We start from the raw sequence: 144,179 nt of genomic DNA, 5'->3' as shown, positions 1-144,179 counted from the left end.
AACATGCAAACTCCACACAGAAACGCCAACTGAGCTGAGGTTCGAACCAGCGACCCAGTGACCTTCTTGCTGTGCTCCAACAAACATTCGCAAACTGCGTTGCAAACTATAGCCCTCGCAACTACAGCTCTGAAGCTGTAGTTTGAAACATAGTTCTTGGCTGTGTTCTATTCCCAGTTATACCCCCTATGCCCTATTCGTTTAGAACATTCTAACATTCAAAGTTGGAATTATTAAAAGTAAAAAAGCATTAAGGTCATCTCTCTTAGGTGTTATTTGCTTCCAAACTATTTTTACAGTTCAGTTTTAGCGATCTTCATGTTTACAGTTGTGCTCCCTTCGCAAATCACTTTGAAAACATTGATGTCATTTTGAACACAGCCTCATGGCGAAAGCTGAAAGTGACCTGTTATTTAAAAGGGAAATTTATGTTACGTCTCAAAAGCTTGTGAAAACAAAAAGCATACGCTAAGTCTTTTTATTTTTAGTAGGTTATTCATTAAATATCTATACTGTACATGACATGGGCCTGCTAGTTACATTTTTGCAGTGGTTTACATGTCTTACATATAATTGTAAAAGTAGACTAAAAAAACAAAAAATAAACAACATCCTACTTAATAATAATTATTATTATTATCATCATCATTATCATTAATAATTTTAATAATATTATTGAAGTATGATTTTTCATTTCTAATAAATATTACATTTCATTGTATTAGAATACGTGTTAGCTTTTGTAAGTGATTTTATGTTTTAGAATAGAATTTGTTATGTTTAACTTCTCAATAATATTAGTACAGCAAACATAGGCCCAGAGTGCCATTTACATATATTTCAGTTAATATGGAAAGCGAGTGCATGTTTTTTACCAAATCTATTATTCAGGCGATGGATCTGTGACAGAGAAACTACGGGTTTTGGCAAACTCGTCACTACATAGTTCTTTTCCGAAACGATGCATCGTACTATGATAGTTCAGCCGTGAGTTACATCGTTGTTTGGGAAACGCATCCCAGGTTAGGGTAATTAGGCAAGTCATTGTTTAACGATGGTTTGTTTTGTAGACTATCCAAAAAAAAAAATGAGTCTAAATGGGCAAATTATTTTGAAAACTGCTTCTATTCTAGCCGAAATAAAACAAATAAGACTTTCTCCAGAAGAAAAAAATTATATTATAGAAAATACTGTGAAAAAATCCCTGCTCAACATTAGTTGGGAAATATTTGAAAAAGAAAAATAATAATGATTTTGACTTCAGTTCTATGTGTTAATTGTAGGCCTGCCACCATGAAACTGTGACTGAAGTGATGATGAGAAGATTACGTCCTCAAGTAAGCGCTCATTGTAGATTTGACAGCAGTGACACTATCGGAAAGGAACAAAACAACTGAGATGAATGATAAAATTGTTCACAGTTACTGAACAAACTGGATCAACAGTGAAGCAGAAAAACTCCGCTACTCTCTTCAATAGAGTTGCTTTTTGTTAAATTGAGGTATTCCATAATGAATGAGCTTTCACAGCACTTTTACCCCACTGCATGGTACGACATGGCTCAGTTTGCTTTTCTGCTGCAGTTTAAGATCACTTCAGAGTAAGTGAGATTAGAGTCTTTTTTTTTCACTTTACTGCCTTGACATTCTAGACCACCTCATCCAGCTCTAAATGAATCTGCTTTTATGCTATTCATTTATGATGATATTACTTCAAGACTTTAAGTAGTAAGTCATTATTGGGCAGATATGTGCAGTTCAAGTTGTGTTTTAGCATGTGCAATGGGAGAGAGAGAGAGCCACTCTGCCGCTGATCAATCTTGATTGGCATTCATTCATCTTTCTTCAGCTTAGGGCCCTATCATACACCCGGCGCAATGTGGCGCAAGACGCAACGCAATTGCTATTTGCTACTTTCACCTAGGCGCAAGGGTCCTTTTGAGGTGTTGCGCCACACTGTTTAAATAGCAAATGCATTTGCGATCATATGTGCACCCATAGGCATTCTGGTCTAAAAAAGCAGGCGTGTTTTGGCGTGTTGCTATTTTAAGAAACTGTAAATAGTCTGTTCTTTAGACCAGACCAAAGTCGGTCTATTGTTTGGCGCAAAGTGCGCCTGGCTTACACACTACACACAAGATGTAGAACAATACACAAATATCTTTACATATGAAAAAGATATAATATATTAAGGATATATATATATATATATATATATATATATATATATATATATATATATATATATATATATATATATATATATATAATAAGGATATATATATAGGATATAAATATAAATGATTCAAATATTACAAAACATATTAATTTCTAGCCCACATGAATTTAAAAACCACTGCCTTACTTTCTTCATCTCGGGAGGCTTTTTCAGATTATTCAATTTGCTTTTGTATAATGTTATTATTATTAGCAGTATTAATTATTATATTCATATTTATTTATTTATAAGCTAATTGAACGAAAGTGAACTTACTTTGCGTCCTGTAAATAGCAAATGCACTATGACGCGACACAGCTGACTCTTAAAGGGAATGGGAGATGAGACTCTAATTGGTTTATTCTCAAAACACACCTATATCTCATTAAGAAAATAACTAAACCCTTTTAGACCATGCGCCACGTCGCAAAGCGGATTTTCCCGTCCTTAAATTTGCAAATATGGATTCTGACACGCCCTGAAAGCGTTTGCACCCTGCACTTTGCGTTTTGCGCATGGACCGTCAAAATAGAGCCTTTAGTCTCTATTTCAGAGGTCGCCACAGCGGAATGAATTGCCAACTATTCCAGCATATGTTTTTACGCATCGCAGTTTTTTACCAGTATTGGGAAACACCCATACACACTCATTAACACGCACATTCATACATACTTGAATACTTCTGTACATGTGATTTTTCAGGTTTTTTATTTGTAATAAATTTGCAACAATTTGAAAAACTCTTTTTTTTTTTTCATTGATTTTCTTTTCGGCTTATTAATCTGCAGTCGCCACAGTCGTAGGAACTGCCAACTTATTAGCATATGTTTTACGCAGCGGATGCCCTTCCAGCCGCAACCCATCCCATACACTAACATTCACTCACATACACTACAGACAATTTAGCTGACGTAATTCACCTATAGCGCATGTCTTTGGACTTGTGAGGAAAACTGGCACACCCAGAGGAATCACACGCCAACACGGGGAGAACATGCAAACTCCCAACTGACCCAGCCAAGTCTTGAACCAGTGACCTTCTCGCTGTGAGGCGACATCGCTACCCACTGTGCCACCCACCATTAATAATAATAATAAAAATCACTATAATAAATTCATTCATTCATTCATTCATTTTCTTTTCAGCTCAATCCCTTTATTAATCTGCAGTCACCACAGCGGAATGAACCGCCAACTAATCCAGCATATGTCTCCCGCATGTGATTTTTCATGTTTTTTGTTTTTAATAAATTTGCAACAATTTCAAAAACTCTGTTTTCACATTGTCATTATGGGGTAATGTGTGTAGAATGTTAAGGAAATAAATGAATTTAATCCATTTTGAAATAAGGCTGTAACATAAACAAATGTGGAAAAGCGCTATAAATACTTTCCGGGTGCACTGTATGTGAATGCTATCTTTGCTTTTTATAACTTCACAAAATATCCAAACACTTACTAGTCTCCTTCAGGCTGCATATAAGCATGCCTCTGCCCTCTGAGGAGATTTGTATGTATGTGTGTGTGTGTGTATGTCTAACAAAGCCCAACCCACCCCAAGCCTTTCAGCCATGTCAGGCACAGCTCTCTGTCTGCAGGGGAGGGGGTTCGGGGGTGTGTGGGGGTGAAATGTTGGCAGGCGAAATGATGATGATGAAATTAAAATTCTGCAGCCAGCAGAAGGGGCTCGCACGATTTCCACCGCCGGGCTGGGCCACATCGATCCGTTCCAGCATTTGACTTTCAACCATGACAAAACTGTGGGCAAATTAATTGTTCTCCAGGATATTAAGCATCAGAGTCCATTAATCCTCTTTGGAGCTGCACGCCGTTCGAATACTAATCAGCTGCTAACACACATCCATATACTCCTACCTCACTCTATCTCTACCTCGCTAACTTCATAACTCTCCTCTTCCTCTCACTGTCTTCTGTTTCCCATTAGCTTCTTGCTTCTTCAACACAGATACACTAAAATGCATCCAGCTGAAGTTAAAATCATTAGCCCTCCTGTGATTTTTTCAAATATTTCTTAAATGATGTCTAACAGAGCAAGGTATTTTTCACAGCATTACTTACACAATTTTTTCTTCTGGAGAAGGTCTTATTTTTTATTTCAGCTAGAATAAAAGCAGTTTTAAATAGTTTTAAACCATTTTAAGGTCAATACTATTAGCCCCTTTAAGCAATCTTTTTTTCGATTGTCTACAGAACAAACCATTGTTATACAATAACTTGCCTTATTACCCTAACCTGCCTAGTTAACCTAGTTAAGCCTTTAAATTAGAGCTGCATAATTAATCGAAAAAAAGATTGCGATCTCGAATCGACCCCCTAGACCACAGGTGTCAAACTCAATTCCTGGAGGGCCGAAGCCCTGCACAGTTTAGTTCCAACCCTGCTCCAACACTCTTACCTGTAGGTTTCAAACAAGCCTGAAGGACTCAATTAGTTTGATCAGGTGTGTTTAATTAGGGTTGGAACTAAACTGTGCAGAGCTGCGGCCCTTTTGGAACTGAGTTTGACACCTGTGATCTAGACGATCTTAATCCAGCATTTCTACGATTCTGTCAATCATATTTTCAAGCTCAGGAGAGAAGCAAAGGCGGCTGCACGAATCTTTTCATTGTTTCACACACGTTGCTCAGCGACATGGACACCTCCAAATGATGGTAAAAGAGTCACATTCTGTATTTATAAAGTATAATTCACCCAAAAATGTCATTTTTGTCTTCATTTAATGATATATTCGCGGCCGGGAAATCACACGCCTAATTACCCTAACATGACAACATTAACTTAATTCAGCCTTTAAATCTCACTTTAAGCTGAATACTAGCATTTTGAAAAATATCTAGTCAAATATTATGCGCTGTCATCATGGCAAAGATAAAAGAAATCAGTTATTAGAACTAAAATCCAACCACTATGCTTCACTGTAGGGATGAGCGGTGCCTGGTTTTCTCCAAACGTAATGCCTGGGATTCACTCCAATGAGTTAAATTTTAGTCTGACCAGAGAACTTAGTTTTTGATGGAAGCAAAGAGTGGCTTTCATCTGGCCACTCTACCATACAGGCCTGACTGGTGGGCTGCTGCACAGATGGTTGTTCTTCAGTAAGGTTCTCCTCTCTCCACAGAAGAACGCTGGAGCTCAGACAGAGTGACCATCGGCTTATTGATCACCTCCCTGACTAAGGCCCCGTTTACACTAGTGCGTTTTAGTTTGAAAACGCTTAAGTTTTGCTACGGTTACGCGGTCCGTCCACACTACGCCGGAGTTCTCGAGCGCCGAAAACGGAGCTTTTTGAAAACGCTGGAGAGGCCGTTTTCATTCTAAAACGCTGCTGCTCCGTCTCAGTGTGGATGGGGAAAGACGGAGACATCTAAAAACGGAGGCGGGGCTGCAAACGTTCGCCTATCTGATTGGGGCTTTTCCTCAATATTAAGTAGCCAAACACACAGTTCAGTCTCGCATCCTCTTCTTGTAAGTTAAGACTTCGCAAGTTTGATCAAGGCTGCAGTCTCCCCCTTCTCAGTTTGATATGGAAAACATACAGAGGACACGGGTAAATCTTCAAAGGGAACAGTGTACTTTATAACTTCATTCACATCACCCTGGCTACGTTGTTTCACTTTCTCAACAATAAAATGTAAACATGATTTAAGGAACTGCCTATTTTCTTTTTAATATTAGCAACTTAACAGACAGCAGAAATGTTGAGGCGCCGTGCTGCATATATGAGCGTCATCTTCACTGTGTGGATATTTATAACAAAACGGAGCCGATAACAACTGTCTACTTTAAATTTCAGTGAAAATACGAAATGCACCCTCTCTTTTGCTGAATATCAGTTTTAATAATCGATAATTATAAAAGTATAACATACAATAAGTTTATACATCGTAGGAAATAAAGGCAAGCGATCAGTCAATGTACCTGGATTAATCATTAACTTATCTTTGCGCTTAACCAAAACATGTTACCCGTGAACAAGTAACTTAATAGATTCCAATGACCAAAGTCAGGGAATTGGCCTATGTCGTTAGATAAAGACAACAACATGAATGAAATATCACGTTTAGCAAATATAGTGAGATTAGATCCAGCGGGAGATGCGTGATGAGCAGTCCGACAAGCAGAGCTCTCATCTGGGTAGAAATGCTGGAGCACTTGCCCGAGAGTGTGTGTGTGGTCATGTGATGTGCGTTTTTAGCGTTTTGGTGTGGACGGAGAGCTGTTCAGAAACGCTGGGTAAAACGCGAGTGTGGACGCGGATCGTTTTCATTCTACAACGCCGTAAAGAAACTAAAGAAACTACTCAGCTTAGATGGCCGGCCAGCTCTGGGAAGAGTCCTGGTGGTTCCAAACATCTTCCACTTATGGATGATGGAGGCCACTGTGCTCAGTGGAACTTTCAGAGCAGCAGAACTTTAACCTTCCCTAGCCTTGTGGCTTGAGGGCTTGAGATAATCCTGTCTCGGAGACCTACAGACAATTCCTTTGTCTTCATGCTTGGCTTGTGCTTTGACATGCACTGTCAATCCTGGGACCTTTTATAGACAGGTGTATGCCTTTTTAAATCATGTCCAATCAACTGAATTGACTAAAGGTGATCTCCAATTAATCTGCTGAAACATCTCAAGAATAATCAGTAGAAACAGAATGAACCTGAGCTCAATTTAGAGCTTCACGGCAAAGGCATGTGTTTTTACGTTTTTTGTTTTTTTTTAATTATGGGGTATTGTGTGTAGAATTTTGGGGAAATAAATGAATTTAATCCACTTTAGAATAAGGCTGTAAAAAATGAGGAAAAAGGGAAGTGCTATAGTGCTATGAATACTTTCCACATGCACTGCACCACTGCAAAAATATAAACTATTGTTTTAATAAGAACACAAGACTGACCTGAACAATTCAATCAGATCTCAATTCAGAGAGTGCAATTAGTATTGCTCAGTCTCTCACTCTCTCTCTCTCTCTCTCTCTCTCTCTCTCACTCTCTCTCTCTCTCTCCCTCTCCCTCTCAAAAAAGCTCTATTCTGCATAATACAATAAGCTATTATCTTCAGTGAAGGAGCTCAACATTCCCTCATTATTAGTCCCAAAGTGACATTTTAGAATTAATAACAGAGGCTTTTGCTCAGCTTTTAAATTGTCAACTGAAGATTTTAATATCTATCTATCCACTCATCCATCCATCCATCCATCCATCCATCTAAGAGCAAATCTTGCTTTATAATTTAAAAAAGGTTTCAGACACTTGCAACAAAACTGTGGAAAAAGTGTTGATGCTGTATTTCCCTAAACCGATTTGTGTTGGGGAAACATTAAAGGCTGATTGATACTTTGTGTCGAGTGATCGGCGTGACCCATGGCGCATGCCTTGAGAGTAGTCATGCATTTATACTTCTGTGTGCTGTTTCTGTTGCTCTGCAATAACATTCAGAGGCGTTAGTTGGCAGTAGGCTTTGATGTGCGTCTGTGTTGAGTTTCTTCGCGGGTGTTTTGTTTTTTCTGAAAGCTAACGTAATGTACAAGTAGCTAAAACTCGCTAACTCAGAGACAGGAACCAACGGACGTTCAACAACTATAACCATAAGGTAAACACAAAACAAAAGTTTCCAACTGGAGCTCCTTCACGAGACTCAACACTTGTAAACAATCGCTCCATTGGGCTCGCAGCTCTCAGCACCGAATTACTCGTCACCGATACAAAGCCGACCAATCACAGCTTGCACTATACGTTGTGTAGTCACATTTTTAAAGGTGGGCAACGGCGTCAGCCACGACAAGGGCTATGAAACTGTGCGTAGAAGGGTATAAATGGAGGTCGGAGTCAACTCCAAGTGGGTGGGCCTTCGAGCTCCAAGTGGGCTGTACAAACCTGGAGTTTTTATTTATTCAATGTCTTGTACATGACACAAAGTCCAATATGGTGCTCTATTAATGTCTACACCAACCCTAAACCCAACCTCACAGTAACCTGATGTGTTTTATTAACGTCTTCACCTACCCCAACCCTAAACCCAACCTCACAGTATCCTGATGTGTTTTATTAACATCTTCATCTACCCCAACCCTAAACCCAACCTCACAGTATCCTGATGTGTTTTATTAACATCTTCATCTACCCCAACCCTAAACCCAACCTCACAGTATCCTGATGTGTTTTATTAACATCTTCATCTACCCCAACCCTAAACCCAACCTCACAGTATCCTGATGTGTTTTATTAACATCTTCATCTACCCCAACCCTAAACCCAACCTCACAGTATCCTGATGTGTTTTATTAATATCTGCTCCACCTACACCACCTAAACCCAACCTACTTGTCGCTTAAGTCCCTCCTACTTGGAGGTCACCCAACCTACTTGCCATGTAATCCCTCCCACTTGGAGGTCTGCGGGCTGCAGTGATACCTACTTGACTGTGCAAAGGCTGCGCCGGACCATACGTGTGCACTTGATGCAGAAGCATAAATCAGCTTTAACAAGTAATAAAGGTAACTTATTAGTTTTTACAAATGTAAGTGGATTGAACATAAAACAATTACATTGCTAATTTTAAATACGTAGTTTGAACAAACTGCAAACATAATATTTTGAGTGTACAATCTCACTCAGTAAGGAGAAGGACAAGGAGGAAATGTTGTTGTAAATTCTGAAGACTAAAGGCAAGTGCAGACAAGGGTGGAGAGGGGGGGGGGGGGGGGGGGGGGTCATAACTACACAATCACAAAATGTACAGGCAGCTCAGATTTAACTCCATTCCCCAAATTACAAAGTACCATCATGCTTACATTCCATGCCACTGCCAAGAACAACGTGAGCTAGGCTTACTTTGGCCCCAGATTAGAAAAAGGAGACAAGGAAAAAAATAAAGAAGGACGATTGGATGAAATGAAAAAGAGGAAAGAAACCTGCTTCAGTCGCCCAGCGACCAAAAACATTTACACAGCTGGGGTACTGGAACTTGACTTGCAAGCAGTAAAAATAATTGATACTGTTAACTTAATTATCAACTTTTTATGTTTTTTTTTTTTTTGTGTGTGTTTTATTATACACATAAAAATAACACACATACCACATGTAATTTAATGTTTGCTTTGCTATTTATTAATATTTATTTATTGATAAGGTTAATGCTGGTTAATTTCCGGACGTGACAGAGATTGAACTTTCCTGATTTATTGATGTAGTTTTTCCTCCATTGGATGGTATAATCCTGTAAAAAGCAACTGTGAGCAAGACTTTCTCAACACTAAACTAATTTCTTTCAAATCTATTTTAAACTCCTCTGCCTATCCCTATGTCTTGCCCTGTAAAGTAGACTGTAAGAGATAGGGGTGAAATGATCCCTAAAGAAATGAGACATGTAATCATACATCATACAAGCACAAAGTTAGCATGAAAAGCATATAACCATTATTCCTTTACTTTTTGGCCCATTTCCATTGACTGGTACAGTACAGTGCTCGGGTGCAATTCCCACAACCATCGATAGCCAACTAAGGTCGCAAGATTCGTCATTAAAACATAGTTTGTTGATTTACCTTTTCCTAAATCCATCGCTCCAACGAACATTCGCAAACTTGAGCACTCGCAACTACAGCTCTGTAGCTGTAGTTTGAAACATATTTCCTGGCTGTGTTCTATTCCCACTTATCCCCCCTATACCCTATTCGTTTAGAACATTCTAACATTCAAAGTTGGATTTATTAAAAATAAAAAAGCATTAAGGTCATCTCTCTTAGGTGTAATTTGCTTTCAAACTATTTTTACAGTTCAGTTTTAGCGATCTTCATGTTTACAAATGTGCTCCCTTCGCAGTTTACTTTAAAAACATTAATGTCATTTTGAAAACAGCCTCATGGCGAAAGCTGAAAGTGACCTGTTATTTAAAAGGGAAAATTATTTTACGTTTTCAAAACTTGTGAAAACAAAAAGCATACGCTAAGTCTTTTAATTTATAGTAAGTTATTTATTAAGTATCTGTACTGTATATGACATGGGCCTGCTGGTTACGTTCTGCTGTAGTTTACAAGTGTCAAATTGTAAAAGTAGCCTTTTCTAAAAAATGATAATAATAAAAAAATGAAACATTTGATATTTAATAATATTAATCATCATCATCATTAATATTATAACAATTATTATATTATATATTTTTTATTTCTAATACATACTAAATATTAAGTCTCATTTCTTAATAAATAGCCTCATTATTTATTTATATGATTTATATATGATATTAGAATACGTGTTAGCTTTTGTCAGTGATTTTATGTTTTAGAATAGGATATGTCATATTCTTAATAATATTTGTAAAGGAAACACAGGCCCTATATGTGCCATTTACATATAATTTAGTTAATATGGAAAGCGAGTGCATGTTTTTACCAAATCTATTATTGGGTTTTATTTTAAATGTGTGTGCGTGTAAAACAAAATAATTTGCACAAAGAAATTATGGGGTTGTTCTCTAAAGAAGTAGTTACTTAGAATGTTATTATGGCCGTTTTACGTTATAACTAACATGGTTCAAGCGATGGATCTGCAACAGAGAAAATATGCCTTTTAGGAAACACTCCTCACTACGTCGTTCTTTTCCCAAACGATTCATCGTACTATAATAGCTCAGCCGCGAGTTACATTGTTGTCTGGAAAACGCACCCCAGTACTAAGGGTACCCTTTTTTGGGTTCAAAAACAACACTCAACATATAGCCAGAGATGGGAAGTAACAAAGTACAAGTACTTCGATACTGTATTTAAGTAGATTTTTCTGGTATAAGTAGTTTACTTCATTACTTGTTTTTTTTTCGACTACTTTTTACTTTAACTCCTTACATTTTCACACTAATATCTGTACTTTCTACTCCTTACATTTTTAAACCACTGATGTTACTTTCCTTTTCAAGTATTTGGTGGCGCGATCGACATTATTTCTTGTCATTCCACAATTTGACGCAACGCCTTTTTTATGCAGTCGCTGCAATCTATTTTCATCATCACCTGCGTGCTGTCGTGCGCAGCTTTTTCAACTAAGGCTATCACACACCTTATATAGGCTAGTTTATGAAGATTATTATGAGAAAGGCAAGAATGATTACGCAGATGATACAGAGGGAGTCGGCGAATTTAACATGACTGCTGCCCTGTTTACAGGGTAATAAGACACATTTTGCTCGATCAGATCACAGGTTAACAAGACAGACACAATCCAGTTCAAAAGTATGGCTACAAATGATTAAAGTTTCTTTTGATCACTTGCAATCATACCGCACAGGAGTTCTCTGACCTTTCAATCTAATACTGCGAAAAAAAAGTGCTTTTTCGTAAAGATTTGTACATTTTAGTTCTAAAGCAATCAAATACTTTATAAAAAACTTTATGCATTGAGATTTATTTCCTTCATTTCCAATGAGTTTTCCTAATACAGAATTTATGCTATGATTTCACATATAGGCATATTAACCTTTAATCTTCAATTTTAACAAATGTTTTACAGCAGAAAAAAAGGAAAACCTTAACTTTGTGACATTAAAAAAAGTCTATAAACACAGAATCACTGCCCTGGGAGTCTTGAAGAGTTAAACAGTCTCCCCTCCTGTTCACAAACTCTTCCTGGCTCTTCATTTGTATTTTCTGTATTTTGTACTAATTCTGGAACGCCACTGAATACCAAACAACCAAATGTTGTTTTTTATTATTGCTTGTTCCTGAAATATATTCAGAAATTATGTTTGGATACATTTGCACATTCAATAGAGAGAGAAAGAGAGAGAAGAGTGCAAAAGCTGAGATTGTTGTCATCAACAGTTGAAACCAGAAGTTTACATACAATCTAAAAAAAGGAACATAATCATTTTATTTAAATGTCTTTTGGTAAATCAAACTAAACGTTTACCATTTTAGGTCCGTTAGGATTACCTAAATGATTTACATTTGCTAAATGCCAGAATAATGAGAATTTTTTTTTTGTGATAATTGTTTTTTTTTTTATTAATTTCTAGACAGTCAGAAGTTTACATTTCCTTGGTATTTTGTTTAGCTTTGCTTTTAAACTGTATAACTTTGGTCAAATGTTTTGGGTATCCTTCCACAAGCTCACAATAGTTTGAAGGAATTTTGGCCCATTCCAGCTGACAGAATTGGTGCAACTGAGTCAGATTTGTAGGCTGTCTTGCTCGCACAAGCTTTTTCAACTCCGCCTACAAATTTTCTATTGGATTGAGAGCAGGACTTTGTGATGGCCACTCCAAAACATTCAATCTGTTGTCCTTAAAGCACATTTGAACTAATTTGGCAGTATGCTTAGGGTCATGGTTTGTTTGGAAGACCCATTTGTGGCCAAGTTGTAATTTCCTGGCTGATGTCTTGATGTTTCTTCAGTATTTCTACATAAAATTCTTTCTTCATGATGCCATCTATGCTGTAAAGTGGACCAGTCCCTCCTGCAGCACAACAGCCCCACAACATGATGCTGCCGCCCCCATACTTCACAGTTGGTATGGTGTTCCTATAGACTCGTAAGCTTTCCCCTTTGTCCTCCAAATGTAACACTGGTCATTATGGCCAAACTGTTTAATCTTAGTTCAATCAGAGCACAGGACATGTCTCCAAAAATGATTCTTTTTCCCAGTGTAATTTAGCAAATTGTAATCTGGCTTTTCTGTTGATTCTGGCTTTTTGATTTTCCCATGTTGTCACACAAGTAAGCAGTGTGTTTGAGGTTTTCCTTAAATACTATTCAACAGTTGTGCCTCCAATTAACTCAAATGTTGTCAATTAGCCAATCAGAAACTTCCAAAACCTTGACACCCTCATCTGAGCTTTTTCAGAGGCAGAATAATCTTATTGTATGTGAACTTGACTTTCAAGAAAAGTTATAACAATTACTCAAAAAATATCTGTAATAATGTTTACGGCCCTTTGGCCGCCGGGAAGAAGGAGGCGGAGAACCGACGGAGCTTTAAAATATTTATTAATAACAGTGACTGCAGCTCCTCACATAGACTGCCGTAAAACTGAAAGCAAAAGTAAAATATGTCCGGGCCCGGTCCTCTCTCGGCTTCCTCTGCCATCGGTCCTCCTTTTATGGTCGCGGCGACTCCCCCGGGTTCTGTGGGATGGCTCCCTTCAGCACTTTCCCTTCCGGTGGTGAGCCCCGCGTCCCCTGCTCCTCCCCATGCTGGGAAACGGCAGCAGGCAGATCCTTTCCTCGCCAGCCTCAGGCCGCCCCGGCACTCTGGGCAGACGAACGGGTTAGTCCCCCACTCGGGTTAACTCCCGAACACTCGCCCCCTCTCTCAGCGGCGAGGGCATCTGGACAACGCGTCCCTCCTTCTTCCGGGCTTCGGCACCACTGTAATAATGTTTACGGCCCTTTGGCCGCCGGGAAGAAGGAGGCGGAGAACCGACGGAGCTTTAAAATATTTATTAATAACAGTGACGGCAGCTCCTCACAGAACCAAAACAAACTGAAAGCAAAAGTAAAATATGTCTGGGCCCGGTCCTCTCTCGGCTTCCTCTGCCATCGGTCCTCCTTTTATGGTCCAGAGCTCCTTCCGTGGGATCCGAGGCAGATGCCCACCGCAGGTGTATCCACTTACGCGGTGGCCTCACCCCGTTCCCACGGCTCTCGGCCACGCATAACAGCAATATGCGTCTGCATTAAGCATAACAGAAACAAATGTGTTAATACTAACTTATCTAAAAGAGAAAAAGTTTAGTCACATTAACATCTGACTTTTTTATACTAATAATTTTGCCTTTTTATACAGTGTATGTAGACTTCTGGTTTCAACTGTAAAGTCTGTGTGTTACCAGGAAGACATCATTCCCCCCATTCTACCCTTCCTGATGTGACCCTCAAACATGACAATACCACAAGCCATGCTACTCAATCCTTGCCGTCTCTCAATATGCGTTCTTCAGCGGTCTTGCGTCCTCGTATTCTCGTGTAACGTCATCATCAGCTGCCAAAGTTCAGTTCCAATACTCAAGACCGCAAGAACAGAGGATGCGGATGTTCCTGGATGTGATCTTGATATCGAGGACGCACTAATGCAGACTTGAGCACTGAACTCGCTCTGGAAGTCCCAAAAGTCATTGCGACTGGAGGAGGGAAGCGCAGCATTTTATCTAGATTTATTATTAAAGTTCAGAGATTTAACTTATTTACCTCAGGAGTTTCCCTAAATTAAACAGTGAAAGTAAACAAAACCATGAACATCTTAATAAAGGCATAAACACATTAAGGGTGTTTGTTTGCTGAAATTCCTATTAAAATCTGTTTTATTTATATTGTGCAGAGTATATTTATAACGTTTTTATGCAAAGTATATATTTTGAAAAGGGGGGGAAACAATAAATCGTTGTAAACGCGTGAAGGTCATGTGACCATCAGGAAGAACGCAGCATCTCATTGCTCAAAGTACGCGTTCTCTGTTCTCGTGGTTTTCTGAGTTCAATCTTCCTAGGACACCTGGCAAGACCGGTCTCCACAAGAACGCAAGTCCGTTCTCTGAGTTCTTGGAATTGAGAAACAGCCCCTGTCTCTCAATCCCAATGAGCATATCTGAGAGCCGTTAAATTAAATGGTCAAGGCTAAGGGACATCCAAATCCATTTGTGGAAGAATGAGGTTACGTCTAACAACAAGAAATGGCAGATACAGTCTATTAAAAGGCTGATCACCCCACATTCGGACTAGTGATTACAGCATTTACTGACTGATACATGCTTGCAGGGGGAGAAAGAGGGAATGGAGCCATGGATCCAGCAAACAAATAAAGTCAGGGTCTAATATAGGCGCAAACGGTTGGAATTGTTTGTTCTGGCAGCTGGCCCAGATGTTAGTGAAACCCTGTAGCCTTTATGTATGCTGATTTGCTTAATATGCACATGAAACAACTCAGATACAGATAAGTAGCACCAACATCTTTTAATTGCCATGCTGATAGACACATTATTGGAATAAATAAGCAAATATATACAGTTTCCTTTGTGAGAGGTAAATAAAAAAGGTGTGTGTGTGTGCGTGGGTGAAGGTGGAGGGGGGTTTGAAGGGAGGGTGGGCTGTCAAGTTGCGTGAGGGATGCGTTTGAAAGTGTTGCATGTCACAGAGTGTGTGTGTGCGCGCGTGTGTTTGTTTGAGCTCTCTTGCAGAGTGGAGCCTGCCACAGACATCAGCCCCTGTATTTGCATATTCATAGATCAATTTGCACTTGCCTATGCAAATGTATGCAAACATCATTTCAGAACATTTCAAAAATAGAAGCCAGCATGCAAAACAGCACCGGTCTGTTTAGTATTCAGAGCCACTCTAAAATTAATAAATAAATACAGAATGCAAAAAATGAGGAGACAGAAAGCACTAGAGCATCGTGGTGGAGGTTTAGATCATGTGCGTTTAGCTCACACTGATGCAAAATCAAGTTTCTACATGCATTTTTAGGGATAAAAGATAACTTCAGATTACATTTCAACTCATTAGACCATTAAACATATCAAGCCGATTCTGCTCTCAACAAACCCTTTCAGACCCAGTCAGGCGTCAGAAGACCACCAATAATATCATTCATTCATTTTTTTGTCAGCTTAGTCCCTTTATTAACCCTGGGTCACCACAGCGGAATGAACCACCAACTTATCCAGCAAGTTTTTTACGCAGCGGATGCCCTTCCAGCTGCAACCCATCTCTGGGAAACATCCACACACACATTAACTCATACAATTTAGCTTACCCAATTCACCTGTACCACATGTCTTTGGACTGTGGGGGAAACCGGAGCACTCAGAGGAAACCCACGCGAAGGCAGGGAGAACATGCAAACTTCACACAGAAACGCCAACTGAGCCGAGGTTCGAACCAGCGACCCAGTGACCTTATTGCTGTGAGGTGAACGTGCTACCCCCTGCGCCACTGCCTCACCCCTACCAAGAATATTAGGGGTGTCAAAATTAATTGTTTCTCCAGTGCACTGCGATGCACACGCGGACAATTCAGTATCGGTTCAGTAATAAACATAACCGGTTATTGTGTACTGACGTCTTTTATTGGCGAGGGAGGCGAGCGCGAGTATTTACAATGCTCCAACTACTTAAAACTTAGAAACTGTGCACAATTTCACTGCGTGTGTGTTTGCTGGAGAGTTTTTCACCAGCAGAAGCCCCTATTTCACTGTGATTGAGAGGATGAAAGTACTCCATTTCTTTCTCTCTTTCTCTCTCTCTCATTTGACCTGCTGGTGTGACTTTTCCTCTCCTCTCAGCTGTTTTACAGCGATACTTCTGGATACAGACATGAGCGCGTGCCTGCAGAGTTTTCTCCACCGTGTCTATCATGGATCAGCTGTGATCGCCTATGCTGCTTGCCGCTTATCAGTGTCATCATCTGTGAAGAGCGCAGAGCGCAATAGCCAATCACAGCCTTTTTTTGTTGTGGGTGTGACCAATCAAAGGGGTCTAAAAGAACTAGGCAAGGATCAGAAAGCGAGCGGGATATTTATGTTTGTTTATTTTAATTGCTATAAATGCTCGTGTTGTTTAAAGGTACAGTTTATATTTATGATTGTTTGTATTAAATTACAACATTGTATTACAAATAGTATATAAATATATTTATACTTTTATATCAGGGCCGGAGTGGGACTCATTTTCAGCCCTGGAGTATTAAGCCAGACCGGCCACGTCAGTTCATGACTGATTCCAATTCCAATTCAGTTTTTAATGACACTATCGAGTCTTTTTCAAGAAAACAGCTGCTTTAGAAATTCAAATGTTCAACAGCCCTAACAGTATTATATGTCTTAACAATAAAAATGAAAAAAATTATAATTTTTTAGGTGAGATTTAAACACGGGCGAGCGGCGTTGAAACGCAACGTGCTTACCACTAGTCCACATTGGCACTATTATTATTGGAATAAAAAATAAGTATTGACCTGTGACTTGTGTGTGACGGTTTAATCTTTTTCTCCCCTTTTTAGATATCTGATCAAGTTATGTTGGATTTATTGATGGAAAATCATCTGATTTTCATTGAGCAGGTGTATTATTCATTAATATTAATTATTCGAATTCTAATATTCACTAAGGGGCCACTGTTTGGGGTCAAATCATGACAGTTACATCATTATTAACTTTAGTTCCCCTTCGGGGGGAACTTCAGCACTATAAGTGGATTTGATTGTAAAATCCACGCATTGGGAGGTTCGGTTCAGAAGCTACTCGTCTGAAAGAGTATTGAACGGGCCAATTAAGAATGAATTGGCAGCGCAAGCCTGCGCAGGTGAGCGGCATAAGCAATCAACTGAGTATATAAGCTCACCTGGCGCAGCAGACGCTATCCTTTTCGCTTCAGAGACTTTCTGATCGAGTCGATGAGGGTTCCTCCTGCTGTGACCAGCGATTCTGAGCGAACGAGAGCATTCTCCCGGTCCAGAGTGTGTACACGCAGTGGCAGACGGTCGAGCTGGGTTTCTCCCTTGCCTGGCGTTCTTTGGGTCCGGTCCTCCAGAGCGGTGCGTATAAAGTTGCAAACTTCACAGAAAGAGCAACACAGTCGTGCAGCACGTCCTTATCAGGACGGCGCTCCGACTGTGCGTTTCTGGATGCGGTGGTTTCCTGTCCTCGGATGATGGGCGCGGGCACTGTGTTACATGTCTGGGGGTCCAGCATGTTAATGCGCTGCTCGCGGGCAGTTCATGTCGTCATTGCGATGCCATGACTGTTGCGCAAGATCGCGGTTAGCCTTTGCAAAAAGGCGAACCACCCCAGTTGTCCCCTGCTCTGCAGCGGGCACTCGGGCAGATCTGAGGGTTTCAGCGAGAGATAATCCGTCGCCCACGGGCCCGCGGACCTCCCGCTCCTCTAAGCGCTCCATCCAAGCTTCGGGCGGAGGAAGCGATCCGTCTAACAGATGGTAGCCCTTACGCCCGATGACACCGGAGACCAGATGTCCACCGCGGCATCGGAGGGTGGGCTTTCATTGTCCGATGATGATCCAGACCCGCTCGCCCCCTTCGGGCTGGTGAGCGCTGTCACTACGGATCCTGAAACGGACATGTTAGCCGTGCTTTCCCGGGCTGCTTCGGCCGTGGGTTGGAGATGGTTTATCCCCCAGCTCCGCGGCCGGACCGACTAGAGGGGCGTTCCCTTCTTCCCGGAGGTGCACAGTAGGCTCACGCGGTCTTGTAAAGCACTTTTTTCTGCTCGTGCTGCGTGTTCCTCCACCCTAACCACTCTTGACGGTGAAACAGCCAGGGGGTATGTGGCGATTCCTCAGGTTGAGTGCGCGATGGCGGTAAATCCGCGCGGCGCCTCTTCTTGGCGGGGTCCGCCTCGTCTCCCATCCAAAGCCTGTAAGTTATCTACCTCCCTCGGGGCTAGAGCTTACATAGCTGCGGGCCAGGCTGCTTCCGCCTTGCATGCGATAGCCACCTACCAGCGCTACCAAGCGCAGGCGCTGGCCGAGCTGCACGAGGGTGGGTCCAACCCAGGCTTACGAGCTTCGCACCGCCGCCGACTTAGCTCTTCGGACTACTGAGTCCGCTGCGTGTGCGTTGGGGAGGACGATGTCCACATTAGTGGTCCAGGAGCGCCACCCCTGGCTGATATGCGCAAAGTCGACAAAGTCCGCTTTCTTGACTTCCCCATATCCCCAGCCAGGTTCGGCGACACTGTCTGTGAATTCACCCAGGAATTCAAGGCGGTGAGAGAGCAGTTGGTGGGTGATGTCTTATCGGCGGTCCGTAGCCCGCTCCGCCCGCCGTGCCATTCATACCTGCTCCTCGCCGAAGGCGTCCGCCTACGAGAGCTGCTCCGCCCCCGCACACGCCTAAGGCGAAGCGAGCGCGTCGGGCACCTCGGAAGCAGGCAGCCCCCCTGCCCAGAACGCCGCTAAGTCCGGCAACGGACCGCGAAGCGCCCCTGGGACAGGCCATCTGGAGAAGAGGGAACTTGCTCTTTCCCCGCTGGAGGGCGGGGCCCCATTTCCAACGGCACTTTTTACTGCCATGAAAACATTATGAAAGGGCACTTTTCACTTCCCCAGATGTGACAGCCCGAAATCTGCCAGTCTGGGACGCTATGCTTTCTAGCTTGCAGATTCGGTGCGTTTCGCCAGTGGCTCACGAGCGCTGGGAGGACGGTCTCCTTTCTCCCACCCCTCGAGCCTCCCCTCCGGAGCTCGGGTTTGGAGTGAGAGCAAATATCTCACCTCCAGCTTTTCCGTGGGACCCGCGAGCTTCCCGGATCAGCACACCCACTCCGCGCTGCCCCACTGCTGGTACGTCAGCGATTGTAGCGATGAGTCCATTAGCGAGAGCTCTGCCTGCCTGGTTAGCGCGGGCCAGCTCTTCGCGGTGGCTCATACGCACAATCAGACTCGGCTATGCGATTCAGTTCGCGAAACGGCCCCCCAAGTCACGGGTGTGTATTCACCAGGGTCAGCCCCCTGTCCGCCCCTGTCTTGCGAGAGGAGATTGCTGTCCTCCTGGCGAAGGATGCAATCGAGCCGCTCCCTCCAGCCGAGATGGAGAGCGGGTTTTACAGCCCACGCTTCATCGTGCCCAAAAAGAGCGGTGGGTCACGGCCAATCCTAGATCTGCGCGTTTTGAACCGCTGCCTGCACAAGCTGCCGTTCAGAATGCTCACGCAGAAGCGCATCCTCCGGTGCGTTCGTCCTCTGGGTTGGTCTGCAGCATTAGACCTGATGGACGCGTATTTCCATGTCTCCACTCTTCCTCGCCACCGACAGTTTCTGCGGTTTGCGTTTGAAGGTCGAGCTTGGCAATACAAAGCCCTCCCCTTCGGGCTCTCTCTGTCTCCGCGGGTCCTCACCAAGCCCGCGGAGGGTGCCTCAGCGCCCCTTCGGCTCGCGGGCATCTGCATACTCAATTTCTTTACGACTGGTTGAATTGCCCTCTCTTTTGATTATGCACAGAGTTGATTATGCACAGAGACAAAGTGCTCTGGCACTTCCACCTGTGGGGGTTTCAGGTCAACCGAGAAAAGAGCAAACTCGCCCCCGTGCAGAGGATCTCTTCTCTCGGCTGGAGCTGGACTCGGTCACCATGGCAGCGCGCCTCTCCGGAGAGCGCGCTCAGCTGATGCTGTACTGTCTGAGAGAGCTCGACAGTAAAATAGTGGTCCCACTGAAACAATTTCAGAGGCTCCTGGGGCATATGGCATCCGCAGCCGCTTCATGCCGCTCGGATTATTCTATATGAGACCACTTCAGCACTGGCTTCACGATCGAGTCCCCAGACGCGCATGGCACGCGCGCGCACACCGAGTCTCTGTTACTGCGCTGTGTCGCCGCGCCCTCAGCCCTTGGAGCGACCCCTCGTTCCTACAGGCCTGGGTGTCTCTAGAACAGGCGTCCAGTCTTGTTGTCGTTTCAGCAGACGCTTCCAACACGGGCTGGGGGGCTGTGCGTTGCGGGCATGCGGCTGCGGACCTGTGGAAAGGTACCCAGTTGCATTGGCATATCGCCTGGAGCTGTTGGCAGTGTTCCCCGCTCTCCACCGTTTTTTTCCGGTGTTGGAGCGGCAACACGTGCTGGTCAGGACGGACAGTACGGCGGCGGTGGCGTATATCAGCCGTATAGGGGGTATGCGCTCTCGCCGCATGTCTCAGCTCGCCCGCCGTCTGCTCCTCTGGAGTCATCCGCGGCTGAAATCGCTGCACGCCATTCATATTCAGGCAAGCTCAACCGTGCAGCCGATGCGCTCTCACGGCAGCCTTGCGTCCTGGAGCATGGAGACTCCACCCCGAGTCTGTTCAGCTGATATGGGCGCGATTCGGGGAAGCCCAGATCGATCTGTTGCTTCCCCCGAGATCGCTCATTGCCAGTTGTTCTTTCCCTGACCGAGTGCTCTCGGCACGGATGCACTGGCTTACAGCTGGCCTCGGGGCACGCGCAATACGCGTTTCCCCCAGTGAGCCTGCTCGCGCAGTTACTGTGCATGGTCAGGGAGGACGAGGAACAGGTTGCTGGTTGCGCCCCTCTGGCTCAACCGGACCTGGATGTCAGAGCTCTCCCTCGCGATAGCCCTCCCCTGGCAGTCCCTTCGAGAGAGCACCTACTCTCTCAGGGACAGGGCACCACCTGGCACCCTCGCCGATCTTTGAAGAGATTTTAGACGCGAGGAAGACTTAGGTAACCTCCGATTGCGGTGGCTAATACCGTCACTCGGGCTAGAGCCCCCTCCCCGAGCGCGCCTATGCCCTGACGTGAAGTCTATTCACTGAATGGTGTGTCTCTCGCTGAGAAGACCCCCGTAATTTGCCAGATCAGCGTTGTGCTTTCTTTACGCCGAGAGAAGTTGGAGAGCAGGCTGTCGCCCTCCACACTCAAGGTTACGTGGCTGCCATCTCCGCTCTCATAACGCGGTGGCTGGCAGCACCGTGGGAACGCATAACCTCATCATCCGGTTCCTCAGGGGCGTTAAGCGAATTAATCCACCCCGCCCCCTCTCATGCCCTCTTAGGATCTCGCCCTCGCGTCAGATCCCTTCGATCCTCGACTCAGTATATTTCTGTCCCTGAAGACAGCTCTGCTGGTCGCGTTGATATCGATTAGAGGGTCGGGGACCCGGAGGCATTTTTCGGTCAGTGACTCGTGCCTGTAATTGGGCTGGCTTCTCTCACGTATGAGACCCCGCCCGCGATATGTGCCCAAGGTTCCTACCACTCCGTTTTAATACGAGGTAGTGAGCCTGCAAGCGCTGCCCTCGGAGGAGGCAGACCCAGCCCTTATTTATTGTCCAGTTCGCGTTTTGCGTATTATCCGGACCGCACTCAGAGTTTAGATCATCTGAGCAGCTCTTCGTCTGTTATAGCGGTCGGCAGCAGGGAAGTGCCGTACCGAAATAAGTTCCCACTAGATTGTGGATGCCTTTCTTTCACTATCAGAGCCGAGATGAGCCGCGTCCCCCGAGAGCGCGTGCGCACTCCACTCGGAGCTTCGCATCCTCTCGAGCGCGCGCACGCGGCGCCCCTCTAACAGACATCTGTAGAGCTGCGGGCTGGGTGACACCCAACACATTTGCAAGGTTTTACAATCTGCGAGTGGAGCCGGTTTCCTCAAGGGTATTAGGTAACCCTTGGTGATTGAGGAAACAATTCGGTAGGGTGTTGAAACACGCTTGCTGCGCCATTTTCCCTAACACGGAGATACGTGCGCCTTTTTATCTGTCAGTAAAGTTCCCCGTCAGGTGAGCCCTGCAGATTCCTCCGTGGCCCCCAGCACTGACTCAGCGGAGGAGTCACTTGCTGGCCCACTACGTTGTAGGTCTGCCCGCTGGTCAGCCCGCGTTTTGGGTAAAGGTGTCTGCTATGCGTGGTCCCCACTAGGCGATCCCATATGCTTATTCAGCCACGGTTAAGTCCCCCCCCCCCTGGGCGGACCCGTGTCTTCCCTCCCCGCTAACCACTCTTTTGCTATGCGTACTCCCCCTTTTTTAGGGCTAGTCCATATGTAAATTCTGCCATCTATCCCCCCTTGGGTAACGGATGGCCTCCGCAGCGTCCTCCCTATCGGGATTGCACGCTTCCCAACGTACTGTCGTATTTCCTAGAATTATCTAGATGCTCACGACACCCCAAAAAATATATATAAATCCGTAAAACTTCTGTTGAAGTAGGATAAATTAGGGCCAGGGACACGTTGGAGGACCGCGCCCCCCATGATGTGGGTGCGTCACGCTTGCTTGACTATCTCCTCATCGGGGGTGTTGGTAAGGTGCAGTCATTATGGCGCTTTCAATGGGCTCCCAATGCGTGGATTTTACAATCAAATCCACTTATAGTGCTGAAGTTCCCCCCGAAGGGGAACGTTCGAGGTTACTAAAGTAACCCTTCGTTCCCCGAGGAGGGGAACGGAAGCACTATACTCCGTCGCCATAATGACTGTCCCTTAGCTGTTGAAAGTCTCTTCAGCTTAAAAAGGATAGCGTCTGCTGCGCCAGGTGAGCTTATATACTCAGTTGATTGCTTATGCCGCTCACCTGCGCAGGCTTGCGCTGCCAATTCATTCTTAATTGGCCCGTTCAATACTCTTTCAGACGAGTAGCTTCTGAACCGAACCTCCCAATGCGTGGATTTTACAATCAAATCCACTTATAGTGCTTCCGTTCCCCTCCTCGGGGAACGAAGGGTTACTTTAGTAACCTCGAACGTTAACCTGCGGGCTGCATTTTGCTCATGGGGCTGCAAGAAAATAAATAAAAAGAGCAGTGCTGCGGCAAAATAAAGAAATAAAAAGTGTGAAACTATGGTCAAATAAATAAATAGATGAAAAAAGTGTGACTGCTTAGAGTGCAAGCAGCTCGGGACACTGGCCCTCACGGCCAAAAAACAGACCGGCCCACCGGGAATTCTTCCAGTCCTCCCGATTAGCCAATCCGGGCCTGATTTTAAAACAAGAATTGCTGCTGTAAAGAAAATATAAAACTGTATTGAAAGCATCATCAATGCACCGTAATGCATCGGGATATTGAATTGAACCGGATCGATGGCATGATAATCGTAACCGAAGCAAACCGTGAGACCAGTGTAGGTTTACAGCTCTAGGGAATATTGACTACGTTTACATGGACATCAGTAATCAAATTATTTGCCTTAATTTGAATAAGACAATAATATGATTAAGATGTTTACATGAGCTGCTTTTTGATTGTTCTGTTTATGATCCCGATTTACATGTTATAGCACATAATTTGTTTAACTCCATTGCGTCCCCATGATATCATCAGTTCATACTCACATCCAATATCTCGTTTGTCACAAGGCGGCATGCATGAAATGTTCCTAAATGAAAGTGAAAGTGCGGAACCGCAGTTAAAGTTGACAAATTCAAAATGAGACACCTGAAATTTCATGAAACTCCAGAAGAAACTTTGGATAGCATGCTGACGCAATGACGTTAAATCAAATGATGTGCTATAACGTGTAAAACATGATCATGAAAGGAACATTCAAAAAGCAACTCATGTAAACATCTTAATCATACCATTGTCTTATTCAGATTAAGGCAAATCATTCGATTACTAATGTCTATGTAAACGTAGTCACCTTCAGTCCAAATCTGATTCTTAATAATGATATCAGATAATATTGCAGTGGAAACAGGTTAATTTAGCTCAAAAGAAATCGTTTAATAGTCTTTTAGGTAATTTTGATCAATGTTGGAACCAATGTTTCTCAGCTGATCAAATGAGTTTCACAATTATATTAATAGACCATAATCATATATTATGGAATAGATATTAAAATCCAACGTATAGTGAAATCACTATTTAAGTAACAAAAATAAAAGTTAAAAAAGCAGATTTAAGCTCCAACCCCATTTAAACAGACCTAAAGCAGGTAATGAAGGAGTGTTTCTCAATATGCGTTCTGAAGCGACTTTAAATGAATTGAAGTGACTTTGAACTTGGCATGGTTGTTAGTCCCAGATTGGCTGGTTTGAGTATTTCAGAAACTGCTGATCTACTAGGATTTTCACACACAACCATCTCTAGTGTTTATGGTCTGAAAAAGATTAAATATCCAGTGAGTGGAAGTTCTGTGGGCACAAATGCGTTGTTGATGTCAGAGGTCAGAGGAGAATGGCCAGACTGGTTCTAGCTGATAGGAATGCAACAGCAACTCAAATAACCACTTGTAACAACCGAGGTCTGCAGAAGAGCATCTCTAAACACACAACACGTCCAACCTTGAGGCGGATAGGCTACAGCAGCAGAAGACCACATCGGGTGCCACTCCTGTCAGCTTAGAACAGGAAACTGAGGCTACAATTTGCACAGGCTCACCAAAATTGGATAATAGAAGATGGGAAAAACGTTGCCTGCTCTGATGAGTCTCGACTTTTGCTGCGACATTTTATGGTAGGGTCAGAATTAGGCGTCTACAACATGAAAGCATGGATCCATCCGGCCTTTTATAGATGGTTCAGGCTGGTGCTGGTGGTGTAATGGTGTGGGGAACATTTTCTTGGCACACTTTGGGCCCATCAGTAACAATTGAGCAGTGTGGCAACGCCACAGCCTACCTGAGCATTGTTGCTGACCATGTCCATCCCTTTATGACCACAGTGTACCCATCTTCTGATGGCTACTTCCAGCAGGACAACGCGCCATGTCCTAAATTGCAAATAATCTCAGATGGGTTTCTTGAACATGACAAGGAGTTCACTGTACTCAAATGGCCTCCACAGTCACCAGAGCTCAATCCAATAGAGCAGCTTTGGGATGTGGTGGAATGGGAGATTCGCATCATGGATGTGCAGCCGACAAATCTGCAGCAACTGCGTGATGCTATCATGTCAGTATGAACCAAAATCTCTGTGGAATATTTCCAGTACCTTGTTGAATCTATGCCACGAAGGATTAAAGCAGTTCTGAAGGTAAAAGGGTGTCCAATGGTACTAGCAAGGTGTAGCTAATAAAGTAGCTGGTGAGTGTATATATTGTTAAAGAACTAAATTAAATCTGTATTTAAATGTTGTAAACATTTAATTTATTTTCCATTACAACGAAAGAAGGTCTTGTGACCGTCAGACTGAACTCGGCATCTCATTTCTCGTTCTTCGAGATTGTTCTTCTGAGGTAACTTGACAAGACCGCTCTCTGTGTTCTTGGTTTTGAGAAACAGCCAAGGTATTAAATTAACTGGGACTTAGCATTCACTATATCAAGAGCAGAATATTAAATGTAAATGTAAACAAATATAAACATAATGTTAGTCATGTAAGTGAAGATAAAAAATGGAATGTGTATAATAAAACATGACAAATCAACAAGATATGACTAAGATGTTTTTTTTTTTCAATGTTAGCAGTTTAGCACACTGAAATAAGCCAATGTAAATCAGGAGAATGAAAAGTGGTGGGTTTGGTGGAGAGTGCTCATACTCTAATGAAGGTGGCCAAAATAAATTCACAGTGCCTGTGGTTCATCACATGACTTCCACTTTCCCTTCAGCTTGCCTTGATTGAAAATAAAACAGCTGTGATGATTTAATTTACATATTAATAACCGACAGGCCTTCCAATAAATGCCTTTTTATTGCTGCTTACATCCCCTCCCTACACTGGGAGGACTGAACAAGGGGAGTAGAGGTGGAATGAGGAGCTGGTAATTAATTGTTTTAAATGTCTTGCAGCAGACAGAGAAAGGGGAAAAAATTAGGATAAGACTAAGAAGGGGGGAAGTGTTTATCTGAAGACAAAGTATTGCAAACATTTACATACAATATGTAAAATAAGTCTATAATGTCCCCTAAAGTGTGTATGTGACGTTTGAGCTCTAAATACCCCATAAATTATGTTTTATAACTTAACCACTTAAACTCTGCTGCTATTTGGGGATTTCCGCCTGGATTTTGCCTACCCACATTTAAAAGCTTCCCAAATCCACATGCAGAGGTGTAAATGCAAAAGTTTGGTATCAATTTAAAGAAAACCCATTCATAAAACACTATTGAAAGTGTTTAAAATAACTGTATATGTCGTCTGTGTTATAATAAACACCTAAAAAAAGAGGCGCTTTTTGTATTTTTTTTTATAAACTCAAATTTGAAAGTGTACCTTTTAGGTTCTGTGTGGTCTAGCGTGCTGTAATTCATTTTGGTGGTTCATGCACATGTCTGTAATCATAGGAAAAAAGAAAAAGTGTCTCTACCATAATCTATGCAAAAGTTATTGCATTCCAACTGATGAGAGGTGCTGTACAAGCCACAGGGACCGATCATTGTTTTTATATTTCACTATTCTTTTGTTTCAACAAACATAATTCACTGTGTTTGGACCACATCAGACATATAAAAGGATTACTTATGCACATCACCTCAAAAACAGAGGAGAATGGCCCTGAAGGGCACAGCATAAGGTAAGAGATGACAGCTGTCTGTGCTATCTGGGGCTGCTTATTGATCATAAATGTATTGTTTACATTTCTGCACCATGGAAACACCACAATTCATTCAACAACTGTTTGGCATATGAATATAATTCAGTGAAAAGAATGCTAGAACTGTATGAGCACCGGCAAGAGCTTTCATTTGAGCTATAACTTGTACATGTGTCATATGAAAAATATGAAAATGAACCAATGTAAAATACCCAGCTCGGGTATCCAAAATACTGTGTATTTAAGTGTAAATAACTTTTATACAGTAGGATAAATACCAAAGTGATGCATATGGCCATAAAATATAGATTCTACACTTTCAAACGACACCACTTACGGGGGTCTGGTGCAACGCTAGCCCTTTAAATCTGAAAGCGAAAGTCGATGACGTCACGGACCCGGTACCGGGTCCGCAGAGTTTAAGTGCAATAAAACTGCCCATTTTAGCCTCAAATCCTAATTTTGTTGTTTTGGTGACTGTCACTTTAAATTCAATTGAGATTGTGCTACCCATACAAATGCCAATGCATCAGCATAATGGCAGATTATTATTATTTTTTATAACTCTTAGCTTAGCATAGATCATTGATTCACATTAGCCCATTAGCATCTCACTTAAAAAAATGACCATAGACTTATTTCTTTTCTTTTTTTGTAAGTTTGACTCTTCTGTATTTACATTTACACTGTGTACCAAGACCGATGAGGACTGAAAAATTGCTAGTTTCTAGGCTGATCGGTTATGTGAACATTCTCAGTATCCCACCTGATGTTTCCTTGTCTAAAGTCAGAACATTCATAACTGAATGCTCAGATATACCCGTCAGTCACTTACCATGTCATCTCAAAGAAGCAACCTGACCATCATGTGCAGTCAAGCTCAGCTACGGTGCCTTAAGACTTTTCTACAGGGCTCCTGAACTCTTCAGCTGAAGAGATTTTGTACTTGTCAGATGTTGGAATTGCACACTTTTTTTGACTTCTCATATATCTTTTTCCACTAAATAATAACAGCAAATAATAACATGCTTTATTTATGTAGCGAAATTGCCACTGTTTTATTTAAAGAAGTTTGATTTCAATTCATTACCTAACACATTTCAATAAAGTACTAATTTGATGCTTGTTGGATTTAGGGAAGGAGGTTGGGCCAGTCGATTGGTTGGTCTGTCAGTCAGTAGACAGCGGACTCTGGTGGAGTTTGCAAGAAAAGCAGGCGCAAATAGCACTTGCGAGAGAAATTTGAGATCTGAAAAATGTACACAGCGTCCTCTGGTGGATTCGCGAAAACAAAAACCAAAAAAACGTAGCTCCTGGGATGTATTTGGCGCTCTCCAGAAATGTATATAGGGGTACGTTTTCAGAATGAGCCTGTGTTAGTGAAAAGTGTTACCAGATAATTAAAAAAACAACATAATTCACAATTAAAATGGATTTATAAACATCAAATTGTATAAATAAACCTCACAAGAGACGCACTATACTGCATAACAAATATACATTCATAAATATCAAGCATTGTGCCGGGTATATGATAGGGCCCTGGGTGAAGAATGAGGAGTTTGATTGCGGGACTGAAAAGGTGAGAGAGGCCAAATGGAGGAGACAATCTTAAAATTTTACTGTCAAAACACTGATATGTATATATAAATCTCTGGCAAACTCTTGGGAATTGATGGCTTCAAAAAGATAAGGAGCAGTTTTTTCAAAAGTCAAATTTGGCTCTCTCTAAAACATTAATGACTAAATAAGGTATAAGTTATCTCTTTTAAGACCCTTTCATGTATTAGTCATGGCTGTTTTGGTTTTGAAGCCGTTACCTCATGCTTTATTGATGAGGCCTGCTCTGCTCTAATCAATTAGTAATTGGAGTGCCGCTTTTAAATAATGCATTTATTAGCTCCTGTGGTGTGTTTAATGGCTGGCCCCTCACCACTCAAATACATTTAGCAAAACTTAACAAGGCTTTTATGGGTTGTCAAAGCAAACATGGAAACACTTTTAATTCTTGTGTTCCCACAATTGGCCCTTGTTTTCATTTCACAGGCCCGTGCGAAACCAACACCATTTAGGTCTCAACAAATTGTTGTTGTCATTAGCAGATGTTGTGTGTGCTTACATCTCTTATCTGAGGGAGGAGATTTGTTTTAGTGTTGAAAAGACTGACAGTTACTGTGTTAATAATAAGTCAATGATTAAGAGTTCTGAAATGTTTAAAGAGCCCCTGTTAAATCAAGTGAAATATCCAGCTAAGGCTTAAATCTGAAAGTGCACCGTGTTTAAAACTATTGATTCATCTATAAAAGAGTCGACTCATAGTGCTTCAAATGAATCGTCTTGATAACAAGTCTTTAGCCGTTTCGGCATGTTCTCAATTCGAAACTTAAGCCCCGCCCAAATGTTGCGCGCACAAATCCGAGGAAAATTGAAACCTGTGGCCCCGCCCACAAACACAGTAGCAAAGAAAAAGAGGAAGACAAGTCACGAAGATGCTGTGCCCAGCTGAATATTGTTGGAAATGTGAGAGGTAAGTTGAGTGTTATTTTCTTTACCCAAAGAGAAAACTGAAGAGTCAGTGGCTGAGGTTTATTTTTGCAAAAACCTCAGCATTATAGCCCAGCCTTATGCTGTTTGAATGCTTCTGTAAGCTACACGCTTATAACGGGGGATTCATCGGCCGTTTGTTAAAGAAAGGATCAGAAAAGACTATTGATGTGTGGGACTTTGTCAGAGCTCGACAGAAATTTTATCAGTACACAGTTCATGGATCAGTTTCTTCCTCCATTTCACAAGTGTAAGTAGGTGTGATTTAAATGGTTGCCTCTTTGTTTTCTCCAGCTTGCAAATGATGTATTTAATTGTGTTTTGTTACTTGTAACCGCTTGTACTGTATCAGGTTAACTCTTTATATCTCATATCACATCTAAAACCACGTTGAAAATGTGGCGCGTGCTGCTTTGTTTATGGATTTAAATGCATTTGTGAGCTCGCCCTCCACTGCCGATTGTCATTGCTATGGACACCATCAGCTGTTCTTACTAGCCTGATCTCACGAGAAAAGGTAAGTATTTTACGTTTTGGCAGTTTAGTGGCTAATTCGTACGAAGTAGTTGAAAACTACTATTACAGTAGTCTTCAACTCTTTAAAACATCTTCTTATCTGTTTAACAGAATAAAGAAACACAAACAGGTTTAGAGCAAGTGAAGGGTGAGTACATTTTCGCTTTTGGGGGAACAATCCTCTATGCTCAAGGGCACAGCAGTCATGGGTTTTAAGGAGAGAATAGAGAATTGTTCTCCATTGTCAATGTGAACAATTTTTGCTGATTACAAATGACGTGGTAGGTAGCAGAAATTGGAGGCTGATTGCAACCAAGGTTTCTGCTGGTTTCACCAAGTCAAATTTAAGACTTTTCAAGACCTGTTTAAAACTATCCTGAATAAAATTTCACACATATACCATGTGAAATAATTGTATAAATACATGGAGAACTCACAAATGTTATTGTGATGATCCATATTGCTAAATATGTCTTTGGACTGTGGGTGAAACCGGAGCACCCGGAGGAACACACACCAACACAGGGAGAACATGCAAACTCCACACAGAAATGCCAATTGGTCCAACCAGGACTCCAACCAATGACCTTCTTGCACTAGAGTTGTAAATAGAGTTTTGTTAAAAGTTTTATTGAGATGTAATGTTGGTGACTGTGTGCTGTATACAGGTGCTTGGGTAGCTTCATCAGAAAATTAAAGGGTCTCGAAACACCAAAACACATTTTTGAGCTGTTGACAGTCGTATATGTGGTCGTTTTTGCGTTATTTCGATCAAATTCATACTTCGGGTTTGAAACAGACTTTTAAAGCTTCGTCATGGCCATTAGATCTTAGCGTGTGTTCCAGCGTGTAGACTGGACGACTGCACCGGGGTGTACCGTATTACGTCTCAGAGTATGCTGCATTAATGCAGGCTTGGTTCAAAAAAGTAAGGCTTGGTTCAAACCAATCAGAGCGCTCTATTGTGCAACTTCATTAATATTCATTAATGTTACAGTGTATACGGCAGAGAGACGCCACATTGTGTTGGCAAGACAAGCGTGTCTAGGAACATTGTTTACCCGAGAGCTTTTCTCTTTTGCAAATGGATATCCGGATTCGCTTGTAGTCTTCTCTTAATAAAGACGCGGCTCTAGTTGCTGTGGATTGTCCTGTCTCTACAGATTTGGTAAGTGAGTGACCAGTGCTCTTTGTTTGTTGTCTTATCGAACTAACTATTGCACCGAGTGTAAACATGTTAGCCCCATAACCAAACTATTACCGTCGTGGAGGATTTTCACCGCATTTTGTGAACGGAATAACACACGCGGCTTACCTGCCGGGTGCATCTAAGTTACAGAGAAATGCTGATGTTTTTTTTTTCTCTCATTCGCCGTGCGGTATCAAACATTGCATGAAAAATACACGCTTAGAGCAGCTCCACGAATCAAATATCTCGTTTGTCGCGAGGGGCACGAATGAATTCCCTGAATGAAAGAGCCAAACTGCAGTTAAAGTCCAACATTTAACAATTTGTCAAATAATTTCATTACAGATGTCCATGTAAACACAGTCACTTTCTCCCCTGTGTGTGTGTGTTTGTGTGTGTGTGTGTTTGTGTGTGTGTGTGTGTGTGTGTGTGTGTGTGTGTTTTGACTCTGAAACTCGGCGCGTGGTCAAATAGACACTCCCACTCCATCCCTCTTTTGTTCCTCCGACACTCCCCCCTAAACAGAGCTGGACACGCCCACTTTTCGGGCTTTTTCCAAAGTAGAGGTGTGAAAACACCCTGCTGAAACAAGGGGGTTTCGTGGCCCTTTAAGGCCTGTTTAAAATGAGTTAAGACCTACAAGTCACTATTTCAGTGAATTAAGAGACTCTTTAAGGCCTAAAAGGTAGTTTTTGAAATTGAAGATATTTTAAGACACCCTGGCAAACGACGTCACTTGCAGAGAAACTGCATGTGTCAGAGTGCAAGTGCAAGTCTGCAGCCAGATCCTTCTCATTCTTTTGGTTACCAAAAAAGTGCAACCACAGCAGCTTGATGCAGTGACAAAAAAGGTTCACAGATAATTAAATATTGATTTTTGTTTTCTAATCCTATATAAAAATTGTCCAGAGACTCCCAAAGGTACTATTCATCCCAGCTCTCTGAATAGAAGTGGAGATGGCTCAGAGGGAGGGTGGAGTCTGTATTTGTAGTCAATCTTCATTTCAAAAATCCATTTGTGTGTGTTAAAGGAATGGATTTAGGGTGAATGTAGTAATATGTTTCAGGCTCAAGTCCAAACCAGCAGCCATGACAATGATCTCTTCCTGTGGCGCACTTGCTTGCTTTCTTACAGTGTGTCCAGATAAATAAAAGGTCTAATCACCTTCATTTCTTCATGTGTGCAGTGGCGCTTCTAGTTTAAATGGCACCATGGGCGATACCGACTCCTCCAACAAATAAAGACACTAGGTGGTTGACATTATATATATTATAAATATTTAAATATATAATTTAAATATATACGTTTACAATAATTATAATGAATACATTTGAATATATTTATTTATTTTTAATAAATATAAAGGGGGTAAGACGAAAAGAAAATGAATGGATGAATAACAAGTTTATAATCATAATAACAATAATAATTATTATTATTATTATTATTATTATTATTATGATCACACTTTACAATAAGGTTCATTAGTTAATGTTAATTAATGCATTTACTGACATGAACAAACAATGAACAATACATCTACTACTGTATTTATTCATGTAAGTTAACGTTAGTTAATGAAAATACAGTTGTTCATTGTTAGTTCATGTTAACTCATGGTGCATTAACTAATGTTAACAAGTATGGACTTGGATGTTAATAATGCATTAGTAAATGTTCAATTATGATTAATAAATGCTGTACATGTGTTGTTCATGATGAGTTCATGTTAGTAAATGCATTAACTAATGAACCTTATTGTAAAGTGTTACCATTATTATACAATTATTATTCTAAATAAATATCAGATATCAATTCTAAATGTAACTGAAAAACAATGTAAAGGCACAACTGGAGTAATTTTCCAAGTCTTTTGCATGAATAATGATTATGACAGTTCTATAGAATTATCTGTTGTCTTAGACCAGACTCATGGCCCGAATGAATGCGATAAAGTCTTAAGGTACCACCCTGACTCATTATCCCTCTTTTCTGCTTCATTGCCATGCTAATAACATGTTAATATCATTCATTCATTCATTCATTCATTCATTTTCCACTTAGGGTGCTTTCACACCTGTGAATCGATTCAGTTGTTCCGAAACAGAGATTACAAATGTTACATTGTTGCTCTTTGCTCTTGGAGCGGTTCGCTTTCACACTGCACAGTTTCTAATCGGACCAAAATAGCTAAAACAAGTCACGTGCGAGTAAACTCTACTCATTGGTCAGAGTGTCAGGGTTTATTTTGCAGCGTCCCGCTCAACTGTCAGGAGAGGTGGTGGTTTGATAGTGATTGACAGGGTGCGCGCGCGACGTGTCTGAGGAGAGATGCGGTGGGGAGGGGTGAGAAGGGTGCGCGACGATGCCTATTTGAGGACCGGGAGGGAGACGCGAGATTACCGGGAGATTATCACTCATTTGCGGGCATCCGGATACTCACGAAACTTCCCGCCCTACTCATAATTCTCTCTTCATATAGCCGTAAGCCTATTACATATCCATAAAACACTGTGATATAACCGCGCTCGGATCAGATCACTTTCTCACTGTAATCGAACCGCTCCAGGGTTTGTTTCAATCGAGCCGAGACCACCTCATTCAAGCGATTACTTTGGCGCGGAACAGAGCGCGATTACCCTGTTCACATATGCCAAATTAACCGCGCTAACTGGGCAATCGAGACACATTCCGAAACAAAAGTGTAGGTGTGAAAGCACCCTTAGTCCCTTTATTAATACAGGGTCGCCACAGCAGAATGAACCGCCAACTTATCAAGCATGTTTTTATGCAGCGGATGCCCTTCCAGAAGAAACCCAACTCTGGAGAACATATACATACACTCATTCACACTCATGCACTACAGACAATTTAGCTTACTCAATTCACCTGTGCCACATGTCTTTGTAATGTGGGGAAAACCGGAGCACCTGGAGAAACCCACACGAACGCAGAGAGAACATGCAAACTCCACACAGAAACACCAACTGAGCCAGCCGAGGATTGAACCAGCGACCTTCTTGCTGTGAGAAGACAGCACTACCTACTGCGCCACTGCATTGCCTAACATCATCATATTATATAAACTTAAGTTTTGTCTTGCATTTCGATGCATATCGGCGTGCATGTAAATAACTGGTATCAGGAAAGGCACGTGTGAGGTATGCAGAAATGGTTTTCTGCGCACCGGCACATTACAATCATATTTCAGTTACACATTGAAGCATTTGATTTGTAATTTAATGCTAGACATTTCTCAATGTCCACTAATGATTAGTAAAAACTAAAAGAAATGCTGTTTTATTGTAGTTCAAGACCATGATTTAAAACTGTGCAATACTGTCTACTTGCAACCTTGAGCATATGCTCTGACAATATAAAGTGGTTGGTTTGATCTAAAATTAAATACATTAGTTCTGTCAAGTGTTTGCCCTGCTCCCCTTTAACTCGTACCCTCATTCTTCTTGAGCATTATGGTATGTGGCTGGTTTGTGCGCTGCTAGTGAGTGGATGGGTGTGGGGGAAAAACAGCAAAGTATTGATCTGTTTGTCTGTTGTATCAGGAAAGAGGTGGGGGGAAAACTGATGGCACTTTTCCCTCATGACTCTCTCTTGTCGAGTCTTATCAGGGTTGGGTCTCATGCAATTTTACCTTGTCCTTTTTTCACTTCCAACTTTCTTCGTGAATTTCCCTACTATACTTTTTGCTTTTATTTGGTATGTGGGAATCTATCCCAATCAAAATCTTATAAAGGTTTGCAAAAAAGAAAAGAAATTCAAATTAGGGGCATTTCCATTAAGTCATTAGAGCAGCTGACTGTAGTTGCATGGATTTAACTGTTGTGATCGTCTGTGGAGTTTTCTCTGTTGGAGATTGCTTTGGTTTTTCTAAACGAACTACAACTATCAGAACGTTTTTGCACTCATCAATCCCTGCAACAGCTGACAATAATCCATAGATATATACACTAGATGTCGCCTGGCCTATTGTTGTCTATTGGACGGAATGCGTCAATTGCACCGCCATCTTGCTACAGGGTAGCGCTCCTTTGAAATGAATGCGGGACCAAGGTACAGTGGAGGACTGTGGCCATGCAAAGCCAGAGATAAACACATATATCTATGATCGGGAGTTTTCCTGGATGTTAGTATATAATTTTTTTTTTTTTTAATTACGAAAATTATAATTTTACATCACTTTACTACAGTGACCGCACGGGCATTCCTGACAAAAAGCTTGTGTTTGTGTGTACAGAAATGTACTATTCACCCTCCCTGTTAAATTTAATCTAATCCGTGTCCTGAAACACACCTCCTCTCCTGCTTTCACTTCTCATACTGACGGAGGGAGCGATTCGTTTGTGAATGAATCCCCCGAACGACTCTTTCACTAACGTTAGGCGACAATAATACAAGTTTCTGGCAGCGCAGCATCTCGTTGTCATATTTCTTTTGCATTGTTTGCGGATTTTATTCAACAAAACTAGCATAAGCAGAGTGTTTAGTGCGAGTTGGAGCTGCTTTGCCTTATGGTGAATGCAGTAAGTGACTATTATCATCAATAACGTTACCTAATTAGCACTAAAGTTCAGAACATACAAAAACAGAAAAAAACTTAATATTACCTATGAAATGTTCTGCCTTTGTGCTTTGATTTCTTTGTTTGCTCGTTACTACACCCGTAGACAGCGCTAAAGTCCCGCATCTTCACGTAAAAACACTGTCTTGACTAGTGCGGATGAATGACATTTGTCCTGGGAGCACTGTACCAATGTGGCGGCGCTATTGACGCATGCTCAGGGTCCCTATGCGATATCTAGTGTATATATCTATGACAATAATCCAGACATTCATATACAGACACAGCTGCAGCTCGTTTTCCTTGATTACACTATATACACTTCACTTTCACATTCTCATGGCCGAGTCTTGCTTCTCTCATGAACATTACAAAGCGAAGAAGGTCACTGGTTGGAGTGCCAGCTGACATTTCTGTGTGGAGTTCGCATGTTCTCCCCGTGCTGACGTGGGTTTTCTCCAGGTGCTCTGGTTTCCTGCACAGTCCAAAGACATGCACTATAGGTGTATTGAATAAACTTACTTGGCCGAAGTGTATGTGTGTGGATGTGTATGGGTGTTTCCCATGACTGGGTTGCAGCTGCAAGGAACACATGCTGGATAAGTTGCCAGTTCATTGCGCTGTGGCAACCCCTGATGAATAAAAGAACTAAGTCAAAGGAAAATGAATGAATGAATGAATGAATGTTCTATCGATTTAAGGCTAAAAACCTCATAAAAATAATTATTTAAACCGTTTAGAGGTCATAACTGGATATTAATGTTAGAATTTGTGGTATTTTTGAATGAATGTGTGAATGGTGCTTTTGAGTTGGGTTGGGGTTTGGTTTGTTGGTGCTGGTTTGTTGGGTTGGGGTTGGTGGGTTTGGTTGGCTGGCTGATTAAACAAACATAGTTTGACCATTTGTTGCTCTTTTGCTGGAGCTTTGTCACCATCTGTTGGTGTCCGATGCTCGGAAATTGTGCTTTACATAAAACTTTTTAACATATGGCGGCAGCTAGCTCTCTGCAACTCTCACATGGTTGCCAACTGAAGCTAAGCAGGACTTTGCTTGGTCAGTACCTGGATTGAAGACCACTTGGGAAAGCTAGGTTGCTGCCTAAAGGGGGGTTAGGGGGCGCTCAACCTGTGGTCTGTGTGGGTCCTAATGCCCCAGTATATTGATGAGAACTCTATACTTCTCAGTGAGAGACGTCTTGCAGATGAAACGTTAAACCGAGGTCCTGACTTTCTATGGTCGTTAAAAATCCTCTCCTCTCCTCGAATCAGCTACAGTGTGGAGTGCGGTCTGACGCAATATGGCTGCCGTCGCATCATCCAGGTGGATGCTGCATACTGGCGGTGGATGAGGAGATTCCCCAAAACTGTGTAAAGCGCTTTGAGTGTCCAGAAAAGCGCTGTATAAATGTAAAGAATTATATATATATATATATATATATATATATATATATATATATATATATATATATATATATATATATATATATATATATATTATAATAAATATTATATTATATTATATTATATATTATGTAAAAAATATGGAATGTTAAATTCCATGTGAACAGAGCATTTTAAAACTACTGGTTAAACCCTTTCCGAAAATCTGATATGGATATCTAGTGGTATTACTGTGAGAAGGGGACTATTTACTTTGCTTTAACCTAAGTTCCGCAGGCAGTATCATTGGTATTTGTTTCTTTTTAAATGTGTTTACTTTAATTTACCTTCTTATTTAAAGCAGTTTTTTGTTCCATTTACATCATCATATTCGCTTCGTCATGTGCAACAGAATTATTTTTTGGTTCCCAGAATTTCTACAGAAAGTGGCCGTAGGTCCTTTTGGTACAAAGCTCCTTTCGACTGGAACAATCTCCCTTCCTTTTTTAGATCAATTAAATCACTTCGTCTTTTAGGGCTAATTTATTTTCTCTTCTGGAAACAACCTGCGAATGTCATAAGATTTGGCTCCAAATTAAATTAAGTTAAATGTTTATTATTTATTTGCATATCAAATTGTTTGTACTTTTGGTTCTGTGTTGTTGCTTATTTAGGCTTTGGATTATGGGAATTGTTTCAGGTGGAGTGTGCTGCTTGTTTGATTGTTTGCTTGTTTGTCTTGTCAAGTGTATGTACCTTATGATGTGCTGTACTCTGTTTGATTTGTGAACTTTTAGGGACCCCCTCGAAAATGAGATGATTCATCTCAAGGGGCTATCCCATTCGATAAATTCAATTCAATTACTTACCCTTTAGTTGTCACAAACTTGTTTGACTTTCTTTACCCTATTAAATAACCTGTATCTATTGACTTACATAGCATTTGTTTTTCCTACTATGGAAGTCCATAATTATTAGTTTCTTAAATTCTTAAAAACATCAGAAAAAAAGAAACTCACAAAGGTATGGATCTATATAACGATGAGTAAGTAAGTACAGTAAGTAGGTTTACATTTTTGAGTGAACTATTCTTTAACACTTTTTTAAAGCCCAAAAGTGAACACGTTAAAACTTTTTAGCGGATTAAAGGATTTTTGTTCATAATTTGATGTTTCCTTCACTCGTTTCTCATGTGATTCTTCAAAATGTGCATTAACAGTGTGATGGAAGCCCAGCTACAGAGAGACCGCTTTGAAGCTTCTGAGGTAAAGAGAGAGGGCGGCTGAATATTGGTGAGGGCTATAAATAAAGAACAAGGTCAGCAGAGGTCGTTTTTCCAGCAGTCAACAGAATACAGGTTGTGGGGGGGGATGGGTTAGAGATAGCTCTTAAGCTCCCAAGCACCCTGATATCCCAGAATGCCTGCTGCTGATAAGAAAGTGGACCATGTAACCTTTGGTGGGCACGTGACACAAATGCAGATGTGCTGTACGTCTTGATGGGAAAGATGGGATTGCTTCACTTGAAGGATGAAGTGAAAGTCAGAAAGGGAGGGTGGTGGAGAGAATAAGAGAGAGAGGATGGAAGGGAAAGAGATAAGAAAAGGAAGCCGTTAGTCACAAGAGTTGCTAGGGGGTTGAAGGAGATGAGAGCATCTGAAGAAAAAAAAAAAGCTGAAGAATGGAATGGAATAAGAAAGCATTCTGGAAAATTGTGTCTTTTTATTTTACCACGGCAGGATAATAGTTCAGTGCCTCTATTCCCAAAACAAAAGCAAGAGGAAATAGATAAGTATAAAGAAAATTGAATGGCAGCTCCAATAAAAATATGGAATAAAATCTACACTATAGTACAATAATAACTCAAAATATTCTGGAAGATTCATATCCGTTCACTGGACTTTTTTGGTAATACTCAAATGCCATTTGCATTCAATCAAACTTGTTAATACATGCACCCGTTTGTTTTAAATACATCTGGTCTCTTGTCTGGTAATCAGCTACAGCATGCTTTGTATGATACATGTACTGCATGCATGTTGAAATTGAGGGTGCTTTCACAGTAGCACTTATGGTCTGCACCCGGATTCGTTTGACGTAAGACTATGATACGTTTAGAAAGATGTCTTCTGAACTCGCATCTGTGAACTCTTCCTGAGTCCACCTGTCCTGGTCTTCCAGGTTGGGGTTTGAGCATTGAGCGACCCACCTCGTAAAAATTAAATGTTACGAAACACCAACATGGTGCGGCTAAAGATCAACTTCGATATATCGGCCCAGGGAGTAAGTAAGGTATTGGTTTTTGTCTTTACTGAAATATTTTAGTTCAGCTTACTTAATAATTTTAGGGCAATCTGTTGCCTAATATTTCTAAACTCTAAAGGTGGGTCGCACACCAGATGCGCCAATCTGCGATGTGCCATGATTTTAGAATTCTAAGCCCAAAATGATCGTTCAAGTCTGTCCGTGGTGCTCAGCTACGACTCAGGACATTGTTCAAATTTCTGCCCCGCCACAAAGTGGCATCAGAATAGTTCAGGGCTCTAAATTAACTTTTTTACATGGTAGCACCAGTGCTCCCTACTTCAAATATTTAGGAGCACAAGAGACAATTTAGGAGCACCAACCAAAAATAAATGAGCATCATTGGAAATTGTATTTTAAGGGATTTATTGTATTTGAAAACCACAGGACTAACAAAAACCAGAAACAATTATCTAGCTAATGCTGTGATGACTTAATATGTGTGCAATAATTCCAAAATAAATTGTCTGTTATAGTATTTCTCTTATCATCTCTGATTAATGTTTAAATTACTCAAAATGATCGTGTTTATTTGATGAGATGTCCGATTTCTTTCAATAATAAGTATCTCTGGGAAAACAAAAACTGTTCTTTTGCTGGCAATGAAAAAGCCAGCAGACTCTTTATTTCTGTCAGATTGTGGAAAATATGCTTCCCTCCTTCCAGTGGGAGTGAGTCTGGGTCCCAGGACTGGGGCAGAAGGGTCAGTGGTCTTTTCTCTCTCCATGGGTTGCCTGTCTCAGCACCAGTATGAAGCAAAAGTTTGGAGAAAAACACTGTTTTTACTCGCTGATAATATGAGTGTTTGGGTGGTGGTTTGTTTGATTGGTTGGTTAGTTAGTTGGTTTGGTTTAGTTTGGTTCGGGTTGGTTGGTTGGTTTCTTAGTTTGGGTTGGTGGGTGTGTGGTTTGGTAGGTTGATTGGTTGGTTGTTTGGTTGGTTGGTTTGGTTTGGTTGGTAGTTTGGGTGGTTTCTTGGTTTAGGTTGGTGAGTGGGTGGGTCCTTTGGTTGGTTGGTTTGGTTGGTTGGTTGGTTGCCTGGTTTGGTTTGGGTTGGGTGGGTGGTTGGTTTGGTTGGTTGCCTGGTTTGGTTTGGGTTGGTTTGATTTGGTTTGGGGTGGGTTAGGTTGGTTGGCCGGTGGTTGGGTTAATTCTATTGGTTGGTTTGGTTTGGTTTTGTTTGATTTAGGTTAGATTGGTTTGGTTTGGGTTTGTTGACTGGTGGGTGGGTGGATGTGTGGTTTGTTAGGTTGGTTGGTTTGTTCTAGTTTGGTTTGGTTGGCGGTTTGGTTGGCTGGTTGGTTGGTTGGTTGGTTGGTTTGGTTTGGGTTGGCTGATGACTTGGTGGGTGGGTTTGGTCGGGTTGGTTTGGTTTGATTTAGCTGGTTAATTAAACAAACACAATTTGGCCATTCCTTGCTCTTTTGCTGGTGTTTTGTCACTGTGTGTTGGTGTCCCATACTCGGAAATTGTGCTCTACATTTGATCCATCCAAGTTTACGCTCACCGCAGTGAACAAACACACTGTGAACGGATTGAGGGTTCCAGTGCCTTAACAGTGTGAGGGTTCTAGTGCCTTTCTTAAAGGGTCATGGTTGTAGATGTAAAAGGCTGCTGGTTATTCACTACCCCCATCACAATCCCAGCCGGTAAATGGACTACAATCTGTAACCTTAAGATCACAAGTCCAACTATCTAATCATTAGCCAGACCGCCCCAAAAATAAATGACCAACTATGTCTTATGCTAATAAAGCTACAATGGATTCTAAATCTCATTCATTCATTTTCTTGTCGGCTTAGTCCCTTTATTAATCCGGGGTCGCCACAGCGGAATGAACCGCCAACTTATCCAGCACATTTTACGCAGCGGAAGCCCTTCCAGCCGCAACACATCTCTGGTAAAGGATCCTAAATCTGTTGAGTCTATATTACAATTATGGATTCATTTAAAATATTTTGAGATCAATATCATGCATTGAACCAAATTTGTAAACCCCTGCAAAACACCTTCTCTACTTTTATTTTACCTTTGAACCTTTCTTTTTTCATTTCTTGCTGTTTATTACTGTACTTCATCTAATGGCAATTAAAATCTATTTCCCTTTTTTTCCTCATTTACTGCTGAACCACAGGCTTGCAGCTCCATGCTAAATTAAACTATAGATTTCCATTGCAGGCAGGAAAGCAATTGATTTTGGAGCCCTTAATCAATTTAGTTCATTACGTATACAATGATCCCTCTTCCTCTGCCCTTTCCTCTTTTCCCTCTCTCACTCTTTCATTCCCTCCTTCGTGGTGAGGGAATTACCTATCCAAAAATGTGACGTGAATAGTAAATAATTTGAATGATAACTTAATAGCCGTAGCCTGCATAAAGATCATATGTAAATCAACTGCTGAGGTTGGGCAGAAGGGAATTGAAATGACTGGAAGGGTATTGTGTGTCAGGGACTTTTAAAAGGGATGCCTAGAAGGTCACTAAACAGCTTAAATCAATGTTTTATATTTGGCGAGTCTTGTAATGTTCAGGGCTTTGCTGCATTCAGAATGCAGTGCTGCATAGATTCCTTCAGTCCACGTCACTGACAAACATATAAGAAAAAAAAGAGCAGCATCTTAGCACAGATATGAGAAATATACATTGGGGAAAGTAAGTATTAAACGCATCATGATTTTTCCAGGAAATAATATTTCTAAAGGAGCTGTTGACATTGGATTGAACCAGATTTGGGTAAAAACAAACAAAACTAAAAAAAATAATATTAATCTAAAAATGATGGTCTCGTCTATTAAATGTGATCTTTATTTTGTATTGTCTATTGGATTCAGGTCAGGTGATTGGCTGGGCCATTCTACAGATTGTTTTCCATTCTCTGAAAGCATTTGAGAGTTTCCTTGGCTGTGTTTTGGATCATTATCTTGCTGAAATGTCCACCTTGGTTTTATCTTGGTATCCTGGTAGATGTTGGATTGAAGCAGCTGCTGTCTGGGCTTTTCACTCACCTCCCTTTCTTCATGTGTTCAATACTTTTTCCCTGTGTCATTTCTTTTTATAACATATATTTTAGTTTGTAAACTAACTAGATTTGTTTTTGTTTTTTGCATATATAGATTTATTTGGTTGTTACTAACATCCGGTACAAATTTCAAGTCAACAGCACCTTTAGAAATATGTCTTTTGAGAAAATCTATGAAATACTATGCATATTTCCCCCACTGCACCTAATGCTCTGAATCATTTTAAAACAAATGTACACTGAATTTGTCGTCTGTATGAAAAAAGCATGAATCTTTTCCACCCGAATTCATTATCTTTAACGAGTTTCTATCTCTTCCATTAAAGGGCTAATTGGTGGAATCAACCACATGAACAAGTGAAAGTCCACAAACTTGCAAAGAAAGCAATCCCTGACGTTTAATTTTCATAATTTTTGGGAAGAGAATAATTATCAGGAGTTTGCTATAAATGATCTCAGAAAACCAGCGTAAACGGATAGCTTTATTCAGAAGATGTGTAATTGTAAAGTTACTTTAACCCCTTCAGACCCAGCGTCCATTACAATGGACATCACATGACATCCCATTGTTCTGAAATTTGGAACATAATTCAGGTCTGAAGGGGTTAAAGAATGTGTAAAGTTATTTTTTTCTTTACTACAATAGATGAACAAGTCAAAAGTTTGAAAACATTGCCTATGAATTTATGATTTTTAAGGTTTTTGTAAAGAAAACTCTTCTGCTCAGAAAGGCTCAATTTAATAGATAAAACGCAAAGATATTTTGTGAAATATTATTTCATTTTAAAACAATTCTATTCTATGTAAATATTTTTTTTTTATAATTTTTTTCTGTGAACAATTAATTTTCGGCATCATTAATCCAGACTTCGATGTCTTCAGTTAATTCTATTATGTTGATTATTATAAAGAGTGTCGAAAACAGTTGTTCAACTCAATATTTTATGAAAACCAGGATATACACTACCTGACAAAAGCCGCCTATCCAAGTTTTAGGAAAAAACAATATTAAATTGACTTCTAGTTGATCGTTTGATATCAGTGGCTTATATGAAAGACAAAGGCCTCTAGATTACTCGTATTTTACCACAATCAAATATGATCATGTCTTGATTTTTAATTATTTAATTAGGACAGTAAAGTCTGACTTTACTTATACAAAAGTCACTTAACAGAAATAATGTCCAGAATAGAATATAAAGTCATGCTGCAGTGAAAAAAGAATGAATATCATGTATGACTCCCCTGAGCTTGGAGGACTGCATCCATACATCTCTGCAATGACTCAAGTAACTCATTAATAACGTCATCTGGAAGGGCAAAGAAAGCGTTCTTGCAGGACTCCCAGAGTTCATCAAGATTCTTTGGATTCCTCTTCAATGCCTCCTCCTTCATCTTACCCCAGACATGCTCAATAATGTTCATCTCTTGCTTTCAGGAACTTTGATATGGAGGCTGAAGTATGAGAAGAAGCGCTATCCTGCTGAAGAATTTGCCCTCTCCTGTGGTTTGTAATGTAATGGGCAGCATAAATGTCTTGACACCTCAGACAGTTGATGTTGCCATCCAATCTGCAGATCTCTCACACACCCCCAATACAGAATGTAATCCCAAACCATAATGCTTCCTTCACCAAACTTGACTGATTTCTAAGAGAATCTTGGGTCCATGCGGGTTCCAGTAAGTCTTCTGCAGTAATTGTGATGACTGGGATGCAGCTCAACAGATGATTCACAGAAAAACAATCGACCTTCTGCCACTTTTCCAGATGATCAACTAGAATGATCAAGTTATTATTTTTTGCTCTTACAACTGAAGTCGACAACAAGACTTTTGTCAGGTAGTGTAGTCCTACTCCAAAGTAAGATTTTCTTTCTTTTTCTTTTTGTCCTTTTTATAGAGGAGTACGCTGTCACCTCGTCTTAGTCGCCAAACATGTCACCTTGCCTTGCCTTTTAGATAAGTATAGTCAGTGAATTTACATCAAACTGTGATGTCAACAAAGAGTTTAAATATGCAAATTAGGGATGGGAAGATTAATCGATATGTATCGATACGCGGTCATGCGCGTGCACGATGCGAGTGCATCGGTTGAGCAGCAGAGGATGAATGAAATTTTGGAAGCAAATCGAGATGCATCGGTTTTTGCGAGATGCATCGGTTTTTCCAAGATACAGCTTATATTTTTAACATAGATTGTATTTTTTATTTATTAACAAGTGTTGTCAACCTGTTTTTGGTGCATAATTTAATCGACCTACATAAAGTAAGCCTTAGCAACGGATTTGCGGATATGCACACAATACAACTCAGTGTATCAGGTGTGCGGATGAAGCTAGTGGAGCGCCCTCAGAAAGCGCGAGAAGCAAAACAAACATTTTATTCCCCACTGAGTTTTAAATCTAAAGTATGGCAACATTATGGATTTAAGGATGGACGACATGACAGGACAGATGCAATTTGCAAAATGTGCCGCGCATCTGTAAAATACGCAGGCAGTACGACTAATCTGAAATCTCACTTGAAGCGGCGCCATGGTGTTGTTGTGGAAGCATCTTCCAGTGTTCCTGCATCTCCGGCTTTCGCACTGCTTCAACTGTAGCTACCAGCTCCAAAAGTGGTGAGAAAAGCATTGCAAGTTTTTTTTCCATGCGCAACAGTTTTGTGCGTTTTACGCCAATAACGGATGTTATTGCATTGTTCATCTGCAAAGATATTCAGCCTAGTGTCACGGAGAACGAAGGTTTTAAACACCTCCTCCTGTTAATTTTTATTTAATTATAATAATAATAATAATAATATTAATAATAATAATGATAAAAATAATGGGTGTCACGGTGGCACAGTGGGTAGTTTGACCACCTCACAGCAAGAAGATTGCTGGTTTGTTATATTTTTATTAGCCTGTTGTTTACAGTGACAGTGATGTTTCAAAGCAGCATAACACTGCTAGTTCACAATCTTAAGTTTTGAATATTCAGTGGCAAAATATATCTTTGTAAAACTTGTTTTCATAGTTGAAAAGTTAAATCACAATTCTTGTTGTGCAATGCTAAACCTTTATGTTGAAAGAGTGCAAATATATATATTTTAATATATATTGCACTTATACATACTGTTTATCTTGAAAATACTTAAATAATATGTGCTATATGTTCTAAAATGGCCCTCTACTGTAAACTGACACTCTGGCTCTGAGAGAAAAGCCAGTTTGTAAAAAAAGTCTTGGTTTTGCTTGGTTAATAAATAATCAAACTCATTCAATGGCACAGCATCCTTTCTTACATCATCTCATAAACTTGATCTAATAAGTTAGTGCTGAATTATCGCATTGTATCTGGATATGGGTGTGAATCGTATCGTGTTGCATCACAATATGTCACAAATGTATCGCTAATATATCGGATCGTATTCTTTGTATCAAGATGCGTATCGGATCGGCATTATAGCTTAGATGCCCAACCCTAATGCAAATCAAACTGATGTCAAAACCTTAACATCCATTGGACATTGGCTCTGGTTTCCCCCACAGTCCAAAGACATGCGGTATTGGTGAATTGGGTTGGCTAAATTGTCCGTACTGTATGAGTGTGAATGAGTGTGTATGGATGTTTTCCAGAGATGGGTTGCAGCTGGAAGGGCATTCGCTGCGTTAAAAAAAAAAAATCTGGATAAGTTGGCGGTTCATTCCGCGGTGGCAGCCTCAGATTAATAAAGGGACTAGGCCGAAAAGAAAATGAATGAATGAATAATAATAATGTTAAAGTTTCTGTTTCAACTCACTAATGCAAATATAAACCCATGCAAATCAATCCTATGTGTGAAATAACTATGGGACCCATCCAAATCATACCCGAGAGTGAGTGTGAAAAGAACACTGATATACCTAATGTAGTGTGATGTTATGTACTGCGCGTCAGTGTCTTTTGTTTCGGTGAGGTTTTTCCACAGGCTCCTCAGAACACCGACGAGGTGACAGAATTAAATTAAACCCTCATCTCACCGTCTCCTCATCATCCATCCATCTCACTATCCCAGGGCATAATTAATTTTATCATCAGCATCATTATTGTTGTTAAATTGTTTTTTCATATTTTGTGCTCCTTCTCCAGCCCCCCCTCCTACTGTGCCTGTCATGACTATCAAGTATATGCAAATAAGCTGGAGGTGCACATTGTGAGGAGGAGAGCGAAGGAGAGAGAGAGAGAGACTCAAAGGGAAGAGAAAGCTATTTAGAAAAGACTGCATGTGTGTGTGTGTGTGTGTTGGTGGTTGGTGTCTTGCATTATGCATTCAACTGGCATTTTAGTAACCCAATTAATCAAGCAGGAGAGGGATGAAATGCAAAAAGGATGAGATCGCCCTTCACATTGATGAGCCAGGGCCAGGGCCAATAGTTGTACCACCTGAGCTCATGGCGGCCATATTGATGAGTGAGATGGCTATACGCATGTACAGTTGTTCTTTTGTTATGTGGTCTATCTCTGAATCTCTCATGTCATGTGTCTTAAGACATTCACATTTGCTTGAATATTTAATGTAATGTTAGGACATTATGCAATGCCAGTGTCAGTCGGGCAGGTAACTGATGATAGCATTAGATGGTATTATTTTGTTGGCTTGTGTTCAGATGCCCCTTGCCAAATTACAAGCTAACGTCAACCCCATATATTTAGTTACGAGATGGTGTAATATAATACAATGTCTGCTAAATGTCATTGTCAATTTCAAGCAACATCATGTTTTCGAAAAACATCATGCATCTAAAATTTCACTTCATCCAAGAACCTTATACTGACATTAAACACCAACATTTTTGGTTTGGTATTGAACAAAATCCAAAGTGTCTTAAACATCATAACATTAACTTAAAAAAATACAACTGTCTGTGGACTGCAAGACAGTGGCGTAACATGAAGGTGCCTTAGGGCCATAACTTAAAGTACGTTGGAGGTGTAACTTGAAGTTATGGAGCCATGTTAAAACTATGTTGTCGGCTGGATGGTGCTGTACATCAGTTATTAACATCTACACCGTAACTTAATGTTATCGAAACCCCATTGAACCAATAAGATCTTTTGGAAAGATGGCGGAAATGCTTACCAGAGAACATTTTCACCAAGTGTTTTTATGAGATTTCTCCAAATTTATCCTGTGGTTGCAAATAACAGTACAATGACGAGCGTGTCAAGTATGAAAGCCTCCACTACTCGCGGCTGTACATTAATAACTGTGATGGTTGGGTTTAGGTTTAGGGAAGGTGTATACGCTAATAACTGAGGTGGTTGGGTTTAGGTTTAGTGACTGTGTAGACGTTAATAACTGTGATGGTTGGGTTTAGGGAAGGTGTAGACGTTAATAACTGTGATGGTTGGGTTTAGGTTTAGGGAAGGTGTAGACGTAAATAACTGTGGTGGTTGGGTTTAGGGAAGGTGTAGACGTTAATAACAGTGATGGTTGGGTTTAGGTTTAGGGAAGGTGTAGACGTTAATAACTGTGATGGTTGGGTTTAGGTTTAGGGAAGGTGTAGACATTAATAACTTTGATGGTTGGGTTTAGGTTTAGGAAAGGTGTAGACATTAATAACTTTGATGGTTGGGTTTAGGTTTAGGGAAGGTGTAGACGTTAATAACTGTGATGGTTGGGTTTAGGTTTAGGGAAGGTGTAGACATTAATAACTTTGATGGTTGGGTTTAGGTTTAGGGAAGGTGTAGACATTAATAACTTTGATGGTTGGGTTTAGGTTTAGGGAAGGTGTAGACATTAATAACTTTGATGGTTGGGTTTAGGTTTAGGGAAGGTGTAGACATTAATAACTTTGATGGTTGGGTTTAGGTTTAGGGAAGGTGTAGACGTTAATAACTGTGATGTTTGGGTTTAGGGAAGGTGTAGACGTTAATAACTGCTATGTTTGGGTTTAGGTTTGGGGAAGGTGTAGACGTTAATAACTTTGATGGTTGGGTTTAGGTTTAGGGAAGGTGTAGACATTAATAACTTTGATGGTTGGGTTTAGGTTTAGGGAAGGTGTAGACGTTAATAACTGAGGTGGTTGGGTTTAGGTTTAGGAAAGGTGTAGACGTTAATAACTGTGATGTTTGGGTTTAGGGAAGGTGTAGACGTTAATAACTGCTATGTTTGGGTTTAGGTTTGGGGAAGGTGTAGACGTTAATAACTGAGGTGTTTGGGTTTAGGTTTAGGGAAGGTGTAGACGTTAATAACTGTTGGGTTTAGGTTTAGGGAAGGTGTAGACGTTAACGTCTGTGATGGTTGGGTTTAGGTTTAGGTAAGGTGTAGAGGTTAATAACTGTGGTGGTTGGGTTTAGGTTTAGGGAAGGTGTACACGTTAATAGCTGATGTACAGCAACATCCAGCTTGGCATAGTAACCAACAGTAAACAAGGCAAGTTTAAAAGAGAGATCTGATTAGTCATGTGGGTGTAAATCTCGCTACATTTACTTTTTTTGCAATATAGGAGGTTTTTATTTAGAAATTTGGCCTTTTCGTAACTCGTTTCACTTGCAATACATCAAAATGCACATAACCGGGATGATTGAAACCCAGCTGGTGACTGAAGGTGAGGTGTGTGTGCTTGTACAGGGAGTTATTAGGTTTGGTTAATGAGAGTAAGGTACAGGTAATTAATACTCTGGAGACTGATCGTGGAGTGGGCATAACAGTGGAGTGTGGTGTATCCTTGACAGATTAAAGAAGAACCATTCTTTCTGATGTAATACTCTAAAGAAGTCAAAGAAAAAGCTGAGAACCAGTAAAACAATGGAGTTTCATTATTTGAGTGCACTAGAACGTCATTCTAAATATACGTTTTAAAGAAAAAGTTGTTTGGAGATTGTCCGTTCAGTTTTTGGAGGTAATTTGCACAGATATTCACAAAGAGACTGTTATATGTCCAGAGTGTGTGGTAGATTGTGAAGAACACATCAGGCCGAGAGTCTCATACCTCTGCAAACAAGGCAGGCGAAGCTCTCCTTAGTTGTGCTGCCCGCGGTGTTGACTTGGTTTCTTTCCCTTGAGGCCAGTGCAGTTCTCAGAGTCTGACAGCAACATTCTTATTTTCTAGACTTTGAGATGCCTTCAGCACCTCTACACACTTTTCCAAAATGTCTTGCAATCCAGCATTTTATTCTCTGTAAAAAGAGTATGGGGAAATACAACTGTTAAATATTGTTTGTTGATTCATTCATAAATTTTCTTGTCGGCTTAGTCCCTTTATTAATCCAGGGTCGCCACAGCGGAATGAACTGCCAACTTACCCAGCAAGTTTTTACGCAAAGGATGCCTTTCCAGCCGTAACCAATCACTGGGAAACATCCGCACACACTCATACACTACAGACAATTTAGCCTACCCAATTTACTTGTACCGCATGTCTTTGGACTGTGGGGGAAACCGGAGCACCCGAAGGAAACCAACGCGAACGCAGGGAGAACATGCAAACTCCACACAGAAACGCCAACTGAGCCGAGGCTCGAACCAGCGACCTTCTTGCTGTGAGACGAAAGCACTACCTACTGCGCTACTGCTTCGCCCTTAAATATTGTTTGATTGTATTAAATATTGCATACAATTAATTTGTATTTTGCTTGATTAAAGACGAGCACAACCAAAAAATATTCATGTTTAAAGCAACAAAAATACATTTAATAATTAATCAAATGAAGGCAAACCAATAACCAGGACCAGACGGAATCTGCGGACGTTTTTTGCTATTTCTGTGAAGAATTTTGGTAAAAATCTGCGGATTTCTGCGGAATTATTTTGGCAGTATCCAGCGGAGTATCATAACTAAAACCCTAATATATTAAATAAAACGTAATAAATTACGGAATAAAAACTGAATAAATTCAGATTTACACATTTACTCAAGTAAATAAATAGAATTAATAATGGGCTAAAAATCTCCAGAAATCTGCGGAATTCTGCGGAAAATCTGCGGAATTCTGCGCGTGCAGATTCCGTGTGGGCCTACCAATAACTCTAGTGTTGGCGTTTAAGCCAGGCAAAGCTAATAAGCACTCTTTTTTTCTAGAGTGTTGTCTATGTTAGTGTAAATCTTATAAATTGCATACAAATGGTTTAACATCTCTTTTCTTTTAACTTTTTTGCTTAAAGGGAATGGGAGATGAGAATCTGATTAGTTTATGCTCAAAACACACCAAGAACTCGTTAAGAGAATAAGCTCAACCCTGTTAGACCATGTGCTGCCGTGCAGAGCATATTTTTCCGTGGATTCAGACACGACATTAATGCTTTTACGCACTGCACTTCAGACTTTGCGCCTAGATCGTTAAAATTGAACCTTCAGTCTTTAGTCTTTTGATTAAGTTAAGATTAAGTTAAAAATAGTAAAATAACACAAAAGTACGGTGATAACAGTTTATAGCTTAGGAAAAAAAAACACTGATGTTTATGGTAAAGATTAAAATCACTGTCATATGCATTTAAATTGATGCTTAAAAATGAAAGTTGTAGGCAACAATTACATTATTTAACCTATAGACGGTGACAACCAGCCATCAAAAATATGCCATTGAATAATTCTTCAAAAATGATCATCTAGCAATGAAACATGAAATATTATGAGTGAATAACTGAATGATTTATTGAAAATAGGACTAAAAATAAATATGGGTTGTACAAATTACAATGTTAGATTTATACATGTAGTGTTATCAGCAACAGAGGTAGTAACAGTGAACTTTTCACAGTATTAAATATTTTAGTTTATTTTTATTCAGCTGATTATTTCCTCATTTTATTTTTGATTAAATTACAGTTTTAAGTTTTGTTTGTTCAAACCAAATGTTTTTTGCAGCACTGGTTTTGTGATAAAAGGAAAGCAAACTACATGTTTCTCCTCCCCTATTTGGTCGACCCAAAAAATGGTCCAATCAATGACTAAAAAACATAATGTGATCCAAACTGTGAGATTTGTGATTTCGTTTGTGTGAGGAAGTACTTCATTAACAGCTGAGCAAAAGCCTTGATCCATTGCCCACTCAAAAAAAAAATCACATTTGAACTAGTATTTGAATGACTTTATTGCATCACATGGAGTACTGCAATATCATAATTATGACAACACAGAGGATTCTGCCCACATATTAGGATTATTTTTATCAATTCCATTGCCTTCAACTTCAATCTCAGGAGCAAAAATTTTGCTAGGTGGATTTAAGTTTCTCAATACCTCATAAAAGAAAAACATAGTGGTAAAAAAGGTCTGTACCTGGAACTCAATGGGTATTCATGAACCTTCTCATTTTTAGAGAGGGGAAATAACTTAATACTGACAGTGTCGATAGAATAAAATGCATTCCTGGCTGACTGCAGCCCCTTACAGAAAATGAGTGTCATTTTTCTTGCCTGTGCTGGGCTTTCCAGCATCCTCATCCACAAGCTGAGAGAGTGATGACACTCACAGCATTTTCAATAAGGAGGAGGGTGCATCTACTGAGAGATTAACGCTGTTTGCTGTAAAGGTCACCACAGCAAAACAGTTCAAAACCATCAAAGTCTACAAAGAGATTCAAAATCACAAGTGGTCAAAATAGCTAATTTTTTCAACAAAATACATTCTTAACTATTTTAAATATTGGTAACATTATTGTGATGTCTAAAAGTTAAAATGTGCACACCAAAACAAAAAAAGTGTGTCATTTTTTCATTTTCCTTTGGCCTAGTCCCTTATGGTCCGTTTCCACTGAGTGGTACGGTACGATACGCTTTTATGGCCTTTTCCACTGTCAAATGGCCACTCAGTTGTACAGTACGGTACGAGTCGGTACGGGTCACCTTTATCAGGCTTGCACTTCCACTGAGAGGCTCGTTTCGATAGGCTCGTAAAACAACAACAGGCCACAGCAAATTTTGTTCTTCTTGGCTTTGTGGCTGTCCATCAAGACGACGACAAAGTTTGTTTGGGCTTGGGTCGACCATGGCTCGTTATAATATGTATATATTAATAGGGTGTAATCTCTCGGCTGTGTATTTAAAATATGGCGGTTCCTTTGTTTTCATTTTGGCTTGTTGCGCGAGCAGATGACGTATCTTTGTAAAGCAATAGCGCTCAGTGCGCGTCTAGCTCCGCCTTTTAGTACCCTTGGTACCAAGACTTGACAGTAACTTTTTTGATCACTAGCCAGTGTGGCTAGTAGTTTTCCAACATTACTAGCCAATCAACATTTTCACCAGCCACAGATTTGTTGTTGGGAAAACATATTTTATATGCATAAATATGACTTTGACATGCTAAAATTACTTGATTTGGATTTTGTGGAATGTGCACATGCCTCCTCATTCTCTTTACTTTTTGTGTATGAGCTTCCTCAGTGAGTATGAGCAAATGCGTCATGGTTTCATAGTGTTGTATTACAATTAGTTTTTATTTCACGACTTTTCAGAGCTCTACCAAATTTAACCAAATTTATCTCTTTAACCACACTAAAAATAAATAAATAATTATTTCTTGGCCACAACTTTTAAATAATGTTTTAAACAAGCAAAATATAGCTGTATACTATATTTTTTATTTAACAAAGATTTCTTTAAAAAAAAAAACAGTTGACACCAGTTTACTACACATAAATGGAAAGTTAATATCCTATATCCTGTTTGAATAATGGTGTTAAAGGGAAAAAAGAAAAACAAACTCTAGTGTGTTTCAATCAAACTAAATAAGGCAGGTGTGAAAGCACCCTTAAACACTAAATACTGTTTCAATTTACTATGATCTTTTAAGTGAAGCTGCTTTGACACAATCTACATTGTAAAAGTCCAGTACAAATAAAAGTGAATTGAATTGAATTATGGACATGCGCGATTTCAGTACATTTTCAATTAATCGCACAGCCCTACACACAGCCAATGAAAAACACACACACACAAAAAAACCCTGAAACATAAGATCCTGTTCATGTTTGGAGAAAGCAGGCTTCTCTAAAAATAACTGATTCCATGTAGCTAAACTGTTCTTACATTTCAGTGTAAACAACCACACATCCGCGCTAAGTTGTTCTCTCATACCGTTCTCCCAGAGGTAGAGAAACTGCTCTCCCACAGTATCCAGCTCCCGACTTATAATAGAAAACATGTAAATACAAACAAGTAGCGCATGTCATAAACTGCTACCTCCCCGGGGACCAGTAAAATATGTATTCTGCACTATTTGGCTAAATCAAATACTTTAAAAAATATGTTTTCAGCAAAGGACAGAGGGAAAAAAAGACTGCTTTGCACTTCAAACATCAAGCACTTGAGAAAACTGGAGCAGATTTTCTGCGTTATCCTCCTCTTCGTTCCCAAGGGACGACTGCATCTCAGAGTGCTCTCGTCACGTCACCGCAGAGACATTAATAACTGTTGTCAGAGGAGTGATCAGAAGCGCTGGCATTTGATGTGATGCACAAATAGTCCCACCGTGACACTTGTTAAAAGTCCATTGAATTCGAGCACCCTCGCTAACACCGTCAGAGTTATGTGCAAATGTTACTGACAACAAAGGATTTTTTTAATGTTATTCTGTCATGTGGTTGAGAAAAATCACAAACATTTTTAAGGTAAAAAGTTGGTTTGTTGTTGTGGGTGAGCATTTAGGCTTCCATCTAATATAGCTGTGAGAAATGTTATTTTTGGATTTAACCGTTTTCCCACTTGAATGGATCTGGAAATGCTTTTTAACCACTTTTATTTTCCTCCGCCTGCTCAGTTTCATATACTGAAGCAATGGATGCCATTTTCCCCGTATGCGATGACATTTTAAATAAACCTCCCTGGCTTTCTCGTGTCTTTTAAGTTCTTATTGTCCCACTTACAACTGCTAGTCACACATCTTTATACTTGGTTTTTGTGCCAACCCAAAAATCCACATGTGTAAAAGTGGTATATACACTCACTGGCCACTTTATTAGGTACACCTGTTCAACTGCTTGTTAACAGCAATTTCTAATCAGCCAATCACATGGCAGCAACTCGATGCATTTAGGCATGTAGACATGGTCAAGACGAATTGCTGCAGTTCAAACCAAGCATCAGAATAGGGAAGAAAAGGGATTTAAGTGACTTTGAACGTGGCATGGTTATTGGTGCCAGACGGGAGTATTTCAGAAACTGCTGATCTACTGGGTTTTCACGCACAACCACCTCTAAGGTTTACAGATAATGGTCTGACAAAGGGAAAATATTCAGTGAGCGGCAGTTCTGATGGCGCAAATTCCTTGTTGATGCCAAAGATCAGAGGAGAATGGCCAGACTGGTTCCAGCTGGTTCCAGCTATTAGGAAGGTAACAGTAACTCAAACCACCACTCGTCACAACTGAGGTCTGCAGAAGAGCATCTCTGAATGAAGAACACGTCCAACCTTGAGGCGGATGGGCTACAGTAGCAGAAGACCACACCAGGTGCCACTCCTGTCAGCTGAGAACAGGAAACTGAGGCTACAATTCACACAGGCTCAACAAAATTGGACAATAGAAGATTGGAAAAACTTTGCCTGGTCTGATGAGTCTTGATTTCTGCTGCAACATTTAAATGGTAGAGTCAAAATTTGGCGTTTCTTATGGCTACATCCAGCAGGATGACGCACCATGTCAAAAAGCGTGAATCATCCTTGACTGGTTTCTTGAACATGACAATGAGTTCACTGTTCTCAAATGGCCTCCACAGTCACCAGAGCTCAATCCAGTAGAGCACCTCTGGGATGTGGTGGAACAGGAGATTCACATCATGAATGTGCAGCCAACAAATCTACAGCAACCATATCAATATGGACTAAAAGCTTTGAGGAACATTCAAGGTATCTTGTTGAATCAATGCCACGAAGGATTAAAGCAGTTCTGAAGGCAGAAAGGGGTCTAACCCGGCATTGGTAAAGTGTACCTAATAAAGTGGCCGGTGAGTGTAATTGACCGTGAACACTGCTTTGATACTTATTGGCTGCTAATATGATTTTTCTATTACGATTCGCAAGAAACACTGCTCAAATTACATTCAGAAGACAGTCAGAATGTGTGATTATAAAACTAACGTTAACTTTAACTCAGTTGTCAAGCGAATCAGAATGAGCCGTCAGATCAGATGACTTCAACAACTGACAAACACAACTTTCATTTTTACCTCAGAGAAGACAGTGCATGGATTCTTCTGTGCTGTGGCGATTTCACCCTTGAATTTTCGCTGCTGTGTTTCTGTGTGTGTCTTTCAAACGGTGAGTCCGTTTGAATTAACGCTACAGTAAACTGTAAACGCCCGTCATTTAGACCAGACCAACGTGGCCAAAAATAACTCACCAAAAAGACTGTACAAGCACATTGGTCGCATTTTGAAAACTGCGCGCACATGCGCAGATGGCTCTTCCAAATTTTACTTTATTACTACCAAATGTATAACAGACAAATTAAATAAAAATAATAATGTTGCTCGTAATTAAATATATTAAGTGAACAATTTAATTGTCATATTTTCTGTAAGATAAATTTGAATGATTTTTTGATTAAAATAATATTACTTACTGCCCTTGTTGTTGTGAGTTTCCTCTAGGTGCTCCAGTTTCCCTCACAAGTTGAAAGAAATGTGGTATAGGTGAATTGGGTAAGCTAAATTGTCTAGTGTTTGTGTGTAAATGAGTGTGTATAGATGATTCCCAGTGTTGGGTTGCGGCTGGAAAACATACTGTATGCTGGATAAGTTGGCGCTTCATTCCACTGCGGTGACCGCAGTTTAATAAAGGGACAAAGCCGAAAAGAAAATGAATGGATGATATTACTTATTCTATTAATATTGTTAATATTACATAATATTATTACCTACTAAATAAATTTCGGATAATACACACACTGTAATTTTTTCGTGTATTTTATTAAGACGTACATCCTAAAGCTTATATAAATAGTTCTACTTCCACCTGGGGATACTCATCTCGAGGCCCTCAGATTATGCAGCGCCACTGATTCGATCCAAGACCAGCGACGAGATGATCCCAAGGTTTCCATATCCTGGACCAGGCTGTATCCTGAGCAGCTGCTGTGGTGGTCATGTAGGAATGGAGAGCATGAGGCTGATTCCTGTGATGCTCCAGGGACTGACGAGTCTTCGCTGAGGTCCAGCTTCCTGCCTCCTGTGCCTTGTCTACAGCTCTGCACAAGACAAATATACAATAACCGGTGACTTTATTAGGTACACCTTACTAGTACCAGGTTGGACCCTTTTTGCCTTTAGAACTGCCTTAATCATTCATGGCATAGATTCAACAAGGTACTAGAGACTTTGCTCCATATCGACATGATAGCATCACGCGGTTGCTGCAGATTTGTCAGCTGCACTTCCATGATGAGAATCTCACGTCCCACCACATCCCAAACGTGCTCTATTGGATTGAGCTCTGGTGACTGTGGAGGCCATTTAAGTACAGTGAACTCATTGTCATGTTCAAGAAACCAGTTCGAGATGATTTGAGCTTTATGACATGCTGCGTTATCCTGCTGGAAGTAGCCATCAGAAGATGGGTGCACTGTGGTCATAAGGGGATGGACGGTTGGTTTGAAATTTGCGCCAAGCAGTTGGACAGGTGTACCTAATAAAGTGGCCGGTGAGTGTATAACCAACTTTACCTCAATTTAATTTTTTAGATCCTCCACCGTGGAGGTGAAGCATGCTTGCTAAGTTTCTAAAGTCATTTGATGTGACCTATGTGCTGCAGGATCCTTGACGTTGTCTTTAGAGTGAGGGGTTGAAATGGACTCAATTGAGCGCATGGGCAAACCGTGAAATTACCCTGACAACAAAAACCTCCATTCATTCCACTGTTACCGAGACCAGCTTCTTCATCAGAACGCCACATTACAACACTCCTCCTTGGACTACGCCAACCCCGTATCTATTCCCTTCTTGTTGTCTTCACCTTCCCCTTTCCGTTTCAGGTTTTTGTGCACGGAGTGGAAAAGATCATATTTATCAGCTGTCAGACTCTGGCAGTTCTGAGTTACGTGAGGCAGAACAGCATAAAATTATCATACACAGGCATGAAATTACAAAACCGCCCGGGGACACCTAAAAAAAAAATCGTATTTCTTCCCTTCCCACCTACAGCTCCAAAAAGATGGATTGATTATAATAGAGATGCAGAGATGCAGTAGATGCAGAGCTGTAGTGCTTTAGTCTGATTATTAATGTTATTCTCCCATTTTATCAATGCATAGGGCAAAAGACAAGAGCACTTCTGATTTAACACAGGATTTATTTGTGCAAGCATAAGATACAGTTTTGTCTTATTTTGACTTCTTCGTCATCATTTGTTTGACCTTTGCAGGGATGGGTTTTGATGTTGTAACAAACGATTAACTTCTTTCTCGTGATGTTTAATTTCAGAAAGCAGAAAACATCAATAAAAATATATACAAATGGTGGATTGTAAAGATCACCTATTAGGCCCCTATTTACTAGATGTAAAATTAGTCTCTGATGTCCCTAAAGTGTGTGTGTGTGTAGTTTCAGCTCAAAATACCACACCAAAAATGTGTTATAACTCTTTAAAAGTGCACCTTTTAGGATTTGATCCAAATTGTGTAATTTCGGTGACTGTCACTTTAAATTTAAATGAGATTGTGCTCTTTTTAAAAGAGGGCGGAGCTACAAATGGCATTGCATCAGCATACTGGCAGATTTAAAAACAAGATTAGCGTCCTATGCTAATGAGGGAGCGATCGTCGCAGTTGGGTGTATTGTGTTCTACAGTAACGCGTTACTGTATTATAATTAAATTTGAGGAGCGCAGTAATGTAACGAGTTACATTTTAAATTTGTGTAATTTGATTACAGTTACTAAAGTCAGTGTAATTGCGCTACAAATATAGTTTTAAGTACGCTATACGCTACTGTATTTGAATACTGGTCATATGGTGATACTTGGAGGGACAATTTTTTCTGAGGTAGTACTTAATGAAAAAATTTTGAGAACCACTGTTTTAACGTGTTAAAAAAAAGAAACAAGTTTGGAAAAAGTCTTGGGTGAAGTCTTTAAGTCTTTTAAATATGTCAAGCAGCTGTGATCAACCCATTGTAATGTTTTTCAGTGAATATTAAATCACTCTAAGAGCTGCCGTTTATTTATATTTTTATAAGTAAATTTGATGTAAAAAGTAATTTTAAAGTAATTAGTAATCTGATTACTTTTTACATAAAGTAATTCGTAATGTAATCAGATTACAATTTTCCAGTAGTAATCAGTCATTTGTAATCTATTACTTTTTTTTTTAAAGTAATTTACCCAACACTGCTACTGACCGAGAGATCGTTACTTATGGGCAGGGCTTTCCCCCTCTGATGACATGTACAAAGTGAGAATGTCATGTGTGATTATAAAAATACAATTAATATATTTTTTTTACCATAAGAAGCTGGTTATATCCACACAGTTTCCACACAACCCCTTACAAATGTTATTTCTGCATAATTTTGCACAGCTGTTTCATTTTTTTGCTGAACTATCCCTTTAAAGAAAAATCTGCGATCAAATGAAATCTCTGTGTGGTCACAGTTGTTTCTATTAGACAGCAGTAAATGGAGAGCAGATAATTGATTTAGCAAAATCACACAGATGATTTCATGCTTAACTTGTCATTCTTAGCATTAGCATTCAAACCAGTCCAGCTCTGTTTTAGTATTGGTCTCTGTCATACACACTGAGTAAAAATGTAATTAAATTACATAAATACATAATACACAAGTCAGTCTATGCCTTATATACACACTTTCCATTCTCAATCGCCCTCTCTATCTGGCTGTCACTCTCTCTCTTTCTGCCTCTTCCTGGTTTTGCCTTGCTGCTATGTCTCATTTGAATAATTCAGTATAGTACTAGTATTCTCCAGGGTTTCACCCAGTGTGGCAGCCAAGCTAGAGAGAGAGAGAGATGGTGAAAAGGTGCAAAATAGGAATGGCAAATGCCACAGTGAGGCTTCCTTGCCTGTTGTTCTAATGAGCCACAGGAATATATATATATATATAGCCCAATACACACACACGTGCACACACGCACGCACGCACGCACGCACGCACGCACGCACGCACGCACGCACGCACGCACGCACGCACGCACGCACGCACGCACGCACGCACACACACACACACACACACACACACACACACACACACACACACACACACACACACACACACACACACAGAAAGAGATATTTAAATTGTCCTCATTCTATTTGACAACAACTTTAACCTTTAAAAAAGATCACTACACCTTAACCCTGCCTGTTCTCCACTGACTTTCTTTAGAATAAATCAAAAGGTTGCCATTTTTATCTGTTCCGAACTGTTTCTTGAAACTAAATAAAATAGATTAAAAGTTGTAATTAAAATAATTAATCAAATATATCAAAACCAGTCTCTGTGTAAAATTCTACCAAGACAGGGAGGAAAATTCAATGCTCCACTATGGAAGAAAAATTTAAAAAATAATTAAATGTGAAGCAAGGTTGCCAGGTTTTTGCAACAAAACTAGCCCAATGGCCAGTAAAAAAATACATTAAAACTACCCAATGGCCAGTTGAAAATACACCAAAACTACACCAAAACTACCTATTGGCTGGTCAAAAATACACCGAAACTAAAACAATGGCCTGTTGAAAATGCACAAAAAAACAGCCCAAATGGCCAGTAGAAATAACACCAAAACTAGCCCAATGGTCTGTAAAAAAATACACCAAAAATAAAAGTAGCCCAATAGCCAGTCGAATAAATACCAAAACTAAAAGCAGCCCAAAGGCCAGTCAAATATACACCAAAAATAGAACAATGGCCAGTCAAATATACTCCAAAACTAAAAGTTGCCCAATGGCCAGTCGAATATACACTCAGACTAAAAGTAGCCCAATCGCCAGTCGAATATACACTAAACTAGCCCAAAGGCCAGTCGAAAATACACCAAAACTATCCGAATGGCCAGCCGAATATACACCAAAACTAAAAGTAGCCCAATGGTCAGTCGAATATACACTCAGACTAAAAGTAGCCCAATCGCCAGTCGAATATACACTAAACTAGCCCAAAAGCCAGTCAAAAATACACCAAAACTATCCGAATGGCCAGTCGAAAATACACAATAACTAAAAGTAGGTCAATGGCCAGTCAAAAATACACCAAAACTACCTCTCTTACCAGTCAAATATACACCAAAACTAGCCCAATAGCCAGTCAAATATACACCAAAACTAAAAGTAGCCCAATGACCAGTCGAATATACACCAAAACTAGACCAATGGCCAGTCAAATATACACCAAAACTAAAAGTAGCCCAATGACCAGTCGAATATACACCAAAACTAGCCCAATGGCCAGTTAAATATACACCAAAACTAAAAGTAACCCAATGACCAGTCGAATATACACCAAAACTAGACCAATGGCTAGTCGAATATACACCAAACCTAGCCCAATGGCCAGTCAAATATACACCAAAACTAAAAGTAGCCCAATGTCCAGTCGAATATACACCAAAACTAAAAGTAGCCGGCTGCCCAATCAAATATACACCAAACCTAGCCCAATGGCCAGTCGAATATACACTCAAACTAAAAGTAGCCCAATCGCCAGTCGAATATACACTAAACTAGCCCAAAGGCCAGTCGAAAATACACCAAAACTATCCAAATGGCCAGTCGAAAATACACCAAAACTATCCGAATGGCCAGTCGAAAATACACAAAAACTAAAAGTAGGTCAATGGCCAGTCAAAAAATACACCAAAACTACCTCTCTGACCAGTCAAATATACACCAAAACTAGCCCAATGACCAGTTGAAAATACACCAAAATTACAAGTAGCGCAAAGGCTGCTTGAATATACACCTACTAGCCCAATTTTCAGGGAAAATAGGGAAAAATTAGCCCAACAGCCAGTCTAAAGTAAGTGTTTATATGAATACTAATACATACTGTTTCCAAAAATTTGAGAAAACTAAAATATCTGAACAGAATACAGATAATGACAGCAATTGACATTTGAAAATGGCTAAATGTATTGGCGAGATTGTAGAAAGCTTTCATTACTGTTTTCTTGTATCGAAAGGTATGACACCATGGTGTTTGAAGGAGTTTAAAAATCTTGCCACCTTTTTAAAAATTGTACACAAAAAATGTTCACATTATTGAAAAAGGCAATATCAGTTATTTTTATTTGGGAAGCAGATAAGTGCCAACATTCACAATTGTGTTTAAATCCATCAAACATAAGTACTGGAATATTGTCAATAATAGTGATGATACTCAGTGTAAAATAACACATAACATTTGTGGAACTGTACTGAGTGAAAACACTACAAAACTGCTCAAAGATGTATACACAAAAATGTAATAATCTTAGGTCACTGTTTGAGTACCCCTGGATTCTAGCACCTTTTCCAATAAGTCCTGTCAAAATAAAAAAGAAAAAAGAAAACATTTTTACCTACAACATCAATAAACATTCCTTTCAAAGATTTATCAAATACATACAAACACATCTGTTCATTCAAATAAAATGTCAACTTTAGGATGAGTTACCCTGACAGGATCAGAGAAAGGGTCGCTCACAGGTGCCGTTTTCTCTCCTTTCAGATCTCGGTATTGCAGATATTCATTAGCAAAGCAAATGGCCTCATCTTCACTATTTAGAGAGAGCAAAAAGATAGCAAAAAAATAAATAATTCTATTTTTGCTAGAAACAGGAATAAACTTCATGGTGCTGGCACCACAGGCGTACTGCAATGGGGAAAAATTCACACAAACAGCAACAGCGTTGAAGTGTGTGAATGGCATCTGGCACACTCGCTTTTATAAAGTTGTACTGAAGGCTATTTCATTCTCACACAAACACACACACTACAAACAGTAAGAATTGTTATGTTTTTTTTTTTTAAGTCAATTATGTTTACTTTTCATAAACCAGCATTATAGCAGTCTACATTAAGGTCAAAGGTCCGGAACAATTGATATTACATAACTTGTTTTTAATAAAAATCTATAACATGCATCACAAGTCAACACTAGAAATGAGCGATACCACAATTTTTTAATTCGATAAGATACCGATACTTTTTGTTAACATTTTTACAATAACGATATCGATACCACTTTTTTTCTAAATAATGTTAGTAAAAAAAATCATTACATGTAAATATTCATACACGCACACACAACCATATTGCATATACACACTGCATACACATAAATACAGTATATACACACTGCACAGATACACACACACACACTTGTATTTATTCACGTAATGGTAATGAGAAAGAGAGTTGATTTGTTATTCTGATTTATTATTATACTATATATTATAATACTATTATTTGATGCTTACTATATATATATATATATATATATATATATATATATATATATATATATATATATATATGTATGTACGACTTATTGCGATGCAAAAATGTCACAATATGCATTGTGGTGTTATGACGATTTCATTACGATACGACGTCCGTTTTCTCTTATTAGTTGAGCTGTTTGCACTAGAGCTATGTTCCACCTGCTGTCACACGTGAGTTCAGATTGCAGCAGCAGTAATGTAAGCAGACCAAGATGAGTGGAGCTGAAATAGAGGATGGCCCATCCTCTCAAAATCAGATGTCTGGCAACATTTCGGTTGTCCAGTCATTGCTTTAGACTCGTCCGCTTTTTGACACGCATACTGGGTCAAACATAGCCGAAGTTTTAGTCTTCACAGTGATTTATATACTTTGCACAGCGACATGGATACCTCCTAATGTTGTTAAAAGAGTCACATACTGTATTAATAAGGTACAATTCACCCTAAAATATCATTCTGTCTTCATATAATGATGTATTGGCAGCCGCAAAATCACACATGACGTGAGCTGACCGTGAGCTGTTACTACAGAGGGCGTCTGCTTCAGTGAACAGAACCTGCAGGTTGTGACTAACAGGTAAGAAAGTAGTAAACAACATTCAGTTTGTGGAACAGAGTGATCGTTCAGGAGCCGCGTGGGAAGTATGAACAGCAGTGGAAATGAAACCGAAAGCGTGCACATTATTTAAATAATCATATCGCATTTTAGAGTTATGATTACGACGAGCATGAACTCTTTTGAGCACAGAGGTACACAAAAATGCACGTCAACATGATACACTTGATAGCGCCGACATCAGCGACGCCGAAGAAATAGTAAACCTGCCTAAACTGCTGAAAAGAGCCACGACTGTCCAGTGTAATGAAAAGACGGCCACCCTGTCACTCAACATGCCCAACATGAAGACAGCCATCCATAAAAACCTCTCAGACAGATACACATCAGTTCAGGATTATTTTATAGAACTGCTGATTACCTGGAAATGTAGAAATATTTTATTTTTTTTGCACACACAAAAAAAGCAAGTGACCAAGCAAAGCCTTAAGCTCTTACTGTTAAATTCAATTGAATTGAATCATTTCAATAATATTTTATAAGAAGTTTTTTAATTGTTTTATTTTTCAGAGACAGGACTGTTTAATTTATTTTCTTAAAGAAGGTTCAGTTTAACAAGTTGAAACTAAAGAAATACATAAATTGTTTACTTGGTAATTAAAAATTTTTTTAATAAAACTTGCGTTTCAGTTTAATTTTCAATTTTTATTCCAAATATCGTGATGCACATCGAATCGTGAACAGTATATCGTGATACACATTGTACTGTGAGCTGAGTGTATCGTTACACCCCTAATATATAAATATCAGGCCAGTAACAATCCCAAGCATCTCTCAAGCTGACCCCGGGCCATCAGGCAGTCCTTACTGTTGAGCCCTGTATTTATTTTTTGATTACAGAACAAACCATCATTATACAAAGACTTGCCTAATTACTCTAACATGCCTAATTAACCTGGTTAAGCCTTTAAATGTCACTTTAAGCTGAATACTAGTATCTTGAAAAACATCTAGTCAAATATTATGTGCTCTCATCATTGCAAAGATAAAAGGAATCAGTTCTTAAAACTGTTACATTTAGAAATGAGTGCAAAAAAATAGCTTTAATTTTATGTAACACAAATGTTGTTAAATTAAATGTATAAACTGTGTATGCGTTTCAACATTATTTATTAAAAATTAGACGTAGGACCAACTAACCCTTTTTGCTCCACAAGGCAATTCAGCAGCTCCAGCACTGCTTCAGAACGACCCTTCGAGATCAAGTGCCTCTTCAAATAAGTGAAGTGTTTGGTCTTCAGCAATGTCTGGGATTTGCCGTTTTGACAAAGAAATGCAAACACTGTCTCTCTAATCTGCAGATAAAAGAACACATGAAAAAATACATGCATGCATAACATTAGTAGTAGTATGCCATTTTAAATGACTATAGTATAATGTATAGAATAGACTTGTTTTAACAGAATAATAGGGGTAACCTGTGAAGGAATGCCAGCTAACTCTCCGGTAGCCATGCTTTCCTCGGTCTGATCCAGAATAAGAGTAGGATTACAGGACAACAGGAAGCTCTGATTTAGAAAACAAACAAAATATTATTTTAGTATTGTACAAACTGAACAGAAATCTAAAGTATTCAGGTCACAGATAAGTAAAAAGGGAGAATTTAGAGAAAACTGAACAAAAATACAACTAAGCATTACCCTCAAAACAAGATTTAGAATTTTTGGAGAATTAAACTGAATAAATATATATAAACAGGGTTCAGTGTATTTATATGCCATTGCAAGTAAGCTGATATAGCTTCAGTCAGCTTTTTTAGGCTGTAAAGCACCATTTAACATAATGAATATTATGTTATGATTTAATTTACTGCAGAAAAGTAATGTAAGAAGAACAAAGGCAACTTTCAAACAGATAAAAAAAAAAACCTGCCTAAAATGTTTTCTCTACATCTGCCAGCCATAAAGAAAACATTTAATATTCAATCTCTCTTTCCAAAAACCAACTCAAACCTTTTTGAATAACCTAATGAATAACTTAATATAAGCAGAGTGTATAAAATGACTAACAACTATGACTACTTTGTGATTACTAAATAAAAAATATCCAAAAAAAGTACAAATATATTGCAATAATACAACATGAAATGATTCAAATGTAACAGATTGCCAGTAGAAGGCAGCACGTTCCTGTCTTAATGACTTGTTAACTCAGTTGATTCATTCAAAATGGCTGATTCATTTCAAAATAAAGCAAGTGACTGTTTATAAACTGAGTTAAATTATTCATTTAAGTGATCAACTCAGGAATAAATACTGCTGTTTTTTTTACTGTGTTTAGAACTATTTTTGTTGATGAGTTTAAAATATAGCTTACTTAAAGGGGTAGAGCTCCAAAAATTAAAAATTACTTACTATTTAATCTCCCTCAAGTTCTGCCAAACCTTTATGAACTTCTTTCTTCTGTTGCACGCAAAAGAAGATACTTTAAAGAAAGCTTAAAACCTGTAACCATTGACTTCCATACTAGAAAAAACTAATACTATGAATGGAAATGGTTACAGGTTTCCAGCTTTCTTCAAAATATCTTCTTTTGTGTTCAACAGAAGAAAGAAAGGTTAAATAATTGATCATTTTAATTTTTGGGGGGTAAACTATCCCTTTAAAACTAACATCTTGTTTGTTGAACTGTTGTATACGATCCCTGATCTCACAAGAATTGATATGTGATAGACATATATAGTATGAGCAATTCATGATCTTAAGTGAGTCACTGGGGTCATTCTTTAGTGTGATTTGATTTCAAAATACTGTTCAATTAATTAATAGGCAATTAAAAAAAAATTATAATAATTTTTTTGTGGGTCATGTCTGCATATCAATTTTACTTCTCATATTGCTTAGACTGTTGTAAATAAAAGGGCCATGATGTAATGCATGCTGTAGTTTGAGAAGACTGCTTGAATAAGCTGCATCATAATAATTTGTTTAAAATAGGGTTACACAATACAGGAGAAAAATATGGCATTGTGATTTTTGGTTTTAGTGCAATACATATTGTGACATGACTACAAATTGACCCAGATTTGAACTTGAACAGCTTTACAAAAAAAAAAAATCATTAATTTAGACTGATTGAATGACTCTGTAGGTGAGTGAACCGTGCATAAAATATATAATAAACAAATTAAAAGCATAGATAAACACAAAAGAGCAAATATAAAAGAATATGATGCAATAAAACGATATTTTTCCATAAAAGGAAGTTTTTTTTAAAGGAGTTTTTGTCCTAACCATCAATGACAGCGACACCTAAAATTTCTATTTTAGAAATAGTTCCTTTTTCTGCGACATCGCGGCTGAACAACAGCATAAAGTACTATGACAATGATCACTGAAATGAAATATGCCATGTTTTCCACCCAGGTAATCCAAGGTCCTAAAATATAATTAGGTCAACTGGCAGTGGGCAGGTTATAGAGACCCAAACAAAAACAGAAATTCCACATTTTCAAAGGAGAATAATTGATGTTATCATTTGTTTTTGTTTTTTACAGATAAACTAATGTTCACTTGAGCAGTTCCAAACTTATATGAGTTGCTTTTGCTGTTGAACAAAAGAGAAGATATTTTGAAGAATGTTGGATAAAAACATTTTTCAAAATATCTTCTTATGAGTTCAACAGAAGGAAGAAACTCGATGTTTAATCAATTGGAGCGTGAGTAAGTGATGATAGAAGCTTCATTCTAGGGTGAACTATCCTAGTTGACCAATTAATAAGAGTAAGACGCTAATCGATTGGAGTAACCCTACTTCTGGCATAGGCTCAAAGTGACTTATTTCCACTAATTAGCATGGGCGTTTAAAGAGCAGATGAAATCATTTGGGCTCTCTTGATCTGGAGTATGATTGTGTCAATGCTCTCATTAAGATAGGTGGATGCATTCAATCACATTAGATAGATCAGTGAATACAAACTAAACCTGCTGAAGGAATTTTCTCTTTTACTGGTGCGCACAGAAGCCCAATTCTCGGCTTGTCATTTGTAGCTTCCACGCCTCATAAATTAATGCTTGCAATTACTTTTGGTAAGATATTAGTGAAGATTATTGAAGGCTTAACACTGAATTTATAGAGTACTTGATAACTTTTTTGAGCTCGACTCAATATGTGCTTTCACTGTCTGGGTAATGCATTCTCCAAATGATCTCCTTTAGGGTTGTATGTGATTTCTTTGACGACAATACAATAAGAACTTTATTGTCAAAGAGTAACCAATTAAATATGTTCAGATTGTGACCACAGATTGTATTAGCATTTACCCTTTATTAACCCTATGTGAACCTACTTGAATCTGGGGTTCCTTCTTTTTGAGACAAGGTATCAGCAGAAGTGTCCCCAAAGAGAAAGCCTGCAGGCTGAACTGTGAAAACCGCTTGGCAATGGCAACCAGGTCCAAAGTGAATAAAAATGGGCATCTTAAAAAAAACACACACACAAACAACAACAAATAAACAGAAATAGAGCTCTGAATACATATACATTAAAAACAGGACAGAAAAATATAAGCTAATCCCTGATAAACATTACATTTTATTTTGGAGAATGTTGGAAACCAGCAGCCATTGACTTCCATAGTATTTTTGGTTGCTACTATACATGTCAATGACTGCTGGTTTCCAACATTCTTCAGAATATCTTGTTTTGTGCTCAACAGAAGAAAGAAACTCAACAGTTTAGAACCACTCAATTTGAGAAAATGGTAAGGAAATTTTTATTTTGTGTGAACTGTTCCTATATTATAGACATCGATCCTGATTGTTCCAAAATAAATAATACACTCTGCCGGGGGATTTTTCTATGGGTTAAATAGTGACCATTAGATAATCAAGAGTTAAATGGATAGCTAATTGACAACTTCACATAGATCGTCCTATCAAAATGAAAATAAATATATTCAAAATTTGACATTCAGTAGATTTCGAAGAGTACATTAGATTTTGATTTGTGATTTGCATTGTTTTGCCATGTTAGACCTTTAAAAAAAATCTAAAAGCTAAATAAGATTGGTCTTCGTTGAATGCTGAAGATGTTTTGTTGTCTCATCTAGACCAGGGGCTCCCAAACTATTCAGCCCGAGACCCCCAAAATAACAATGTCAGTGATTCGCGACCCGAATGTTGTTCTGTAACGCAACTTTCTTCTGTGGGTTATGAATAAAATATGGTAATTCAAATGGTTTAATAAAATTAATTTGAGTTTTGGAAATCACCAAGCGACCCCTTGTCATTGTTCCGCGACCCCCACTTTGAGAACCCCTGATCTAGAAATCGGTAATCATTTTATATTTACACCAAAAAACACACAAATCTTTTGTAGATAAAATGTAATTTAAAATAAGTGTAACTCGCATATCTGTATGCATATAAGCAAGTTCCCTGATAAATTTACAATCTATCAGCCCCACACTTTTCTCATTATTAAAAGAAGAAAAAAAATACATCAACTTACTTCAAAAGCAAGACAAATGTCTTATACATAACCATGTGTTGTTGAGGGCTGAGAGGAAGAGAGGCTGTGAAATGATAATCAAGGCAAACAGTAAAAAGCACATAAATGTAACACAATTGTGGATTAAATAATGAAATTAATAATGAAATATCTGTGTGCAACATTAATGACACATGTCTAAGTATCTTCTTTTTTTACCTGTCAAGAAAGGGGCTTGAATCACACTCCGCCAAATTCTAGAAAGACTTTGTCCCTATGGGAATACAATATTAAATAAAAAACTAAATGAAATAATTCATATAAGATTTATTATATTATACTGCCTCTATTGAACTCTACTGTTTCAAATTAAAATAAAATCAGTTTAAATCAAGTGGTTGTAAAGTATTTTTCATTATACATGTCATTTCAAAGCTGCTTTACTGAATCAAAACAATTATAACTCTTTAGAAAAAAAAAAAAAAAACATTAAAAAAGGCCAAAAAAAAAAAAAAGTCTGAATTTTTGTGACCCACAATGCTAGAAAACATGTAACGAGACAAAATAACAATTATGGCTATGATTTTGGAAACCCCTCCACCCTTTTTTGTACATGTTTTGGCTTAATTTATTTTCAAACTACAGTAACTAACTAACATCACTTACATTTATTATTTAATATGCATATACACTTATTTGATGTTATTTATTTATTCTGTTGATTTATTTTATTTTTATGTCAACGCTGTATTTGATATTTATCTGCGTTATTTTAAAAAAAAAACTAAAATTAAAAATAAATAAATAAATAAATAAATATATATATATATATATATATTAGGGGTGTCAAAATTTATTGTTTCTTCTATGCACTGCGATGCAGACGGGGACAATCCGATATTGGTTCAGTAATAATCATAACCGGTTATTATGTACTGACGTCATATATCTCCTTTGCACGACGTTGCAGTACAATACTATGGCGAAGAAGGTGAGGGCGACTAAATAAAACGCTCCTACTACTTAAAAGGTAGATAATTATGCACAGTTCAACTGCATGTGAGTTTGCTGGAAAGTCTTTCACTGACACAGAAGTGAAACAGCACACGAGCCGCAGCACACGAGCCGCTGTCAAACTCAATCTCTGCCTCTCTCTTTCTCTCTCACTTTGTACATTTGACCCGCTGGCGCGTTTATAAGGTAAATTTTTCTTTCCTCTTGGCTGTTAAAGCAATACTTGTGGGTCCAGACACGAACGTGCCTGAGGTGCAAGTTTTCTCCACTGTCTATTATGGATTACCAGTGATAACCGCGTATTATGCGCATATAGACTGTAACCGCAGCTGTTCTTCCCGCAGCACTCATCGGTGAACAGTGTTTTCAATTCTAAAGCCGATTGCAGCCCTTTCTGTTGAGCGGGTGAAGACAATCACCAATCATAGGGGTATAAGACCTCATTTGACAGCGCTCAAAAAGCAAGCAGAATATTTACAGAGAGACTACAACAAATATCTTTTACAACTGTATTTGCTGAAATAATAATAATATTAATAAAACTCAGCAATGGTGTTATCAAGAGTTTCAGAAAAAGGAAAATAAAATTTGTGAGACTGATAACGGTAGCCAGAAGAGAGAAGCACGTCAAATTTACTCTCAGCCCCATAGACGCTGCATTACAAACACCTCACATAAGTGGCAATTATTTTTTTGTATTTTGCTATAAAGATGATACAATACATACATAAACGCATATAAATGTTCCTACGTTTTTTTTTTTTTTTTATCTAAATATTTCAAACTGTCAAGGATTTAAGATTATGATGACCATTAAACGAGTCATAACAGGCTATTAAAAAAAGGGTCAATTGGTTGCAGGAGATAATTGATCTATGCCAAGCTAAACTAAGATAAAAGTTCTCCCACCAGACCCAGAAATTGGCTGAATGGATTCAAAAATGAAAAATCTCAATAGTTGAACTCTAGGGGAATAGCAAATTGAGCCTACTTTCAAAACAAGTGGATTGTTCCTTTAAAGACATATCTCTGTAGCCAAGCTTTCACATAATGTGTCTAATTTCTTCATACAGCCCTAACCTTTAACAGGCATTGGTACCAGGCATGGCTGACCTTTTGAGCATACAGTAGGTCATCATTAAAACAAAAAACTGAAAAGAGTGGTGTCAGAAACATAATTGAACCTAAAAATAATTATCAAAGGGTTAAAGCAGACAAATGTTCATTTTTGCTTGAACTGTTATAAGCCAATTTTTTTCCGCTTGCTTTTTGTTTTCACATTCAAAACACATCCTGAGGTAACTGCAGCTGCAAGAAGAACATTACTTTGACATATAAACCTCAAATTAAAAAAATTATTTTCGGTGCTTGTTCAAACTACTTTTGTAAAATGAGCTGAGTCAACACAATTTTTGAGGTCGTCTTGGAAACGATTGAATTGTTTAAATTTAATATACTTAAATTTGCAAAAACAATTAAGTTAAACTGTGTGGAATCCAGCATTTTTTTCCTGATAACCTCATTACATTAATTGTAAAGCTAAATTTCTTTCTGTGAGGCTGCTTTGAAATAATATGCATCATGAAAAGCATAAACAAACATTGAACTGAACTAAACGGAAAGAAGATTCCAATGCAATGTTTGTTCTACTGAAAACATGTAGCCTACATGAAGAAATGTGCTAGATCTACCCTTGCCATAAAATGAGTATAAAGAACAAAAGTAGTAATAATAATATATATATTAGGGGTGTCAAAATTTATTGTTTCTTCTATGCACTGCGATGCAGACGGGGACAATCCGATATTGGTTCAGTAATAATCATAACCAGTTATTATGTACTGACGTCATATATCTCCTTTGCACGACGTTGCAGTACAATACTATGGCGAAGAAGGTGAGGGCGACCAAATAAAACGCTCCTACTACTTAAAAGGTAGATAATTATGCACAGTTCAACTGCATGTGAGTTTGCTGGAAAGTCTTTCACTGACACAGAAGGTGGCACAGCACACGAGCCGCTGTCAAACTCAATCTCTGCCTCTCTCTTTCTCTCTCACTTTGTACATTTGACCCGCTGGCGCGTTTATAAGGTAATCCTGAGGTAACTGCAGCTGCAAGAAGAACATTACTTTGACATATAAACCTCAAATTAAAAAAATATTTTCGGTGCTTGTTCAAACTACTTTTGCAAAATGAGCTGAGTCAACACAATTTTTGAGGTCGTCTTGGAAACGATTGAATTGTTTAAATTTAATATACTTAAATTTGCAAAAACAATTAAGTTAAACTGTGTGGAATCCAGCATTTTTTTCCTGATAACCTCATTACATTAATTGTAAAGCTAAATTTCTTTCTGTGAGGCTGCTTTAAAATAATATGCATCATGAAAAGCATAAACAAACATTGAACTGAACTAAACGGAAAGAAGATTCCAATGCAATGTTTGTTCTACTGAAAACGTGTAGCCTACATGAAGAAATGTGCTAGATCTACCCTTGCCCTAAAATGAGTATAAAGAACAAAAGTAGTAATAAATGATCACCTCTAAAAGGCTGGGCACAGCAATGAGAGCTTCAAGAACCTTCTGCAAGTAGCTTGTCTATAAAAGCAAATGAAGAAACATTTGAGTTAGCAATGTTAGCAACTTATACACTACAAGAAATGCTGTAATGTTCAGCCCTGAATTCTCTCTATTACATTTATGATTCGAATTTAAAGTATATACAGTTGAAGTCACAATTATTCGTCCTGCTGTGAATTTTCAAATACTTCCCAAATGATGTTTAACAGACTAAGGAAATGTTCACAGTATTTCCTATAATATTTTTTCTTCTGGAGAAAGTCTGATTTGTTTTATTTCGGCTAGTATAAAAGCAGTTCTAGAGCAGCATGATTCTGGCTAAAATGAAAATCACGATTTTTTTGCTTAAAATAAAGATCACGATTTTCTCACGATTCTGTATATGTAAAATAAAGGTATGGTAAAAACAAACATATGGCACAACATCCATAATAATATTATGTGTAGGTCTACTGGTTTCTATAAGTAATTCTATTCTACTTATAATAATTATGATGTTGAATTATTATGTTTGAGATATATGCTTGCAATCTGTCATATTAGACAATTTTATTCACTGGTTAAATCAGACATTTGCCATTTTCAGGTTATTCATTCATTCACTTTCTTGTCGGCTTAGTCCCTTTATTAATCTGGGGTCGCCACAGCAGAATGAACCGCCAACTTATCCAGCAAGTTTTTACGCAGCGGATGCCCTTCCAGCCGCAACCCATCTCTGGGAAACATTCACATACACTCATTCACACACACACACTCATACACTGCGGATGATTTAGCCTACGCAGTTCACCTGTAACGCATGTTTTTGGACTGTGGGGGAAAACCGGAGCACCCAGAGGAAACCCACGCGAACGCAGGGAGAACATGCAAGCTCCACACAGAAACACCAACTGAGCCGAGGTTCGAACCAGCGACCCAGCGACGTTCTTGCTGTGAGGCGAACGTGCTATCCCCTGCGCCACTGGGCCATTATTAGATTATATTCAACAATATATAGGCTAGAGTAGTTATACTGACATTGTAAACATTTATTTTCATGTACAACTGTGGGTTCACTATGAAAGAAAAAACATATCAAATGCTTGTCGTAATCATAACTCTAAAATGCGATATGATCATTTAAATGAAGTGCACACTTTCGGTTTTATTTTGACTGCTAAGTGCTTGTTCATACTTTGCGCGGCTCCCAAACGATCACTCTGTGCACCAAACTGAATATTATTTACAACTGTATTACCTGTTACTTGCAACATATGCAGGTTCTGTTCACTAAAGTAGACGCGCGCGCGTCTATTATTAAGTAGAGCGCGCTCTCTCTGTGATAACAGCTTACGGTCAGCAGCTCGCGTCATGTGTGATTTCCGGATTGCGAAAACATCATTATATGAAGACAAAAATGACATTTTTAGGTGAATTATACCTAATAAATACAGTATGTGACTCATTCAACATCATTTTGAGGTGTCAATGTCACTGAGCAACCTATGTGAAACAATGAGAAGACTCGTGCAGCCGCCTTTTCTTCTCTCCTGAGCTTGAAAATATGATTGGCAGAATCATAAAAATGCTGGATTAAGATCATCTAGGGGGTCGAATCGAGATCGCGATCTTTTAACGATTAATTGTGCAGCTCTAAGCAGTTCTAAATTTTTTAAAACCATTTTAAGGTCATAATTATTAAGCAATCGCTTTTGTTTTGTTTTTTCATTTGTCTACAGAACAAACCACTGTTACGCAATGATTTGCCTAATTACCCTAACTTGCCTAATTAACCTAGTTAAGCCTTTAAATGTCACTTTAAACTGAACTGATCTCAGTAGTCAAATATTATTTACTGTCATCATGGTAAAGATCAAATAAATCAGTTATTAGAAATGAGTTATTAAAACTATTATGTTTAAAAATGTGTTGAAAAAAATCTTCTCTCCGCTAATAATTCTGACTTCAACTGTACATCCAGATTTTCTCTCATCTCAGAGTAAAAAAGTGATGGTTATCCATCATTTTAACCATACTTTCATTGTGTCCAATAACACAATATGTTTTGTAGTACTAGTAATAAACAGATGACTTACCATATTGAAGGATATAAGTTTTTGCAGAACACTGTTCCACAGCTGCAAGTCATAAACCCCATACTCCAAACAAAGATCTGCCACAAGACGGACAGCCTGAAAAATAATAATCACATGATACAATATGTAGTTTAGCCAATCGCTGTTTAAAAAATCGTGAATTAGCCAAATAGGTAACATTTGACTAAATAGTTTTCAAGACACTAGTATTCAGCCTAAAGTGACGTTTAAAGGCTTAACAAGGTTAATTAGGCAAGTTAGGGTAATTGGCCAAGTCATTATATAACAGTGGTTTGTTCTGTAGACAATCAAAAACAAATATTGTTTAAGTGGCTAATAATATTGACCTTAAAATGGTGTAAAAAAATTAAAACTGCTTTTATTCCAGTCGAAATAAAACAAATAAGACGAAATCCAGAAGAAAAAACATTATAGGATAAACTGTGAAAAATTATCTCTGTTAAACATCATTTGGGAAATTTAAAAATAATAATAATAATTCACAGGTGGCCGAATAATTTTGACTTCAACTATATCTGAGAGTGCAGTGGGAGACAGATCTTGACTGTTCGTTTCAATATCTACACAGTACCTGAGGTTCGTTGTTGTGGTTTTTCCATAAACCCTTAATCATGCCTTCTTTGGGGCTGCTGATGAACATGTCCAGGGTATAAGGAATGTTCAGGGCCTCCATCTGGGCAAGATACATGTAACACTTCAAATAATATCTGTGAAAAAAGCAACATTAATGGTGAAAATTCATCTTGATAAAAATGAAATCATAAAAAGTGTGCGTTTCGCATTAACAACAGGTCACAAAAGGCAGTTAAAGGTCTATTCTTATTATGCTAAAAATGTGAATGTAACATTATTGATGCTGCTCACTTGATTTTGCTGCTAGGCTGGTTGGAAAGTGTCTCCAGAGTGGCAGCATCTGTTAAGTGTGTGAGACAGAGCAGAGCACGACTGCGGTGCTCAAAGGTCAAGCGAAGACCTGATCCTCCCAAGGGCTGGACAGAAACACCAATATAAAGCAGTTTACAGCTTTACTTCTTTCCCACAAACACAAATGCCATGACAGTTCATTAAAAACAAAGACATTTACTTTCCTGGTAAGACTGTGTCAAATTTTACACTGGTTTCTTTACAGGGCTCATACACATTTTAATACTAAAACTCCATGACTTTTCCAGGAGTTAAATAAATTTGCATGACCTCATGTTTCATGTGATGTCTACCTACACGTGGTAACCACAATACATGTTCAAATTTATTACAGCAAATTATAAAAACACACAACAATCTATTTAGTTGAAATGTATCTTTATATCTATGTAAAATGTATTAAGATAATGCTAACACAGCACTAATAATATCGTGAGAGTATAGCTGCGTCCCAAATCGCATACTTACGCACTATTCTACGCCATTTTGTAGTATAAATAGTTTAAGTAGTGCGTTCACACTGAAAACTCTAAAAATAATAAGTGCACTTTAATTACCCGGATGATGCACTCATTCAGCCGCTAAAATGAAGTGTGGAATGATGGACACTTCACGCACTCAACGACCGCTGGTTTGCTTACGTAGCGGAAGGGGCGGAGCTATCAGACGCACATGTTGAATAACTTTATTTATTTTGGATGGTGAAAGCAAAATTCTCCTACGAGAGGGATTATAGCGCCTCCCGATGGTGAATGCGGCAATACTCACGGCAGGTATTATCTGATAATTCGGTCGTTTATTTCACTGATTTGGCGACCGTCAAACGTCATCAGGGAAACGGTTTGAATTTCCGCTTAGTAAAAAAACATTATTGTGCCATTTGGGACGACACTACATATATATACTATCCTGTTGAGTGTGTAAGTGCATAAGTACATAGTGCATGAGTGCATAGTGTATAGTGTGCCATTTGGGACGCAGCTTATGTTTTTGGCCAAGGATCAGAAAAGAAGACAACTAAACTACACTTACTTTATTAGGTACACCTGTCCAACTGCTCGTTAACTCCAATTTCTAATCAGCCAATCACAAACTCAATGCATTTAGGCATGTAGACATGAGTAATGTAACATGTTTTTTATATAGTGCATTTATTGTGTATGGCCATACACCCAAAGCACTTCACAATCATGAGTGGGGTTTCTCCACACCACCACCAGTGTGCAGCACTCACTTGGATGATGCGACGGCAGCCACAGGACAACGGCACTCACCACACACCAGCTATGGGTGGAGTGGAGAGACAGTGATAGAGCCAATTTAGTGGAAGGGAGGCCATGATGGGTAAGGGCCGATGAATGGAATTTGGCCAGGACACTGGGGTTACACCCCTATTCTTTACGGGAAGTTGGATTTTAATGATCACAGATAGTCAGGACCTCGATTTAACATCTCATTCGAAAGACGGCGCCCACTGACAGTATAGTGTCTCCTTCACTATACTGGGGCAACAAGACTCACAAAGACCACAGGTTGAGCACCCCCTGCAGGCCTCACTTACACCACTTCCAATAGCAACCTAGTTTTCCCATATGGTCTCCCATCCAGGTACTGACTAGGCTCAGCCCTGCTTTAGCTTCAGTGAGTAACCGGTCTTGGGCTGCAGGGTAATATGGCTGTGGCATACATGATCATATACTTACAGCAGGATAATGCACCATGTCATAAAGCGCAAATCATTTCAGACTGGTTTCTTGAACATGACAGTGAGTTCACTGTACTCAAATGCCTTCCACAGTCACCAGAGCTCAATCCAATAGAGCACCTTTGGGATGTGGTAGAATTCGCATCATGTATGTGCAGCCGACTAATCTGCAGCAACTGTGTGATGCTATCATGTCAACATGGAGCAAAATATCTGAGGAATATTTCAAGTACCTTACTGAATCTATGCCATGAAGAATTAAGGCAGTTATGAGGGGGTCCAATCAGGTACTAGTACGGTGTACCTAATAAAGTGGCCAGTTCTAAAACTTTGTGGGTTTTTCCGAAACTTTCAAAAATGGCTTCAAAGACTAACATCTGGTCGTTTAGGACTGCCATTGTGGTAATCTGATAAAAGTTTATCTATACACGCTTGGGAAACAAAATGTCCCTTTTAAGTTCTCGACACTTTTTAAGTTCTCCCTTTTTAAGAACTCGACATTGTAAGATGTGTTGGGGTTTCCCTTCTTTAAATATACTGAAGCCTTATAAAATATTGCTGGTGTGAATTCATTGACCAATGGCATTTCAAGTCTGTGAAATTTCCAAAAAGGACAGGCTCCTCATTTTATAAAGTTGAAGCCAAGATGGTCAAATTAAGCTCATAAAAATATAAATATAGAAAATATAGAAATAAATAAAACATAGAACTTTTTTGATGTGTATGAGTTTCTATTTATTTAAAATTAGCTTTAATTTTTATGTTGTAGATTTTTGTAATGTTTTCCATTTAAACATTATTTTTACTATATTTTAGAGATTTGCAATACATGATATTTGAGGGTTTTTTTAAAGGCCACATACACACTATCATTTAATTTAAATCTAATTTAACGTTTTAATTTTGATGGTTAACAGTAAATGATGGATTAAGGAGCACTAGTCAGGGAGATTTGCCTAAATGAACCTTGTCTTACCTCACACACTTTTTAATCAAAGTTGCTGGAGAATGCAGTAAATTTTTGCAGTAATTTCACAAACATATTTATATATTCATATTTTTTTGTAAAGCCGTAAATTAGGAACTTTAAGGCTCTTTAAGACTCATTGCCAACTCTGTGGTTCTCCTACAATACATTTACAGCAAAATACCATGTAGTTTCCTAGTAAAAACCGTAATTTGACACTTTTAAGAAATCCCAGGCTAACACTTCAGGTTTCTTCTCGGTTCGGTTTGTCTTTACCACAGAATGCTTTTGTAGACCTATTTATGATGAAGTGATTCTGCACTCCTCCCAAGCACTTGCAACGACAGGATCAACAAAGTCTGATTACCCATGTCTGTGAAGTCAGGACAGGACTGAGCAAACGGGCACTTATATCCATGGGGTGCATCTGCAGCAAATAAACAACTCTGCACAATAAAAAATAGGAAAGCAAAAATATATATCAGGGATATCAGACGACTTTCTGTTACAGAAATGTTTTTTAATCCACTAAAAAGCATTACATGATATTACATGGTGTAGTAGTAGTTGTACTACTACTACTACTACTAATACTAATATTTATTTTGAAGTGGTACCTCATGAGATCAGGATCATCATTTACATCAGTCACATTGTCCTGATGATTGATGTCCTACAAAACAGACGGTATGAATTTAAGTCTTGTCTGATAATTAACCTTCGGAGTAAATTCACCAGGAGAAATGACATGTGATAATCATTTCATATAAGCAGTACACAGAATTCAAAGCTACCACATACCAAAGCTAACACCAAAAGCAGTCAGTAAAACTTTAAAAAAGAGGCATTGTGCATTAGAGTAGGTGATGTGTTTAAAGAGAAAAAAGAGACTGCATTCCAGAAAATGAGATATCACAGCTCATCTATTTACATTTACTTTTGGTTAAAGGTGCAGTAGGTGAACTTTCATAATGCTAACAGCTTAGCATAAATCTCTGAATCACAGTCCCTCCCCTGCCGTCTAGAGCCACGCCTCCTGAAACACGAGCACAGCAAAAGAACCCTCTCTCATCTGTTAAAAGCGACTAGTGCTTGTCCGACGAGCAAGCCAAACTGACATGCTATTTCAGAGTGAATATTAAGAGTTGCATGGTAAACAACACAGGGAGAGACTAGGCGGAATAGCGGTGTTTACTTGTGTTTTGTTGGTAAACTAATTAAAATCTACATTATAGATGCTGTAAAAGGTCCCTTATGAAACTGAAAATAGTCTTATCAATCTTTTATCGGAAGATTTTAGTGGCTGAACAACACTTCTGTGCAGATATAACCCATTTGTAACAACATCTAACATTACATCAGCTTTGCATGAAGCTAAAACAGTTTTAAAACAGAACATTACCTGTCTACGAGAAACCCTTCAGACATTGTGTCATCCTTTCTCCAGCGTGCAAAGGTAACTACAATATTGATTCAGGTTTTTAAGGAGTTTTGATTAAGCAGGTTTTCACTGATCGCGCGCCCTCTCTCGTGAACGCGTGGCACAAACAGTGGTCTTCAGAGATGCGTATAAACAGCTGTGCAGTTGTTCAAATCTGCATTTGCTGACAGACAGATTGGGCTACTTATCGGAATTATGAGAGATGTCGCTCCGACTCTATTTAATTGGATGAACATTTTATAGTTTTATGCCTTACCCAAAATATAAAAATACATTTAAACACATTTAGATCATTTACTTGAATCATTACTATTGGACTGTGAAGAGACTTTCAACCAGCACAACAAAAAATGCTTCTGAAGACGATCACCTACTGCACCTGCACCTACTACGGAGGTCTAGAAAAATGAACTCAGGTAAAGTAGTCTTTACTTAGGCCAAATCCCATATCTACCCCTAAGCCCTTCACCTTACCCCTCGTTTTGCGCATGCACGCCAAGTGGTAGGGGTGCCCCAATTCTTTTTAGCTTGAAGATGTAGGGCTAAGGGGAAGGGGTGAATAGCCCTTCGAACGAAGATTTTTCAGGACCACACTTGAAACCAAGGGGTAAGAAAATTTCCCAGAATACACCAGCCACAACGGCAGTATTGCTGAACCCGGAAGTAAGGAGATCCACAAAATTGTATTTTTTGTCATTATTACAAATTTTTATGACAAACGAACACGTTTTAATATATTCATAACCGCATTTGTGTTTTTTACCGTCATGAATTTTTTTTTTTAAAAACGCTTGACTTCCCGATCTATAATCCCTATTAATAACTCCTGTACAGCAGTCCCACAGCATTCTGACACTCGAATACCCTGTCAATAATGTCTAGTGGCTGTCAATTGGCATTTTACAGTCCTTGCTATAATGAATTGAGGAAAGAGAACATCATGAGATATCACAGCTTATCTATTTGCATTTACTTATGGTTAAGATGTCTAGAAAAATGAACCTAGGTAAAGTACCATATCCATACCTTGCCATTAGACTGCCCTGTTTGACATAACCACTTCTCCAGAAGAATATTCCGGATCTTTAGAAGATCAACACTGTTGATGGAGGCGATCTCGCTGGCCACGCTATGAATATCTGATCAATTACAGAAAAAGGGGGTGGAGTTAACAAAAAAAAGTCTGTCTCTACACACACACACACACACACACACACACACACACACACACACACACACACACACACACACACACACACACTATACAACATTGCTTTGGTTGTGTTTGGGTTTGATGCACCAGCATACACATTGATACAGACTATCTTTTTTTTTAACAACAACAGTTAATAACAGTTAATAACAGTTCATTTCTTGCGACTAAAATCAATTGAAGTGAATGAAACTGGAAGTCTCAAACCAATGAAGGTACAATAGTAAAGGAATAAGGAAAATACTGTACTGTTTATCCATACCAAGGTTGTATAGCTTTTATTTCAATGCTATTTTTACATTTGCTGTAAATTTTAGCTCAGTTTTAGTTTGTTTCATTGATGGTTTTGTTAGTTTTTGTTTATTTTTTATTTTATGAACAACACATTATTATTTAGTTTTTATATATTAAGTATGAGTATTACTAATTGTAGTTTAACAGGTAACAGAACACATCTATAGCTTTGACCAAAACAAAGTTTAGTGTTTGCACAGCTTAAATCAACTCTTGCTCAAATCTCTTAGTAACAAAAGTAAGATAATCGTTTGAACAGACACTGAACCCAAAACCAAACAAGCTAAAAATAAAAACTTAAATAGAATTTGAAATTAGAAAGAATTTAGACAAAGTTCTAAATTGTAAATGTTAATACAAAAAGCAAAGTTTGCAAGAAAATGTTTTTGTTGTAAAAGCGCCATCTACAGGTTCTTCTCCAAACTGCCGGAGGTCAGAATGTTTTCCACCAGAGAATAAGTGCTTAATATTTTGGAAAAAGTTGTTTTTTTATTTTTTTTTTATTAGTTTTAATTGTTTTTTTTAGAAACATATAACCAGAGGGAACAAAACAAACAAATAAAAAAATAATAATACATACATGCATGCATACATATAAACGTATATAGGCAAATATATCCATTCCACATATGTATGTATATACATACATAAAAATCTATAATTACCCCACCAAAATAAATAAATAAAATAAGTATAAAATAAAATATAATAAAAGGTTCACAATAATGCATAACCTCTAGAATTATGTAAATGGTAAATAATAAATAATTATATTGTCGTTGTGGAGAAAGCCAGCCATTTACTCCATTTCTTTTCAAAGATCGCTAATTGTAATTGAAGTTTATGTGTAATTTTTTCCATTTCCTGCTTTAAATTTGAACCATTGATCTTTAGTTGGTGGGTCTTTCTTAATACCATTTCCGGGTTATAGCTTTTTACTTGTTGCGATTTTGGAAAATGTTTATTATTATTTTATTACAGTTACAGTTGAATGGAAAAAAAGTTATTAGTTCTCCTTTTTTAAATGTTTTATAAGGGTTGTTTAACAGACCCAGGCCATTTTTACAGCTTTTCCTATTTTTCTTCTTGAGAAAGTCTTATTTCTTTTAGTTTGGCTGGAATAAAAGCAGTTTTTAAAAACATTTCAATATCATTTGCTCCCTTGATAATTTTGTTTTCTATCATCTACAGAACAAACAACTGTTGTCCAGTGATTTGCCTAATTATACAAACTTGCCTAGTTAACCTAACTAACCTAAGCATTACAACTCAATACCAGTATCTTGCAAAATATTTTAAAATAGTAAAATATTATGTACTGCCATCACAGCAAAGACAAAAGAAATCAGTTATTAAATCTATTCAATTTAAAAATATGTTGAAAATATATATTGTCTTTGGTAAACTTCACAGAAGGGCTAATCATTTTGACATTAAGTGTAGTTTTTCAGTCACTGTTATTAGTTTCAGTCAGTTTTAGGTTTCAACTTTATTGTGAAATTTGTATTTAACTTCCGTTAATAAAAAGGTTTTGCACTTACAGTTTTAGACTCAGCTTTCATTTACTGAAATAACCTTGATTCATACCAGGGTAGGTCTGCCCAGCAGGGTTTTTCATCCGGTCCAGCACTGAGCTATGCTCAAAGAGAGCTACAATGAGACGTCCAGGCAGTCCTGTGAGTTTAAGGAGCTCTGGAGAGCCGAGCTGAGATGAAAGAAGAGCGTTTTCTGTGGCCGATCGCTGATATTGCAACTGCAGCTTGGAGATCAGAGCTTCACCCCGAGCCTGCAGACTTTCCTGGTAAAACACAAACAAGACATGCTAGTTGAAGAGACAGCAATAAAGTACAATGATATCCCAAATAAATGAAGTGCTTTTAATCAGTGTTGCCACAATACTGGAACTTCGATGCGATACCTTAAAAAATATTGATATTAGATACCACTTTGGATACTGCAAAGACAACACAAAATTGTTTATACAGCTATGCATGTCAGTGCTTTACTAAATTAATTGTATTTAATAGTATTAGTGCATTTACTTAGCACTGCCGGTAGCGATACCAAAAGCAAGATTGCATCGTTTTAAATACTCCGGTATCGATACTTTTCAAAATATCAATTTTTTTACAACACTAGATTTAACTAATAATTTGAAATATTATGGCTTTTACTCTTTATCCATGTTAAGCTGCTTTGACACGATCTACATTGTAAACAGCACTATAGAAATCAAGATTAATTAAAAAGATGAAAACAAAGGTGGACATCAGATCATTCCAAAATCAACTAATAACAAAGAATAGGTGTAAAACTAAAATGAACATTGCAAAAACAACAAATTTCCCTTCATGTTTTGAAAAATAAGAGGTCACTGAAGTATAAAAACATACAGTGAAAGTGTCTAATACTACTGTTGGAAGGCTCTGAGAATCAATAATATAGAGCATTATTACATTAAATTCATTGATGGTAAGTCTCACATTAAAATGCTTTTTAAAATGTCTCTGAAACCTCATAAAATCAGATTAGCCAAGTAGAAATGTCTCCATTCATATTTCTCTATTTATCAAGAAAGCATAACAAATTACAGACAATAGATTTGCAAAGTGTAGTGTTTACCAAACAATAAATCTATATTTTCTTTGAGAAGTCAACATACCTCCAAAGTATCAGACTTTAGCAGCTTGTGTACAAGATCCAGGCTAAACTTTAGGAAATCAGTCTTTACTGCACCTGGAATCAAATAATGATTATGGTGATAAAAATGATGATGATAATTAACAAAAACAATAAGCAACTAACAACAATAACAATAACAACAATTGTAATTATTATTATTATTATTATTATTATTATTATTATTATTAAAAACATGAAGTTATCATTATTATTTATTATTATTATTATAAATTTTTTATTGTTGCCAAAAATAATTATTAATATTACATATTATTAATAGCATTAACAATAACAATAAAGTAATAAAAACACAACAAAACATTATTATTATTATTATTATTATTATTAATAATAATAGTAATTAATATTATTTATGATTAACAACAATAACAATCGCTAATTTAAACAATAAATATTTATAATTATTATTATTGTTGTTGTTATTTATAATAATAATAATTAATAATAATATTAATACACTAATTAAAATAAATATTTATAATAATAATTTGTATTTATATTACAACTATTGCTAAAATAATATAATTTTTTATCAAAAACTAATAATTATTATCAATAATAATTATAATTATTAATAATCATAATAATTATTACTGTTGTTATTCATAACAATTATTATTATTAAGTATATTTATAAGTTTTTGTATTTGTTTGTATTTATGATCACAATGCCTTAGCTCATGTACACATCCTCTGACACATCATACGCGAGGGAAAAAACATTTTGTAACACGTTGGTCTGCTCCTCACTTAATGTATTTTCTAAGTCAATATTTGTCCACGGGTGTCAGTACAACGGTGTCGATCCCATCGGCCGGCTCACCTGCTGGAAGGTCCTGGGCGATTTTATGTACTGTGGCGGCAGCCAGTTCCAGATTCTGAATGCAAAGCGCATGCTGAAACACACTATCAGTCACACTGCACAACTCTTTGCTGGAGCCAAGATGCTGGATTTTCTTTGTCTGGTCCATGAGCAAAGGCAAGAGACTCTTCTTGAACACATGGTTTACGGCTAAAACATACAGCTTATCCAGATTAACCTGGGGAAAAAAAGCACACTTTATTTTGGTCCGTTTGTTGAATTTAAGTTTCATTGCAATTAATTCTCAATAGATTGTAAGTAGACTGTAAGGTTGGGGTTTGGGTAAGTTGACATGTACCTTTAAAGTTTCTTATAGTCAGTTAAATGTCTGTCTAGCAGCAGTATCAACAGATATTAAGCAGACAGTCTACTAACACTCAAATGGACCTTCAAAATAATGTGTTACCTAAACAAAATGGAAATCTCACTTTTGTTTAGTTGATATTATGTTATTAGGCAGTGGAGGATAACGGTTTCAAGCGTCACCTCAGTTTGGAAACCACTAAAATTTTCTGCTAAACCTTTTTTTGGGGGGGGTTACCTGTTCTTTACAACTATTTTATGTACTGTAGTTTTTTAGGGCAACAGTATCTCCAGCAGAACAGGACCATCCATATCTAAAGCTACTGTCCAGCCCACGATTCAGGAAACAATTAAACAAATCACTTATAAACCTATATCCAAAAATGCTACGGTGAACAGTGGCTTAATGTATATCCCCAAAAAAGAAAGATATCCAAAGATGCCTTTTCAAGTTGTAAAGAAATCAGTGTTTTTCAAACTAATGAAGACAGAAGTCAGTGATTTATTTCAATTATTTAGCCTGACATGTTTACGGTTTCGAAAAATTTGAAATGTTTTCTAAAATAAAATATATTGTGTTCAATGGGGGGAAAAAATGTTGTTGGAATATGTTCCAAATATGTCGGATGAACATAGAGCAGTAATTAAAATAGCGTGAAACCCTGATGATTTTTCCTCAAGGTTTTCATACCGTAAAAATCTTATACTGGCCAGCCTATGCTATATTCATGTGCTGTAACTTCTAACCCTTGTCAAATTTGTTTTGTATATACTTATAGAATTGTGCATATAACACCCAAAATAACCACCTGAAAAAATCAGGTCAGTTCTGTCCGCTTTTTAAGTTCAAAGCATTTCTCCCACAAACAATATAAAGCATGTCTATGTGAGAACTAAGGGGTCTGTGGAAACATTTGGAAAGAAAAATCAAAAAATATAATGAGGTAGATGTATTAAAGCTGTGAAGTGGGTTATGAATGGAAGTTAAATAACATAAAACAGTAATACATGGGTAATATCCTGTAATAACAAACAAAACAAAAAAAAACTTAGAAATGTTAAATAAAAATAATAATACATGTAGGCAAACACTGTTACAATATGGCCTACATAAGGTAAAATTTCAGGTTAATATTAGTGTATTAATATAGTTAAATTTTAACTTATTTGATTTATTTATTTAAATCACAGTAAAACTGAACAAATATAATTGTTATTGTATGCTGTGCTATTTGTTGAATTTAGAGTAAGATCTGAAGCCCAGTTTGATTAGTTTTAATTTCCAATGACACAAAATGTTTAATGACAGCTAGGATTGTTTGTCATAATTTTTGTGAACACTGGACCATCGGCTATTTAAAGAAAATTTTTTTTTTAAAAATAAATAAAAATTATATATATATATATATATATATATATATATATATATATATATATATATATATATATATATATATATATATATTATATATATTGTGTGTATATATATATATATATATATATATATATATATATATATATATATATATATATATATATATATATTTATTTATTTATTTATTTATAAAATAATAATAGAAAGCTCAAACGAACTCCTATTTAGCTATTTTGGGGTGCAAAATGGTATTTATGAGGCACAAACCCCCAAAATGTGGATTTGTTTTCATGAAACCAGATAATAATTAAAATGAGAATTTAATACTTACGTTATATTATGCAAGTCTGGACTTTTATCCTTATAAGGGGTCTGCAGGTTGTCTGGTAGTACCTATTACATCTACTATACTATTACAGCATTTCTGCAAGTCAAATTGAAGACTTTAAGACGTTTTTAAGATCATCAAAATGAAATTTCAGACTTACATAGGGCTAAACGCTTTTAAATGGCGCCTAAAAAGTGCAGAAAAAAATATTTGCACTTGCCTCATAAAATATTAATCCTAAAAAAATAATTCTAGTTAGTTACAGCATTTCTCAGCCAAGTATTATATTTATATATTATATTTTAAAAGCAGATCCTGGTTGCCTAGTTGTATACTTTCTTTTTTTCAATATAACTTTAAAAAAACTCTTAAACTAAACTAAATGTTATTAAACTAAATGTATGCACACATGTTATAATGTTATTATATTGTTAGTGACTAGATCATTTTGGATCAATTGGGTAACTTTACATAAAGGAAAATCAAGACCCTTTTAAAATGATTTAAGACCTACAACACTGTATGTCAGTAAATTATTATTATTTTTTAAGATTTATTTTCTATTCTTTTATTTCCTAAAATATTGTTTTTGAAACTTAAGGCATTTAAGCCTTTTTAAGACACCGCAGACACCCTGAATTACTGTAATTTCATTGAAATGTGGCCAAACTTTTATTTCAACCTACAGTCTAATCAATTTCAGTATTAATCATTTTATCTATATTGTTTTCTTTTGATGATATGAGGTCTAAAACCTCAAAAACTAGTACACTGGCAAGGCGGGTACTGGGAAAACAAAATGCTTGCTTGATAATCTGTGGGTTAAAACACCCCTCAGTGGCTCAAAGCTGCAAACGCATCTACAGTACACAGCAAAATCCTCTGAGTAAAATCTACTCAGTTTACATTTAGATTTGGTCCCTCACTAAATTGAGTTAAAGTTACTCAAGTTAATGAGACAATGAAAGGATTAATTAGGTGATGGTTGAGCACTGATGATGAGCGCCTGCTGTTATAAAGCAGAAACAGAAGAGAAACACAAAACTACAACTGACTTTAGTCACAGCCTTAGATGAAATCAGCTGAAATATAATACATTGAATTTCATAAAATCTCAGCAGAGGATCAAATCAAACAATAAGCAACTCCACAATCAGCAGCTTTACTTATTACCAACCTGTTTGCAAAATGAAGAGCAAAAGCGCTTACTGGCCCTCACTGCACTCTTTTTTTGGTCTTATAAAAACTTTAAAGAACAACTGTGATATGTTGCATCATAGATGCGTTCAACAACACATATATTAGTTTTTAGACATTTTATTTTTAGGGTGTACTTCTAAATGTAATTATTCATCTAGTGGCTGTGTTATATTATTTAATTACATGTATTTAAGTCACGATTTACCCTATTGTTAGGGCCAGACGGAATCTGCGGATGTTTTTTGCTATGTATTTCTGCGGAATTATTTTGGGAGTATCCAGCGGAGTATCATAACCAAATTCTTAATATATTAAATAAAAAGTAACAAATTACTGAATAAAAACTGAACAAATTCAGATTTACACATTTACTCAAGTAAATAAACAGAATTAATGATGGGCTAAAAATCTGCAGAAATCTGCGGAATTCTGCGGAAAACCTGTGGGCCTGTGATTCCGTGTGGGCCTACCTATTGGCATATTACCTGCCAATCATTAAGATATGAACTGCTTATAAGCACTTAAAGTATGATTTTAGTCTACATGGCTAACAGGTTAATCCTATGCAATACCTAAACCCAACCACTACCTTACTGTTAATAAGCAACGAATAAGTAATTTGAGCGAATAGCTTATTGTTTAATAGGGTGAATTGTGACTGAAAATAAAGTATTAATGTATTACAATAGTCAGTACAGGATATGTGTAAACCAAGGACACTTTCATTTTTAGTTTGGAGTTAAAATAGTGAATGCTTCAGTTAAATAGCTGTGTTTTTGTTCTTCTATTGACCTTATTCTAAAATGCGGAAGTGCGCCTGTTTGCGCGATTGTCTTAGAACTTCCGATTCAGTCGCCTATGGGAGAAATGACTAGGAATAATAAACGGCAGAAAACGGTCAAACTACTTGCTCTACAAACAAATGTTTGCATGACTATACAGACCAAGTTGAATAATATAATAAAAAAATATTAAATTGCAACATCAAGCAGCGTAACGAGCAGTTTTAAATGTCAAAAAATGAATGGAAGTAAATGAGACCGGAAGTTTCAAGCCAAAAAGATTCAAATGGCAGCGCCCGCTCGTCGGCGGAGAATAAGGTGTATATGTTGCATGTGTTTGGCTGCTTATAATAACAAAGGTAAATAAACTATTATTCACATATTTTTACTGTGAAAATATCATTTAAATATTTCATTTATTAATTAATCTATTATAACATGTTTAGCGGAAATAACAAAAAAGTCAATAAAACCAACAGCAGCAGTAGCTTTTTAAAGCATGCATTACCTTCATTAATTTACAGATGAGAAGAAGTGTTGGTAAAGTCTCCTCGCTAAGTTCTGGAGCTGTGAGCACACAACAGGGGAAAAACAGGACAAGGAAAACATTAATAACATCGATACCATCAAACAACAATAATGACAATAATAATAATGGAAGAATAATTTAGGACAAATTCAAAGCTGAATGAAATCAACCAAAAGTTTTATACAGTGCTGAGTTGTAACTGATTACATGTAATCTGGATTACATCATCAGATTCCAAAAATTAAATACTTGTAATTAGAAAACTTTTCATTGTAAAAACACTCATTAAAAGATTATGGATGACATGATGGCATATTCTTCACCCAATGGAAGTAGTTTATTCTAATCCTTCGTCTGTCTTTTTAAAAACTCGTAAGTTTGTTGACTAACTGGTGCACACTTCCTGACAAAAGTCTTGTCGTCAATCCCAGTTGTACTAACTTGACTTTTAGTTGATCATTTCAAAAATGTGGCAGAAGGTCAATTTTTCTGCTGAATCATCTGTTGAGCTGCATCCCAATCATCACACATACTGCAGAAGACCTACTGTAACCTGCATGGACCCAAGATTCTCACAGAAATCAGTCAAGTTTGGTGAAGAAAACAACATGGTTTGGGGTTACATCCAGTATAGGGGCGTGCGAGAGATCTGCAGAGTGGATGCAAATTCTTCAAGCAGGATAGCGCTCCTCATCCTTTAGCCTCCATATAAAAGTTCCTGAAGGCAAAGGTCAAGATCCTTAAGGATTGGCCAGCCTAGTCACCAGAAATGAACATTATTGAGCATGTCTGAGGTAAGATGAAGGAGGCACTGAAGATGAATCCAAAGAATCTTGATGAACTCTAGGAGTCCAGCAGGAACGCTTTCTTTGCCATTCCAGATGACTTTATTAATAAGTTATTTGAGTCATTGCAGAGATGTATGGATGCAGTCCTCCAAGCTCATTTTTCCACTGCAGCATGACTTTATATTCTATACTGTTCATTACTTCTGTTAAGTAAGACTTTTGACTAAGCAAAGTCAGACCTCACTGTCCTAATTAAATAATTAAAAATCAAGGCATGATCATATTGTATTTTGGTGAAAAGTGTAATCTAGAGGCTTTTGCCTTTCATATAAGCCACTTCTGATATCAAATGATCAACTAGAAGTCATGTTATTACATGACTTCTGTACATATATTCATATATTGTAACATATACACTTGTAATCATGTTTATCTATCTGCACACTACTGATTATTAATAGCAACCTGCACATATATTCATATATTGTAAATCTGTTCATAGCTTATCCAACCTGTATATAATGTTCATAGTACATCCATCTGTAAATATCACCATAGTTTTCTATAACTGCACTTTATAACTTATTCCTGTATCCTGCACTTGCTGCTATTGCACTGCTGGTTAGACCTAAACTGCATTTCGTTGCATTGTACTTGTACATGTGTAATGACAATAAAGTTGAATCTAATCTAATCTAATCTAAAAATTATTTGTTGTTCCTAAAACTTGGATAGGCGACAAAACTTTTGTCAGGTAGTGTATAATTGACAATTCAATGTAATAATACAAAATATCATGTAAACTAACTGGAGTGGATAGAAATCAAATTAATACAGACCATCAAAGGATCGATTTATATATATATATATATATATATATATTAGTGGTGTAACAATTTATCGTTGTACGATTTATTGCGATGCAAAAATATCTCGATATGCATCGTGGCGTTATGACGATTTGATTACGATATGACGTCCGTTTTCTCTTATTAGTTGAGCTGTTTGCATTTTCCAGAGACAGGCCTGTTTAATATATTTTCTAAAAGAAGGTTCAGTTTAACAAGTTGAAACAAAAGAAATACATAAAAAATAGTTTACTTGGTAAAATTTGCATTTAAGTTAAATTTTCAATTTTTATTTCAAATATCGTGATACATATCGAACCGTAAACATTATATCGTGATACACATCGTATCGTGAGCTGAGTGTATCGTTACACCCCTAATATATATATATATATATATATATATATATATATATATTTTTTTTTTTTTTTTTTTTTGTGCAGTTGTCTGAAACCCTGATGTAAATGTAACATTTCAGTTTTATGAAAATGTTATCAAGAAATGCAACATTTTATTTCTCTTATTTATATCAGTAAGGTACGTTTAAGGGTGTGTTTTAAATAAGTTAGAAACAAAGTAACTTGAATTTCAGTAAATTCCTAAGAGTAACCTAGACTGTGTTTACTAACTACACCTACAGTAATTAACTACACCTTCAGTACGTGTAATCTGAAATGCAATCAATCTGCAAGTAATCTACCCTCCACTGTGGGAACAGTACAGTTCAGTGAGCTAAACAGCAAAACCTTCATCACCCTGATATACATACAGACAATTTTCCAGAAGGCATGGCTGCTCTGGAAGAGCAGATGAAAAGGCAAGCGAGTGTTAGCTAGAGCAGTGGGTTCAAGACTGTTTTCCAAAAGATATGAGCTCTCCAGGTCAGTGGGGGGAGATATTCGTCTATGGGACTTTAGGTGCTGGAGTAATCCCACCATCTTAAAAATAAATCACACATGACACAAATAGCATTAAGCCATACAAGATTTTATAATGAAACTTTTTTCTGAATGACATATTTTACAGGAAATTGACTTACCTGACCAAGAGGTATAAGGGTTGTGCTCTCATCAGCCATCTGAATAGTTTTAAGCACTCGTTCTATCCACTCATAGTTGTATGGATTTAGCTGTACAGATCACATTCAGATTAGTAAAAAAAATGCATACCATTAGGTTAAACTCTACTAAACAAGATGGAACAACAAACTGACATGCGTTTAAGAAAATACTTAGTTAAACTGCAGTCACTCAACAATTTTCTGTATATGGACTTTCATTAATTCCCAAGCGAATACAGGAGACTGAAAGCACAAGCTTGTGCATAGTTGCTTTGTACTTCAATACTTTCAAAAGTTTGGTTAGCTTTGTTAAATTTTAGCTGATTGACCACGAGATGATTAATAACAAAAGTTTGGCCTCTTGATTCAATTTAAAAGAAGCAAATTTTAAATGTGCAGAAATGCAACTTTGCAATAAAGCAAAGTAGATTGCATAGTTTTACATTTTGAACGCATTTAAATAACAATCCACTTCTTTCGAAAACAGGCAAGTTTTACAAGTCACCTAGAGTTAAACAGTCGAGTTTTACCATTTTTTTACCAATTCAGACGATCTCCGGGTCTGGCGGGATCACTTTTAGCTTAGCTTAGCATAAATCATTGAATCAGATTAGACCATTAGCATCTTAGTTTAAAATCTCACTTTAAAATGACCAAAGAGTTTCATTAATTGAAACAAAGACCGATTAAATTTAAAAAAATGGTAAATCTCAACTTTTTGACTCAGGGAGGAAAAATTTGCCTATTTGTAAAAAAAAAAAAAGTGAAGTGTTTCTTTAAATGTTGAATTATGCATGTTTAACGTTTAGAATGCATTTAAACTACACTTCACTTCTTTTGAAAACAGGCTCATTTTACAAGTCACCTGGAGCTAAATAGTCATGTTTTAGCATTTTTTAATCCATTCAGAGGATCTCTGGGTCTGATGGGATGGCTTTTAGCTTAGCATAAATCATTGAATTGGATTAGACCATTAGCATCTTGGTTTAAAATCTCACTTTAAAATGACCAGAGAGTTTCAATAACTGAAACAGAGATAGATTGAATATATAAAAAAACTGTAAATCTCAACTCGGGGGGGAAAAGTGAGCCTATTTGCAAAAAAGTGAAGTTTTACTTTAAATGTTGAATTATGCAATGTTGCGTGTATGTCTATAGCACAAAATAATGAATTTCATATGAAACATTTTTTTTAATGAGCACAAATATGTGACGCAAAACCTTGGTTAAAGCTGTGTTGAGGCTGATCACAAGGTCTTTGGTAGAACCAAGCTGAGGGATAATCTGTAGAGCGCTTTCGAGCATGTCGTCTTTTCCTCGCAGTGACTCTTGAATCCGTAGGGAACTTTCAGCATCACCTTCTTCAATCTCCATCTCGTACCACCTGTCCTCCTGCAGTAGCAGAGTGGTTATGTACAGATTGATAGCAGAATAGCTGTCCAGTCCAAAAGTGCTGCAGAAAAAACACAATGCAATTGATTAATCGAAATGGGGTAACACCAATTAATAAAAAATATATATAATTAGTAGTCTTCAGTATTAAAACATTAAAAGAAACAGATTCTGTAAACTATTACAAGAAAAACATTGAGTGGTTAACTTGCCTGCAGTAATGCAGTATGATGTCGGGAGTGATGTTTTTGTTTTTCACAAGTGTAGGAATCAAGTTTCTCTTGGTCTCTGTGCACTGCCTAAACACAGACTGGATGGAAACCTATAGACAGGACGTATGTTTTTATACACAAATCCGACCATAACACCTGTGCTTTTGATTTGATTGATTATTAAATTACTTATAAAATGTATCAGACTTATTAAATGCGTAAATAAATGTACCACTGACCCCTAGTCTGCCGAGCTGAACGCCCCACTCTGCATCAGTGATGACAGACACAAACTTCCCCCTCTCCTCTTCATCCTTATACAAAAAACTTACATGGGCTCCCACCATCGCAACAACCTAAGGAAGATAAAACAAATATGCTTATATTACTATTGAATAAATCATATTTTCTAAAGAATATCTGATTGACAAAAACACATGCGGCAGTTGGCCTAATCTAAAGCATTTTAACCCTCTACTGCACATATTTTGATGGCACATGACAAAAATGATTCAGCATCATCTCTTGTTTCTTTAGGGAACATTTCATTGTTAAAAGTTTTTTAGTTTGAACCCCCACCCCAATTCCTAAATATTTTTTGTTGCTTGCATTATGTACCAATGGTACAAAATCATAGAGACACTTCTTTACATATCATAAAGTATATCAAACATCATGAGAATATTCAGAGAGCAATAATAATTCACAAATATTATTCAAATTGTCACAAAATCATTAATAGGGAAGAACACATGAAACATACATATATACATTTATATATATATATATATATATATATATATATATATATATATATATATATATATATATATATATATATATATATAAATATATATATATACACACACACACACACACACTCACCGGCCACTTTATTAGGTACACCTGTTCAACTGCTTATTAATGCACATTTCTAATCAGCCAATCACATGGCATCAACTCGATGCATTTAGGCATGTAGACATGGTCCAGACGATCTGCTGCAGTTCAAACCGAGCATTAGAATGGGGAAGAAAGGTGATTTAAGTGACTTTGAACGTGGCAGGGTTGTTGGTGCCAGACGGGCTGGTCTGAGTATTTCAGAAACTGCTGATCTACTGGGATTTTCACGCACAACCATCTCTAAGGTTTACAGAGAATGGTACGAAAAGAGAAAATATCCAGTTTGTGGCAGTTATGTGGGCGCAAATGCCTTGCTGATGCCAGAGATCAGAGGAGAATGGCCAGACTGATTCCAGCTGTTGTAAAGGCAACAGTAACTCAAATGACCACTTTTTACAACCGAGGTACACAGAGGAGCATCTCTTAATGCACAAAGCGTTTAACCTTGAGGCGGATGGGTTATGGCAACAGAAGACCACACTGGGTGCCACTTCTATGAGCTAAGAACAGGGAACTGAGGGTACAATTCACACAGGCTCACCAAAATTAGACAATAGAAGATTGAAGAAACGTTGCCTGGTCTGATGAATCTCGATTTCTGCTGCAACATTTGGATGGTAGGGTCAGAATTTGCCGTCAGCAACATGAAAGCATGGATTCATCCTGCCTTGTATTAATGGGTCAGGCTGGTATAGTGTGGGGAATATTTTCTTCGGACACTTTGGGCCCATTAGTACCAATTGAGCATTGTGCCAACAACCAAAATATAGTAATAATATATATATATATATAGTAGTTTAATAAAGGCCTATTTCTTTTGAACCACAAACAAAATTGTCAGCCAAAAAGCTTTAAAATTGTGTGTACTTAAATTCAATATGTAATTTACATAAAAATAAAACCATTACTTTTGATTGGTTCACATTATAACAATTTAATCCTCCTGGTTAAAAGTGAAAATGTCCAGTTAATTTTCTCACCCACAGTTCTTCCAAGATGTAGGTGACTTCTTTTTTTCAGTAAAATTTTAAAGAGGATTTTCAGCTGAATCTGTGGTTCTTGGTAATTCATTTCTGACAAAGGGTATGACCAAGCAAGAACATCTAATAAACGGCAGCTTGTTTGCCAAACCATACTTCAGTCTGACCTTAATCTTGTCGTAATTTTGCCAGGCACTATTGATGATCTTCCACAGAATATCGATGACCGCTGCCTTGGACAAAATGGTACAAAGTCCGATGGCCAAGTCAGAGTCCACCACTCTCCAGTTGAGCACCTGCAACACAACGCCATTACATGACAAATGCCACTGTGAACTTAATAAAATCATGGACATACATTTTTGTAACTGAGCATCTAATGTACAGTCGAAGTCAAACTTAAAAGCCCTCGTGTTTTTCAAATACTTCCCAAAAGACGTTTAACATGGCAAGAAATTTTTCACAGTATTTCCTATAATATTTTTTCTTCTGGAGAAATTCTTTTTTGTTTTATTTTGACTAAAATTAAAGCAGTTTTTAATTTTTTCAAAACTATTTTAAGGACAATATTATTAGCCCCTTTAAGCAGTTTTTGTTTGCAATTCTCTACAGAACAAATCATCGTTATACGATGACTTGCCTAATAACACACTTGTATTCTGGAAATATAAAAAAATTCTTGTGTTTTGGCAAGAAATTCATAAATGTTTAGAGAATATTTTCGATAACCCTATCGATTTTTCTTTCTCAACACTATACTAAAGCCTCAAAAACCCTATGTTAGGAAAAATTTAGTTATGAGAATTTGTCAAAAACTGATGAAAAGTTTGCTGATAGCCTGTAAAAAAGCTATAAACAAAAATGGTTACAGCTCAACATACCTCAAATTAGTGACTGCTTTGACATAATAGCCACAGCCATATTAGCCCAAAACCAGTTACTCACTGAAGCTAAGCAGGGCTGAGCCTGGTCAGTATCTGAATGGGAGACCACATGGGAAAACTAGTTTGCTGTTGGAAGTAGTGTTAGTGAGGCCAGCAGTGGGCGCTCAACCTGCAGTCAGTGCGAAACCTAATGCCCCAGTATAGTGAAGGGGACTCTATACTGTCAGTGAGCATCGTCTGTCGTACTTATAACAACTGTAACGGTTATTTTATAGTGCAATAACATTTCACAATTTACATTTTGTTCTGTATTTTTGATTAAAGAAATGCAGCCTTGGTGAGGAGAAGCTTATTTTAAAACATTTTTAAAAATTTCTGACCAAAACTTTGGACTGGTAGTGTATAGTTTAGAGGGGAAAAAAGGGTAGGCTGGAGTGAACTGCCACAATATGGGTAAAAAAAAAAAAAAAAAAAAAAAAAAAAAGTACACAAATGATTTGTAGTTAACAAGCAACCAATCAGTTTTATCGGTTTTCTTTTTGATGATAAACAAAATAAATATGAGAGTAATGATTTGATTGTTCTTATAATGTCCTTGAATCATTCATGTAATTTCCGTATTTATTTATTTAGTATTTTATAATTTCTTTAATTTTTACAACTTCTGGATTTCGATGTGTGGTTGTTTTGTATACCCATTATGGGAAACCCTTTATATATATATATATATATATATATATATATATATATATATATATATATATATATATATATATATATATATATATATATATATATATATATATATATATATATATATATATATATATATATATATATCATACATCTGTATGTAAATTTGGAAACAGCAATAAAAACTATTGGAAAAAGAAAAAAAAGTCTTCTTTCCGTTAAACAGAAATAGGACAAAAATAAATAAATAAATAAATAATTTTTTTAAAAATCGAGCACGCTAATAATCCAAGAGGGCTAACAATTCAGACTTCAACTGTATCTTTGCACACCTTCTGTAACAAGGAGACCACGACCACAGAGACGGACGAGAGGACCGTTTTCTCGATTTTGTCCAGAGTTTGTTTGTCTCTGGCCATGCGGTTGTTAGACTGAAGCTGGAAATGAGACAAATAAATAATTATCAAGAATAGGAATTTTCATAATATATCTCTCAACCAGTTGAACCGAATGCTCACCCTCTTGCTTAGTGAGATGTCCATGTTGTTAGAAACAAAGTGTAGGAGTATACTGCCATAAGACTCCATCAGAAGCCGCACAGCCAGCTCAAGCTGACTGCACTCCTGGAGCATTTGCAGCATAGAGGCCATGGGATTGAGCAAAGGCCCAACCAATTCAGCGTCTGAGAAAACGGACAGATATTTTATGAATAAAATTAGTTATTAATAGAATAATAATGGGTAATTATTAAAAATAATTTGAGAATTATGAGGTTTTTTTAATAAAACTAAATAAAACTGTAAAACTACACTCAAAGATTTTTATTTATTTATTTATTTATTTATTTTAGATACTTATTTAAAATGAAACACAATTCTTTTTTGCATTTCAATTTGTTTTTTCGACAACTAAATTTATATATATTTAATCCACTTAAATTGGTAAAATTTCAGACGTGTAAGAACAACATGAAGGAATTAAGTTAAATTTGTAAAAACACATAAGATTTGTGGTTTAAACATAAAATAATTAATTTGTCTCAAAAAAGCTCAAAAATTGTGTTGTTACAGCTTATTTCATTCAAATAGATTGAACAAACAGCAAACATCATTTTTTGAGTTCGCACATTTCGCATTTCAAGCATGATAAATCCCAAAACAATTGGAATATTCACACGTTTTCCCACATTTTGCCAAGGATAATTTTTATTCTTGTATGAAACAAAAATCCTGCCTACCATAGCATACAAACTTTATGCTAGATCAGCAATCAGTTCTATCTGCCTATTGAAATAGCATTGAAATACTGATGCTGTATTACACACTTTGGGCCCTATCATACACCCGGCAAATATTAATAATGTTGAATAATTTGTGTACCTTACCTTCTTTGGTAGAACAGTATGACAGACAGGAGCAGTCAAAAGGGAAAAGCCTTGATTCTAAAAAAAAATAATAATAATAATAAAACAAAAAAATATTAAAAAGCAAGCAAAACATGGTTCACTGGGTGCAGTTGACTATAAAGCTGCATAGAGGTTTAAATCTACACTAGACTTAAAGGTCTAATAAGTCACTTTACCAATGAAATTTAAATTCTGTTCAGTGCTTTATACCTTTAAATCCTTCAACTAATCCCATTTAATAATTTTTTTGAAATGTAGACAAAATGCAAATCAGACATTTAAGTCATTGTCACACACTGACACAGTTGTATACAGCAGTGGTTCTCAAAGTGGGGGTCGGGACCCTCCGAGGGGTCGCGGGGCAATGAAGGGGGGTCGTCTGGTGAGTTCCAAAAATCTATTTTTTTTTTTTTAAACCATAAGAATTAACATATTTTATCCATAACTTTACTGAAAATAAAAATAGTCGTTTATAGTTACTATATACTATATAGTTACTATAGTAGCTTATAGTTACTAGTTCTATTGGATTGCGACCCCTGGGGTAATTACATTATATTAAAGGCAGCAATAGCGTCACATGCATTTTGATTTTATAACATCAGGTTATACTTTCTGGTACATTTTAAGCACTGACACAAATTTTATTGGTGTGTCTGCGTCATTGCATGCAAGGTTTCTGAATTTATAACCACGTCAGAGGATATTGGGGGTCGCGAGTCACTGGCATTGTTATTTTGGGGGTCGCGGGCTGAAAAGTTTGGGAACCCCTGGTATACAGTACCTTTTTTTCCATGAGCAAGCATATATTTACAGCAGTTTTTAATGAGAGTGTTGTATTATTATTTTCAGAAGATAGTCTGAGTGTGTGAAATGGCCATTTCAACTGTAGCTCTTACCTGACAGTGGTAACAAATTTCTGGTGATTTTATATTGGAGCGGGAGCACTGAAACTGGATCTAGCACAATGCCATCCTCATTGAACACATCGTGAAAATGGGATTCGGCATACGCATCCTCTTCACCACTCATTGAAGATTCCTTGAAAACACATACAGTGGATATTAAAATAAAACCTTTGAAATATAAACAAATCAATAAATTATCTAATTTAAATCATGATCATTTTCACATTCAATCTAACTTAATTGTTTTATGTTCAATCCACTTAAATTTGTAACAACATTTAAGCTAACTTAATTCCTTCATGTTGCCCCAACACAAATTGATTGTGTGGAACCCAGCATCTTTTAAAGTGTAGGCAGAAATTAATTGAAATCATTGTACAAATTTGAATTGACATGAGACACTAAAAAAAAACTTAGTTTTGCACACATTTTCCTACCAGTTAATAACATGATTGTTTTCTACTATTTCTCATCTAAATTAAAGCTGAAAGCAATTTTCACTACAATTATTTGAAAGCACTAATATACAGTATTTTTCAGGCATTCTTTGGAAAACCAAGTGACTTGTTGAATATCTCTGCACCCGAATAAACCACAATCGATTACTGTTAATAGCCTGACTGAACATAAATGGACTAATGAAATGGCAATGTTCATGAATATACAGATCCGCTAGAATAAATAGCAATCGGACCTTAGCAAAAAATCCAAAATCTTCAATTTGGCACTGTCTGTACACATCTGCAGCAGTCCGGGTGCTTTTACACAGTTCCAAACAGTCCAGCAGGAGGTCTGTGAAAGAGAAAATGCATCACTTTTTTTGAATTTGGTGCAGAGAATGAAGGAAGAAATAAACGGACAGATGGATCAATAGATGGACGGATAAATAATATAGACAGATGGATCGATGGAAGGATGGATATATAGACGACAGACAGACAGATGGAAGGATGATAGACAGATGGATCGATGGATGGACGGCAGATGGATGGATGGACCATAGACGGATGAATGAATGGACAGACAGACATACCAATGGATGGACAGATGGATGGATGATAGTCAGAAGGATGGATGGATGGATGGATGGATGGATGGATGGATGGATGGATGGATGGATGGATGGATGGATGGATGGATGGATGGATGGATGGATGGATGGATGGATGGATGGATGGATGGATGGATGGATGGATGGATGGATGGATGGATGGATGGATGGATGGATGGATGGATGGATGGATGGATGGATGGATGGATGGATGGATGGATGGATGGATGGATGGATGGATGGATGGATGGATGGATGGATGGATGGATGGATGGATGGATGGATGGATGGATGGATGGATGGATGGATGGATGGATGGATGGATGGATGGATGGATGGATGGATGGATGGATGGATGGATGGATGGATGGATGGATGGATGGATGGATGGATGGATGGATGGATGGATGGATGGATGGATGGATGGATGGATGGATGGATGGATGGATGGATGGATAGATAGATAGATAGATAGATAGATAGATAGATAGATAGATAGATAGATAGATAGATAGATAGATAGATAGATAGATAGATAGATAGATAGATAGATAGATAGATAGATAGATAGATAGATAGATAGATAGATAGATAGATAGATAGATAGATAGATAGATAGAGTTTTATTAAACATCTATATCCATTAAAATAAGAGTTAGGATCTTTGGAAATAGAAATATAATACATTTAAATTCAAACGAGTTATTGCAAAAACTAATTACAAGCTACAAAATGTCATGTTTCTCTTGATTTGTCCTGTTTATGAAATCAAAATTATATATCATTACATTTTCCCCAACATATTAATTTGGGTGACGTAATTTTGTTAGACTTGTTTAAGTTGGTACTGACTAATCTAATGTATTTGCACAAATATAATATTGTAAAGAATCCTATGGAAAATATGAGTTTAAAAGAGAGATTTGTTAGAGGTGTATTTATTTATGCTGAGTGCTGTATAATAAAGCTTTATGAGATGTGTGCTGTAATGAAATATAATAAGTGAAGGTGTACCACTGTGGCAGACTGTAATTGCCTGGCAGGCCAGCCGGTGAATGACAGCAGGCAGGTTCGTCTTTTCAGGTAAAACCATGGGCACGTTTTCTTCCAGCATTTGGCAGAGGCGCTGGGCGGTGCTGAACAAAACACGTCCTGTGCTGCAGTTCGAGTGGTGCTGATATAACTCGCTTCATGAGGTAAACAGAAACATGTATTAAAAAGCATATTAAACAGCTATCATTCTCGTTCTCATTTATTTTATTATATCCCACTAAACCTTTCTGGGGTGTGTTCAGGGTAATGAGGCTTGATTTACTGTAAAATCTAATAAAGATGTCATGTTAGAAAAGAAAATGGCATAACTGCACTGTCCCTTTAAATGTCCATGTGTTTAAGCAAGTAAATAAGGTGCTGTTTTTGCTGTGAACAGAATTATATTTTCACCATAGTAGTTCCTCCAAGGGGCAAGGCAGTGGCGCAGTAGGTAGTGCTGTCGCCTCACAGTAAGAAGGTCGCTGGTTCGAACCTCGGCTTCTTGGAGTTTGTGTGGAGTTTGCATGTTCTCCCCGTGAGTTTCCTCCGGGTGCTCCGGTTTCCCCCACAGTCCAAACACACAGGTACAGGTGAATTAGGTAAGCTAAATTGTCTGTAGTGTGTGTGTGAATGTGTGTGTGGATGTTTCCCAGAGATGGGTTGCGGCTGGAAGGGAATCCGCTGCGTAAAAACTTGCTGGATAAGTTGGCGGTTCATTCCGCTGTGGCGACCCCGGATTAATAAAGGGATTAAGCCGACAAGAAAATGAATGAATGAATGAGTTCCTCCAAGTGCCACCAGAGAGCACCCTCTACCAAATTAAAGGCCGTCTGCAGAATCCACTCATTATCTTGAGAGCATTAAAAGCAGTGGTGGGCAAACTTTTTAGACCCGAGGGCCTAATCAAGTTTTGCAAACCAAGCGAAGGGCCAAGTGGCAATAACTTTTATTTATAGTGGCAGTATGCATGGAATATGTATTATCGGACAGAAATATGTCACATTAACACAAAACAGATTTTTTTTATATTATTAAGTCAAATTAATTTGCACAGCTATTTATATTTACTACCGCGTGCAATACTGCCATCATATGGGTTTACTTGTAATTGCATCATTAATTTATTCATTCTGAACCAAACTGTTACTCAGAAGCAGCATTTTAAAAACTCCCTCGAGAGCCGGATGAGAGTGTTTAGCGGGGTGCATATATAGTTTGCACACCTCTGATTTAAAGTGATAGTTCACCTGAAACTGAAAACTCTGTCATCGTTTACTCACTCTTCACTTCTTCCAAACCTGTTTAAGTATCTTTTTTTTCTGATGAACACACAAGAAAATATTATGAAGAGATCTGAAAACCTGTAACCATAGACTTCCATAGTAACATTGGTTACAGGTATATGGAAGTCAATTTCAGGTTTTCAGATCTCTTCAAAAATCTATTTTTTTAGGGTTCAACAGAACAAAGAAACTCGAAGCTTTGAAACCACTTGAGGAAGAGTAAACAGAGTATAAATGTTCATTTTTAAATGAATTGTCCCTTTAAGCAGAGACATTTGCTGATAGTGTGCTAGTGTGTCTGGATGTTTTAAGATGCGCTTTTTTCCCCAAATCATTTTCAAGCGTTGCGTCTCAGGTTTTTAAAAGCAAAGACGCCTTTGATGGGAATGAGCCCTTAAACGCCATCTTGGAAACGGTTACAATTTTCATTCAGGAAGAAACAGTGCCCCATTTGTGATGACACTAAACTCACACACTACAATTTGAGAGTAGAAGTCTGTAAGTGCGTAGTGTATAGAGAGTCATTTAGGACGCAATTAACTACATTTAATCAAAAAGGCCTGTACACACACCAACCCAACGCCAAACAACTAGCGCCAAGTGAACTGACTGAATGGAGCATATTAACATGTCTCCGTAGTAACACGTGTAAACATGTCCACAAAACCAGGAGGGTGATCACCCGAGGACAAAAAAAGGAAGACGAGTCACCCAAGTAAAATTTAATAGCTTTTATACTTTGTACCTCGATGTCGGTACAGATCCACACACTGCCGCGAGATGGCACCACTAACTCATTTAGTCCTCTTGTGTCCAAAGAAAATAATTTTTTCTGTAATTTAGTAAACTCTTTAGTCTAACTGTAAAATATTAAGCCCAGATGACTTAAGCAGCCTAATATACTTTAGCATTCCCCCCTGAAAGAAATACCATACATCGCTAAAAAGAGTTTATCACTTTCACCCTCCTTTGGCATAATTCCTGATTTACAGTAGTTTTAATTAATTATAAAATAACTTTTTATAAATAATACCACCTAAAACTTATAAAACTTTTAGATATAACATATCTCAGGTAGGGCTGGGCGATTTTTTCGCTTAATTAGAATTTACGTTTTGACGACGATTTAATTTTATTTTAAATCGAGAATCGTGATTTTTTTTTTAAATATACATTTAATACTTTATAATGGCCCCAATGCGCTTTGGTCAAGCGGCAACCTCCCGTTCTCCCTCAGGAAGCCAATACGGAAGTAACTAAAACTGCAATTCATCCGAAATTCCACTAGTCCTGGCCGCTCCTGGCTCCAAAACAGAGCAGATTTCAATTGAGCCCACTGTTAGCATGGCCAACTTTACAGCAGAAAAAAAGGTGTTTACAGCCTGGTACAAAAAAAGATTTTGGTTCATACAGCTAATATTACCCTTCATGACAACTGTGAGGGGGGTGAATTTTTTTATAACTCATCCATTTCCTTTATATTAAGTTATATTAAGTTTGCATAATTAAGGGCGTGGCCACTTGAGTGACAGCTAGGTCTCGTTGGTCGCAGTCACGTCACCTCAGCTGAATCCGGCAGATTAGCCACTGATCTCGGCGTATTTATCGTATTTCTGTGCTGTTTTATGTGGCTTTACACAGTCAACTGCGTTTTGGACTTGTTACCTACAATTATTAGATGGCATGGCATGCTGAGTGAACTTAATTGTGCTCACAAACCATTCACGTGGCCTCCGTTTCCCATGTGAGTAAATTTATATACTTATATACCATCTCTATAAATGTATTTGATTTATTTAAGATCATTTATCGTTTATATTTATATTTAGAGCTGTAACGCACTCCAGAATCTGTCAGATTGATTAGCTGTAGAACAGTCATCTGAAGCGTTGTCATACAGTGTTATGCTGGATTTCATCAATAGTCTTACATTAACTAACACAGAATATATCTGAAGTGTTTGGAAGTAATTCGCGTATTCCTCCTGTTAAAAAACGTCATAAGAACAATGTTTAGTGGCTCAATGTGTTACAGCAGTGTTTTTAAAAGTCTAAACACTTTATTGATATAGTGTACAACAAAGCACAAGTGGTCAGAATACAAACGAGTCACAGGTGATAAAGTATTAAGCGTTCTCCCAAAGTTAAGTGTGTCTGAACCAGGTCCAAGCTAAATGCAGCACGCGTCTGTAGCTCCGCTCACTCTCCGCCTCTTTGCCCTTATTTGGTATCCCGCCGTGGGTGTGATGACGCGTGACCAAAATGGCGACGGTTGGCCGCGCCTACTTGTGGCTTCTTTTGGGCTCTTCAGAAACCCATGGGTGACGTCACGGATACTACGTCCATATATTTTACAGTCTATGGCTTTGGTTCACTCTCTATAGGAAGCACACCAGAAGTGCCTCTCGGCGACGTTCTCCGCAGCACCACGCAGCGCCATGGATTTTAGAATTCTAAACAGGTTTCTATACACACACTGGCGCCACCCAGCCATGATTCAGGACGCAGTTCATTTTTCAGCCGCACCACCTGATTCGTTTCATGTTAATTATCATGCGAATGTGCCCGTTTGGTGTGTGATAGTTTAAACTGTCATGTGCTTCTGACACTGCTTGACTGCCTGTTAAAGCGTGAAGTCATGTAGGATTTTACTTGTGCATTAGTCTGAGTCACGTCTGTGTGGATTGTCAAGACATATTCCCTGATCAAGTCGATAAACTCGATCTCAACAAGTATGAAGGACGTAAGAACCTGCCATGTGGAAAACCGCGCCGATCTTTTGGTTTGAACACGAGCACAGGTGAGGGCCATAAGCAGTGATAATGAAAGTACCGGCCCCCATGACGTCATTTAGCGGACCTAGTTGAAAACCAGACAGATCAGGCAGCATAAAACAGAGAGTGGAGCAAAGCGCATCAAATGATCAGTATTTAAAAAAGGAAAAAAGAAAAATAGATTAAATATATTATTTTATATTAGACACACATCTGGTGCTTGTATTTGCTTCTGCTATACGTCCACAACTTCACACATTGGGTTAAATAAGGCTTTACAGTTTCCATGTTCAGTCCTTTTCTTCCACTGTATCTTTTTAAGAAAAAGGCAGCAGCTTTACAACCTGTCATTCAATCAGAAGACAAAGCTAAAGTCGAGCTCACAGCCAATCTTTCTTAGGCTCAGCAAAACTTGCTAAAAAATACCTCTGTATTCCTGCAACTGCGATATTTATACAAATATTTCTTATTCAAATCTTCAGCAACGCTATTTAACTCGTGAATTTGTTTTACATTTATTTACACCTTGACCGATTTTTGTATGACATGGCCATTAAAACTACAATGTTCCTTAAGCAGATGGTTCTCAAGTTACTTTTAAAGAGAATGTTACTTCAGTTGTTGTAATGTTTTGAGAAGACTAGTAACACAATAAAAAAATTAAAAAATCTAAATCGTGAATCGGTCAAACTTTATAAAAAACCTAGATTTTATTTTTTTGCCAAATCGCCCAGCCCTAATCTCAGGTATTCATTTTTGAGCTTTAATATCCAGCCTTCCCTCTCCTCACCTGAGGATCTGCAGGGCTTTCTCTACATTTCCAGCATCCAGTGCTCTCAGAGCCAGGTCTGCCCACAGCTCCTGCTCGGTCTTCTGCAGCTGTCTGGCCAGCCGGTGTAGCCCTGCTTCAGTAGAGAGGCTTTTGGTTTTCCCATCCGGATCATTGGCTACTGCAGCACTGCCATTCAGGTTACTGTCTGAAACCTTGTCCGGGTGTTGTTTTCCAGAGCGCCGCCATGCCTGTGTGTTCTCATATGCAGTAATGAGCTGCTGGTTGAACTTATGTCTCACCACTGGATCATCATATTCCTCTGGTGTCAAAAAGATGTCAAAGTCCTCCTAAATAAAAACACACACACACACACACCCATTTGAATTAGATCTTTGGAGGCGCAGATAGGATTTTTTGGCCAATATCGATACTGATTTCATACTGACTGCATATACTACTAGTTTAAGTTGTTTTTCCATTAAATTAGTTTTTCTGAACATGGATAGGATCTATTTAACATTCAACCTTCCAACATTTTAGGAGTTCACAAAACATTACGGTAACACTTTATAATAACTACACACTATAAATCATCTATTAAGCATTAGCAAATAGTCAATTCATTATCAGTTAAGCATTAACTCTACATTAATAAGCAATAGTAAGCAGTTTATAACTGCAGCTATTCTATATTCTATTCTTGACTTATAAGCACCTGTATAATGTGTTCAATAATTGTACTTTCATACTTAATGATTTATTTTTTATTACTATATTAAGTATTGCATTATTCATAATCCATTTGTATTGAAGAGTAGTTGAGGGTTTTTAGGATCATTCAAAATGAGTTAGTAAATGATTAATAAACTATTGAAATCAACGTTTATATGTTTTATTATTCAGGCATATATTAATGGTTACTATCTATGTTAATAAATGCTTTGTTAACTCAACTTCATCTAGTTTTGTGACCTAATCTAAAGTGAGGACTATTTATGCTTTATAAATCCCTTATAAATGACAAATAAAGGCTCAGTTATATTCTAAACAGGAAAAATGACATTATTCACTCCTATTCATTTAAAGATACACAAATGAAACTGTACTTCAACCTAATCTAAAATAAAATCACTGTAGAATTTTAAACATTGCATCTTATTATATTTTTAAATTATTATTATATTGTTGTCGTATTTTGACACTCATGTTTTTCGGCAATGTTTAGACTTACAGTAATTTTACTTTTTAGAAAAGATTGAAAGGATTATTGTTCATTTGATTCGGAGCCTTTAATAGTCATTTATAAGGGATTTATAAAGCATAAATAATCCACACTTTAGATTAGGTCACAAAACTGCATGAAGTTGAGTTAATAAAGCATTTATTAACATACTAGTTAACTATTAGTATATGCCTGAATAATAAGACATATAAACGTTGATTTCAATAGTTTATTAATCATTTACTAACTCATTTTGAATTATCCTAAAAACCCTCAACTACTCTTCAATACAACTGGTTTGTAAATAATGCAATTCTTCATTTAGTAATGAACATTAAATCATTTACTAAGTATGAAAGTACAATTATTGAACACATTATACAGGTGCTTATAAGTCAAGAATAGTGCATTTGTAGCTGCAGTTATAAACTGCTTACTAGCGCTTATTAATTTAGAGTTAATGCTTAACTGATAATGCATTCACTATTTGCTAATGCTTAATAGATGATTTATAGTGTGTAGTTATTATAAAGTGTTACCAAAATGACAATATGACAATCTTCGAATGTGATATTTAATTTTTTTTTTTTTAAATTAGGCACAATATAACATTTTCTTAGTTAAACCTAACAAATAAAGCCAATGCTGTTTCTATATGTGAATTAAATTTAATTTCCTCCATGCAATTGATAAACCATCAGTAAATTAAAGTAATATCGGTGATAAATATCGGTGGCCGATAATTGGTGCATTCCAGATTAAACAAGTGTAAAATTAACAATTTCATTTGTTGTGAAATATTTATATTAAAATATATTATCAAATGCCTCAAAATCGATCTTTAAACAAAGGCAGACCTGTAGATGAGCGATGGCTGTGAACATCTTCAGATTGTTCTCACATTCAGTTTTTTTAAAGGCGTCATCTGCAAGAACAAGAAGGACAAGTAACGTTAACTTTCAAAAAAAATTAGTTCAGTTCAAATGCATTTGCATAATAATTACTGTAAACGCCTTTAATTTTATTAATTTATAAATGGTATAAGGCTTGACATTTGATTTGTTGGCTAATTTAGTGTAAATTGCACAGGGACAATAAATGTTTCGTTTGTATTAAGAAATTTACAGGCAATGTTTCTGCCAGTGCTCAATGTTCATCCAGCCTATGTAAGGGAACATCTTAAGTCAGAAAGACAAAAACAAATTGGACAATTTAAGCAGTCAACTGAACCCAAATGTAGTTTGTAGCTCAATGCAAGACTGAAAACAATAGATTGACTCAGAAGATGAGAGTAAAAAGTAAACTAAACAACTAATTATTAAACCCCCTGAATTATTAGCCCCCCGTTTATTTTTTCCCCAAATTTCTGTTTAACGGAGAGATTTCTTCAGCACATTTCTAAACATAATAGTTTTAATAATTCATCTCTAATAACTGATTCATTTTTATCTTTGCCATGATGACAGTAAATAATATTTGACTAGATATTTTTCAAGACACTTCTATACAGCTTAAAGTGACATTTAAAGGATTAACTAGGAAAACTAGGCAGGTTAGGGTAATTAGGCAAGTTATTGTATAATGATGGTTTGTTCTGTAGACTATCAAAAAAAAATAGCATAAAGAGGCTAATAATATTGACCTTATGTTTTTTTTTATTATTATATAATAAGACTTAATAAGACTTTCTCCAGAAGAAAAAAATATTATCAGACATGCTGTGAAAATTTCCTTGCTGAAATTTGGGACATATTTAAAAAAGAAAAAACAATTCAAAGGGGGGCGAATAATTCTGACTTCAACTGTATATATACACAAAATGAAATCTTATTGTTAATTACTTTGCCATGTTAACAAAATCTTTAAAAACATTTTAGAGATGATAGAAATTCTCATTGTAAATGGAACATGCTCTGAGCTGGTTTGGAGACTGGAGACTAAGCTCAAGAGCTTCATGAAATCTTAGTTTAAAGTCATCATTAGAGACAGTAAGTCAGCATTAACACACAAAAGCATTGGTTGCATACTCACCTGTTTGAATGCTCTGCAGGTACTTTAAAGCTTCAACCATAATCTGTGATATTAGCATTTGTAATTTCTTCTGCTATTAAAACAAAAGACATTCAACTCAGGAAATCTGTTCATCTTGAACACATTACTCTCACAAAAAAACAATAGCATACGCTCACCGGCCACTTTATTAGGTACAACCTGCCCGTTAACACAAATTTCTAATCAGCCAACTAAATGCATTTAGGTATGTAGATATGGTCAAGAGGATCTGCTGCAGTTCAAACAGAGCATCAGAATGGAGAGGAAAGGTGATTTAAGAAACTTTGAACGTGGCAGGGATGTTGGTGCCAGACGGGCTGGTCTGAGTATTTCAGAAGCTGCTGATCTACTGGGATTTTCACGCACAACCACCTCCAGGGTTTACAGAGAATGGTCCGAAAAAGAGAAAATATCCAGTGAGCAGCAGTTCTGTGGGCGCAAATGCCTTTCTTATGCCAGAGGAGAATGGCCAGACTGGTTCCAGCTGATAGTAAAGGCAACAGTAACTCAAATAACCAACCGTTACAACCGAAGTATGCAGAAGAGTTCGAACGCAAAACACGTCCAACCTTCAGACGGATGGTCTACAGCAGCAGAAGACCACACTAAGTGCCAATCCTGTCAGCTAAGAACAGGAAACTGAGGCTACAATTAACACAGGCTCACCAAAATTGGACAAGACAAGATTGGAAAAACATTGCCCGGTCTGATGAGTCTAGATTTCTGCTGCCACATTCGGATGGTAGGGTCAGAATTTGGCATCAATAGCATAAAAGCAAGGATCCATCCTGCCTTGTATCAACGGTTTAAACCATATCTATCCCTTTATGACCACAGTGTACCCATCTTCTAATGGCTACTTCCAGCAGGATAACGCACCATGTCATAGAGCACTAATCATCTCAGACTGGTTTCTTGAACATGACAATGAGTTCACTGTACTCAAAGGGCCTTCACAGTCATCAGATCTCAATCCAAAAGAGCACCTTTGGGATGTGGTGGAATGGGAGATTCGCATCGTGGATGTGCAGCCGACAAATCTGCAGCAACTGCGTGATGCTATCATGTCATTATGGAGCAAAATCTCTGATGAATATTTCCAGTACCTTGTTGAATCTATGCCATGAATGATTAAGGCAGTTCTCAAGGCAAAAGGGGGTTCAAGCTGTTACTAGTAAGGTGTACCTAATAAAGTGGCTGGTTAGTGTATATGGGGTGGATCCACAGAACTGTTGAGAACCACAGACTATTTCTCTCATGTAACTTCTGACCTCTTCAGAAATGTGTTGCTTGTCTTGGAGTTCGAGTCTTGCCCAGCATGCCATTCGCTCAATTACAAATATGGCTTCAGAATGTGGCAGACTCTTCAGCAGTGTGGTGCACTTCTCCCTCTGCAAAGACAATGTGAAAAAAATCTAAAATATTTCTCAGCTGTCCTAAATGAAGAAAAATCCCAGAAGGAAGATTCTAGAAATCTAAATGTACTTTTTTTACAGTGTGCAAAACATACAACATCCAGTAAACACTGAACACAAGCAATAGAATTTCTATACCATGTGCCCTTCATAATCTTAAGAAGAATAGTCAATTCTGTAAGAGTAATACCTTGTTGCGCTGTATAAGCTGGATGCAGTGAAGATGGTGGAACTCTGCTGGGTTTAGTTTGTAGGCCTCGATTAGCTTTAGCGAGTCCTCCAGAGAAGTGGGCAGGTCTTGCTTCAGGATGTACCTCACAAGCATCTAAGCAAAGCAAACAACATGTAATATCAGGTACTTGAAAGACCAAAGAGCCTTTGCATTTTTAATCCAGTATAGAATAATCAATTATGAGAATACAAAATACATTGGCTGTCTGGTCTGTATTATCTGATATTTGTTATTTGTCTTTTGATATACTGTATACAGGGTTCTCATTCTAAAATCTAAAATGTCAAATTCCCTGACTTTTCCAGAATTTTCCTTGATCTATAATGAACAAAAAAACAGACAATTGTTGTGTTGAACATTGAGCAGAAACAAAACAGCCACAGATGGTATTTGAACTGCATTTGACCGAGTAAATGCAGAAATCAGAAAGTGAATTTCAATACCATTTAAAGAGCCCATATTATGGGTTTTTGAAAATGCCCTTTCATGTGGTGTGTAACACAGCTCTAAGTGAAGTGAAATATCCAGCTAAGGCTTAAATCTGTAAGTGTACAGTGTTTAAAACTATTGAATCATCTATAAAAGTCGACTCATAGTGCTTTAAACGAGTAGTCTTAATAACGAGTCATTAGGTGTTTCACCATGACGCAACTAAGAAACACAAGTAGTGCAAACCCTGGAGATTTGAAACCTGCGGCCCCACCCACTAACACAGAAAAAAAGCCACACACACACACACACACACAAACACACACACACACACACACACACACACACACACACACACACAAACACACACAAACACACACACAAACACACACACACACACACACACACACACGCACACACGCACACACGCACACACGCACGCACGCACGCACGCACGCACGCACGCACGCACGCACGCACGCACGCACGCACGCACGCACGCACACACGCACACACGCACACACGCACACACGCACACACGCACACACGCACACACGCACACACGCACACACGCACATTGAGATGCCGGTCGATTGAAGTCATGCTGTGCAGATGGATATTATTTACAGTCTCCATCCAAAGATGAAACCTCAGCATTATTGCCCAGCCCTGAGCAGTTCGAGTGCTTCTGGAAACTACATGCTTACAAAGAAGACTTTTTTTGACTGTTTGTTAAAGGAAGGATCAGTAAAGACTGTCAGAACATGGATCAGTGCATCATGGATCAGTTTGTTTCTTCCTCCATTTCACAAGTGTAAGTACGTGCGATTAAAGTTTTTCTCTTGCTTGCAAAGATTTGACGCCACTTTGAAAAATGTGACGCGTGCCTCTTTGTTTACGGATCGTCAGCTGTTCCTACACACGTGCAAAGGTCAAGTTTCAAAATAGTGTGTGTGTGTGTGTGTGTGTGAATGTGAGTGTGTATGGGTGTTTCCAGGTTTTGAATTGCAGCTGGAAGTGCATGCTGTGCGTAAAACATATGCTGGAATAGTTGGCGGTTCATTCTGCTGTGGCGACCCCTGATAAAAAGGGACTAAGCCGAAGGAAAATGAATGAATGAATGAATAAAAATGCTAATCCAGCAGGGGCTGTCTTTAGAACAGCAGGAGTAAATACATTATACATTTAAATTAAAGACAAACTCACCATGATATCCCGACTGTTAGAAAGGGCCAAGCTGCGAATACCATAGCATCTGAGAAGCTTCTTTATTTCCATCAGTCTGTAACCTTCTCTCAGCAACTCCTGTCTGGAAATATGAAAATAGAAACCTTGGAATAACAAAATCGCACTCATATTAGGTTTCATTTCCTTACAAATTAGTACTGACTGAATTTTACGTAGAATAGATGAATTTCTAAACCAGATAACGTACACAGGACATCAAAACAAACCATATTGATTTTGTTAGCTTACATTGCTAATTTTGGGGTGAACAATTCATCTGTGCATGTCATTAGGAAAAATGTTTGCCCTTGTAATTTTAAAATTATTTTAAAATTAATTAAATGCCTCCAAAAACTAGCAGCATATGTATAGTACACCAATCACATAAAAGAGCAATCATTTTATGATGTTTCTGCTTTACACCAGAAACAATATTTAATTTAAAATAGAAAAAAAAAATCTGTGAGATGCAATGTGGTTCCAAAGTTCAATAAACTGGAAATTATTTACATGTAATACCAAATGGCAAGGAAAGATGATTAAACTACACTGCAAGTATGCTTTTTTGTCACTGCAAAATAAACTGATTTTGTCTTGTTTCGAGTCCAAATATAGACAAATTCTTAAATCAAGAAGCATTTTCAAGACAAGCAAAATATATAGTCTTGTTTTAACAGGGTATCTGATCCTACATTTAAGACCTTCTTAATCCCACACAGAATGAAATTTAAGATCAATTTTATAGTACAGAATTAGCAAAAAAAAAAATTTTAATTATTAAAATAAAAAAGCATGCAAGACAACTAATCACCATCCCTAACACTGTTATACATGTAAAGTGTGAAAAAATTAAAAACATTATAAATAATAAAATTGACACAGCTTTTATAAGCTATTATAAAGCAAAATCCCAGTGAATTTTATTGGGTTTCGTGAAAGACTATTCCAACTGGGGATACTTATGCCGAGGCCCTCAGACTATGCAAAGTCACTGATTCGATTCAAGACCAGCGACGAGAGATATGGAAGCCCAAGGTTTCCATATCCTGGACCAGGCCAAATCCTGGGCAGCTGCTGTGGTGGTCATGGAGGAGTGGAGAGCATGAGACTGATTCCTGTGATGCTCCAGGGACAGACGAGTCTTCTCTAAGGCCCAGCTTCCAGCCTCCGCCGCTGAGACTGCAGTTCTGCACAAGACGTTTGGCCAGCAGAGAATTTGAAATGGTCGTGCCCAACTAAGCCTGCTTTCTCTCTAGGTTTTTTAATTCTTCACTTTCGCCAATTGGTGAAGTTTTTTTTTCCCTCTGCGCTGTCGCCACTGGCTTGCATGGTTTGGGATCGGTAGTTACACATCGATGGATTTGCTCTTCAGTGTTTAGGCCCTCAGTAGTTATTATTAAACCACACTAAACTGAACTGAACTTAAACTTTAAATACTGAACTACACTGCTCCAATATACTATGATCTTTAATGTGAAGCTGCTTTGACACAATCTACATTGTAAAAGCGCTATACAAATAAAGGTGAATTGAATTGAATTGTCTACTGTTGTTCTATGCTATGAAAGACGAAGAGATTTAATCAAAATGGAAACAAAAATCATCACAGGGTGAGTTTGTTTGCATTTTTAATAAGAAATTTAAAACACAGATTTAAGTGATTTAAAACACAGATTTTAAGACTAATTAAGGCCTTGTTTTTATACTATGAAATTTAAGACTTTTTAGGGATACCCGGACACCCTGTTTAAGAAGTATGTCAAAATTAAATTAGTTTTTTCCTTAAAACAAGCAAAACAACCAGCTAATGGGGTAAGCAAAATAATCTTGTGTCAAAAGGAAAAACTAGATTATTTTGCTTAACCCACTGGCAGATTACTTAGCTTGTTTTAAGGACAAACTCACTTTATTTTAGCATTTTATTTCTAAAAACAAGACAGTATTTTATGCTTGTCGAGAAAAAGCTTCAAGATTTGAGAAGTTTTAGATGTTTGGACTAGAAACAAGTCAAAAACTCTAAGTAAAGAATGCGGGGTTTTTTTAGTGTAAAAAGCTAAATCACTCACTTTGGATGTTCCTTCTCCAAGTGCAGCTGAACCAGTTTCTCGATGGTGTCACTCCACGGGACCACAGCCTTGTACATTATTTCAATCACAGCATCCATCACCTTCTAAAACATGATCAAACACACATTTTAGCCAACAGAATCTTCTGTTTATATACTGTTTAAATAATAAAAATAATAATAATAATAACAATAATTATAATAATGTACATAAATTACCATTGTTTCTGAATAAATGCCATAATTTAAAGTCATATTTTAGTTATGCTCAGAAATGGCAGCCTATATGATCATTAAAGAATCCCAAACATGATATCTAAAATTCAGTTTTACATATACAACTTTTAATGAGGATGTGTGATGAAATAAATATCCACTGTAATATTGTGTACAATATACTGTAGGCATGGGACGATAATTGTTTTCTAGGTATACTGCGATTTGGAAAAGTCAAAGTTTTAAAACCGTAAAAAAAAAAAAATTCTGCAATACTCTTCCTAAGGTATGTGTTTGATTTTTTTATTGTTTTTTGTTTTTTTTGTTTGTTTATAGAAGAACAGTATCTCCAGTAGAAAAGACGCCGAAAAATCTGTGTTTTTGAAACAAATGAAGACAGCAGAAGTCAATCATTTATTTAGCCTGACATGTTTACTGCTTCAAAATATTTCAAATGTTTCTCAAAATCAAATATACTGTCTTCAAAAGGGAAAAAAGTTTTGTTTTTTTAACCAGACATTTTAGTAGAATATATTTCAGAGCAGTAATAACAATACATTGATATTGATATATATATACACAATATATGATATTTTTATCCAAGGTTATCATACCGTCAGAATCATATACCGGCCCATGCCTAATATACTGTAAGGTTTATAAAATCTCACATTAGTGTCTTTCATGCAGTGTAGTACAGCCACGGCTTTAGCCTCCCATTCAGTGAAGAGAGAAGTGATTTGAGAGCTGCAGCAATCAAGCAAGTCCTAAAACAATGAAACACATGAAATCAGGAGCTGATAAAACAACATGCATTTAATGAGTGATTGATACACTTCAGTTACACCCTTGTGGCTTAAATTTTGATAAGCATGCAACTGGCAGGACTACCTACAGTGCAACAACAAAAAAAATATATATATCCAGTTATAATGAATTGCCCTCCTCTAAATTTATTTTTCTTTTTTAAATATTTCCCAAATTATGTTTAACAGAGCAAGGAAATTTTCACAGCATGTCTGATAATATTTTTTCTTCTGGAGAAAGTCTTATTTGCTTTAATTTGGCTAGAATAAAATCAGTTTTTAATTTTTTACAACCATTTTAAAGTCAATATTATTACAATATTATTTAAGGTCTATATTATCACTGTTATAAAATGACTTGCCTATTACCCTAACTTGCCTAGTTAACCTATTTAAGTCTTTTAAATGTCACTTTAAGCTGAATACTAGTGCCTTGAAAAATATCTAGTCAAATTTTATGTGCAGTTATCACGGCAAAGATAAAAGAAATCAGTTATTAGAAATGAGTTATTAAATTTATTGTTTAGAAATGTGATGAAAAAAATCTCTTTGTTAAACAGAATATATAGTACATCTAAAAATAAAGTGGTAAACATCAATTTTCCTAAACTAAATTGCGAAAACTATCATCCTCAAAACTGTTTTTCAGATTAATTGGGTAGCCCTAACCCCTATTGCATTTACTGTAGTTAACACCACAGTAAAAACAAAAGAAAAGGTGACCTTGATATAATCTAGTAGAGTCTGGTCCAGGTCCAATCCATTCTCTAGAGCGTATGGTTCAACGCTGCTCTCGACTACTGCAGGAATCAGTTCTGGGGCTTGCACCTTATCCAGCATCAGAAAGGCCATGCTACGTGTGCTTCCCTGCCACAAAACACACAATAGCTCATATTCTCCCAGTATCATACAGCCCTAGTTCAAACTGTCTTAATGGCAACATTTTCAGTTATGACATTGTTATGACATTTTGTTTCGATGCTAAAAACAAGAAGAACACGAGTTATATGTACTACTGTACTTAAAACACGAGTGACAATAACTTCAAACCCTTGCTTAAATATTTAATACTTGCAAGGTCACTATAATATCTTTCACTCTATATAAACTTTATAGAACAATATAAACTTTCCTACTCACTCGTTCATAGTCAGACAGTGAAAGGTGGCAATTATATTTGATGTAGAGGTCACAAAGCTGCCGAAGGTTTGCCACAAGTGATCTCAGACTTTCCACTTCCTCTGCTCCACAGATTTCAGCCTGAAAAACAAATTAATTCGTAACAAATGCATTGGTCTTGTTCGTATTACTGAATAACTTAAAAATAATATGGTACTCTTTCAAGCTGATTAAAATTGAAATTTAAAAAAACTTGTAACACTTAATAAACTCTGCGGACCCGGTACCAGGTCCGTGATGTCATCGACTTTCGCTTTCAGATTTAAAGGGCTAGCGTTGCACCAGACCCCCGTAAGTGGTGTCGTTTGAAAGTGTAGAATCGATATTTTATGCACATTTGCATCACTTTGGTTTTTATTTTACTGTATAAAAGTTATTTACATTTAAATATTTTGGATTTACATTGGATTTACATTGATTCATTTTCATATTTTTCATATGACACATGTACAAGTTATAGCTCAAATGAAAGCTCTTGTCGGTGCTCATACAGTTCTAGCATTCTTTTTACTGAATTATATTCATATGCCAAACAGATGTTGAATGAATTGTGGTGTTTCCATGGCGCAGAAATGTAAACAATACATTCATGATCAATAAGCAGCCCCAGATAGCACGGACAGCTGTCATCTCTTACCCTATGCTGTGCCCTTCAGGGCCATTTCTCCTCTGTTGTTGAGGTGATGTGCATAAGAAATCCTTTTATATGTCTGACGTGGTCCAAACACAGTGAATTATGTTTGATCAAACAAAAGAATTGTGAAATATGTAAACAAGGATCGGTCCCTGTGGCTTGTACAGCACATCTCATCAGTTGGAATGCAATAACCTTTGCATAGATTATGGTAGAGACCTTTTTCTTTTTTCCTATGAGTACAGACATGTACAGGAACCACCAAAATTATGTACAGCACGCTAGACCACACAGAACCTAAAAGGTACACTTTCAAATTTATGTTTATAAAAAAAAAAATACAAAAAGCGCCTCTTTTTTAGGTGTTTATTATAACACAGACGACATACACTGTTATTTTAAACACTTTCAATAGTGTTTTATGAAAATTCAAAGGGTTTTCTTTAAAATGATACCAAATTTTTGCATTTACACCTCTGCATGTGGATTTGGGAAGCTTTTAAATTTGGGTAGGCAAAATACAGGCGGAAATCCCTAAATAGCAGCAGAGTTTAAGTGGTTAAGCTTAGGTCACAATTCATGGTACTAACAAACCATTAACTTACACTGCTAGCTAAATAAACTACAAATTAGCTGCTTATTAATTCGTTAATAAGGTAATTGTTGGCTTTAGGTTTTAGATGCAGACTAAGATTATACTTTAGAACGACTAATAGACAGTTCATATCTTAATAATAAGCAGGGCCAGACGGAATCTGCGGACGTTTTTTGCTATTTCTGCTGAGAATTTTGGTAAAAATCTGTGGATTTCTGCGGAATCATTTCGGGAGTATCCAGCGGAGTATAATAACTAAAACATAAATATATTAAATTAAAATTAATAAATTACTGAATAAAAACTGAATAAATTAAAATTTACACATTTACTCAAGTAAATAAACATAATTATTAATGGGCTAAAAAAAACTGCAGAAATCCGCGGAATTCTGCAGAAAATCTTTGGAAAATCTGCAGAATTCTGCACGAGCAGATTCCGTGTGGGCCTAATAATAAGCCAGTAATTAATAGCATAAATTATGACTTTAACTAAAGTGTAACTGAAAAAAACTTGATATTTACCAAGCCCATAGACCTCCAGAGGGATGGCAAGCCAAGTTCAGCCAGGAGGAGTCCATTTTGAGGCCAGTCACTCTATTAAAAAATAATCAGCAATTAATAATAGTTATAAGATAAACTGCCAGAAATGTAAGTTTACTAAGCATAAAAAAAAATTGGCACACATCCTTTTGTATTGAACCCATTTCACATTGACAACTTTTTACACATGGATTCATTTAGTTAGTTTTCTGTTAAAGGTGCTGTATGTAAGTTTTAGACTCTTCTAAAGCATAAAAATACCATTATTTGATTGCAGATATTTAAGATACATGCTTAGTGAACATTCTTGTTTATCTGAAAAACAATGCTGAAGTCAGATTTTCCGCTTTAAAGATTGTGCATTACGTGCCGGAACGTCTGTCTTTGTTTTGGTTCTTTTTAATCCACCCAATGCCAATGCCTTAGTGTGATTCATTCAGTCAGGAAGGCTCTGAAAGCATGCGCCCGTGACCGAAATGCAACTTCCGGTAGACAATAGAAGCCCCGAAATGAGACGCAGATTCAGAGTTCCACATGAGGTGGTTATTGATTAACAAATAATATAAATATTATGAATGTAAACATTAGGTGAGCAGGTTACATTGGAATTCTGTGTCCTAACAACACGCTACATGATTAGATTTGCAGAGATAAGCAAGTTGGCTGTTTGCACCAGACAAAACACGACAGAAATTTAAATACAGCCATTCAGAAGCACAGAATTGTGCACTCACTGCACTCTAGCGAAATTGTAAGATTTATAATCTTAATTAATTAATACATATTAAACCTCTTTAACATTATTAAATGTAAATGCTGAATCACTGATATGTGTTGGTTTGAGTCACAGTTCTAAAGTTCAATTTCAAATAGTTTATTTTATTTTCAAGATCTGAAGTGAACCATCTGCTGCTACTTTCAGTAGTATGGCAATAAATATCATTTAAAATGGCATTCACACTCACATTATTAGCATTTAACACTGAATAAAGCACATGAGCTGTACCTGAGGTGATCAATGTAATAGTTTTGTGTTGTCCAGGTGCAAGAAGTAGAAGCTGTTTTTAAAATATAAATTCCAGGTGTTGGTTAGAACTAAAACTCTTTTTAATATGGAAAATATTCCTTCTATCATGTGCCGTTGCTTTTATTTAGAACACGATTTAAATCAGCCTTTGCTGGTGTTGTCAATTTGGCAACCTGCTCTTGTGTGTGTGTTTGTTTTGAACCAGGGGTGCAATACCACTGGATGTGAAACTACACCCTTTAAAGGACAGGTGTCAAACTCAGTTGCAAAAGGGCCGCAGCTCTGCACAGTTTAGTTCCAACCCTAATTAAACACAGCTGATCAAACTAATTGAGTCCTTTAGGCTTGTTTGAAACCTACAGGTAAGTGTGTTGGTGCAGGGTTGGAACTAAACTGTGCAGGGCTTCGGCACTCCAGGAATTGAGTTTGACACCCCTGCTTTAAAGCATACCAGTTCCAGAAACATGGTCAAAAGGAAAAACAAAGGTACGGTATATACTAAACGTCGAAGTCAGAAACATTGTACTGCTGGAGAAATAAATCCCTCATATAATATATAAGACACAAAAGTGGATATAAAAAATTATAATAAATAAATAAATCTAATAATTGAAAAAATAAAGATTGCAGAAAATTATACAATAAGAAAGAACAGAAAAGAACATATAACACAGAGTGACTTTTGAAGATAAACAGATAAATTACATTGTATTACAAAAATATATTACACATTTAACACAATCATATTCCATGTTGATCTAGTATAGTTATTTCTCATTGACGACCTCACTCAAATTGAAACCATTTATGTTTTTTTTTTTTCAATAGAGCCAATCATTTAAAGCACTGGTTTAACATAAAATCTTGTTTTACTACACATCATGATCATGATATGAAGTACTATGCAGTCATATACGCATTTCAAATATACTATTGCAATGGGTTTTTTTTAAATGGTCTTAGTAGTTCACTACCTTTTCTGTTAACTCCAGATTTCTTGCCCGGTGCTCCAACCACCTGGCAATGATTTTCTGCAAGCATGTAGAAATGTGTCAATTATGCCCAGTTTAAAGATTTTATAAGTATATTTTTATAAATAAAAATTAATGCTTCAGAAATAAATTAGACATTTAATTATCACAAAAAAAACAATACATACACACAAAACCATTTTTATCCAACTTACTGTACATACAGAGTGCATAAAAAGTCTCATAAACATTGCCATGAAGACGCAATCATAAACGAAGTTTGTTGTCCTGATACCTGTCCTTTGGGCAGCACCCTCCACACAAACGGGACCACAACACCCTTAAACCATGGAATGAGGTCTTGTGATGGGATGTCGGATGAAATGGAGCTCAGCAGAGCATGGAAACAGGCCTCATCAAACTCACTGGCAAACTCACCCTGGAAAACATTCGCTTTAAGTCATTGTAAAATCAAAACTGACTTTGCACATTGTTATTTTTGAGGTACAATTGATTCAAACAAGTTAGTAATTAGGGCTGCACGATATTGGACACAAACTGACATTGCAAGGTTTTGTTTTTCTGCAATATCACAAGTTACTCTTAACTCTTAAGTTACTCTATTTGGAAAGAATTGATTGAGAGTTTATAAATAGTTTAAATAACATTTAAGCATAGATAAAAACAACAAAACAATAATATAAATTAAATAACCAACACTTTATGATTTATGGTGAAGTTTAACAGTACAGAAATTCAAAAATCAAAATGTTAAATAACACCGCAAAGAGTTATGTTGTATAAATAAACTTAATCATTCTTCAAGTGGCAAACTTTTTAATTTCTTGTGCCTAAATATTTTAACTTAGCTTGAAATCTTAATCACAGACCTTAAAAACACATCAAAAACAAAAAATCTTTCAAACGTATATTAGGGTTAATCTTTGCAATCAGATCATTTGCTCTGAACTGTGGTTTCTGGTTATTTGTAATCCCAACTTGACATTGTAGACCCTGTGATTACTGTGGATTTGCACATTGCAATATCAATGCCGAAATGATATAGTGTGCAGCCCTATTAGTAATTACTTTAAATCAAAATTTCATAATTTGCTTTAGCTCTAGAATGGCATTCCTCTTCTATTGATGTCAGTTTAACGGCTAGACCAGAACATTTTTAAATCACTCATATCAAACTGTACAGCTTGTTAAGGAGAGACACTAAAATAAAACTGCCCTCAATTGAATATTCTGTTTCACAGTACTGAAGTCAAGTTGTTAGTAACCTGCAATTTATAACCTTATTGATTTGGAGTAAGTCTCAGGCGAAAACGATCCAGTATATTTCAGCATTACACTTTTTGTCTTTTCCTGTCATGCACAAATACTTTTCCCAATTATTTTTGTAAACTGCTCCCAACACGGTAATTAATAATGCTCAAATGACATGCACTTGGCCTGCCATGTTTCAGGGTAAACACTTTATGAACTGAACATGCCATACTTCAAGTTTTACCTCATGTCGCAACCACAAGTATTGCGCTCCATTGACATTCCCTTCTTTCAGAAGAGCAAGGATGTCTTTGAGATAGTCCGTGCTGTTTAAGAACTCAATCCACTTGATACCACTGTAAATAGCAAATTAATTAATTAATTTAATTATAAATGATTAATTATTATATTCCCTTATATAATAACCTATAATATAATATATAAAACTAAATTATATATGAGATTACCATACAATAAAGGATGGATGGATGGATGGATGGATGGATGGATGGATGGATGGATGGATGGATGGATGGATGGATGGATGGATGGATGGATGGATGGATGGATGGATGGATGGATGGATGGATGGATGGATGGATGGATGGATGGATGGATGGATGGATGGATGGATGGATGGATGGATGGATGGATGTGAATAAATGGGAATGGACGGATGGATGGATGGATGGATGGATGGATAAGAATGGGAATAGACATGGATGGATGGATGGATGGATGGATGGATGGATTTGAATAAATGGGGATGGATGGATGGATGGATTTGAATAAATGGGAATGGACAGATGGACGGATGGACGGACGGACGGATAGACGGATGGATGGATGGATGGATGGATGGATAAGAATGGGAATAGACATGGATGGATGGATGGATGGATGGATGGATTTGAATAAATGGGGATGGATGGATGGATGGATGGTTGGATTTGAATAAATGGGAATGGACAGATGGATGGATGGATGGATGGATAAGAATGGGAATAGACATGGATGGATGGATGGATGGATGAATGGATGGATGGATGGATGGATGGATGGATGGATTTGAATAAATGGGGATGGATGGATGGATGGATGGATTTGAATAAATGGGGATGGATAGATGGATGTAAATGAATGGGAATGGACAGATAGATGGATGGACGGACGAATGGACAAACGAATGGATAAGAATGGGAATGGACATGGACGGACGGATGGATGCATGTGAATGAATGGGATGGACAGATGGATGGATGGATGGATGGATGGATGGATGGATGGATAAGAATGGGAATAGACATGGATGGATGGATGGATGGATGGATGGATGGATTTGAATAAATGGGGATGGATGGATGGATGGATGGATGGATGGATGGATGGATGGATGTAAATGAATGGGAATGGACAGATAGATGGATTGACAAATGGATGGACGAATGGACAAACGAATGGATAAGAATGGGAATGGACATGGACGGACGGATGGATGCATGTGAATGAATGGGAATGGACAGATGGATGGATGGATGGTAGGATGGATGGATAAGAATGGGAATAGAAATGGATGGATGGATGGATAAGAACAGGAATAGACAGGGATGGATGGATGAATGGATAAGAATGGGAATAAACATGGATGGATGGATGCATGTGAATTAGGGTTGGGCAATGTCAACCGATTTGGCATCGTAAGATGTCTAATGTGAAACATCGTGATAGACAATGGCATTGTCATCATGTGAAAGGGGGGGGGGGGGGTGCCCTCGTTTGCGAGCATTATGAGTCCAGCAAATGCATAGAGACTCCCAGAACTTCCGGAAACGTGAATGGATGGATGGATAAGAATGGAAATGGACATGGATGGATGGATGCATGTGAATGGACAGATGGATGGATGGAAAGATGGACAAGAATGGAAATAGACATGGATGGATGGATAAGAATGGGAATAGACATGAATGGATGGATGGATGATGGATGCATGTGAATAAATATGAGAGATTTTATGAAAACAGACGATATGATTCCAATACAATACAATACAAACTTTTAGTAAAATGCCTTTATAGAACATGAAGGACTTCATTGATTTATTTATTATTTATAAAGCTTAAATTATCACACTGTTAAAATAAAGTGTGAATGAGGAAAAAGTTTAATGAACATACTCAAAGTTATTGGGTCCATACATGCTGGAGAACGTGGCGAGCTTAGCCAGGGCTGTTTGGATCTGGCAGCATGGGAAACGGTTTAAGGTGTAATTTAGCATCTCCTCGGCTATGCTGAGCGTAGGCCAGGAAGCACTGAGACAATACTGCACCACAAACTGCTCATCCTGTGGGACAGATTAGATGTTAAACATCACAACACACATTTACCAATACAATTTAAACATACATGTACACGCATAGACGTCATCTATATACTATGTAACTGCAGGTTAAATACACAAATACTTTGATGTCTTTGACAATTCAAGTATGAGCTGGAAACACAGAGACAATCGGCTCCACAACCCACCAGATGGGAATGCGGGAAAAGCCAGCTTCTCTCCTTTCTAAATGTTCTTGGCGATTCTTTTACCAGATTAGCCCGTACTGTATGCCATATATATTTTTAAGTCATGTATGCATCTTTTAATCTTGCATTTATCTTTGAGAATTTGATGTCTTGTATTGATCGTTTATGAATTGACAGAATGAACTGGCATAATACACATTTACCTGACTAATAAATTGTTGTTTTGAATAATTCAAACAGATTTTGTGTTATTATCTCTAGTAGATTACGTTAAATCCATAACACCACAAGCCACTGTACAGGTTAGTAACGGACTAAAACACTATAGACAGCATGCTCTACGATGTTCTTAGAGCTCTGACTAACACAATGACATTAATTCAAGTATACTTAGACTGTAAATGGCTACCCTGCTGAAAAATCCAGCTTAAACCAGACTAGGCTGGTTGGCTGGTTTTAGCTGGTCGACCAGGCTGGTTTTAGAGGGGTTTTGGCCATTTCCAGGCTGGTTTCCAGCCATTTCCAGCTTGGTCTTAGCTGGTCAGGCTGGAAGATAACCAGCTAAAACCAGCTATGTCCAGCTTAAACCAGGCTGGTCAGGCTGGTTTTAGCTGGTCATAAATATTAATGTTATAAATATAAATATTATCACAGCAAATATGCTTAAATAATAGTGTAATCCATTTTTGCAAATAAACTCTTCATATATCGTCTGATGAGGAAAAAACTAAGTGTAAGGTTTTAGTAAATGTACTATTATTAATGTGTTCATAAATCACTACACATGACAGACAGTGACTAATCTCATTCTTGTTTCCATGAATAAACAGACATTTGCACAGACGGGCAAACATAATCGTCTGGTTTTGCAAATATGACCAATTCTATTTGCATTACACACTCACTTTGGCTTTTCAAGGTAAAGGTCTATGTGTGATTGAAATGAAAGTGGATTGAATTATTCTCTGCACGTTTTACCATGATTTTCATCAGGTTGGTTTTGGCCTCTTGAATGAGCTCGGGCCACTCGATTGTTTGATCATTTCCTGATGCTGAGATCAGCTTTTCCAGCACAACGTTCAGTTTAACCTTATACACCAGCTGAAACAAACAAAACCAAACACTATCAGCTTAACATGAAAATTATGTTCAAATATATTTATATGGCAAATAATATAACAATGTCTCACCTCAACATCAAGGCCGAAGGTTTTTGCAAATTTTTCCGCTTCTTCAAACTTGTGCTTATAAAGAAGTTTGTTTAGCCTGAATTTAGAAAATAGAAAAAAAAGTGTATTTAATATAAAAACTGAATCCTATTTGATAAATAACACATCTTAATTAAACATGTAAAAAATTATTATCGCTAATTGTGTCGCAGACATGTGTGATAAATTACATTTATTTTATAAAAGCCTTGCTATCTTTAGCCCCGCCTTCACATTAGTTGCTGTTCAGCTATTGGCTTTTACGGGCTCTATTTTGACAGTCCAAGCGCAGAACGCAAAACGCAGGGCGCAGACGCTTTCAGGGCGTGTCAGGACACGTTTTTGCTAATTTAAGGACGGGGAAATCTGCCTTGCACCAAGGCGCATGGTCTAAAAGGGTTGAGTTTATTTTCTTAATGAGTTATAGGTGTGTTTTGAGAATAAACCAATTAGAGTCTCATCTCCCATTCCCTTTAAGAGTCAGCTGCGTCGCGCCAAGAGCGCATTCGCTATTGGAAAAAATTTGCATTTCACTAGCAAACAGTTAACAGTTGACAGTTTTTTAACAGAAAACTGTTAAACAGAGCATCTACTGCGTGAGAACGAGAGATAATGGAACTACTTTCACATTCGCTTTTGGATAGGGAAACCTTTACGCACAGACATCAATTAGTCTATAAATAATTAATTTTTTTTTTAAGCGCAAAGATTTGTTTCAAAACTATTTCTAAACTCAGTTCTAATTTCTAGCAAATGAATAAATGAACAATAATGAAATGTTTTTGAAATGAATGTTTTTAATAAAACAAATATAAATATGGATATAATAAATAATACTGCTAATAATAATAACATTATACAAAAGCAAATTGTTATGAATGAACTGAAAAAGCCTCCCGAGATGAAGAAGACATAAAAGCAGTGATTTTTCATATTTATGTAGGCTAGAAAATATGTTTTGTAATATTTTAATCCTTTATATTTATATTCTATATTTATTCTTATTATATCCTATATATATCTTAATATTTAAATTTTTCAATATGTAAAGATATTTGCCTATTGCTCTCTTGTGTGTATTAAGCAGTGTGTAAGCGAGGCGCAACTCTGCGCCGGAGTTTAGACCGGGTTAGTTTTGGTCTAATGAAAAATCTATTATAGTTTCTCAAAATAGCAACGCGCCAGCGGTCCGCCTCAGAACGCCTTCCTTTTTAGATCAGAACGCCTATGGGCGCACAAATGAGCGCTAATGCATTTGCTATTTAAAGAGCGTAGCGCAACGCCTCAAAACAACTCTTGCGCCAAGCTGAAACTACCAAAAGACTATTGCGCCGCGTCTTGCGCCACACTGCGCCGGGTGTATGATAGGGCCCTACATCTTTTTTATTTTGGCGTTTACATCTTAACAGTTTTTTCGTCTTAATTAGAATTAATTAAATCTGAAGAATATCTTTTTACCTGTTGATTTTAATATCATTGAATAAATAAATGATTTAAAAACACAGCAAACAAAAAAAAACATTTTTTCAAAAGGAATGTTTTATAGCAATAAATATTGTTATTGCAATACTGAACGACAATATCGCAAATCACATATTGTTCCAGTATCGTGCAGCCCTAGTAGAAAATAAGCATTAAAATGATGCATAGGCAAAAAATAAAAAAATAAATGAACAAGCATTAAAATCAAGCAGAGCATTCCTTATGCTGCAGCTCTCATATAACAAAGAAACCATTATTAAACTGAATCAATTTTGAGTTATGTTATTATACGCACCGATTCTCTGGCAGCGCCTCTGTGAAGCATCTTATCACAACAGTAGACACCGGATCTTCAGGGCTGCTTTAAAACAAAATATTAATCAATCAGTGAGTCTCCTTGGCCATCCATAAATATGATGAATTTACTACCAGCTTCAATATTTACAGACTGTGATAACTGTCATTTAGTCACCTTTTTGTGTTTGCCAAAACTCCCTCCAATAAGTAGATGGTGTCCTGAAGAAAAGAACGCAATTAATGAATTAGCTTCAATGCAAGATTTATATTAGTTAGTAAAAAAAAAAGATTATTTATTTTAATTTATATTAAAGAATTTATAGAACAGAATTAATATAAATAAGATTTATAACTATTCATTACATGGCTTTCTGGAAAACTTGATTCGGATTGGTCACTCACAGCATTTCAAGGTATGCTATTCCCAGATACCAACTGTTAAACTTACTATTCCTTAAAAAGAATCAACAAAAGAGCCTGCTATCATACAACCCTCTGTAAAGCTCACAGATGTATGCATACACGCATATAAATATTGAAAATGTAAGTAAATTATGACCATAAGTTTGGGGTGAACCATTTTTTTATATAATATATAAATATGAACATTTTAAAATAAACTCATACTGAAATTAAAAAAAAATAAAACTGCCACTAGGTGGTGGTAAATTTTAGTCATTGAGTCATTCAATCATTTTGCTTAAACAGCTGATTCATTCAGGAATAAAATAAAAGGCTCTCTTTGTGACACACTGTAGTTGTTGCTCGTGTGATATTGCTTATAGGGATGGTCAGGGTTCTCACACTTTCACAAAGAGTAGATTCAAGAACTTTTTAAAGCACCATTAAATTTAAATCAAGCACCTTTGCAATTCACTTATCAGCATATGTAGCGTCTTGAAAGTCATTACTATACTTAACATAACGCTTAGATTACACTAACATTAAAATATCATCAGAGTATTGTTTTGTTTTGTTTTTGACCGTTTAAAATAAGTCATGTTCAAAAAACCTTAATAAAGTTTGTTAAATTCAGTACTGGTCATATTCAAATGCAGTTTCTGAAAAAAATTGCATTTATTTGTAAGTGTTATAGAACAATATTTAAATTGAAGATTTATATTTTAAGAATTTCTCAGTTTTTTAATTTTGTTTTTAACAGCAGATTACATTTGTTGAAATAAAAACCATAAACAAATTTAATTTCAATTTTAATTCAAGCACTTTAAAGGACCTATGTTTGTTTTGAAGTACTTTCCAGGCCTTGAATTCATATTTCTGAAACTGAAGTACTTTTAAGAAGCGTGGGTACCCTGGATGGTTCACCCAAAAGTGAAAATTTACTATTTACTAACCCACAAGTGGATCCAAAACATTTGTTTCTTCTATTTAAGAAGATGTTTTGAAGAATGTTGGAAACCTGTAACCCTTGACATCAATAGCAGGAAAGAGAAATACTATGGAAATCAATGCTTACAGGTTTCCAACATTCTTCAAAATATCTTCTTTTGTGTTGAACAGAAGAAAGAAACTCATAAAGATTTGAAACAAGTCAAGGGTGAGTAAAAAATGAAAAAGACTTGTATCATCGGGCATATTTCACTGATATCTTTAATTTTATGGACATATAGATGCATTCTCTAGGCCCCATCATGCAGTCAGTTGTCCTGCATGATGTTCAATGCCCATCAGCTCAGGAAATGCAGGATAATAACACTTGACGCACGTCAAGTTTTCCACTAAACTTGAATTTTTTTCTACTGTTTCAAAATCATACCAAGCCATAATGTTTGTGTAACACTACATGCCCTGAATGACCTTAACAAAAAAATTGCAGGAGCAGCCAACTAAACATTACAGCTTTGCTTTATAGTATATATGCATATTTTGAATGTTAATTTATATTGTTATATAATTACCATACTGATTCCCTTCTGGATCAACCAAGACTCAGAAGAAACTTCTAGAGAGTAGAAAACCTCCATAGAGGACAGAGACTGCACCACAAGCTTCCTACTGTGATCCTGGACAGAAAGAAAAAAGCTTAGAATAACATGTAGTAATTAAGTGGTGAAGATTATTGATGTTCTAATTATGTATATCGGTGTGTATAAGCATGAATATAAAATACACACAACAATATTCACCTTGTTTCCTTCAACTACCAAGGTCATGATTTTCAGGGTGTTATCATCTTGCCTATTTAACAGTAAAATGCAATTACCTGTTAATGAATGGACTCTTCACGTCTTACAATAAGAAGAAAAAAAAAGACACTTGCTGTGTGATAGATGAAGAGTTTCCATCTGATATCAGCAGGAAATCAACGATGTACTGATCCGGCCAGCAACAAAGCATGACAAACGAATGAATGTCCAACATGCTGAGCATGCCCTAGGAAAAATGCAAATATACATTTTGTAATTGTAATAATATTAATAATATTAATAATAATAATAAATTATATAGATATAGTAACACTGTACCATAAAGCATATTTAATTTAAACCCATGCATGTACATTTTATTTTACTAAAGAGCAAACAAACAAATTTAAGTCTAAGTATTTCAATATTTAATTATTAATATTTTTCGTTTTATTATCTTAATAATAATCATATTTTTTTATTTGTGCATTTATTTATCAAAATTCTAATTCAAAAATTCTAATTGTGTGGGTTTTTGTGTGTATGCATTCACATTATATAATCACTTTAAAATATTATTAATTGTTTATGTGATCTGAAATGCTTAGCAACACTCGACTCAAAGTCATAACAATAAAGCTCTTTTGAATATAATTGAGAGAGAGAGATAATAGTCCATTAAGACATAAATCATATATCTATCTATTCTATGTATATATCTAAATAATAATTTAACTGTCAGTGCTTTGTTGCTCATCCATAAATAACAACAATGCATTACAAAGAAAGGTCTATAAGAAATGAAACTGACAAAACTGACACAAACCCCACACCCAAGCATGACATTTTCAGGCAAAGTGCATTAGATGCCAAGCGAATTAAAACCCTCCCAGCCAAATGCTTTTACAGAGCTTATTTAACACCAGTTTGTCTAAATAACATATTTCCTAATGTTTCTCAGTGTTGTTTTGAGTGCAAACCCAATGTTGGTACTGTGATGCATGTATTCTGGTACTGTGACATGATTAAGACATACTGAAAAGAAATCCACAAACTAGTTCAGAAGATTATAGGTAAACCTTTTGCCCTATCTCCAGCTGTTTATCTTCTGAATTGTAAAACTGCTCTACAACTTAGTCATGGACTAGAACCTGTTATACTTTTGTACATATCTTGCAAGAAAATGTTTTCTTTTGTTGTGGTCCTCTCCTAACATTCCTTCTGTCAATATGTGAATAAATCAGATTGTCATTTACTTAATCTTGGAAAAACTGACTTATGACTTGCACCAGAAATCTAATGATTTCTGGCATATCTGGAATCCTCTATGGGAGTGTTTGGAGAATGTATCTTGAAAGACACATTTTTATTATTTTTATTGTAATTTTTGTTAATTTTACCCTTCACAAAAGACTTGAATTACTACCCAATGGGCGACTGTATAGTAGATGGCTATATTGTATATGACATGAGACACCTATACCACTGTTCTGTCATTGTAAATCTTTAAATTTTATTAAAAAAATAAAAAAATAAAAAAATCCAACCCAGCTGGCCGCTAGGAGCTCATTTTGTATTTCCGAGAGAGCAGCTTCATAAAACAAGAAACTTGAAGTGCGCGAGAAACAAGTATTTATAAGAAATATGTGAAAAATAACTTTTATTTTACTTTAAAAGACTTGTGTAGTAAAGACTAAGTAAGGACTAGGAAACAAACCCCTTACCTCGTTATTTAGGACGTACATCAGATTATCCACAACTTGAACTTTCTTCACCTCTTTATTTCATGAAAAAGGAAATAGTCATTTCATTGCAGCTTTGGCAAGATGACAAATATGTAAACACCGCAAGGCAAGAACACAATCAGTACCTGACATCAAAGAAGAGTCTAGAAGTTTTGTGAGAGACATGGATGTCTGGTGGAGTCCCATGCTCCAAAGTGAAAGAACATTAGCACCGTCTGCCTGTCATAAAGTCACAAGTAAAAACAAATTGCCATTTTTTTTTTTTTTCAATCTTCATTTTACTAGTCTCTTTCACCTTTGTAATATATGAATTCCACAGCAAATATTTCTATAAATTCTGACTTGATAACTTGGAATTGTGAATTTATTACTCAGAATTGCAACTTTATAACTCAGAATTGAGACTTTAAACTCGGAATTGCAACTTTATAACTCGGAATTGCGACATAATAACTCGGAATTGCGAACTCGGAATTGCGACTTTATAACTCGGAATTGCGACTTTATAACTCAGAATTGCAACTTTTTAACTCAAAATTGAGACTTTAAACTTGGAATTGCAACTTTATAACTCGCAATTGCGACTTTATAACTCGGGATTGAAACTTTAAACTCGGAATTGCGACTTTATAACTCGGAATTGAAACTTTATAACTCGGAATTGCGACTTTATAACTCGGGATTGAAACTTTAAACTCGGAATTGCGACTTTATAACTCGGAACTGCGACATTATAACTCGAAATTGCGACTTTATAACTTGGAATTGTGACTTTATAGCTCGGAATTGCGACTTTATAGTTCGGAATTGCGACTTTATAACTCGGAATTGTGACTTTATAGCTCGGAATTAAGACTTTATAACTCGGAATTGAAACTTTATAACTCGGAATTGAGACTTTATAACTCGGAATTAAGACTTTAAACTCAGAATTGCGACTTTATAACTCGGAATTGAGACTTTATAACTCAGAATTGAGATTTTATAACTCGAAATTAAGACTTTAAACTCAGAATTGCGACTTTATAACTCGGAATTCTGACTCCATTATTTTTTTATTTATTATTATAATGATACATGTATACAGTCACAAACAGTATTTGATAGATAAAAATGACCTCTTATTATTTTTATGTTTTAGCATTTTACACGCAATGTCAATATTTTGATTTACATTCATTATTTTTCTATCCGTGACCATAATACTAGGTGTAAACTGTGTAACACTGCCACCAGGGGGCGCAAAGAGACGGGATGTCATTTTTTTTTTTTTACTTCATTTTACTAGTCTCTTTCATCTTTGTTATATATGAATTCCACAGCAAATATTTCTACACATTCTTTTATTTATTTTCAGAATCACAATGAAAAAAATCATTAAGAACTTATTTTAGGAAAAGAGAACAAAACGCTCATTGGGATCTATGTAGAATCCACAGTAAGTTACCCCAATCAGAAGGTGGCTTGTACTTCCAAAACAGACAAGACTTGCTGAAATGCATCCATCCTCATGAATCTCTTTAGTTGAGAAGAAGTTCATGAGAATATCTTCTTGGATCTGAAATACAAACAAAATTAATAACTACTAAATTTCTAATTTCCTAATTTCTTACATTTTGCCATACTCAGCAACACAGACACATCTAGCAAAACTAAAATCTAAAAACACATAGGCTACAAGCCAACGTAGGGCTGTGTGATATTGAAGCAAATTACGATATGCAATGGCATGATAAATAATGCTGCACTTTATATGCGATAAAAAAAATGTTATGTTACACCCAACATACGTTTTATAATATTTAAGGGGGACAAAAGCATCGCTGAACAGACATGTTTTACTGTTGCATAAACAAATCAGATATTTTAACAACATAAACTCCACTCTAATAATTATCACATCAGTAAAACAAACATTTCCTATAATATATATACTGCAAAATTTGAATGATTTCAGTCTATTGTGCACCCCTAAACAGATTTGAGACAATTAGATTATGAGAAACAAGCATACATTTTTCAGGGCACACAAAACAACTTATTTAAACTTATAAAACATCTACAGTACTTTATTTAAGACCACCAGATCCATGTTTTCAATCGCTCTCTGTATTTTTCCCAAAGCAACATTAGATACGTGTAGAAATCCATCCTTGATGACAAAAAAGAGATCATAATCTCCTGAAACACAAAAGAAAATATTGTAAAGGTTATAAATTATTATTACTATATAAAGTGTATGTCAATGGCACATGTATACGGTTGCATACAGTATGTGAGAGATAAAAAATGACCACTACCGCAGCTGAGAGACAAAAAGAATGTGGGATCAAATCCCCACCTAGACAATCGCAATTGCAGATAGAAAATCAAATCCCCACCTGAAGAATCGCGGTTGCAGATAGAAAAATAATGCATGAAATTTTTTTTTTTTTATTACATTGTGCGTAAGATTATATCATGCAAAAGTGAAATCTAAACGGAGAATAATAAATATCAGAATAATAAATATAATGAGCGTGAATTAAAAATGACAACGCGTTTAGACAAAATCAGTTTTTTCTTTCATATCTGAATGTTTTATCATTTCACATGGGAAGACAATTTTTATGATTTGCGTGCATGATTTTTATTACCACAACCACCATACTTTAGGTGTGAATTTGATTCCATAAAAGGATTACCAAAATTAGTTTGCCCCCAGGGGGCATAAAGGGATGGGATGCTAACAGACAGAAATATAGTCCTAAATAACCTGCTACTCGTAAAGGAAGATGAAATAATGAAACAAAGCATTATAATTCCTTCAGAAATCATTATGAAGTTGTTAACATGCCTTATTATCATTGTAAACTTGTTAACTACAAAGAGGATTCATTTTGGAAATCAAAATAAAAGAAAAAAGTAATAAAAAGTCAACTAAAATCAAGAAAGTATGATCATAAATAATAAAATAAATACATAAATAATTAAAACAGTGTTTTAGAATTAAAATGTAGAGAAACGTATACAGTATTATTTTAAAATGATGTGGGGTGGCACGGTGAATCAGTGCTTAGCACTGTCGCCTCACAGCAAGAAGGTCGCTTTTTCGAGTCCTGGCGGGCCAGTTGGCATTTTTGTGTGGAGTTTGCATGTTTTCACTATGTTTACATAGGTTTCTTCCGGGTGCTCCGGTTTCCAAAGACATGCGCTATAGGTGAATTGGATGAACTAAATTGGCTGTTGTGTATGAGTGTGTGGCATTCGCTGGGTAAAACAAATGTCGAAATAGTTGGAGGTTCATTTAGCTGTGGCGACACCTGATAAATAAGGGACTAAGCTGAAGGAAAATAAATGAATGAATGAAAGATGATAGGACTGAGACAGGCAATAAAAAAGCTTTGTTTTTCATTTACATTTTCTGTGTTAATTATATGAGCTTACAGAACAAGTCATCGTTGCCTGTATTTAAGCCTATTAATGAATGTAAAATCAACAGCATGCACAAACTTCGTTTTTTTTTTTTTTTTGGGGGGGGGGGGGGGGGGTTAAAGGGGCTGTGTTAGTATATGTGCAAGTTGGTATATGTTAGCATCTTTACTTTTCTGGTCAGAAACACTCACCTTTAGAACCAGGTTTCTCATGTAGTATTAGACTCTTAAAGGTTGTTTCACCACAAGAAGACTTTTGCTGGGGCAGATTCTGAAAAACAAAATTGTTTTACCATATATACAGTCAAGCTGTATATTATAAGCACTATAATAATTATTATCTATTATATAGAACTGTTGATTATTAGCGCTCCATTAAATTGTAATTATTTTATATTTTTTCCCCAATTTCTATTTAACAGAGAGATTTTTTCAACACATTTCTAAACATAATTGTTTTAATAACTCATTTCTAATAACTGATCTATTTTATCTTTGCCATGATGACAGCACATACTATTTGACTAGATATTATTCAAGACACTAGTATTCAGCTTAAAGTGACATTTAAAGGCTTAACTAGGCTAATTAGGCAAGTTAGGGTAATTATGCAAGTCATTTTACAACAGTGGTTTGTTCTGTAGACAATCAAAAGAATTCTCCTTAAGGAGGCTAATAATATTACCCTTAAAATTGTTTCAATAAATAAAAAACTACTTTTATTCTATAATAGATTTAATATTTTTCATATAAAAATATTATATGAAATACTGTCCAAAAAATGTATTGCTCTGGTACACATCATTTGGGAAATATTTGAATAATTAATATATTAATAATAATAATAATATATTAATATATTAATATTAATATATATTAATAATTTAGACTTCAACTGTATGATGTTATTAGAATTAATATATATATATATATATATATATATATATATATATATATATATATATATATATATATATATATATATATATATATATATATATATATATATATATATATATATTATGTATATATATTATGTATGTATTCTATATATTAGCATTGCAGCTCACTTTGGTCAGCACTGTCTTTTTCAGAGGGATGTAGATGATGTGCAGACTCCCGTTTCTCTCTCCTACCAGAAGAAACTGTCCTTGGGGGCAAACAGTAACTGCATCCACTACAGAGTCTGAATCAAACATGAAAATATCACCAGATATATGTTAAGAACAACAGATATGTGTAGGCCTGTCTGTTTTTTTTTTGTACAATATGTTACACCCAAATATATTGCAATTAACAATATTATAGCTTTATATTATATTATATTATAGCTTTAATATTATTATATATAACTTTTAAGACAATTTTATGGCTATTATATAATGCCAGAATGACATTATAAATATATTCTATATTTAAATATTATATATTATATATTATATATATATATATATATATATATATATATATATATATATATATATATATATATATATATATATATATATATATATATATATATCATTATTATATATATTTTATATATATATCAGCAATAATATATATATATATATATATATAATTATTATATATATTTTATATATTATTATTTATATATATATATATATATATATATATATATATATATATATATATATATATATATATATATATATATGAGCAATTCCAGCGTTATGGATGTGACATTTGCAGTAAAAACTCAAAACATAATTTCACACAGAAAGTATATGTTGACATTGTATCCAAACTTCTGTTTATATTTTCCAAAATAGCTCACCACAGAGTTATGGTAGCAGAAAAATATCAATATGTAAACATGTTTTATATTTTAAATTAGGAAAATAAATAGCATTATGGATGTGACAAAAAAAGTTTGCGAATTTGCAATGGACAACAGATTATTTAGAAATTCTGACAGTTAAACTGCACAACCTAAAAGAAACAATGCTCATCAAACAGGTATGAATCGGCTCACTATAGAATTATAATGATTGATTTTATTTTATTTGACATTTTTGCATTTATGAAGAAAAAGTGTCGTTATGGATGTGACACATTTCCGTTATGGATGTGACAGCTGTGAAATAGCCACTTGTGTGATTTTGGCAAATTAAATATAATAGTTTGAAATACTGACAGATACATTTACGAGTATTTTTACAGTACTGTAAAATACTTACTAACACAAAAAATGTAGAAACGGTTTGTCTATTTTGGTGAAAACTAAATTATTTTTTATGGCAAGGTTGACATTTGCATGGAATTGCCCATATATATATATATATATATATATATATATATATATATATATATATATATATATATATATATATATATATATATATATATAAATTATATATTATAGTCATTTCAAAGAAATTATAGTCATTTCAACAATTTAATGATCAGGCATTGGAATCAGAATGTAAAAACGCATATCCTAAATAAATAATAATATACGTTGATAAAAAAAAAAAAGTGCAAGGTAAAGAGTAACAGGCTGCCATATTTGCTACCAGATCTATTTCAGTTGTCAAACACACACATGAAAAATACTATAGTAATTTATAGTAAATACCAAAGTGTTTTACAACCATACTGACACTGACACCTCCAACAGAGATATAGATGTTGCACAATCAGCTAAAATGTTGCTGGATGTATGGGTAATATGTATTACATCACCAAAAAAGATTGAGCTCATGTCCCTGTGTTGTGCGATAAGTCGGTACATTGATTACTGTGACAGGCCTAGATATGTGTTTGCCTTATTTTGTAAGCCAAACTGTAATCAGTGAATGCTAACTGTGCATGATAGAGGTTGCTTTACCAAAATACAAGTGAATCAGGACAGTCTGAAAACCGGGATCAAAGAGAACCACCGCAGTGTCAACCACAATAATACAGCAGTTTGGAGTACTGGAAGCGTAGACATTTGGCTTAGACACCACCTGAAGAATAAGGAGAGAAGGAGAAAAGGTATTTTTGTTTTCTACACTCAAACATTTCAAAGAATGTACAAATAAAAAGTTTATGATATTTTTCTTTTTGTTTCTTATTCAGTTTGCATGAAACATCTTTGGACGTCTTTTACACTGCCTTTACTTGCTTTAATCTAGGGCTGAACAATATATAATTTGAGTTTCGATATTAAGGCTTGATCATCCCCAGTCTATCTAAAATGATGAAATCTTTTAAACAGAACTATACAAATCATTTGGTGGAATTTTATTCATATCGTAACAAAACAAAATATCGCAATGTCAGATTTTTCCAATAATGTGCAGCCCTACTTTAAACCTTTTTTGCAATTTAATTGTTAAAAAAAGCTAACTTTATAAAATTTTAGATTAATTGAACTTAAATTAAAATATTTCAATATTATTATTTTTTTGATGCTTAAAATGTCCAGCTTAGGTAATGTAAAAATTCAGTATTACAAAATAAATGTATTTTCTCAAAGAGCAATCAACAATCACAAGTGTTCAAGATCTACGACCTATGAATTTATAGTAAATTTATCATTTATTAAGCTTAAATTGGTTAATTATGCAAGTCTGAACAACAATCATTTGTTCTGTAGCCAATCAAGAAAACAAATATTTCTAAAGTGGGCTAGTAATACTGAACTTAGGAGTTTTTACATAATAAATAAATAAATAAATTAATTAATTAATTAATTAATTAATAGGACTTTCTCTAGGACTAATAGGGAAAACCAATAAGAAATACTGTGGAAAAAAATACAAAGTAAACATCTGAATTACAACAAACAAAACTAAATTTAAAGTGCAGTGGATTTAGAATATTTAAATTTTTGCATTAAACACTTTAGAATAAGGTTGTGTTAGTTAATTTATTTATTAAGATGGAAAAAAATAAAAAATTAAATACATTACAGTATTTATTAACATGTGTTAAAGTTAGGTAATGAAAATAGTTGTTTATTGTTAGCTCATGTTAACTCACAGTGCATTAACTTATATTAACAAGCATACATTGAATTTTAATTTTGGTAAACAAAACCACAACTAATAAATGACGTACAAGTAGCACTGTTTATAAGTAATGTTAGAAAACACAATTATTATTATATATTAACAATATTAACGTTAATATTAACAAATGAAACTGTGTTGCAAAGTGTAACCAGAACTGAACCATTAATACTCAATATTTTGAGATCATAACAACATTTTGGAGACTGAGGTAAAGTTGGGTTTTAGAGTCACACATTTCTTTCTTTCTACTTAATAATATAATTTCAAAAAAGTATTCTTTGCAAATTCTTAATAGGAAAATCATATTAGTAGCCAATGACTATTAAAGTACAACATTGTTCACAGTCAAGTAAATAGTACAAATGTTGTTTTGATCTCATATTTCAGATCCAATATTTAAAGTACCATAGTAAACAATAGGGAGCATGTGACAACTTGTTACTGAACGAATGTGCAAATATAAAACCAACTTTAAGTTACCTCAATATTTTAATTAAGGTAAAGTTGGTTTTATATTCGCACATTCGATTATTTTTTAACTGTGACAACTTCTTTATACTGTTTACCAAGCTACTTTGAATATTGGGTCTGAAATAGCATGTAAGTATGACTTTAAAACAGCGTTAGCACTTTTTAATAGACTGTAAACAATGTACTTTGATAGTCATTGGCTGCTAATAGGATTTCACTACTTAGATATTGAAAAGAATACTTTTCTAAGATTATAATATTAATGAAAGTCGAATTTTGTGAATTTAAAACCAACTTTACCTCAATTAACTAACCCAGTCATGACAGACATTTTTAATTGACATATTCACATCAGAAACTTGAACAAATAAGCTTTCTATTGATGTAGGGTTTGTCTGACAATATTCGTCTGAGATAAAACTTTTAAAAATATCTGAGAAAAGTCTAAATATTGAGAAAATCTTCTTTACAGTTGTTATATCCTCCTTATGGCTGTACATGTTATATACATATTTTTTATCAGGTGACTTTAATTGTAGAGCAACCACATTTCTGAATGGAGATTAATCAGGTTAAGTTACAGCCTAGAAGTCAGAGTGAAATTACCATATACATTGACCTAAAGTTGGTTTTATATTCGCACATTCGTTCATTTTTGAACTGTGACAACTTCTTTAAATTGTTTACTAAGCTACTTTGAATATTGGATCTGAAATAGCATGACTTTAAAACAACATTAGCACTAACGTTAACGCTATTTATTTCGCTGTGAACAATGTTTGATAGTCGTTGACTTCACTATTTAGATTTTGCAAAGATTACTTTTCTGAGATTACATTATTAATAAAAAAGTCCGAATGTGCAAATATAAAACCAACTTTACCTCAATATTTTAAGTAATTTAACGTTAGTTAGCGGCCATTCCAAATCACAACAGCATCATAACTCCAACAACTCTCAGTATATTGATATAAATGACTCTTTTGTTCTTTATGTTTGGAAACTGTACCCCACCTCTTTTGGCACTGTGGTTATGTTAAAAAGCTCTGGTATGCTGCTTCTGTTTTTATAAAGAAAAAGGTACTCTCTAACTATTTATTTATACAGAAAATAATCTGCATTTTGAAAATGTAATCTTTGTATATTTTAATTGATAATTAATAAAAAAAGAATATGATAATTTGAATAATGAAGCGTTTGTTATTAACCTATTTATTTTGTTAATTAAGTTTCATATTCATAAGTGTAAATTTTCAAATAAAAAACCTTGTTTTACAGTGTTTTATAAGGAACGGAAAAATTACTTTTGCACTATTCAGCCTAGTGCTAATCGAAAGGCTATTAAAACTTTCCAACTGTGCTCTAGTTTTAATATTTTTGATTAATGTAAAGGTCCTGCTTATTTGTATTTGTAAGAATTTTAGTTAAGTATTTACACTCTTATTTTTATGTTTGTTTTTTTATTTATTTATTTTTATTTTATGTATTGTTGTTATCATTTACTTTCTATCACCCTGGCATTGTTTTGTTTACTATATTGTCATGTATATGTTGTTTAAAGCATAATAAAAAAATGAATTAATGAAAAAAAAATAAACGACCGAATTATCAAATAAATAAATAAATAAAATCATAAATCCAACAACTGTGCCACAGGTATTTTTGATATCCAGTCAGTCTCAATTAAACGTTATTGTTACAAACCTTTTCGGAGGATGAGATTTTAACCAAGTTGTCCACTTGATATAAAGCGTTTCCAGACTCTTGTTCAACATCGTTGTACAGACGGACCGTGTTTGTGTCCTCGTTCAGCAAAAGTTCGACGTTATTCCACATTCTTGACGCATTGTATGTAAAACACGACACGTAACGTAAATATAAACTATCAAACCTCACAACACTTTGACTTAAAAAGGTGGCAAATGTCGCAGGGGCTTTGTCATGCACTTACTTTAAAAAACGTGATTGTTGTTTCATAAAATGATGTGTAAGTAATCTCCGCCCATGACTGTCAAAATTTGGCGCCGAGCTCTTCTTCTTCGCTTTTTGTTTCTCTTCCTCTCTGGTTGTAGACAAGTCGGATCTTGTTGGTGCTTTTGCGACATCTACTGGGAAGGAGTGCATTTACGGTTCAACCCAAATGTTTACATCCACTCGCTATTTTTAGAATGCAATTTTGTAGAAACATTTTGGACAGAAATATTGTCTTCTCAGCTTACAAAAAACTTTTTGATTTGAAGACAATTAATTTATTGTTTTTAATTTGGGAGTCAGATTGTAAGGAAATGGACAATATGTTACAATCAGTGTTTGCCTAATTTTAGCACATTTTGTATTGACTTGAAACTTTATTATGAATCTGTCTGCTTATCGCTAAATAAGAAAGCTGCTGAAACAACTGAACTGCTGAAAAGATATAATATTATCATTATTATCATTACCTTTAAGTTATCAGATCCCTTTGGCACGCCTATATGTAACATTCCTAACAATTTAAGTATAGTTTGAGATATTTATGTCTTATTTCTTCGGATATATATATATATATATATATATATATATATATATATATATATATATATATATATATATATCCTTAAATTATTAGGAATGTTACATATAGGCGTGCCAAAGGGATCTCATAACTTAAAGGTAATGATAATATATATATATATATATATATATATATATATATATATATATATATATATATATATATATATATATATATATATATAATTCAGTTTTCTTTAATAATTGTTTTTCTTTCATGTATTTTTTTACTTATCTTTTGTATCATTGTTACTAGATGTACAATGAATATGTATTAGTATTCCGGTCACACAATGTTAGCACAATTTAATGTTTTTTTCCTGTTACTTACGTTAATAAAAAAATAGACAGCTTTAATATGTTTAACTGCTATTATATAGACATATTTGGTTAAATTAAAGTTTGCTGTCTAATGCATGCAACGACAAATGAAACGCTGTATAAAAAGGCACATAACCACTTAAAAAAGTCAGATGTTAATGTGACTAAACTGTTTCTCTTTAAGGTAAGTTTGGATTATCACATTTGTTTCTGTTATGCTTAATAGCGGAATAATGAGAGGTATTTTTTGAGAAATTGTTATAACTTTTCTTTAAAGTCAAGTCTACATACAATAAGATTATTATGCCTCTGAAAAAGCTCAGATGATGGTGTCAAGGTTTTGGAAGTTTCTGATTGGCTAATTGACAACACTTGAGTTAATTGGGGGCACAACTGTAAAATAGTATTTAAGAAAAACCTCAAACACACTGCTTTGCTGAGTGACAACATGGGAAAATTAACAAGACAGAATCAACAGAAGAGCCAGATTACAACTTGCTAAATTACACTGTGAAAAAACATTTTTGGAGACATGTCCTGTGGTCAGATGGAACTACTGTAATGCTGAGTTCCAATTCACATACTTATACTACGCCCTAAAAGTATGTACTTTTTTGTGAAGCAAAAGTTTACTTTTGAGTGTCCATTAGAAGAGTATGCAAGGCAAGCTTTGGGACATGCTACTTCCTCTTTAACGGATCGTTGTGTTGCTTAGTTATGCCCCCTGCCAATCGTCCACCATCCACATTTCTGTCGTATTAAATTTCCTACCTTATTGGAGAAGCAGCAGCAGGATAATCTCCCATTCACAAGTCTTTCATGCAGAGAAATCTCCTCAGGTCTTTGGGTAATTATGCATTCAGACGCTCAGACGTCCAAATGCGTCTTTATATAAGTTCAGTATTGTTGTTGCAGATGAAATATAACACAGAAAATGCCATTTAAATATTTTCCAGTGGGCTAGATATTGACTCAGTCATTCAAACATCTTTACCGAAGCCTCTCTACCTGACGGTTGGTCTCGCGCGTCCATCATGTTTGTAGTTTATTTACACTTTTCACACGCGTTTGTAGTTCTAATCGAATTCACATCCAACTGGCAATGTATTGTGGGAAATATCAGCGGTTAGAGTATGGATGCTTCTACACTTAAATTTTTTTACCGGAAATAGCAAACCATCCAGGAACTTCTGGGATATTATTTTCAACATATGATTTGGGATATACTAATTCTATTTTCAAATACTATTTAGGACGAATAGTATGCGGGACGCAGCTTACGATTAAACTGTTTGGCAATAATGTCCGGTGTTACATTTGGAGGACAAAGGGGAAAGCTTACAAGCCTAGGAGCACCATCTCAACTGTGAAGTATGGGGGTGGCAGCATCATGTTGTGGGGCTGTTGTGCTGCAGGAGGAACTGGTCCACTTCACAGCATAGATGGCATCATGAAGAAAGAATTTTATGTAGAAATTCTGAAGCAACATCTCAAGACATCAGCCAGGAAATTACAACTTGGCCACAAATGGGTCTTCCAAACAGACCATGACCCTACTGCCAAATTAGTTAAAATGTGCTTTAAGGTCAACAGTGTGAATGTTTTGGAGTGGCCATCACAAAGCCCTGATCTCAATCCTATAGAAAATCTGTGGGTTGAAAAAGCTTGTGCGAGCAAGACAGCCTACAAAT

General features: G+C 36.7%; 1 protein-coding gene and 1 long non-coding RNA gene across 6 annotated transcripts; one reads left to right on the top strand and one right to left on the bottom strand.

Annotated features, from left to right (window-relative positions):
* Window positions 1-55,756: 55,756 nt before the first annotated feature.
* On the top strand, window positions 55,757-58,679 carry LOC141385672 (uncharacterized). The gene is made up of 3 exons (XR_012406498.1): window positions 55,757-55,893; window positions 56,618-57,273; window positions 57,385-58,679. It is a non-coding gene; the product is annotated as an uncharacterized lncRNA (long non-coding RNA).
* Window positions 58,680-61,843: 3,164 nt separating this feature from the next.
* kntc1 (kinetochore associated 1) lies at window positions 61,844-141,652 on the bottom strand. Of its 5 annotated transcripts, none has more exons than XM_009301982.5 (61): window positions 141,566-141,652; window positions 141,319-141,451; window positions 137,973-138,093; window positions 136,192-136,307; window positions 135,314-135,392; window positions 133,777-133,889; window positions 133,156-133,266; window positions 131,834-131,927; window positions 131,688-131,740; window positions 130,098-130,210; window positions 129,964-130,015; window positions 129,736-129,840; window positions 127,992-128,035; window positions 127,815-127,880; window positions 126,020-126,095; window positions 125,808-125,930; window positions 124,478-124,644; window positions 122,545-122,656; window positions 121,324-121,467; window positions 121,032-121,088; window positions 119,013-119,084; window positions 117,221-117,340; window positions 116,804-116,947; window positions 115,946-116,041; window positions 115,060-115,163; window positions 112,973-113,075; window positions 111,296-111,430; window positions 110,962-111,081; window positions 109,670-109,742; window positions 108,496-108,563; window positions 106,435-106,763; window positions 101,571-101,743; window positions 100,200-100,297; window positions 99,497-99,638; window positions 98,577-98,633; window positions 97,711-97,874; window positions 97,525-97,629; window positions 95,783-95,911; window positions 93,972-94,088; window positions 93,733-93,842; window positions 93,350-93,581; window positions 92,108-92,197; window positions 91,838-92,006; window positions 89,412-89,470; window positions 84,877-85,093; window positions 84,013-84,086; window positions 82,938-83,148; window positions 80,870-80,982; window positions 79,020-79,075; window positions 78,770-78,848; window positions 75,671-75,795; window positions 75,378-75,513; window positions 74,786-74,881; window positions 72,672-72,728; window positions 69,332-69,386; window positions 69,134-69,197; window positions 67,971-68,100; window positions 65,101-65,190; window positions 64,823-64,977; window positions 62,238-62,340; window positions 61,844-62,105 (listed from the first exon to the last, which is right to left on the bottom strand). In XM_009301982.5, the coding sequence occupies exons 1-61, from the start codon at window positions 141,589-141,591 to the stop codon at window positions 62,055-62,057; spliced, it is 6,726 nt and encodes a 2,241-aa protein (XP_009300257.2). In that variant the 5' UTR covers window positions 141,592-141,652; the 3' UTR covers window positions 61,844-62,054. The 5 variants fall into 5 exon arrangements, with proteins under 5 accessions (XP_009300257.2, XP_068077669.1, XP_009300259.2 ...); XM_068221568.2 differs by having other exon boundaries at window positions 115,060-115,160; XM_009301984.5 differs by having other exon boundaries at window positions 127,815-127,877.
* Window positions 141,653-144,179: the final 2,527 nt, after the last annotated feature.

The sequence above is a fragment of the Danio rerio genome, chromosome 5 (genome assembly GCF_049306965.1).
Source record: "Danio rerio strain Tuebingen ecotype United States chromosome 5, GRCz12tu, whole genome shotgun sequence".
NCBI classification, from domain to species: Eukaryota; Metazoa; Chordata; class Actinopteri; order Cypriniformes; family Danionidae; genus Danio; species Danio rerio.
This window is presented reverse-complemented; position numbering and strand designations above follow the sequence as displayed.

Coding starts and splice junctions, on each gene's coding strand:
- kntc1 (XM_009301982.5), bottom strand. CDS start 141,591: ATGAAACAACAATCACGTTTTTTAAA. Junction 131,928..133,155: donor CAAGCCACCTTCTGATTGGG/GTAACTTACTGT, acceptor ACTTTATGACAG/GCAGACGGTGCTAATGTTCT. Junction 72,729..74,785: donor AACTTATATCCTTCAATATG/GTAAGTCATCTG, acceptor TTGCTTTTATAG/ACAAGCTACTTGCAGAAGGT.